General features: G+C 42.7%; 2 protein-coding genes across 3 annotated transcripts; both read left to right on the top strand.

Annotated features, from left to right (window-relative positions):
• The first annotated feature begins 45,155 nt into the window (after positions 1-45,155).
• Positions 45,156-72,827, top strand: SLC22A16 (solute carrier family 22 member 16). The gene is made up of 8 exons (XM_081944957.1): positions 45,156-45,381; positions 59,055-59,531; positions 64,680-64,797; positions 65,599-66,145; positions 68,947-69,074; positions 69,849-69,958; positions 70,092-70,191; positions 71,690-72,827. The coding sequence occupies exons 1-8, from the start codon at positions 45,332-45,334 to the stop codon at positions 71,903-71,905; spliced, it is 1,746 nt and encodes a 581-aa protein (XP_081801083.1). The 5' UTR covers positions 45,156-45,331; the 3' UTR covers positions 71,906-72,827.
• Positions 72,828-76,261: 3,434 nt separating this feature from the next.
• DDO (D-aspartate oxidase) lies at positions 76,262-104,287 on the top strand. 2 transcript variants are annotated; one of them, XM_081941501.1, is made up of 5 exons: positions 76,262-76,381; positions 89,616-89,793; positions 92,227-92,335; positions 96,927-97,103; positions 102,041-104,287. In XM_081941501.1, exons 2-5 carry the CDS (start codon positions 89,622-89,624, stop codon positions 102,606-102,608), a joined length of 1,026 nt encoding a protein of 341 aa, XP_081797627.1. In that variant the 5' UTR covers positions 76,262-76,381; positions 89,616-89,621; the 3' UTR covers positions 102,609-104,287. The 2 variants fall into 2 exon arrangements, with proteins under 2 accessions (XP_081797627.1, XP_081797628.1); XM_081941502.1 differs by having other exon boundaries at positions 76,272-76,381; positions 89,619-89,793.
• The last annotated feature ends 39,892 nt before the right edge of the window (positions 104,288-144,179 follow it).

Here is a 144,179-nt window from a genome sequence, read left to right as displayed (position 1 = left end):
AGGGCCAGAGATAGAGGTTGCTCCTCTATCCTGGTCCTATTAGACCTCTCAGCAGCTTTTGATACCATCGACCATGGTATCCTACTGCGCCGGCTGGAGGGGATGGGAGTCGGAGGCACCGTTTTACGGTGGTTTGGCTCCTACCTCTCCGGCCGGATGCAATATGTGTTGACTGGGGGGCAGAGGTCGACCCCGAGGCCACTCTCTTGTGGGGTGCCGCAGGGGTCGGTCCTCTCGCCCCTTTTGTTCAACGCATATGTGAAGCCGCTGGGTGAGATCATCCGTGGTTTTGGGGTTGAGTACCATCTGTACGCTGATGATACTCAGTTGTACATCTCAACCCCAAGCCACCCCAACGAGGCTGTCGAAATGATGTCCCGGTGTTTGGAAGCCATCGGGGTCTGGATGGGGGACAACAGACTCAAACTCAACCCCTCCAAGACTGAGTGGCTGTGGCTACCGGTTCAGCCAGCTGATTCCATCACTGGCCATAGGGGGCGAACAATTGCCCCCTGTGGAACGGGCGCACAATTTGGGCGTCCTCCTAGACGCCCGGCTGTCAATGGATGATCATGTGGCAGCCGTGGCAAGGGGGGCGTTCCACCAGGTTCGCCTGGTGCGCCAATTGCGCCCCCTTCTGGACCGTGATGCCCTACGCACAGTCACTCATGCACTGGTGACGTCTCGCCTGGACTACTGTAACGCTCTCTACATGGGGCTTCCCTTGGGACGCGCCCGAAGACTGCAGCTAGTCCAGAACGCAGCCGCGTGGGTAGTCATGGGGAGTACTAGGTACTCCCACGTAACACCTCTCCTGCGCGAGCTGCACTGGCTGCCTGTGGTCTTTCGGTTGCGTTTCAAGGTTCTGATCACCATCTTTAAAGCGCTCCATGGCATAGGGCCTAGTTACCTGCGGGATCGCATCCTCCCACATACATCCCTGCGGCCAATCTGCTCTCACAGGGAGGGCCTTCTCCTGGTGCCGTCCACGAGGCAATGCCAACGGGCGACACCGAGGAGTAGGGCCTTCTCTGTGATGGGCCCAACCCTCTGGAATGACCTCCCCCCCGACATTAGAACCACTTCTGACCTCCGCTCCTTCCGACAGAAACTGAAGACACACCTGTTCCGACTGGCTGGTTTGGCATAATTTATAACGTCTACCTCCTGGCATACACATTCTTACTGGTTTTTAGAGGGATAGTGTTTTAAATTTAATCTGATATTTTAAACTTTTGTATCGATTTATTTATTTAGCTGTTCAGTTTGGCATATTTTATCCTCCTCTCATACATGTATTTATGTAGTTATTTCTATGTTTTAATCTATTGTATTTTGATACGGACTGTACACCGCCCCAAGTCCCTTTCGGGAGAGGGGGCGGTATATAAACGCTAATAATAAATAAATAAATAAATAAATAAATAAATAAATAAATAAATAAAGCCATATTTCTTGGGGCAAAAGAAAATAACACACTGTCATATTTTCGGGGAGACACAGTATATATTTCCTAGGTTCAAGATGTAAGCCTAGATTCTGATTTAGAGTCCTCTGAAAGAGTAAAGGCGAGGTCTTTATAGGTGAAGTCTTGTCATCCTCCAAAAAACAAGAAAGACATGTTAGGACCAGAGGTGGCATTCAGCAGGTTCTGACCAGTTCTGGAGAATCAGTTGTGGAGATTTTGATTAGTTTGGAGAACAGGTAAATATCACCTCTGACTGCCTCTGCCCCCATCTATTTTCTGCCTCCCAAGTCCCAGCTGATCGGGAGGGAATGGGGATTTTGCAATATCCTTCCCCTGCCAAGCCCGCCAAGCCATGCACACAGAACCAGTAGTAAAACATTTTGAATCACACTACTGGTTAGGACCCTTCCAGTGGTGGGATATGACTGGTACGCCCTGGTACGGGCGTACCGGTGCTTGCTGGGAGCACCAGGTACCATTCTGGTGTAGTGCTCCGGAGGGCCCATCCGCCTGCCCACTCTCCTTACTGCTATTTGAGCCAATTGGGGCTTTCGCGCACACACACAGAGCGTACAGCACCTGTGCGACGCTCCGCTGAGCAGCTGGAGCATTGCAGGCAGTAAGTACTCATGCGCGCGCTGCACATGTTCACATGGTAGACTCTGGGCCCCATTGCAGCATACCAGTTGCAACAGGATCTGGAACTCACCACTGGACCCTTTTGAGTCTTTCCTTTATTATTCCTCCTCTATAAACCAAATTAAATCAGACTACTTGTACCATAAACATGTACAACAGGAAGCACCCACTTTCACCCTTTTTTCTCCCACACAAACTATCTCACCTGTGTTGTCTTTTGTTACTCTGGAATGCACTCCTTCCCTCCTGTTAATCCTGACAACATCCTATCACAGGTGTCTTGTTGCTTTTACTTTCCTGTAAGATTGGAGGTAAAGAACTCATTTTTCATCGCTGAGTGGAGGTATCAAGGTTGAATGAGGCAGGAGGGGAAACTAATCATTCATTGTATTGCAGTTGCCTCTGGTTTTATTGTAGCTTTTAGAATTTAATTAATTAAAGGTTTTATGACCTGTCTTGTTTTATGGGCTATAACTAGTCTGTAGCTTAACAATATCAGGCAAGAACATTTTAAAGAGTGTGTGTGTAGTTTGTTGCAGGATAGCAGTTAGTTAACTTGTCAGTGCTGAGACTGAAAATGCATAGGATTTTGTAGGGAGTGCCAAATATTATGGTATATATTTACTAGATTCCACATTGCATTGCTGCATCAGTTCCACATCATATCCAATCTATAGAATAGCATGGGGTCTCAAACTAGGAATCAGGAGCCTCTAAGGCAGGGGTGTCAAACTCGAATTCATTGAGGGCTGCATTAGGGTTGTGTCTGACCTCGGGGTCCCGTGTGTGTGTGTGTGCGTGGCCAGGTCAATGTCACTCGTGTCAGGGGCCCCTGTGGTGGTCTGAGCTCTCTGCCAGTGAAAACGGAACTCCTTTTCACTGGCAGATGTACCACGGGCCAGTCCTTCGCTGTTTCGGGGCTGCCCGTGGGCCAGATCTAAGCACCCAGCGGGCCAGATCAGGCCTGCGAGCCTTGAGTTTGACACCCCTGCTCTAAAGGTTTTCATCTTGCCCAAAAAAGCCCTGATCAGGTTTTATCATTTAAAAAGAAACCTTCACAGGTTGTTTGAGAACATCTGATTGGGCTTCTACAGACAAAGTGAAAGTGTTCGAAACTCACTTGGCACTTTGATTCTCATTTTGCTTGTTTGCATGCAGTGGAGAATGGCTCTGCTGTAGCTCATGATCCTGTGACCAAAATTCAGGTGTTTGGCAACTGGTTCATATATATGATGGTTGCAGTTTCCCCACATCATAACCTTAACCTTTTGCATTCTTCTGACAAGCAAAGTCAATGGGGAAGCCAGATTGACTTAGCAACTGTATTACTAACGTAACGACTGATTCATTTAACAACCGGTTTACTAATTTATCAACTGCAGTGATTCACTTAACAACAGTGACAAGAAAATTTGTAAATTTGGGCAAACCTCACTTAGCAGCATACATTTTGGGCTCAGTAGTGGTCATAGGTTGAGGACTACCTGTTTAAAAAATCCTGGGATATATCAGTTTAAATGTTTTCATTAAAATGGTATATTTACGTATTTATGGTATATTACGGAGTGCATGAACCATTCAGGAGGAGCTTTCAGAAAAGGTTACAGATTCCTGGGGGTAAAAAAGAGACTAAGCATGAGAAAGAAATTCAAAATCACTCCACCTTGATTTTGTCTAGTGGAAGATGAGGCAAAAAGGAACTTGGACAGGCTTTCAAGATTCTGTTATTCTGTGTAACTACACTGAAAGGCATTCCAGAAATGCCTGCTGTGCCGGTTTCTCGACCTGGCCCGCCTCAAAGGAATGGGCAACAAGCAATCTGGTCTATAATTTCTAGTCACTTGTATGCTTCTTCCTGGTATGTACAGAGCATGTGCTTGTCCAGGTTACTTGGGAAGGAACTTATTAGCATCTGTAACAACCTGAATGACAATGATAGCAAATTTGGCATTTACTAATTGAATGCCTTCTAGAATTCCAGTCCAAGAAGATAATACTGGCGGAGAAGTGTAGATCTAACACATTTGAAAAGCACCAAGTTCAGGAAAATTGACTTTTACACTATTGTATCATGCGTGTGTGTTTGTGTGTAAACACAAATATACGCACATCCATGAAGCTAAGGGCTCTTATACTGAGTTAATCGAGTAGGTATATGAGCCCTCCTGGTTTAAAACAGCCAAAATCATGCTTATTTTTGGAAAGCTATGCATTTGTGCTCGTCCACCTTAGACATTGTTAGATTGGGTAATGGATAGGCACACACAGGCTTAGCGGTAACAACAGCTCTTTATTGAGTACAACATGTGAGAACAATCCAGCGAAGGTTGAGTATGACAGCAGCCCTTTTATAGGGAGCTGTCAGACCCTTCGACCAATAGGATTAAACCTCTGTTCCCGCCGGAACCGGTTCGGATGCGTGGGCGGCCAGGTTACTACTTATTTGGCCAAACTGGTCCGAACTGGTAGGAACCCACCTCTGGTTGTAATCTTGAAAAAAATGGTTGCATTTTGTACACGTGACCATGGGGATATGTGGGGTTTATCTTTTACAGACCGGTATTAGGTGGTTTAGGTCAAGTCCAAGCATAAAAACTCTGTGTTTTAATTAGCTAGAGGTCCTGAAGTCTTGAGAACCGCAGCATGTACTCACTTAGGACATTTCAAATATTTCCTCTGTCAGCCCAAGACATCAGCACACAAAGCAGCTTTTCTGCAAGTTGTTTTCTGATGGGTTCTGATTATGGTTATGGACCTTTGTTCCTTTGAAATAATGTGCAACTTCACCCAAAAGCCTGCGTTGACTTCAGTTTCCCACAAAGATGGTGGCCTTTGCTTCAGAACCATTGCATAAGCTTGCAAACGCAGCATCAAATCATCAAACGCCATACTCTTTTCTTGCTGCTTAATATGCACTAGGCATACTATATGAAGAACAAAGAAAGACACTTTAATAGTCAGATATCTGAGTATTGTCCATTCTGATTAAGCAGTGTTATAGAAAGCATACCAATACCATTATGCGCTTGAATATACAAAAGGAAATTTTGCAGTATATTTCTAAAATCAAGCATACTGTTAAGCACAGTTTCTTATGATGGACTGTAACAATTATCTTAAAGATAATACATTATCTCTAAGCTTCAAACAGTACATTTACAAATTGAAATGTTAACAATACCATTAAGTTTTAAAAGGTATTATAATGCATAATTAATAAGACAGCTGTCTGTAGACACTTGTTGCCTTGACAAAGAAGATGTTCTTTAAAATATCACAATGCTGTTGAGTGCAATCACAAAAAAATGAAATTAAAGTTCTCAAGTTGCTGCAATTTTTTAAACCTTAAAGGTGTTGTTAAATCAAGCATGACATTTCTTTGCATTCCAGTCCAGTAGGAGTTCAAGCATTACCTCCACATCAAGCAAGTATCTCGAGATCCACTTTGTACCACATTCCGTCACTGGGTGTAATCCTAAATCAAGATAGTCCCAAAGGTGCTTTTTCAGGAGGCAACTGGACTTTCTTGGTTTTTCTTTTTCTTTGAAGACTTCTTTTTATTTTGCTTCTCATCCAAGAAGCTTCTTCAGCTCTGAATGGATGGTGGGGAATGGAAGGATTTATATTCCTTGTAGACAGCTGGTCATTTGCATTCTTTAAGAGAGTTGTTGAGGCCACTTGGGGGTTTATCTGTCCTCAGGGTCACTTGAGTAGGGCAAATGGGTGTGGAGCCTTTTTGGCTGTAGGATGTTTTCCGCCTTGTGTCCCTTCACTGTTGAAGACAGGCGCAGGCTCTGTTGGGGATGTGTTGTGACCCAGCAGGATCCTTTGCAGCTGCTGAGATAGCGACAAACCCTATGAGTCGGCTATGGAGGAGGTGGAGGACCCTGGGCAGGGTTCAGATGCAGAGCAGGGACCAGAGAGGCTGGTTGGCCACCAGGAGGCACCTGAGGCATGGAGCAGTGGGGAAGATCGGAGGGAGTTTGTCCTTGACGCAAGATTGAGGAGGGCGGAGAAACGAAGGCAACAGCTGCTCCAGAGACAAGCTCCTAAAAGATAATGAAGCTCAGGTGGTTGGGGCGTGGCCCCTCCCAAGAGCGTATATAAGACGGGACTTTGGGAGGAAGGTTTTGCAGGACTCAACCACTCATAACATTATTGAGAAACGTCTGTCTGGTCTGTTTTGTATTATGTTCTGTTTGATTTGGGTTGCTGCCGATTATTCTTGCATGTGATTCTTGTCTGGGCTTGCAGCCAACAGAGTTGTAATCTTTGTGATTAAAAAGTGGCAAACAGTCAATCCTGTGTCGGCGTTCATTACCGGATGGAGTGGGGGTCAGAACAGGGATGAGTCTGTGTTTTCTGCATCTCAAACTGAAGTGCAAATGGTTCCTGTAGTCTGCAACTTTTCTGGAAATCCATTCATACTCCCACACCATTCAAAGGGTGTTCATCTCAAAATGCATAGGTAAAAGTCTGTGGAGATTCTCAACCATCCAGGTCATGGTTGTCCCAAAGGTGCTTTTTCAGGAGACAACTGGACTTTCTTGTTTTTTCTTGGAAGATGTTTCACTTCAAAGCAAAAACAAGAAGGTGCGGTTGCCTTCTGAAAAAGCACTTTCGGGACAATCGTGACCTGGATGGCTGAGAATCTCCATAGACTAAATCAAGATAGTCCCTTTTAAAGCCAGAAATTAAAAAAATATTGATCCTGATCTCAGTTCGAATTCATATACAGTTGTCATAGTGAAATAAAATAATGTTGGCTATTGTACAGAACGGCTTACTATTATTAGGTCTGTTTTTACTTATTAGTTTCCTTTTTCTTAAAAGTCACCCTGAGAATCCTTTCCTGCTGAGGATTACAGTATATACGTGTAATAAGAAGCAAATCCACTAGTTTTCCTCCCAGATTTCATATTCTTTGGCTATTTGCATATTCTGAATCAAACATGTTTCGATTGCCTGCCAAATATGTGGCTGATAAATTATTGATGCAACAGAAAATAAAGTACCCAGGATCTATCTTTGAAGCTACAGAAAACCAAGACAAATGGGCTCAGTGAAGAACCACACACATAAAGGGGAAAAAATAGAGCTGCTGGACATATTCTATTGTTCAGCAATAGTGAAAATGAGGTATGACAAGTACATTAGGGAACACCCATGGAGACCAACGATAGTTGTTGGGATTTCTTCTGTGAATTCAATGCACACAGGCAACGCGTTCCCCTGGTTACAGCAAGCTAAAGTAAATACATCTTCAAAGGTAAGCCCAGTTCTAATTCTTTCTTCATTTGTAGATCTGTTCTCCAACTGTGATCAGTTTTCCCTGGTTTATGTACGTTGAAATGAGTTTGAATACATGAAATTCCCAGCTTTGCTCTAAGGATTTAAGCCAGGAGTCTGCCCAAGCGTTTGATAAAATGCGATTGTCATTCCTCTTCTTCATGAAACTTAGAAAAGATAGACTGTGTATATGGGCAAATGTCTCCTAGAATGGGAGTTGTAAGAATGGCTTGTAGAAAAGCCTTATCATAGCCTGTAAAGTGGTACACCAACTCTAATATCAATGTGCAGCATAGATAACTCATCAACAGGCTTCAAAAATCTATTTAAATTTATAATATTGGGGGTGAAATTGTTTTAAAGGAGCAGTTGCCAAACCTGAGACAGGTAAGTGGAACGACTGTTCAACCTTCATGAAGCAACCATGATGGTCAAGAAAAATTCTGTCATTTAATATGCCGTACAATATGTAGTTCTGAACACCGTTCTGAAAAGGGATATTAAAAAGCTGAAAAAGTGCAAAATGGAAGAGCAATCAATATATTGGGATTGAACCGCTCTCCTGGGGAAAAACTATACACTTACATTTGCATCTCTCTGACTGTGGAATAATTAACCCCTTTTAAAAAAATAGCACATATTAATTTCCTTTCCAGCTCATAAGAAAGGCGGCTTAAAGTAATCCCTAGTGGTTTTAACATCTAAATAAATGTTTCCCCTCTTTTAGCCTCCAAATAGTTTGTGTTGGGACTTGTGACAGAACAAACAATGGACTGATGATGGCTCTGCACAAAATGGGTCCAACGTTTTTGCAGGGGAGTGAAAAGCCAGCAAGAAGATTGGCTCTTTGTGATTCCTCTCCAGAAAAGGAAAGGACTTGAGATTGCCATTAAGTGCTCCAGACAGCTGCTCCTTAAAAGGAGGCATCAAGATAATGTCTCCTGTAGGTTTAGAGTTCTGGGAGAGGAAGGAATACTCATCCTGCTCAGACTATAGTGTCTTCTGGTAACCGTTAATGGACATTTGCTAACATTAGGACTGAAATGACAATGCTTTATGGATTTGTTTAATGATAAATGATGGGCTTTGAGAAGAAAAAATCAGTTGCATTTTAACAACTTTACTTGTAATGAAGGTGGAAAGTCACTTCATTTTTTTTCTTTTTCTTTACTATATTCTTACTTTTCTATTTCTCATTTTTTATTTTTCCTTTTTTTCTGCACTTATTTCTTTTCAATCTTTTTTTAGCTTGATTACTTTTTATACTAATATTCGAGGCTTTGTATTTTAAACAAAAGTCTAGCAATTTCTTGAGCAAAGTGGCAGACTGAACGAGAGAGAGAGATAGTGAGAAAGACAGAATGAGAGAATTAATGAGTTAAAGAGACAGATAAAACCCCTTGCCTTGCCTTTCACTTGGCATATGCACTGACAGATTAGAGGTATGGAAGTGGAGTCCAGCTTCAAGCAGGAGCAAACACCTCCAATGTAGTGGGCCTGATCTCTTCTCCTTAGCCTTTGCCTGTCCTTGGTCAAGTGTGTGTGTTTAGCCACAGGTTTAGTGCTCTTTTAAGAGGCAGCTAGACTCAGGTCCAGAGGTATCAGGAGTCCGGTGTGGAGCCTTTTTAAAAAAAGTTTTTATTAGATAAACATTAAAAACATTGGGCATAGTGCGACATTTCTGGCATAAACATTTCCATATCGTTTTTGGATCGTACAACAATTACATTTTATATCCGTTACATAGGTATATGTAGACAGTCAGATTACCTGTCCATTAATCCTTTCTTTTATCTGATTACTAGCCATACAAATACATATCTAATTCTTACCTATCACACAATTTTAATACCATATTTTCCAATTCTTAACCTCTCTACGTTTTCCTGTCCTGAACTTTTCCCCTCATTTCTAACCATCGGTACCATTTGTCTCAGATTTCGTGATATTCCATCTCGCCCTTGTCTTTGAGCTCCAGAGTCAGTCTGTTCATTTCTGCGCACATCCGTATCTTATTTATCATTTCTTGTTCCGAGGGAGTCTCTTTATTTTTCCATTTTTGCGCAAAAACCAGACTTGCTGCCGTTAAAATATGCAGCATTAAATATAGTCCACCTTTACTATATTTTTCTTTTGTGATCCCTAATAAAAATAGTTCTGGCCTCAACTCCATCCTTTGATTTAGCATCTCTTCCAAATACTTTCTTATATGGTGCCAAAAAGTCCCAGCTTTCGGGCACTCCCACCTGTGGAGCCTTTAATCTATGAAGTGTGCAGTAGGAAACTAAACCTTCCCTCACAAGTTCTTGTCTACTTGTGAACTTTCCCATCACACCACATATTGAATAAAGGAAAAGGCTTGATGGTGACTTTTTTTTTTTTTTGCCAGTAGTGACCCTCGGTGTGAAGGGAAACAAAACCAATAAATTTCCCCAATTTTTAAATTTTTTAATAGATTTTTGTAAAATTCTACCTTTTAATATTTTGTAAATAACTTGAGGGGGTGAATATATTCAATTGTGAACTGTATTAAAAATTTCCCTTTTATTAATCCTTAATTTCCCTGTCTTTAGTTTTAATTGCAAATTCCTTCCTCTTAATATTTTCTCCTCTACCAAAGCAAGCCCGTGAAGTGAAAGACAGTGACTGGCCCAAAGCAGTGAAAGATTAAGGCTCACTGGTGCCTTAAGCACTGATAAATCTTGGTGCCCCCCCTCCTTTGTACATAATATTGTACAAATCTTCATTGTTTTTTTCCCCCTCAACTTTCTGGTGCCCTAATCATGTGCTTAGTCTGCTTATTGGTTCATACACCACTGGCCCAAAGTCACTCAAATGACTTACAGGCCTAAAGTTGGACTCAAACTTCCAGTCTCCTGGTTTCCAGTTTGTCGTCTTCACCAATAGATCAAGCTGGTTCTCAATTTATTTACATGTTCATCTAGATTTTTAGGAAGCACAGGAATCCAGATTTCTCATTTTATTCTTAGTGATTTAAACCTTAAGAAATAGAAGCTTGAAAGTGCCTTGACTTTCATTGGTTTTTTTTTTTTAGCAATCGTCTGAAACAATCCTCTAGGTTCTTTTTTAGCAATCCTCTGAAAATCTCTCTCTCTCTCTCTCTCTCTCTTAAATTAATACAGCTTAATCAACATACTACTGAATATGAACAGCTGCTACAAGAACCTGAACTGAACCCAGTTTATCATGTACAATATACTGTGGTTATTTATGCTTTGAATGTGAATGGGTTAGCCTTGTCCCTGATTAAACATTTTGTAATCATCTATATCTGAATGTATTTATAAAGCCTTTAGAATTTATATATGTACGCATTTGAATAAGGTGTGGCTAATTTCACATCTCTCTCAAGCCTTTATTGCCATCTGCTGGTGAATTCAGGATTTAGGAAGGAAAGAGAAGGGACAAGTAAATGAAAATAAGAATGGATGATGATAATAAAAAATAGCATCTGAAATGTAAAAGCTTCAGCGTCATTGGCACACCATATGGAACAATTACATCTATAATCACATGATGATTTGTTTATCCTAAGGTTTCTAGTTTCAAGCAGTATCTTTAAATCTATAGCTATATGCTTCAAGGAGAAACTGATGCAATGCTAAAAGAAGAGAAGACATCAGCACAACCACTAAAAGCGTACAATGGTTGAAGCTACAATATTAGACCGTAATCCAGAATGTTGCATGTTAGTGCATAATTTTGTCAGTGTGCCAAGATCTAATTTCTTAACTGATTTGGTGTCTTCATAATGTTAAACTTAGCCAGTGGGGCCCAACAGTATTAGTTTGTTGGATTCAATGCTGCCTAGGCCCTTCAAGGTGATTGTGAACCAGCTTGAGAGTTTTGATTAGTTGGCGGTGACCTGTATGAAAGAGAAGATCAAAAAATAAGAGAAGGGAAGAAAGTAGAACAGAAAGGAATCTGATCATAGGAAAAAAGAATGAAGAGCAGAGGGAAATTAAATTTAAATGTTAGACTTTATAGTCATAGAAGAGAACCTATGGGTGAAAAAAGAAAAATGAAAACTTGTGGGAGAGTTTTAACCTAGGGGAAAGAGGAAAACGGCCTGCTGTGAATTCATTGCTTTTATTTATATGAAATTGATGTTCTTGTAAAAGAAGGAAATAAATAGTTCATATGAGATTTGAGGACTTAAGACTACTTAGTTTATTGGGCAAGATATTCATTTTGTAATTTTAACAATGTTTATCTTTTTGTGATGGAGGATTTATGCTTGGTAATGGTTCCTATAACAACTATGTTGAGACCAAGTGTCTCTTCTTTCCTTTGGTGACTACAATCCTTTACTTTTACTTTACTTTATTTTGGACTTTTAAACCGCCCCCTCTCCCAAAAGGGACTCAATCCAAAGTTTGGCCAAAGGCCTAAATATTTCTCTGGGCCCCAAATGCTAAGGTGACCAACTTTTTTACAATGAAAAGGAGGACAAATAAATTGGAAAAAAAATATCGTAAATAAAAGAAATATTTTATTCATTGCAACAATAATACACTAAAATATGATATATGCATAATAAAAACATTTGTAACATTTTATATTGTAATTATGCTTACATGCCTGTTAATTATTATTTAAATGAGTACTTTTCCATTGAATTAATATTTTTTGTCAATGTATCATCTTCTAACAATATATTGGAAATATCTGAAGAAGAAATATCCTTCATATTGAATTTTACGGCAAGTGCTGCAGCTGGAATATCAACATTCAATCTCAATTTCTCACTTGTCCAAAAATCATTGGCAATTGAAAAAAACTCTTTCAACCTCTGCATTAGTTCCAGGGCAGCACAACATAAATTGAACAAGTATAAATAAATTTTCACATGGAATATGTTCATTTTTGAAATGGCTGAAAATAGCCACCCATCTTTTATCAATTTCAACAAGTTGATTTTCTCATTGTATTAATTTTTCAGAATTTAAATATACATTCAGTCTTCTACTTTCTTCAAAGAGACAATTGTCATCTATTTTAATGTCTAGCATTTCTTTAGATAAAAATTCAACAGAAGATTCAATATCTGTCCAATATACTTGCGATGAAGTAAAAAAACACCATTAAAAACTGTTTAATAATACGTGAATTGTACTTACCTCTGTATAATTGAATATTCACTGAGAAAGAAACAATTACCGTGAGTCATTCAATTGCCGACGTGCCGTGAGTCTACTGCGTGCGTATGTGCCGTGTCGTATTTCGGTAAGAAGTAAACAAAGCCACTTGCACATGGCGCTCTCTCTCAAGGTCTCCCGTGTGGAGCGCATGCGTCTCATAATCGCATCTTATACTGCACTATACCGAGCCTTGACGAATTATCATGTCAAATATAAATACGTCACATAACGCGCAACAGATTAATCTTCAAATATCGAAAAGGAGGACATGTAGGAGGACACTTTTCGAGGGAGGGCAGAACTTACAAAAGAAGGACTGTCCTCCCTAAAGGAGGATGGTTGGTCACCTTACCAAATGTTACCAATTTCCTCCATTTAATCAGTTAACATCATGCATCATTTTTTTTCACTTGTTAATTTTTGTGAACAATTAAAAATCACTTAGATTTAACTTTGAGATCCTTGCCGATAGACTTTTTTTCCCACTTTAGCCCCTCAATATACATTTTAAAATAACGTGGTAATTTCAAATACATGAATATAAAACCAACTTTTAAAATAATACAAGAAATCTTCTTCCTTAGGAAAGGACTAATATGTTAGTTGCCTTTTGTGTATCCTTGATGTTCCTTTTCAGCCAGATGTAAGAATTTTGTTGCTTATGTATATTTGTCATTTGAGGATGACTGCCTTGAGCTCAACTTCCTCTAAACTAGTACATCTCAAAATTGTCAGTCTTAGGATATGTGAGAATTAAAGTTTACACATCTTAAAGTTAAAATATAGTCGGGGCCAACTCCCATAATGTGAATCATTTAAAAATGTTTTTTCCCTGTCTAAAATGGGCAGAGTTCCCATTTACCATTGCAACCCTAGTTTCATGGAATTTATTTATTTATTTATTTATTATTAGCGTTTATATACCGCCCCCTCTCCCGAAAGGGACTCGGGGCGGTGTACAGTCCGCATTAAAATGCAACAGATTAAAACATAGAAATAACTACAGAAATACATGTATATGAGGAGGATAAAATATGCCAAACTGTACTGCTAATAAATAAGTCAATACAAAAGTTTAAAATATCAGATTCCAAATGATAGCCTGTTCCAGATACCAAACTGGGCCAAACTGCTAATTTCTTTTTGTGTTGTTGCAAAGACATGATCTCAGTTCCTCTTTTCTCCATCTCATTATTTCTTATTGGTAAATACAGCATTAAACTGCATTACCATTAATTTATTACTGGTATTAGAATGCAACTTGATCATTCTTGACAGCACTTTAGGTCTGTAAAACACAGATCTTTCTCACCTGTATTACATATGTGGAGCCCATAGCATGGAAGGATGCTATATACGTAGATAGATTCCCAAGTGCCTTTGTTTCACCTTTCCAGGAATGTTTCATAGCAACCTGGCTGACCTCATTGGCTGGGAACCTAAGCAAGTTTAACTTGGAAAATGGCTTTATCTTTTTTTGGTTCTTGAAAGAAGGAAAAATTTGCTTCAATCTTTTCTCACCCCTCACTCAATTTTATTTTAGCCTTGTTTACTCAGACAGACATAGTATCAATGGAATGATCAGGGAGGGTTCTGGTTATTTTACCCAGATCACCTTATGCCAGGCCATGGCTTAAACCTTCTTATCCTGCTGCTCTGAGTATGTCAAAGCATGTCTTCCTTTCTACCTGCTTTTTATATTTTCTCACATACCCAATCCATGAAAAAATGACCCTGGGGGAGATGCCTTTAGCCAAAATCCCTTGATGTTACTGAACTGCACATTCCAGCTGATGTGGTTTTGAACAAATGCTGGAAAGAAACTAGTTTGTTTGTTTTTAGTGCTTTTAAATAGGTATTTTGAGTTCTATGTTATTTGACCTTCACATATGTAAAAAAAAAAACTTGTTAAAAATGTTAGAATAAAATTCAGTCAGTAAAAGCTCTCTCTCTCTCTCTCTCTCTCTCTCTCTCTCTCTCTCTCTCTCACACACACACACACACACACTTACACAGAGAGGGAGATAGATAGATAGATAGATAGATAGATAGATAGATGGATGGATGGATGGATGGATGGATGGATGGATGGATGGATGGATGGATGGATGGATGGATGGATAGATAGATAGATAGATAGATAGATAGATAGATAGATAGATAGATAGATAGATAGATAGAAATAAGTGTTTCTGGATCATGGATCATGCTGTTCTCTAAGCAGGGAATTACAGTATCAGCAATTTTAAGGAGAACTTTAAGAAATCAATTAACATACAACTAATTTTATGGCCTGCACATTGGTAAAATGAGATGTTATATTTCATACAGTTACAAGCCATTCTGATTCTTTAATTGCCCATTCACGAAATGACTGTCTCTAGTTACTGAGCTTAAAATTTCTTTTTCTACCATCTTGAGGACTTGTTTCATTTTTTGAAATCTTGTAAAACATTTTTCATAAGTGGGTGTAACAAAACAACAGAATGACTTTCTTCTGCAGTGAGATATTGTAGGAAAGCCAAGTTAGTTTATGGTATCAAAAAACCAGAATGAGTCTTACATATGAGTTTCCAGATTAATTGCATATGGAAAAGTGATATGCAGCTCCCAAAAATGTATGCTTTTAAATGAACATTGTCAGAAAAAGTACTACCAACAAGCTTTTGATACATCCCCACCCACTGAAAGAAATTGTTGTCTTTTCTCAGCAAATTTTAACAATGCTAATAAATGTTTTTGGTAAGAATTGAAATGAAAATCTTTATTATTTATTTATTTATTTTATTCATTTTCTGGATTTATAAGGCTGCCCATTTCAAACAATGTGCCTTCGGGCAGTGTACCATAGAAAACTAAAAACAAAAAAACATATCCTTTACAATATATAATACAATATTGTATATAGAATATAAAATGGCAACCAAATACAATAATACAAACAGCCAAAAGAGGACTCTGCTCAACTCAACTGGAGTCGTGTCTCCATCTCCCCATACAGCAACAACTTCCAGTGTTGCAAAAGTGTGGCTCTTGAGAGCACATTGGGGCTTCCAGAAGTCTTAAGACTGATTTTCTTTTAAATCTTTTAAACCTGAAAGGAAGGGAAATACCAGTCATTTGTCTTCAAAGAAGCAAATTCAGTAAATCAATTCAAATCTCCAAAAAGACCAACCCCCCCCCCCAACATATTTACAGTGTTTTCCAGGAACTCAGAGTGATTAATTCTCTCTGCATTGCAACTGAAACACCCATTGTGGACAATGGATTTTCTTAACCTGCCACAAAAAAGGCCATAAAATTGGGCATGCTTATGACATAACCTGCTTAAGGAGCAGCATGATTTATGACCATAATTCCAGGCTCAATTATAATCATAAGTTGAGAACTACTTGTAATGCAGTATAGTCTGGTGACTGAGCAGCAGGAAAAACTGAATTGGATGTTTTCTATTCCGTCCAACTTTTTAGGTATAATACAAAAAATAGCTTGACCAGAATATTACAAGTGCATAACAATCTATCTCTGTGGTTCTCAAGCTTTTATTCATCACAGACCCCCCACTTTAAATACTTTTTGTGGTCACAGATCATGGCCACAGACCCCCAAGACTTAACTCGAGATTTAAATCATAAGAATTTTTTCAAGCCTTCGTGGACCCCATGTGATGACATCGCGCCACCCCCCCCCTGCAGACCACAGGTTGAGAACCACTGATCTATTTGATCAGCATATTAAAAGTATGGTATGCTAATCCATGATGAAGAAATAAACAGAATCCATTTTGGGCAATATCTTTAATAGGACCAAGAAATAAGATACAAGCTTTCTAAAAAAAACAGTGGATGAGAGAAGAAATTAAAGCATTGCCAAATTAGGCCAGAAATTGTCGACTGGGAAGAAGTATTTGAGGATGGAGATTGGTATGAAAACACACTTTGCAAATGAAAAACTAAATCTATTTTTTAAAAAAGCGTTCAAGTTGGATAGAAAGGTTCTGTTTCTATGACCCAGAAAGAAAAAAGTGAGGTGGAAGGATGAAACAGGGATATGTGCAGACAGGACAAATTTTTTCCCATTCCTGATACGGTATAAATGAAAATACCAGGTGTTTGTTCTTCCTCTTTCAACATTTTATTTAATGAAAGAAGATCCCCCTGTTTAACAGTGGATGTTAAACAAATCATGTTCCACATTTGAGTAGTTTGGCATCAGATCTTTTATGATCATCAGAAGACAAATGGATATGTTACCTTTAGATATTAGCAATTGTTATAATAGTTTCTAACACTGGCGACGAAGGTGGGATTGGAAGGCAACTAGGCAAACCAAAAAGAGCGTAGCAATCCAGCAAGTAAATCCAGCCCGGAGCTCAGCGCGGGTTTAAGCAGCCATTTTTGAGCGGCAAACTCAAAATGCTCTCAGAACACAAAATGGCCATGTACGCCCCACCGACTCCGTACAACCCAGTCACCGAGCACTGGGAATCGTATATGTTTGGAGTATACTCCTAATGTTGGGTAGGCAACATATATCTATATGCAATAACAAATGGTCGTTGTTGCTTTAAATGGGTGAATGTACTTATCAGCTGTAATTAACTTTACAATAAGGGAGTCAGGAGAGCTCTCTCACTCTCTCTGCTTGTCCTATGTTCGATAACTACTTGCTCGCTTGATGACTGGAACGTGAACTGCGACTGTAAGCAATTGTTTGTTCTTTGAATTGTGTTTGGAGATATATCTACTATCACTGCTTGTGAAGCAATTATTAATAGTAAAGCTACTTTTTTTTACTAGCAGTGTCTGAAACTCTATTCCTGTGTTTTTTCTACTAGCAATGTTTTTTCTCTCTAGCTGTACATTCCGCTGTGCTATTTTCTGTCTCCCAAGATATACTGAGGTTCGACTGCTTCCTTGAAGCCAACGACTTCATGGGCCTTTCTGAAGACCACAAGAAGAACATGTTCCTGGGCTACTGTGGCCGGGAAGTGTTCGAAACAGCCAAAGACCTATCAGAGCCAACACTGCTCCAATCGGTTGCTCCAACAGACGCTGAGGACACACTACGCTCCCAAGCCGTCTAAGCACATCCGCCAGCACGAATTTAATATTTGCAATCAGAAGGAAGGAGAATCGATCAACGAGTACGTTGCGGCGCTTAGAAAGACCACAGTGTACTACGAGTTCCTCGCGGGTCCTGTGAACTGCGGCAGCAGTGGCGGCAATAGTCGCAACTCAGCGGCGGGCTGTCCCGGCTGGGAGACAAAGGAGAGGAAAGGCGGCAGGCAGCTGAGTTGCGAGTATTGCCGCCGCTGCTGCCGCCGTTCACAGGACCCGCCTCTCACCCTCTTCCTCCAGTCGGCAGGATCGAATGCTTCAGGGGCTACCATGCCAAGTAAATTTTCCCCAGCCGCCACTGCCACCCCAGCCCAGCCCTCGTTTATAAGGCGCACCCAAACTTTGACTTCTTTTTTTGGTACAAAATTTTGCGCGTTATACTCGAATAAATACGGTATACTTGACCGCATCATATGTGGTGCGTGGGACATTAATTTACAGAGGAGATTACTTGCCAAATCTAAACTCACTCTACCAATTGCCTTGGACGAAGCCAGGGCATCCGAAGCTGCCGCTAAGTCTACAGAAACCCTGCAGTGCCAAAGCATTCCACAAGACACGCGCAAGAGCGCATGCGTACATTGTGAGGCTACAGAGGCCGAAGGCTCAGAAAGTGAAGATGACAGCTGCTGCATGTGCAGTAGCCGCACCAAGCCAGCACGCAAATTTGAACTGCGTTTCCCGCCTTGCACAAGTTGCGGAGGAGACCATGCCAGATCGTTTTGCTGTTTCCGCAATGCCATCTGCCAGTGCTGCGAGCGAAAGGGGCACATCTCCAAGGTTTGCAGAAGCGAGCACCCCACAATGATATGGCAGCCCAGAAACCAACCTAACCACCAGCAGAGGCCCAACCAAGGGGCATGGCAGCTGCCACCATGGCGCTCAGAGGGCGACAGCAGAGTCACCTACCACACCTCAATCGGCCAAGTCCACACAAGGCGGCCAAAAAAGTTGAAGGTTACAGTCCTCATCGAGGGCTCCCTATGGAGATCGACACAGGGTCATCACTGACTATCATGCCGTGGGTCTACACTGAAGCAGGCTATCCCTAGCCTGAAAAGCAGCATCTATGCACCCCTGGCATCTGCCTTCGCTATTACCAGGGGAACTGAGTCCCCATCATGGGTCAGGGCACCTTCCAGGTGCAATTCAAAAACTTCAGCAGCCAGCTCCCAGTGATGGTGGTCAGTGGTGACCTGCAGAGCCTCCTGGGGCTTGACTGGTTTGAAGCCCTGGGCCTAGAAGTGACCGGTATCAACGCCTTGAAAGACGATAGCGCTGAAGAATTCTTTAAGGAGTTTGAGGACGTCTTTGGCACCGGTCTAGGTAAGTATGTGGCAACTCCAATCTCTTTTAATTTGGACCCCAACATAGCTCCCATCAGGCTAAAACCTGGAAGAGTACCTTTCGCTCTCCACCCTAAAATTGATCTGGAAATTGACAAGCTCATAGGCCAGGGAATCCTAGAGCCGGTTGATCACGCATGCTGGGAGACCCCCATAGTGACACCTGTCAAATCTGACAGGTCTGTCCGCATCTGTGTGAACTACAAGTGCACAATCAATAAAGCGTTACAACAAAGTGCGTACCCTGTACCCATTGTACAGCATTTAATACATTCCTTAGGCCCCGGCAAATTATTCACTAGATTAGACATGGCACAGGCATACCAACAATTGCCCGTAGATGGCACTATGGCGGAGGCCCAAACCATCGTGACGCACAGGGGTGCATTCAAATGTGACCGCCTGCAATTTGGAGTTAGTATCACCCCTGGACTGTTCCAAAGCGCCATGGAATGGCTTTTACAGGGGATTCCAGGAGTTGTCCCCTATTTTGATAATATTTTGGTATCAGCTGCAAATGAGGCGCAGCTTTTCAAACGTTTAAGAACTGTTTTGACCAGAATGAGAGACAAAGGCCTCTGTCTCAAAAAAGAAAAATGCCAAATTAATGTGCCAACGGTTGAATTCTTAGGGTACTTCATCAATGGCTCTGAGATTCATCTGACCACTAAAAAAATTAAAGCAATCCATGACGCCCCAACACCTCGCAATCAGACAGAGCTGCAGGCGTTCCTCGGGCTCCTTAATTTCTACAGTGCCTTTCTTAGACAGAAAGCCACCATTGCTGAGTCCTTATATCGTCTCCTGGCAAAGAACGCAAAGTGGTCCTGGGGCAGAGCCGAAGCAAGTTTTGAACTTGGTGTGGAGGGGGTGACCCAAGGGGCCTGTTGGGTCTGATTTCAAAATGTATTATTGTAAAAGAGATGAATTGTCTGTTATTAATGGCTGTTTGCTGTGGGGGGACTGGGTCGTTGTTCCAGCCAAACCGTGCATTGCAGTGTTAGAGGCTTTACACGTAGGGCATCCTGGAATTGTCAGGATGAAGTCTTTGGCTAGGAGTTACTTCCGGTGGCCTAACCTGGACAGGGAGATCGAAGAATGGGTACCTACCTGCACACCATGTCAGGAGTCCAGACCAGCTCCCCCAGAGGCACTCACTAAGGAGTGGGAGCAACCTCAAGCACCATGGTCTAGGGTGCACATAGATTTTGCTGGCCCAGTTCATGTCCAGACATTCTTAGTAGTTGTGGACGCCTACTCGAAATGGCTAGAGGTAGTCCTCATGACCTCCACTACTGCAGAAGTGGTCATCAAGGTACTATGGAGACTTTTCTCCACATATGGCCTGCCTGACATCCTGGTCTCTGACAACGGGCCCCAATTCATGGCCATGCAATTCGAGACCTTCCTAGCAGCTCAGGGAATCAGGCATGCCCTGGTTGCACCATTCCATCCGGCCTCCAATGGTCAGGCAGAGAGAATGGTGAGATCTGCAAAAGAGGCCCCATCCAGGATGGGCCCGGAAGATTGGCAAATAAGGGTTAATCATTATCTACTAATTCAACACATCACGCCAAGTGCTACTACAGGGAGAAGCCCCTCCGAGCTTCTCATGGGTCACCAGCTAAGGTCCCACTTAGACCGGCTACACCCAAACTATTCTCCCGCATCGCTCCCAGACTCAACAAGCAAAATTCAGAATTTTAGCATAGGGGATTCAGTTTATGCCTACAACTATGCTGGGAGAACTCTGTGGATTCCTTCCACAGTGATAGGCATCACTGGGCCTCGCTCTTATCTCGTAGAGCTCGAGGACAGACGGAATTGGAGAAGGCACGTTGACCAACTCTGAGGCTGCCTCTCCAACTCCATTCTTTGGCAGCCAGATGTAACTCCTGCACAAGTTAGCCAAAGCCCTACCCAAAAGGAGCACGAAGTCACTCCTTCCACAGCCAACTCAAACCCGAAGATACCGGGATACTTATCTACTTGTGTTGCAGGCTCGCAGCGAGCTCCGAGTGAACCGGCTCCAGAAGCTCCAGCCATGGCCTGTGAAAGATTCCAGGAGCTTCCACGAGGCGAAGTTGCAGAGCCAACAGGTCCATCCTACCTGTCCAAAGAACACCCTCCAACTGAATTACACAGGTCTGGCAGAGTACCAAAAAGTCCGCCTACCTGCGTGACTGTCAGGCCTGTAGTTATGTTTCTTTTTAGGATCTTTGGCCTGCCACACTTTTTATTAATTTCCTATGCTGTTTCATTAGTGTAGTAGTTGGGAGGGGGGAATAGAAAGGAGTAGATTTGTGGAATGTATTGTTGTCATTCTTTTATAGAAGCTCAAGGTCATCTTTTGTCTCTGCACCTCGACACCTGACCGGAAGCAGAGGGGTGTAGATGCCAGCGTGGAAGATGATGATTGGAACATGTGATGGATTATGCGGTGTGGGGATAGATCATGAACTTTCAACTGGGTGGAATTCCAGGAAGAACATTAGAGTTGGAATTCCATAGACGTACTAACTTGCCTGTATGATTAAATTGGAGTTTTAAGAATGAAGGTGCCTTGGTCTCTGATTAATTTCATACATGGTATTTGGAACGCTACATCACCAGTCGGTTGATCCCATCTAAGAGGGGAGTGGTTTTAGATATTATCAACTGTTATAATGGTTTCCACCAAGGTCCTCTGTTCTGCCGGGAACAGAGATTCAATATCATTGGTCGAAGGGTCTGACAGCTCCCTATAAAAGGGCTGCTGTCAGACTGAACCTTCGCTGGATTGTACATACTTGTTCTATTACAATAAAGAGCTGTTGTTGCCTAAGCCTGAGTGTGCCTTTCCATTACCCGATCTAATATTATAGGAGGAGTACCAGGTTAGTCTATCATGACAATAAAATCAGGAGGAGACTGCTAGTACCAAAACAAATTTATATTAAAGTTATAAGCAGGAGTGGGATCGAAAACGTTTATCAACCGGTTCTCTGCCTGGTTGCTAGGTGGGCTTGGCTATGGGGGTGTGGCCAAGGTGGCTTCCTGAATCATGGCAGGGGGGGGCGTTTTTGCCCTCCCGAGGCTCTGGAGGCTTTCCTCAAGCCTCCAGGAGACCGAAAACAGCATCCCCTGGGTTGTGGAGGCCCTCCAGAGGCTGGAAACAAGCCCATTTCTGGACTTATGGAATTTCTGGGAGGCCCGTTTTTCACCCTCACAAAGTCTCCATGGGGGCCCTGCACTTACCTGGCATCCAAAATGGGCTGCATGGATACTCCTGGGGAGGGGGTGTGTGGGAGGGGGGAGGGGTCAGCCAGTCCTTGTAACTACTGGTTTGGAGAACCAGATTAAAATTAATATCCAGTTCACACAAACCAGTCCAAACTGGCTGAATCCCACCCCTGGTTATAAGTTTAGCTGGGCTACAGTTCACTATTATCAGATCTCTGCATTTGAGGAAGTAAGCTTCTGATCACAAAAACATATGCTTTTTAATAACATTTACTAGTTAGAAAAGGCTCTGGCAGATGCTGTCTAATATTTGGCTATATTGCATAAGATGCTGGGTACTTAATACACTTCTTACAGATTTGAGAGGTATTCATACTTTTTCTAAATTCTATATACGAACTGTTTTGGATTTGAAACTATATGGAGTGAGAGTGCCCAACCCTGGCAATTTTAAAACTGTGGATTTCAACTCCCAGAATTCCTCTACCATTCTGGGAGTTGAAATCCACAGTCTTAAAATTTGGCAAAGTTGCCAAATTTGAATAGCCCCAGTATAGCAAAATATACCAGGAATGTAATATGACTGACTTGAGTGAGTGAAAGAAGAATAATTTTTCCCATTTAGTACCTTTTAACTTTGCACTTTCTTAACTGATGAACTCAAAAATCATTTGAAAAGGGATTTAAAACCACATGTGCTAACACTGAGAGCTCAGCATATATTTTTTATGCAAACCAGAAGAATAATCAAAGCTACTTGATTTCAACACAGCACATATACAGTGTTGCTCATATGTTCTTTATACAGACAGACCTTCTGAAACAGAGTTAGTTACAGTAACATTAACAGATACAGGGTAGTGTAAAATGTGCGCTGTCAGCAGTCTCAGAAGATCACAATTTGCTATTAAAGGACAACTACAGCTTTCAAAATGCCTTTGGTTCCAAGCAGCTGATCTTCTAACCAGGTCAGCAGAACTGAACTGAATACAAAATCAACTTCTCCTGCGTTTCCTGGGTAATAACTTACCTCCTCCCACATTCAGTCCAAAGAACTGCTGTTGTTCATTTTCAGCGATCTTGGCTCACAGTGAACAAATATTAATATTTGAACCATTAGCTATAGACTTGAAAGCATGTTACTGGAGAATGGGGAAAAAGAAAAATATTTTGAGCATTATAGGTTGGAAGTGGATTTCATCTAGCGTACTGAAATCAAACAGGTTTTCCCTAATCATGACTGTTAAGTAATTAAGCTCCCTGTTAGAAGAGCAAGTATGCAGAGAAGCGTAATGAGAGTGATATGGTAGAACACGCACAAACCAGCATACAAAGACACTGAATAGTATAAAAATATAGTAGTTTACTATGTAGAAATATAGAGGTATTCAGAGTCCAGTTAACAGTCCAAGTCATACACGGTTCAGTCAGTTGTCAATATTCACAGTTTAACACACAAAGTAGCTAACAGTAGCAAGACTCAGTAACTCACGAGCAGTATCAAACAGTATCCACGATCAGCATCTAACAAACAGAGAGCTAACAGCCATTCTGGCTCCCTCTTATGGCTGCTTGAGGTAACAAACCAATTACATCTCTTAAGCATTTAAAGTAACAAATACATTTGTTACAATCATAGCTTATATACATTGCCAAACCAAGCCTAGGGTTACATCCCTAACAATGACCACTGATCTGCTATAAATGTTGTTAAATTTAGACGCAGCCATGACTATGTACGATTATTTGTGGCATAGCTAAAAAAACCAAAAACCTGTTCTGACCTATGCTTCTCAAGAGCATGAAGCAGACCTCTTGTCTTGACAAAAAACCCTTTTATTGATTTACTGTGAATTCTGCTCATTCACATCCAGCAAAGTCTTTCAAAGGAGGATTTAATGTCACAGGCCTTATCTGGCTTGGAGAGCTGACAGGCCAATATCTGCAAGGAGCCTCGGAAAATCATGAACCAATTAAGTGAACTAATTGTCTCCTGTAAGCTCCACTCCCCTTTCGCTCCTCTTTTATTTACTCTGGAAGGGGCCATTCATCTTCCCCCTATGGCCTTACTCCCAAGTCGGCCCTTGTTCTTTAGCTGTTCCCTTTATCTGGCAACCCCGCGCAGGCGCACGCTGAGAACAGGCTCCAGCTGTTCATCTGCCTCACTGATGTCTGACTCTGAAGGCAGCTGATAACTGGCATATGGCTCTAGCCCCCCTTCTGCCTCTGACACAGAGCCCTCATCAGACTCCAGGACTGGCCCATGTTCCTCCCCAACCTCCTCACTGTCCGAATCTGCTGCCCTCTGGCAGGCCACAACAAAACTTTTATCTTCAGAAATCATCTGCTAAATAATGATGGGCAACTACAGGGATTTCTGATTTCTGCTAAAGCTCTAGGAAAGAGTCTGTATCAGGAGAATTCGGGCTGTGCAAAGACACTTTATCAAATGCAGCTCTGTCACTCTTCAGATGCAGGTTTGTTTGCTTTAGCTTTTTCTAGAGAAGAAAAACACATTCCAGTAGCCTGGAAAACAGATGTTGTAAAAGTCCCCGAATGAACCAAAGATGTGACTTTAGTCCAGTGAATGAAAAAATAAATAAAATAAGCAAGGCTGAAGAAAAAGGAAAAAAAGAGGGGTGGGAATATGGAGAGATCACAGTGCTGAAAACAGCAGGAAAACTTGAGCTTCTAAGTGATTCAATGAATATTTAATATTATCAGCTTTGGCTACAGTCTTCTTTTCCTACATTTTCCTACCTTTATCGGCTATACAGGTAGTCCTTGACTTACAACCATTAAGTTAGTAACTGTTCAAAGTTACAACGGCACTGAGAAAAGTGACTTATGTCTGTTTTCACACTTACGAATGTAGTGTGGCAGCATCCTCAGGGTCACATGATCAAAATTCAGATGTTTGGCAACTGACTCATATTTATGACCGTTGTAGTGTTATGTGATCATCTTTTGTGACCTTCTGACCAGCAAAGTCAGTGGGGAGGCCAGATTCACTTAACAACTGTGTTACTAAGTTAACAACTGTAGCAAGAAAGGTCATAAAATGGGGCAAGACTAACATAAAAAAAATCTCATTTAACAACAGAAATGTTGGGCTCAATTGTGGTCATAAGTCAAGGACTTCCTCTGCTTATTTCTCCCATCATTTGTCTAAAGGCTCAATGTGATGAACCAAGGCTAGGGAATGTATACAAGTAGCTCTCTCCCATCATTTGTCTAAAGGCTCAATGTGATGAACCAAGGCTAGGGAATGTATACAAGTAGCTCTGAAACTCTTGACAGTAAAATCCTTGGCCCAAATATTTATTTTATTTTATTTAGTCAGTCGGTGTAACCACACCCAGCTCAAAACAGGGACTCTAGGTGGCAAGCAATAATAAAAACAATTAAAACAGTTAAAAGACAATAAAAAATAAAATAAAATACAATTAGCAGCTAAGAGATATTATGATCCGCTGATATCAATAACCAGGAAACAGGGCCCTTCACACACTCGTGATCCCAGGCCCAGGCATGTAGCCAGGTCTTCAAGGCCTTCTGAAAGGCCAGCAGGATTCAGGTCATCCTAATCTCAGGGGCAGGGATGCTCCAGAGGGCAGGCATTATAATAGAAAAGACATGTTTCCTGGTCCCTGCCAGCAGGCGTTCCTTGACTGGCAGGACCGTAACATGTCCATCCTGCTGGATGTGTAGAAACAATTGGAAGAAGATGATCCTTCAAGTAACCCAGTCCCAAGTTATGAAGCGCTTTAAAGGTCACAACCAACACCTTGAATTGTACACTGGCACCCAAGACAGCCCCAAAAGCAATGGTGTTCCATGTGTCAAATAAATGACACCATTTGCAACCAATGCAGCTGCATTCTGTACCGGCTGAAGCTTCCAAATGCTCCTCAAAGGCAACCCCATGTAGACCCAAAGGAGAAGTCATAAGGGAATGAGTGACAGTGAGCAAAGCCTCTCCGTCCCGGAATAGATGCAACTGGCACACAACCTGAAGCTGTATAAAGGCCCTCTTAGCCACAGTTACCACTTGGCCTTCCAGTAAGAGTTGTGAGTCAAAAAGGGACCCAGATTGATCAATGATTCTGTCTGAGGCAGCGCCACCCCCATCCAGGACCAGAGGTGGAAAAACCTTGATATTAGAAAGCCCACAAAGACACTCCCTCCTGCTTGGGTTGAGTTGAAGCCTGTTGTGCCCCATACAGATCCTTACAGCCTCCAGGCACTGACACAGGACATCACTCAGGCAGTTCAGGGTGGGAATATAAAGCTGTGTATTATCAGCTAATTGATGATACTTCACCCCAAACCCTTAGGACAGTGATGGTTAACCTTTGGAGCATACGTGCCGGAGCGCTGGAACCTGGAAGACAGCAGCTGGCTGGTGAGCATGCATGCAGTGGCCAGCTGATCTTCTGGGTTCTGACATGCACATGCGCATCAGACAGCTGGTCTTAGTGTGAAGATTAGCTGGTCAGCGCGCATGTACGTGCTGGAACCCAGAAGAGAGCAGCTGGCCGGTGCACATGCGTGCTGAACCAGCTGGCCGGTGATCATGCGTGCAAGGGAATTTGAAAAGCAGCAGCTAATAGTGCACATGTCCACAAAAAGAGCTCTGCATGCCACCTCTGTCATGTGTGCCATAGGGTCGCCATCCCGGTATTAGGGTGCTCAGATGGAACTATCCTTTCACTATAAATGAATTGAGGTCATACAAACCAAGTTTTTGCAAATCCTTTTTCAAGAGCCTAGATGTGTAAAATAGTGTGAGACTCAGAAGGGAAGAAGGACAAAGTAAAAGTGCCCATCTATTGGTTCAAGTAGCAATAGCAATAGCACTTAGACTTATCTACCGCTTCATAATGCTTTACAACCTTCTCTAAGCGGTTTACAGAGTCAGCATATTGCCCCCAACTATCTGGGTCCTCATTTTACCGACCTTGGAAGGATGGAAGGCTGAGTCAACCTTGAGCTGGTCAGGATCAAACTTCTGGCAGTCGGCGGAATTAGCCTGCAATACGGCATTCTGACCATTGCGCCACCACAGCTCTCTCAAATGCCTCTTTTTCCTGGAAGCACTAATTTCAATGTTCCTGGCAAATCAATTTCAGTCTTTATGGAAACTAACACTTTTGGTGAAACTTACCCATGTTGACTTGCCATTTAAGTAATTTCTTGTTTTGGAATGCATTCAAACTAAAAGAATCTTCAGAAAAAGGATCCCAAACAGAGAATTCCAGAATGGGGTCAACCGTCTCCTAGCCCAACTAGATTTCATCCAACTCATTGCAGTTGGGAACTTGGTGAATATTTAATTACTTTGGCCTCATTAAAAGGGCCTTTCTAAAAGACAGGTTTGATGTTTTACCCTCCTTAATTAGTGATTTACAAAGTATCCCTGTGTACACAAGAATCTGTCCATGCAGCACAATCGCTGTTGAGTTCATCACTCATATGCTCTTGGCCTCTGCTACCAATATAGTTAGAAACTTTCATCCTTCCTTTATTTTTCCCCCCTGGTTTTGTGCCCTCAGATAAGAGACCATTTGTTATATGCAACATCATAAGATTTTTCTTGGCAGCAAATTCAAATGTGTAAACAGATAATTTTAGATCCTTGGTATGGGTAAACTGAGAACCCCTCCTTTATTTTTACTTTTTGTCTTTTCCAGTCTTTACAACTTTTTGGTGACCTTTGCCCCCCCCCACTTTAGTTCATAGACTTTGTATTTAAAATTAAGAATGTTTATAGAAAGATCATAGTGTTTTAATATTAAAATAATGTGTTAGCAATGCTATCTTATCTCTTATAAGTTTCAGTATTATTAATGAAACAGATATATTTTTTTCCCTATCGTATTTTATGCCATTTATGACCAATAGGAATTGGGGGACGTAGTGGCTCAGTGGCTAAGACGCTGAGCTTCTCGATCAGAAAGGTCAGCAGTTTGGCAATTTGAATCCCAAGCTCATAATAGAGTGAGCACCCGTTACTTGTCCCAGCTTCTGCCAACCTAGCAGTTTGAAAGCATGTAAAATGCAAGTAGAAAAATAGGGATCACCTTTGGTGGGAAGGTAACAGCGTTCTGTGCGCCTTCAGCATTTAGTCATGCTGGGCATTTGACCATAGAGACATTTTCGGACAGTGCTGGTTCTTCAGCTTTGAAATAGAGATGAACACCGCCCCCTAGAGTCAGGAACAACTAGCACATATGTGCAAGGGGAACCTTTACATTTACCTTTTATGACCAAAATAAAGTTCAAGATCATCTTCATCTATGGAAGCTCACTAGGTTATCTAGACCCAATTAGCTACCTTAGAACAACTGATATCTTAAGGCTGCTGGGAGAAAAAAAAATGGAGAAGGAAATGAAAAATAAATATTCTGCCACTAGGAATACACTAGAACAGGGGTCCCTAACTTCCAGTCTGTGGACTTGTACTGGCTGCGGCATGCCAGAAACTGGGCTGAACAAACAAGTGAAGTCCTATCCACCGGATGAAGTCACATCCACCGGATGCAAGCAACACCCCCCCTCTGGTCTACGAAAAAACTTCTCTCCATGGAACTGGTCCCTGGTGCCCCAAAGATTGTGAGGGGAAGGACCACTGCACTAGAATACAAGAGGATCAGGGGTGGTGGTGGTGGAATGCAGGAAAAAAGTCAAAATAGTGTGTAGAATTGTGCAGTTCAGCCAGTGGTGGGTTTCAAAAAATTTTAGAACCTCTTCTCTAGGTGTGGCCTGCTTTGTGGGAGTGGCTTGCCAGCCATGTGATCGGGTGGGAGTGGCTTGCCAGCCATGTGACTGAGTGGGCATGGCCAACTTGTAAAATGTGGTGAAACTCACTTAACAACGCTCTTGCTTAGCAACCAAAATGTTGGCTCAGAAACTCTGGCATTTGAAGCACGCAAGTCTTAAAGCTGTCAAGTTACAAGACCCTTGCACCCCTAACCCTTTAGAAAAAAACCCCCAGGGGTGTTCAAACTTGACAGCTTTAAGACTTGTGGACTTCAACTCCCAGAATTCCTCCTCTCGCACTTCATCTTGATGATATGTGGACGGGCAGGGGGAGGGAGATGGAACCAGTTCTAAACGGCACTGTAGATTTGTGGAACCTCTTCTATAGAAGAAGTTAGAACTGGCAGGAATCCACCCCTGAGTTCAGCCCTGAGCCCTTTCAAATACCATTATCTCCAAGCTACAGTAATTATGCTGGTGAGCTACCCCATTTAAATCTGTGTAGAGAGATTGCTTTAGGAGAGTATTAGTGGAACTCTGGTTGCATGTGTTAAGGAAAAAAACCACAGTAGCCTTGAATGAGGATTGTCATGCTAGTGTAGAAAGTTAGCACCCACCCCTCTTCTAGAAGAATGAAATATTTTGAGAAATGTTAAAACGGCAGAATATTATATTTCCCTGGATGAGACATGGAGAAACATGCTCTTGGAAAGCTGCCCCCACCTTCCTTTATAGCCCAAGGCAGATGTCAGCACTTAAGACATAAAGAGATAGATAGCTCTATTCATAAGCAAATACCCTCACCCAGGATCCAACCAAGGTAGGATTAGCCCTCACTCAAGATCCAAACCAGGACAAAGCCATTAAGCCGTAATAGAAATTGCCCAACAGCCCTTCAGAACACAAGCTCCTTCACTGCATCATCTCAGTTGCAAACTTCAGCCAAACATAGCTCAGAAAACATGACCCCTACATAGCGCCATGGGAGTCTGACAACAGCCAATAGAATGCATGTTCTTGCATAGGAACAGGAAACTCAAATGTAAAGCCCAAGAGAAGGTATAACCCACCCCCCCATTCTTAACTCCATGGGGTCAGCTACCCAGAACCACCCATGTGCTTCTGCTTCATCATTAAACCATCTTTCCAATCAGCCTCCAGCCTCCATTTTGTCTCCAGTGCCTTTCTCCCGGCTCGGAACTGAACAAGATGGATATTTCTTCCAACACTAGGTTAAGAAGGGATAAAGGTTATTGCCATGGCTCACCTGCTCATATTTTAAATGCTGCTCATTTTTTTCTATACAAGCAGTGCTGAGAAGAAAAGAGGAAAAGGAGAAGGAGGGGTGCCAATAACGAGATAAAGGAAATCATAGAAAAGAGAATGAAGTGGGAGTGAGAGAAAGAGAGACGGAAATGGGAATGAAAAGAAAGTCACTGGGCTTCTAAGGAAGAAGCAAAAAAGAGGAAGGGAGAAAGATTTCAGTGATGGAAGCTACAGCAGCCAAGAAAAAAAAAAAGAGTTGGAATACGGGGGACCTTTAACAGGTGTTAAATGGGAGCAGGCCAAAATATTGCATTGCCTAATGCTAGGCATTTCTGAACACCAGCCAATGGAAATGGAAGGCCATATCTGGGAAAGCACGGAGCAAAGGAAAAGAAGGAAAAGATGTTGGAATTTTACAGACAGAGAAGTAAAATTGAGTTTGTTAGATTGGGTAATGGGTAGGCACACACAGGCTTAACAGTAACAACTGCTCTTTATTATAACACAACAAATAACAAGAATCCAGCAAAGGTTGAGTCTGACAGCAGCCCTTTTATAGGCAGCTGTCAGACCCTTCGATCAATAGGATTAAACCTCTGTTCCGCCAGAACATAGGACCTTGGTGGAAACAACTGTAGTTGGTATAAGTATCTAACACCCTTCCCCTCTTAGATGGAACAATCCTACTGGTAACGTAGTCATACAGGTAGGCGGGCTTTTGTGTAGCTCTGCCTGACCTGCGCAGTTCAGTAGGAGGGGTTTCCTTGGACAGGTCGGACGGAGCTGTTTGCTCCGCAGCTCCGCTTGGTGGAAGCTCCTGGAAACTTTCACAGGCCATGGCTGGAACTTCTGGAGCCGGTTCACTCGGAGCTCGCTGCAGGCCTGCAACAAAACCAGATAGGTGTCCTGGTACCCTCCGGCTTGAGCTGACTGTGGAAGGAGTGAGCATTTGCTCCGTTTGGGTAGGGCTTTGGCTAAATCGTGCAGGAATTACCTCTGGTTGTCTAAGAGTGGAGTTGGAGAGGCGGCCACGGAGTTGGTCAATGTGTCTTCTCCAATTCCTACCATCTTCGAGCTCTAGGAGGTAAGAGCAAGGGCCGGTAATGCCCATCGCCGTGGCAGGAATCCACAGAGTTTCCCCAGCATAGTTGTGGGCATTTACTGAATCCCCTACACTAAAAGTCTGAATCTTGCTAAGGTGCTGGACTTAACAGCAACTTATTCTAATATGCAAGTCCAAACGTAAAACTAGATGGCTGTACAGAAGTACAACCCACCAGCATTGAAGGTGGCAGAGAAATAGGTGTACTTCTCTGCCAGGTATCATCTTACGCTTTCAATACAGGATAAATTAAAGAATATCATTGGTGGCTTTGTTTCCCTTTTCACCCAATTTCACTGCTGCTGGTAAAAACAACCAGCTATTTTCCTTAAGGTATATGTCTCATTACAAGACTAGCTAAGTCAAATCTGGTGCTTCCGTAGTAGATTTTAATCACTGCTCTGTTTTCTAACTAACAAGTTGTAGACAGAAAGGACCTGTCAGTCAAGCTATTTCAGAACACAAGTCTACTCTCTGTTGAAAGAGCATTCAACTCATGCCTAAAAATAGCCCCATCACAGTTGCAAGAAGAAGGCAAAGGGTTAGAGCAGGAGGGGAGCTCTTGTATCCACAGCCGTGGAACAGGAGCACAGACTGAAATGAAAGGCAAGGCAGCGATAAGTAGCGAGCATCTTGAAGTAGTCAGTGGGGTGGGGAAAAGTAATAAAAAAGGGGAAAAGTACAGCCACAAAACCCCGTGTAGCACTGCAGTTTAAAAAGCAAGTGTAACTCTTTCCCAAAAGAGCACATCTTGAAATCGGAGCATATTATATGGGTTCCTCTCAGTGGTGAGATTCACTTACCTTCCCTACCGATTGATGTGAGCGCTCCACCTTCTGCGCATACACAGAAGGGCACGCATTACATCGGGACAGGGGGAGGGGGCAGAGCCTTCTGCAGCTGCCACTACCGGTTTGCCCAAACCAGAGAGAACTGCCTGACTACTATCTCTGGTTCCTCTGAGATAAGATGTGATTGGAAGCACCTTGGAAAATGCTGGCCAGTCATTATGCAAGAAGCCAGGGGTCTGGTCCCAGGGGGGACACTGAAAGGACTGGAGGGGCCAACAGTACCCAATGGGAGATGGGGAGATCCGTGCCACTGCCCCCCATCATCTAACCTTTTATTGACAAAGCACATCAGATCATGTGCAGGGCAAATATTGTGCCTGGAGAGGAAGAAGAAAGATGCTCCTTTAAAACAGAAATAATGACAAGTAACTTAAACTTCATCTCACTTGGATGGGAGGTGAGATGATGGTGGGAACATTATGTCATGACATATAGAAGTGATTACAGAGCATATTTGTGGTATAGTTAGAGCAGCGTTTCTCAAGTTCTATACCCATGCCGAAGTCTCTGCTGCTGAAACTAGCTGATTGCTGGAGTCTGAACTGTGGCTCGCATGCAATCAGAAATACTAGAAGCATCTGAAGCCTTTGGACTGGGATGCATTTAGAAGTCAGACTGGCAGCAAACACCGGCTAATGAGGTAGTGGAAATGTGAAGAACATGAAAGGACATTTTATCATGTTTGGTGGGAGCATAATAAAGTCCAAAACACTTGGATATAAATGTTTTCACTAATTCAGAAGATTTTAAAGGTGCATACAAAATTGAGAAGAGAGGCTTTTCTTCTGCAGCCAATGAACAGGCAGATGAGCTTGTCGATCAGAAAGGTCGGCAGTTTGGCGGTTTGAATCCATAGTGCCACGTAATGGAGTGAGCTCCCGTTACTTGTCCCAGATTCTGCCAACCTAGCAGTTCGAAAGCATGTAAAACTGCAAGTAGAAAAATAGGAACCACCTTTGGTGGGAAGGTAACAGCGTTCCATGGGTCTTCGGCATTTAGTCATGCCGGCCACATGACCATGGAGACGTCTTCGGACAGCACTGGCTCTTCGGCTTTGAAAAAGAGATGAGCACCGCCCCCTAGAGTCAGGAACAACTAACACATATGTGCGAGGGGAACCTTTACCTTTATGAAGTGAGATTATATGCTCAAAAGCAGAAAGGTTTAACATTACTCAATAGAGGAATGGTTGGTAAAGATGATAGAACTTTAGGAGATGGATAAACTTAGAGAAAAGGTAACATCTACATTTATGGCTGATTGGAAATCCCTTTTGCATGAAACAGAAAAAATAAAATAAACCAACTATTAGCAGTTTTGCTGATGAAGAAAAAAATAGATAATAGAAAAAAGGAATCTTTTTTGTAATGAAAGAGTAAGAGGTATATTTTTAACCATACTTTTCTTTTTGCATTTTTGTCTTGCTTTTCTCTCTTTTTCTTTCTTTCTTCGTTAGTTTTTATCATTTAAAAAAAATATTCTTGCAATGATATTTATATTAAAAAAAGAAATAGGATCTGTTGGTGGTGGTCAGTGGAGATGGTCAGCATCAGCAGAGTTGGATGGCTGCTGATTTGTTGGTTCTTTTTCTGAGGATTAAATAATAAGCACCGTCTGTCAATGACTCAAATGAAACCAAAGAAAGTTTGAGATACATAGCATTATACGGTTTTGAAATTCTGTTATGTATAGCCTTGCACTCCCAAACAATGTCAAACTGCAGACTCAACCAGGATAGTTAAAGTCCTGCTCCTTTTTAAATGCATGCAATGAATGTAGTCCATATTAAAAAGGGCAAAACCTTAATCGCTTGCTTGCACCTGTCATTGTATTTGTTTAGCAAATTTTGAAACACCCATCTCCCTCACAGAGGGAATCAATTGTACAAATAAACATTTAGATGCTGTTGATGTCCTGTGCTTTCCTCCTCTCCTCTCCGAGGGAAATGATCTGCTGAATAGTTATTTAGCTTTAGAAGTTCTTCGATGAAGAGAAGCATCTGCTTCTTCTTCTGTGATCCTATTTTAAGTCTAGAAATGTTCATTCAGTGTGCCAGTTACATTACCTCACTTGCCTCCACTCATAAAGTAGGTTAGGAGTGAATGTTTTCATTCTAAGAAATGGCAAGGCATTATCTCAGGGATAAGAAAGATACAGAAACTGGAGAAACCTAAGGAAAGAGTGAAAAGTTTTGCATAAGATTTTCACATATAGCAAGTCAGAAACACAGACACACAACCCGAGAAGAAGGTGAAATACTTTGTGAAAAAGTTCTGGCTCCCAACTGATAGACAGACTCTATCCTGTTTCTAAACATTTTCTTATTCAATTCAGGATTAATTAAAAACCATTATAAATGGTTTTTCATTACAGATTGCACTAAATCCTTAAAAAGGATGGCAGATGAGTTAAGGAAGCACAAAAAATACAAAGTCCCAGAAATGTAAAAAAATCAGCATTGACCACTATGGATTTTCAGTTGCTGCGGAAGTGGATCAGCTACAGTAATATTACTTGACAGCTGCCACAGAACAGAGCAAATTATTTAGGGCAGTTTAAGTTTTATTCTTGACAGATGGTGTCAGAAGGGAGACAGAAGCTACGAGACTATGAACTTCTGCCAAACATTTGCTGCTCTTTGCTTGGCTTAGAACTCTTTTTTAATCTTATTATGTTTTCAACAGCAATAAAGGAGCACAGAGGAAAAAGGGAGCAAAGCTTTATGGCGTGGGCACTACTGCTCTTGGAGGATCTGATTTGTAATTTCTGAAGCCAGTTCCTTCTTGATGCCTCCCTCCAGCTGGATTCCCATCCAGAAAGGAAATAACAACTTGCTCCTTGGCTTTTCTGCTTTGTATTCTGTTACGGATATTTTTCTGTAAGGCAAACCTTTGCCAGTTTAAGTAAGGAGTAATTTCTTGTTTAAAAATGTGTAATTTTACCAAATGCTTCCAGAAGTCTTGCTGAATTATTAGGGCTTGCAGCTGATGAGTTACTTTTTCAGTATTGCCTGTAAAACAATTTTTTTCAGTTTAATGCTCTTCAGGTATATTGGACTTCTAAAATTAGGGAATCTGACAGCTGAAGTCCAAAATATCTGAAGAGTATTAGGTTGAAGAAGATTGCTAGACTGAGAGAGAGAGAAAGAGAGAGAGAGAGAGAGAGAGAGAGAGAGAGAGAGAGAGAGAGAGAGAGAGAGAATAAAGCCCCCTCCCCAAAATTTGCCTACATTTCTTAATTTTACTAAGTGACTTAAACTGAGCAGCCAAATTGTTCAATGCTTTTAAAACCATCACCAGTTGTTTAAATAACTAGGGTTTGTTGAAAAATCTCAAGAGGCTGGGGTTTATGCAATATACTAAATTAGCCTTCCCTACTCTTGGCACTCTCCAAATGAATGGAATCACCTCTCAGAATTCTTAGCAATAGCCAGGACAGCTGCTGGAAGGCACCCAAATTGAGGAAAATGTGCTGAGTCATAAATTGTGGTGTAACATCTCTATCTAGGTTCATGCAATAAAGTAAGCCAAACAGAACAAACTACAAAATGGATTATGGCTTTGTCTATGCATTTAGCTTGATCCAAAGACCAGGCCATTCTTCTGATGAAGTTAAGAAATTATTTTAGAGGGGGGAAAGCAGTTTAATCTCCACTATAATGTCATTTTAGTGAAAATACTTCATAATCCAGGATGAAGACCACTAAGTAGAACTTTCTAGGGATATTTTTAACTGCGATTTTAAAGGTTTCTATTTGTCTCCGTGATGTTTCAAGACATGTTAACTTATGAAGAATAAATTAAATATTCAGATAATGATTCTACGGCTAAAGAAAGTAAATTTAAAATATTATAAGATAAATAGGTGTATAATGAGTTGGGGACTTTGTTTTAAGCAGAGTGGCCAGCTCAGTCTCTTGCAAAATGATTACTTATTAAATTGGTTGTTTTTCCCTCCTTTTTTCTGCTATTGAGTGAAAGCACTGGAGGGATCTTCTTATCCAATCAAAGCATTTCAGCACAAAGTGGAAGTGTCTGAATTTGGGGGGATCTGTTTGGACTTTTCCAGATTGGTTCTTGCCATGATGATCCAAGTAGATCAATAACTGACTCTGAGTAACTGCTGGGTAAGCAAAGGTCTTGCTTCATGGAAGTCAGGGAGGAAAGTACAATACAGAAATGGACACATCTGGAACAACAACAACAACAGATGTAAGGCTGTTGCATCAAGAGCAGAGATGGGTTCCTACCAGTTCGGACTCGTTCGGTCAAACCGGTAGTAACTTGGTGGCCTGGGTCGCTGGAACCGGCAGTGACCCAGGCCTGCCATATCCCCGAACTGGTTCTCTCTGCGGCGCCATAGGCACTGCCATCTTGCTTTTGCCTTCTGCATATGGACAGAATAATTTTTGTTGTGGCGTGTTCCTAAGAGAACCGAAAGTAGCGGCAGCTGGAATCCACCCCTAATCTAGAGGTAAAGAGCTATACTGGCTATCACTCTGGAATATTCTTAAAATGGCACTGTGCTAGTAAGCCTCCCCCCCTTTAACAACTAACAATGTGAGGGGCTGCTTATTGGAAGCCTGGGCAGAAACTGCTGTCAAAAATAGGTGTTTGTTGAGGTGAACAGTATTTGGGCAACAGGGAAACAAAGGGCTAGAGTAGAGGCAAATCCCAGGAAAGAAATAGTTACAATGAAGGTTGGCTAATGACCAAAATGTGCCTGGATCTCGTAAACCTCCTAAAACATATTTCCAGTGATGCTCACAACAGGTCATCTGCCCTTACCTTCAAACTAATGATAAAGCAATACAGATTTTAGAAACATTAAAACTGGGATGGGATCGTCTTGGTTTAAGGAAGAAACACTATTTTTATATAGGTACATTTAGCGATGACTTAATAGTTTCCCTCAGGGGCCAGAAATGAGATGTGGATATTTATGCAGGCAAAGGGGAAGACGGGGGTTGTCTGAGATTGCCCTGGGATAAACTACAAAGTCTGGCAAGACCCACAATTTCCACTGTATTGATCCAAGGATCCTTTAATAGAGCTTATTCTCACGCTCTGCTAACCAAGGTTTTAAGATGAACTGCTAGCTGTTCTTATAGGCTGCCTTCTTTTGACTTCATTTTTTCTTCAATTTACCACAGAGGGAGCCTACGTTAATGTTTTGCTGTCTGGTATTCAAGCAGTGTTTTGTCTGATCCTCCATGACACATTTTACTACAGCACACCACTGAGAATACACTACAGGTAGTCCTCGCCTTCCAATAGTTCATTCTTGGACCATTCAAAGTTAAAATGGCACTGAAAAAAGGGAGTTATGACCATTTTTCAGGTTTACGGCCGCTGGCAGCAAACCTATGATCACTTGAACAAAATTCAGATGCTTGGCAACTGACTCATATTTATGACGGTTGCTGTGTCCCGGGGTCATGTGATCTGTTTTGTGATCTTCTGACAAGCAAAGTCAATGGGGAAGCTAGATTCACTTAACAACCATGATACTAACTTAACACCTGCAGTGTTTCACTTAACAACTGTGGCCAGACAGGTTGTAAAATGGGGCAAAACTCACTTAACAAATGTCTCACTTAGCAACAGAAATTCTGGGCTCAATTGCGGTCGTAAGTTGAGGACTACTTGTACAACATATCACTGAGAATATGGTTGGTGACTTGGTCAGGAACTGAGATCTGCCAGTATCCACTGATTCTTTTAGCTGGTGGCTAATTTTTCTTAGAGTGATTTTGCTTTTGGCAACAGAGAGTCCAGTTCTTTCAAACTGGCCTCTTCCCTGTACCAAAGAACCATTTGTCCAGCTATCCCTACCAAACTGAGAGCACATCCTCAAGCTTCTAGGATTTGAAGGGTGGGAAGAGAGGGTGGGGAAGGCTGACTTATTTTATCTTCTGACAGTGGTGGGATTCAAATAATTTAACAACCAGTTCTCTGCCCTAATGACCAGCTGTGTAGGTGGGGCTCGGTGGTCATGTGACTGGGTAGGTGTGGCCAACTCAACGTCACTCACATCGATGGGCACTTCACCTTAGTTGTTACAATGTAATAAGGGTTAACCAGAGAGGCAGTTTCTGTAAGCAGGGCAATAAAGATTAGGCTAGAAACAACTCCAGAATGTTTCCTTCCTGCCTTCCTTACAGGATTAGCCTTGTAAAGTGGGGAAAAAACAAAACAAAATCAAATTTCTTCCAACAACTGATTCTCCAAACTGTTAGCAACTGGTTCTCCTGAATAGGTGCGAACTGGCTGAATCCCACACTGCCTCCAAAGATGTCTGAGCTGATCCTGAACACCTCTTTGGGGGGAGGGAATTATCCTCCAAACAGTTGTGAGATGAAAGGGAAGAGCTTCTTCCCATTAGCTCTTGAAAGGCTACTTTTAAACATAGCTTTAGTGCTACTCCATAGAATATTTCAGAATAGTTTTATTCCATATGAAGCCCAACAGTGAGCTAAGTCCAGCTGATAAGAACAAGATTTCATAGATGGCTAAACCTGCTGGCCAAGTCCTGTCAGAATTTACCTTCTTCCCAGTCAAAGTCCACAGTAAGGACAGCAAGTGAGTATTTTTCTTAATGGCTAATGAAATTTGGCTTTTAAAATTGGTTCTGTGTGAGTTTTGTAAGGACAGTGCCAAGCCTTGCCCTTGTTACTGAGGCAGAATAGAACTCTACAGTGAAGGCAGTCCCATTGATGCTAGTTTACTATTCTGCCAAGTCTAGAGGGAAATGGATAAATATTAACATGGCCACAAGAAAGAGTTCATAAGAGAGCCTTATGCCAATGAATTGTTTTTTTTGACATTATACTGTTGGATCTGGGAAAACAAATGGGTCCACAGTTCATTGCTGGCTAAGCAATTGGCACTTGAATCAAAATGTTATTAGGTCTAAATCAGAGAGAAAATAGCACTCCAAGGAGAATCTAATTCTACCGTCACACTGCTAAAATGTTGAATGACCTTAAAGAAACAGATATTTATCTCTTTATAATTCAGACTGCAGACTTTACACTACGGGCTTCAAGACTATTATGTGACTCTAATATGGACAGCGGGAATAACCCATGATCTAAAAGCTACATTTTGGGTTTGGGGGGTTATTTTCTATTCCTTAAAACACCTCCAAATTGTGCTGCTGAAACATGGTTCCCAAACAATCAACTTTTAGTAGTGCTATTGTTTGAACTCTGCTCATTTGAAGTGGCAAAATAGGAACATCAAGCCATCACTCATCTATTTCCATCTGAAGCCCATCCACACATGTGTCGTCGTCCCCCAAAGCTCAAAAATATTGTAGAAATGTGGCTTACCAAACTGGATGTTGTGTTCCTCCCCCACAGGCACCAAGGTCTTTCTTGTGTGAAAGGAAATGCAGCAAAGGGGGAGATTGTTAGACATGAGTCCCTAGTCAGTCTGTCTTATTATTTATTTATTATTTATTTCTTTGCACTTCTAGACCGCCCCCTCTCCCAAAAGGGACTCGGGGCGGTGTACAGTCCACACAGCAAATACATCATCCACAGTAAAATTCATTAAATAGATAAACAGATGAATAAATAAATAAATATGGAGGAGGTTAAAAGAATTAAAAGAACTGAACAGCAAGAATATAAATATGGCTTTAAAACCCCTAAAATCAATTAAATTTAAAACAATACCCTTAAAATACCAGTTAAAAATATATTTCCAGGAGGTAACAGTTATAACAGTTATAATTATGCCAGGCCAGCTAATCGGAACAGGTGAGTCTTCAATTTTTGTCGGAAGGAGCGGAAGTCCGTGGTGGTTCTAATATCGGGGGGGAGGTCATTCCAGAGGGTTGGGCCCATCACAGAGAAGGCTCTACTCCTTGACGCCGCCCACTGGCATTGCCTAGTGGACGGCACCTGGAGAAGCCCCTCCCTGTGAGAGCGAATTGGCCGCAGGGATATATGTGGGAGGATGCGATCCCGCAAGTAACTAGGTCCTGTGCCATGGAGCGCTTTAAAGATGGTGATCAGAACCTTGAAACGCACCCGAAAAACCACAGGCAGCCAGTGCAGCTCGCGCAGGAGTGGTGTTACATGGGAGTATCTGGTACTCCCCATGACAACCCGCGCGGCCGCGTTCTGGACTAGCTGCAGTCTCCGGGCGCGTCCCAAGGGAAGCCCCATGTAGAGAGCATTACAGTAGTCTAGGCGAGACGTCTCCAGCGCATGAGTGACCGTGCGTAGGGCATCCCGGTCCAGTAGGGGGCGCAATTGGCGCACCAGGCGAACCTGGTGGAACGCCCCCCTTGCCACGGCTGCCACATGGTCATCCATTGACAGCCGGGCATCTAGGAGGACGCCCAAATTGCACGCCCGTTCCACAGGGGGCAATTGCTCATCCCCTATGGCCAGCGATGGAGTCAGCTGGCTGAACCGAGGTGCCGGTAGCCACAGCCACTCAGTCTTGGAAGGGTTGAGCTTGAGTCTGTTGTCCCCCATCCAGACCCCGACGGTGGCTTGGGGTTGAGATGTACAGCTGGGTATCATCAGCGTACAGATGATATTCAACCCCAAAACCACGGATGATCTCGCCCAGCGGCTTCACATATGCGTTGAACAGAAGGGGCGAGAGGACCGACCCCTGCGGCACCCCACAAGAGAGTGGCCTCAGGGTCAACCTCTGCCCCCCTGTCAACACATATTGCATCCGGCCGGAGAGGTAAGAGCCAAACCACCGTAAAACGGTGCCTCCGACTCCCATCCCCTCCAGCCGGCGCAATAGGATACCATGGTCGATGGTATCAAAAGCCGCTGAGAGGTCTAATAGGACCAGGATAGAGGAACAACCTCTATCTCTGGCCCTCCAGAGATCATCAACCAACGCGACCAAGGCTGTCTCTGTGCTGTGCCCGGGTCGGAAGCCGGACTGGCGTGGGTCTAGATAGTCGGATTCATCGAGGTGACGTGGAAATTGCTGCGCCACCACATTCTCAACAACCTTCGCCAGGAAGGGAAGGTTGGAGACTGGACGATAATTAGCTAGCTCCATTGGGTCAAGTGAAGGCCTCTTGAGTAAGGGTCTCACCACCGCCTCTTTCAAGGCAGTTGGTAAGGATCCCTCACCCAATGAGGCGTTCACCAGGCCCAGAAGCCAGCCTCGTGTCACCTCCCAGGATGCCAGTACCAGCCAGGAGGGACACGGGTCCATTGAACATGTGGTGGGTCGCAGCCGTCCACGCAACCTGTCTAAGTCCTCGGGGGCAACAGAGTCAAACTCCTCCCAGAGTGGTCTCACAAGACTCGCTGTTGATGGCCCGTCCAGTCCACTGGAGGGGGCCCATCCGCTTCGGATCTGAGCGACTTTGTTCTGCAGATATTCCCCAAACTCCTCTGCTCTTCCCTGTAAGGGTGCCCCCCGCATCTCTTGCGACAAGAGGGAGCGGGTCACCCTAAACAGGGCGGCAGGGCGGTTATCCGCAGATGCAATGAGAGCGGCACAATGTCTGCGTTTGGCCGCTCTCAATGCCACAAGGTAGGTCCGTAAATAGGCTCTTACCTGTGCTCGGTCAGACTCGGAGCGTGAGGACCTCCACCTGCTCTCTAGACGTCTCCTATGGCGCTTCATCACCCTCAACTCCTCGGTATACCAAGGAGCCCGGGTGGGTTGCTGCCGTAGGAGAGGTCGCAAAGGCGCAACCCGGTCCAAGGCCCCAGCCGTCGCCCTATTCCAGGCGGCCACTACGTCCTCCGACCGAGCGCGGGTCAGGGCTACAGGTCGTGGCCCAAGCTCCGTCTGGAACCTATCCGGTTCCATCAGCTGCTTGGGGCGGTACCAGCTTGGACAAACTGGCTCCGCCTCCTCGCGGTGGAGGGTAGCGCCAGGGAAGTCTAGCCGGAGACATGAGTGATCTGACCATGACAGGGGAATAATATCTAAATCCCCTATTCCCAGATCACTCGTCCACTGCTCAGATACAAAAACAAGGTCCAGTGTGTGGCCACCTTCGTGTGTGGGGCCCTGAATTAGTTGGGTCAGGCCCATGGCTGTCATGGAAGCCCTCGGATGCTGCTCCCGCCGACGGCAGGTTGAAATCCCCCATAACCAAAAGTTTGGGGATCTCCACCGCCGTCTCCGAGATCAGCTCGAGGAGCTCGGGCAGGGCCGCTGATGTATAGCGAGGAGCCAAGTATACAATCAGCAGACCCCACTGCCTCCCTGGGCCCCATTTCACACCTAGTGAGTCACATCCGGGTATCTGAGGGACAGTGAACTCCCTCGGCTCTAGACAGTCCCGTATAACTACCGCCACCCCTCCACCCCTACCCAGGGCCCGAGGCTGATGGAATGCATGGAAACCCGGTGGGCACATTTCCACGAGGGGTAACCCACCCTCGTGACCCAACCAGGTCTCCGTTATTCCTGCAAGGTCCAGCTCCCCCTCAGAGATCAACTCATTAATGAGGGGGGCCTTGTTGGTCACGGACCTTGCATTGCAAAGCACCAGCCGCAGGCCCTGTCTCTGTAGTTCCCGACCACCTAGGTTGCGAGGGTTGGTACGAATGACCGGGCGTAGCCAGCAGCCACGGTCTCCCAACCGACCTTGTGATCTTCTCTTGTCCTCGCATCCCTCGCATGTCTATGCTCCTTCTTCATTCACCTAATCCCAGAAAGAAAACAGTAACAAAGTAACAAAGACACTGACATAGCAGCACGAAACTGCAGCATGGGAGACTGAGAAGTGAGTCCAAAGTATCTACTCTGGGTTAGCAAGACGATTAGAAAATTTAGCCACTCACTGGGATTACCCTCCTGTCCCACTATCCCAATGCAAGGATGCCCTGCTGACAGTTTTAAAGGCATATTCTCATGAAATGGTATTGTAGCCTCTTCGGCCCTGTTTGTTTTTAGCTCTTTTGGTTTGAACGTTGTGTTTTTCCTCTTCTATCAACACAAGTCTTGCCAAATATTCAGCAATGCCTCTCTAACAATATTGACACATTCAGGAGTAGAAACTGCTCAGTTCCCATTGGCCACTGTTTGTTTGTGCGGGTATGCCCTATTCCTCTCTGCCAGCCGTTGGGCACTCCCTCGCTGCCACTTTGGCTTAGACTGGGCACCTGGTTCCCACAGAAGCATTTGCTCATGTAATGCTGGGTTGCTGCTTCACAGAGCACCATTCATGCATTGCACAAGGGCGTAAGTAAGCCTAGTATTTTTGGGGAACACCGTTAGGCCTGTTTTGAATTCTGCTTCATGGTCTTTTGAAAGAGCAGTAGAACCTGTTAACAAACAAGACTATGCTCTGTGCAGAAGGTCAACTGAAATGGAGAAAGAGAGGTGTATAATCTGCCATCTGTGTGTTGTTGATTCGGACCCAAACAAGGGCATTATGTTTTCACACTTTCTTCTGACATGTAGCCATGCTATCTACTGTTTATATTGTATACCGCATGGAGACCTTCAGTGAGGGAAAGGGGCAGTTCTTTATTGATTGGTAATAATATTATAGTGAAAGAGGGTACCCTTTGCATGCCCCATGTTGAATACAAATGTCATTGTGTGTATTCCTCATAGCATGAGAGGCTCTTTTGAAGACATTTACAGCATTAGAAGTCACAAGCTCAGCTACCACATATTCAGGAAATCCCTTTCCCCCAGTTCACAGGTTATGAAATTGGCTCCAGGAAAGTGTGTATTTTCTCTTTGCCAATATCTAGGAAAACTACACCTTCTGTTATTAAACTTCAGTTTAATGGGTGTTTTATGGATATTAATTTTATGTTACATTTTTAATTACACGTATTGATGTATTGGTTTAGTTGGATAGATTGCATATTTTTTTAATTGCTTGATCAGAGGCAGGATATCATTTCAACAGTACATGAAATAAATCCTGAATCTGATTTAATGAATCACATGTGGGCATAAAATAACATACTTCATCCATATAAATCAACCATTCTGCAGCTCAACAAACAAACTTTCTGGTCCTCTGGAAGTGTGGACTTCCACTCTCAGAATTCACAGAAATTGCCATATTGTGTTGGAAATTCTAGGAATGGATTTGAGGAAGGTTTAGGAAAGCAGGTTTGACACTTAAACAATGGCTGGGTTTCTACAACAAGCTTAAGCAGAAGCTACCCAACCCCACTTTAGTCCTCCTTGGTGAGTTTTGTGAATTCAGCCTCAGATATTACGGAAACAAAATTCAACTAAGGAATCAATGTTCTTCTTCCGCATTACATGTGAAGTATAGGTAGTCCTCCTCCACTTACAACCACAATTGATTCCAGAATTTCTGTTGCTAAGTGAGACATTTGTTAAGTGAGTTTTGCCCCATTTTACGACCTGTCTGGCCACAGTTGTGAAGTGAATCACCGCAGTGGATAAGTTAGTAACATGGATGTTAAGTGAATGTGCCTTCCCCACTGACTCTGCTTGTCAGGTCGCAAAAGCAGATCACATTACACAGCGCCGGTCATAAATAGGAACCAGTTGCCACTATCTGACTTTTGATCACAGGGCCATGGGGATGCTGCAAAGGTCCTAATTGTGAAAAATGGTCATCAGTTAGCATTATTGTGACTTGGAACGGTCACTAAATGAACTGTTTTAAGTCAAGGACTGCCTGTCAGAAAGAAAACTCATTTTTCCGCCAGCAGCAAGAGCAGGCAGCTCTCAATCCATGGCGCAAGATTGCCCATCTGCCCTGAAAACGGATTCGCCGATTCCCCTCAAAAAGAAGCGGGAGAGGGACGCCGACGCGCTAGTGCCATAGCAAAGCCCCCCCCCCACCCGCACATTCGCACGCTTATCTTCCCAGCCCCCCCCTTCTCACGGCCCCTTCTGCTGCAAAGGACGGGACTAGTTGTCGGCGGCGGAGGCTGCGGGGGGAAAAGAGGCGGGGAACTCGACCGGCGAGCGTCGGTGGGGACGGGCACCCCCGCCGCCCGGAGTCGGGATATCGCAGCCCGCTCGCCCGGCTGAAGGGTCCATTGGACGGGAAGGGTGAAGGTGACGCCCCTTCCCGACAGGCGGGCTCTGTGGGGCAGGAGGAGGGAACTTGCCATGGGACTCTGTCCGCCCCGCACACCGCCGCGCGTGCCCAGCCATGGCTCGCAACTTCGAGCTCCTCTTCGAGTCCCTCGGGCACTTCGGCAGGTAAGCGCGGAGACAGGGAGGTTAGGAAGGACGCGCCGGTCGGGGTGGGGTGGGGTGGCGGAAGACTCGCTCTTCGCTCCTTTTTCTCTCTGGCGCGGGGAGTAACGAAGTTGGGTGGGTAAATGGTCCGCGCGGGACCGGGGGCGAGGGCAGTTCGGAATCGCAGGCGACCTTCCGCTTTCCTCGCTCCGGGCAGCGCGTAACCGGGACCTGCCTGGGTTTGCGCTCCAGGGCGAAACACGTGGCTGCCAGGGGGAAACCGATTTAGGCACCTCCAGCAGCGAATCCCTCACGGCACCCTAGCCCGATCCGTGGGGTTTTCACCACCACCACCCGCTTCCCTCAACCCAACCGCCTGGTTGGCAGGATCTGCTGGATTACCGCGGGGATAGGCTGGTTTGGGACCCAATATCTATTCGAGCAAAACCCGAGAGAGGTCGCTGGTAGCTTGGTGACTAAATGGAGATTTGAACCGGTGGACCCCACAATCCTAACCCAGAATGTGCTTGTGACGTTTAACCCCTGAATTTCTTGACAGAGGAGGAACGACGTTGGCTTTGGGGAGCTAGAGTTGCCCGTCGTTAGAAACGGCTAGTGGAGTCCTTGGCGATCGCGTGTTACGTGCGAGGGAAGCCTCGGATTTAAAGGCTGGTTTGTAGTTGTGTCTGGGGTGGCGGCGACGGAGATTACGGAAAAGCGGAGGCTGCTTTTATTGCGGAAAATTCTTCCCTTAATCTGCAAGATACCGTTATAATGACTCTGCACAGGCTGAAAGGAATGCTCTGTGCCCTTAGCTCAAGTTTGGGTAGAGAACTGACGTTAGGAGGTAGTGGAAACTAACCTTTGAAGTAATAGGTGCTGGAGGCTTTGCGACTTTATGTATTCAAGCCACTGGGAGTTCGAAATACTCAGCGTTTGAATGGAGGGCATAGGCGTGTGACTCGGTATGGGATGATATAGTTAGTAAATCTCATCTATTTGTGGGATATGCCCTCATCTGTAAGACCCTCCCACATATCTGTGTGTAATAACATGTTTATTTGTAGCCTCAATCCTTAGTAAGATTGAGGTCTACAAAGTTAAAATCCGACCCGCAGCTTCTGTATAGTTGATCAAGGCTGAACTACTGTAAATTGGTAGCTTAATCAGGATGAATAAATAATACAGGTATGATAAACTGTTGATGCTCAATGAATGAACTCTCCATCTGTAGTACAGTTACTCCTCAACTTATGACCACAACTGAGACCAGAACAAGGCAGTTGTTAAGTGAGTCGCACCTGATTTTTTGCCAAGGTTAAGTAAATCACTGTAGTTTGTTAACTGAATCATGTGGTTGTTAACCAAACCCAACTCCCCTCATTGATTTTTGTTTGTTGGCTGGGAAAATCATGACTGGCGATCAGGTGGCCCTGGGATGCTGCAGCCATCATAAATATTTGCCAGTTGCCAAGTTCCTAACTTTGGATCACATAGTTGTGGGGATGCTGTGATGGTCATAAGTGCGAGGACCCCTTGTAAAGCATTTTTTTTCCAGTGCCATTGTAACTTTGAATGGTTGCTAAACAAATCGTTTAAGTCGAGGACTACCTGTACTGTTGGAGCAGAGTGCCAGCAAATTTAGAACATTTAGAACAGTAGGTTCTTTAAAGAAACAAGTACCGTATATACTTGAGTATAAGCCGAATCCAGTGAACAAAAAAAAAAAAAAAAAAGAACTTATCGAGGACTTGCGCGCGGCCGAGGCTTCGGTGCTTCCGGGATCGCCATTCACAGAAGATGCAGCTCCCAGCGTGACACGTCATTCCAATGGGCTGCGAATGAAGAAAGTCCTACCGCGCAGGCGCAGTACAGCTTAAACGCGATAGAGGTAAGGAGCCTGCGCATGCTCTGTTTCATAGCATGAAAGACTAGCATGAACCCCGGACACAAACGAGCAATATATATATTTACCGTGAGCTGCTGCATTTCCCAGCCTCGGCTTATACTCGAGTCAATAACTTTTTCCAGTTTTTTGGGGTAAAATTAGGGGTCTCGGCTTATACTCGAGTCGGCTTATACTCAAGTATATACGGTACTTTCAGAAGTCCAATTCTTTTGTTTCCAAATAAACAACCTCGCTTTAGATATTGTAGAAGGAGGGCCCTGCTAAGTCTAGGGTAGCCCACAATCAGAAGGAATCCAGTTAGTCAAAAAGTTAGTCGGAGAAGATGCTATAGATTCCTTCAAGATTTTGAATTTCATTGATAACTATCCTCCTTTTCCATCTATGTGGTCACTAAAGGTTGACATTAAGTGCGCATAATCAGAATGCAACTGAGAATAGTACACAATAGATATAGTTGTATACAATCTGACGAAATTCTTTTCCTGATTCTGCAGCCACTTTTCTGAAGTGGGCACTCCCTGGAAGCAGTGTGCCATAAAGCAGTGTATACAAACACCACATTGAATTTCAAACATTTTTTCCGACATAACTCTTCTTGTCTTCTTTCTCACAAATGATTTCTAAGGCTGAAAAAGCAGAGAACATTATCCTTGATTATGATAGTCAGCTGAGGCCACGAGATTAGTAAGGCCACACCTGGAATACTGCATCCAGTTTTGGTCACCACCTTATAAAAAAGATGTCGAGACTTTGGAAAAAGTGGAAAAAAAGAGCAACTAAGACGATTAAAGGCCTGGAGACTAAAACATGAAGAACGGTTGAAGGATTTGGGTTTGGCTTGTCTTAGAGAAAAGAAGGACTAGGGGGGATATGATACCAGTGTTCCAGTATTTGAGAGACTGTCACAAAGAAAAAGGGTCAATTTATTTTTCCAAAGCACCAGAAGGCAAGACAACAAATAATGGATGGAAACTAATCAATGAGAGAAGCAACCTGGAATGAAGGAGAAACTTTCTAACAGTGAGGACAATTAACCAGTGGAACAACTTGCCTTTAGGAGTTTTTAAATTTTGGTCTTAGGCTTAGTTTTTAACTTTTATAAATTTGTACAGGGGTTTAACATTTAATTCGTTTTTAACTATATTTATGATTATTTGTAAGGTTTTTTAATTCGGTACCTGTACACCGCCCCGAGTCCCTTCGGGGAGAGGGGGCGGTCTAGAAATCAAATAATTAAATTAAATTAAATTAATTAAATTTTGGGTGCTTCATTACTAGAGATATTTAAGAAGAAACTGGACGGCCACCTTCTGAAATGGTATAGGTTCTCCTGCTTGAGCAGGAGGTTGACTAGAAGATCTCCAAGATCTCTTCCAGCTCTATTCTGATTGATTGATTGATTGATTGATTGATTGATTGATTGATTGCTTAGTCCCTTAGATGGTCAGATGAAAGCTACTTGATGGTATTGTTGTTCTTGTCTGTAAATATGTTTTCAACCCACCCATCTCCCACACCTTTTTTCCATGTTGATTTCCCTCTAAAACTGCTAGATTATCCTCATCTGCCGTTTATAAGAGCATCCAGAAAAAGTTTAGAAAATGACATGAAAGAAGATAGGGGGACAATCTTCAGCCCTTTGGCACAGTCCAAGCGTTGCTGTTAGTTTAAGCAAATTGGAAAGAAGTAGAAAGAATTTTTCACCTGCACAAATTGTGCTGCTGGTTGTTGTGGGTGGAACTGAGGCCTCCAGGATAGGCACAGCTTCTTGGCTTGGTGCCCCTTTCTCAGTGAAGAGGCATTTCAGCCCTTAAGCAAGAGAAGGATGAGAAAACTTTGTCAGGGATTCAGAACAAGCATATTAACCGTGCTCTAAACTTCCCTGGTATTTGGTGACTCGAACAATCAGTGGATGTGTTTATGGGTGGGGGAGAAAATGGATTGGATTTAGTATGATTATAAGTAGCATTTTGGAACAGATAGTTGTTTGGTGATCTTGATATTTGATCCAGTAGGTTCCTAACATTTTCAAATTTCAGGGTAACAGTGTAATAAAATGAGTTTTGACTTGGACTGAGATTTTCTAGGTCAATAATATTCATAACTAAACATGATTCAGCACAAGGTACATCTTGGCCTAATCTGTCTGACAGTGCGGTATATAAATGTGACATGGAACAGATATTTTGATATTTGTACCAAAATCACACAGTAAGGAGCCGCCCATAATTACTGAGATGCAGACAAAATGGATAAACATGAAAGTGCGGTAAATTAAATGGACAAATCCCTTGTGTTTTCCCCTTGGGGAAGAAGAAAAGGCAAGTGACTCTTATAAAGAACAGCACAGTTAATTTTGATTTCTGTGTTGATCCTAATGCTCATATTTCTTTTTATTCCTGCTCAACAAGTCACATTTCTTTCCTTTCTTGTGCACATTTCAATGCTCTTGATTTGGATACAGAAAAGTCCTGCTGCGCACAATAATCTGTAGCCCTTAAAGTAGATGCTGCATGTTCTACATCTTGCCACAATTACCAGTCTCTGGACCAGTAAATTGGCTCCATGTGACTCTGTTGTCTGTTAACCTACTAACCTGGGTACCAAGTTAATTTAAGATCTTGGACTACTGTCTTTTTCATTCATTTTCAAGCCATCTGCTGCAATGTTTTCTAGACATGTCTTCCATATATACAGGTGAAACTCGAAAAACTAGAATATCGTGCAAAAGTTCATTTATTTCAGTAATGCAACTTAAAAGGTGAAACTAATATATGAGATAGACTTATTACATGCAAAGCAAGCCGTGATTAGTTCAAGCCGTGATTTGTCATAATTGTGATGATTATGGCGCACAGCTCATGAAAACCCTAAATCCACCATCTCAGAAAATTAGAATATTGTGAAAAGGTGCAATATTCTAGGCTCAAAGTGTCCCACTCTAATCAGGAATCACAATCATGGGAAAGACTGCTGACCTGACAGTTGTGCAGAAAACCATCATTGACACCCTCCATAAGGAGGGAAAGCTTCAAAAGGTAATTGCAAAAGAAGTTGGATGTTCCCAAAGTGCTGTATCAAAGCACATTAATAGAAAGTTATGTGGAAGGGAAAAGTGTGGAAGAAAAAGGTGCACAAGCAGTAGGGATGACCGCAGCCTGGAGAGGATTGTCAGGAAAAGGCCATTCAAAAGTGTTGGGGACTTTCACAAGGAGTGGACTGGGGCTGGAGTCAGTGCATCAAGAGCCACCACACACAGATGGATCCCGGTTATGGGCTTCAAATGTCGTATTCCTCTTGTCAAGCCACTCCTAAACAACAAACAACGTCAGAAGCATCTTACCTGGGCTAAAGAAAAAGACCTGGTCTGCTGCTCAGTGGTCCAAAGTCCTCTTTTCTGATAAGAGCAACTTTTGCATCTCATTTGGAAACCAAGGACCCAGAGTATGGAGGAAGAATGGAGAGGCACACACTGCAAGATGCTTGAAGTCCAGTGTGAAGTTTCCACAATCTGTGTTGATTTGGGGAGCCATGTCATCTGCTGGTGTTGGTCCACTGTGCTTCATTAAGTCCAGGGTCAACGCAGCCGTCTACCAGGAGATTTTGGAGCACTTCATGCTTCCTTCCGCAGACAAGCTTTATGGGAATGCTGACTTTATTTTCCAGCTGGACTTGGCACCTGCCCACACTGCCAAAAGCACCAAAACCTGGTTCAATGACTGTTGGACTACTGTGCTTGATTGGTCAGCAAACTCGCCTGACCTGAACCCAATAGAGAATCTATGGGGCATTGCCAAGAGAAAGATGACAGACATGAGACCGAACAATGCAGAAGAGCTGAAGGCCGCTATTGAAGCATCCTGGTCTTCCATAACACCTCAGCAGTTCCACAGGCTGATAGCTTCCATGCCCCGCCGTATTGAGGTAGTATTTGCTGCAAAAGGGGCCCAAACCAAGTACTGAATACATATGCATGCTTATACTTTTCAGAGGTATGATATTCTTCTATGTACAATCCTTGTTTTATTGATTGCATGTAATATTCTAATTTTCTGAGATGGTGGATTTGGGGTTTTCATGAGCTGTAAGCCATAATCATTACAATTATAACAAATCACGGCTTGAACTATCTTGCTTCGCATGTAATGAGTCTATCTATCTCATATATTAATTTCATCTTTTAAGTTGCATTACTGAAATAAATGAACTTTTGCACGATATTCTAATTTTTTGAGTTTCAAATGTCGTTCTTTCTTAGCAAAAGTTGGTCTGGAATTTAATATTTGCTATAAGAAAACTTTTAGGTGAGTCCAAATTGTATCTGCTGTGCAATGTAGATAAGCAGAATACAGAATATTTTAGCATCTTCCAATTATGCTCTCCTCTCATTCCAATTGGCTAGAACTTCCCCAATGTCTGGAGGGGCTACTTCAACAAGAATTTACAAGTTATTTCTTTAATATACCCATCATTTGTAAGGCAATTTTAAAACAAGACTACTCCTGGAATCATAGTATGTTCTTATTAAATGCATAGTGACTGAACACAAGTAATACTGTATTTTTGTTTGGAAACTGCCTCCAGCAGCTTTGATTGGGGTTGTGCATGCTTCTTTTTGTAAATTAAATATTTTTCAATAAAGTGTCTTGGCTTTCTGATGTATTAATTCACACAGTTTCTGAATTCTTACATTGCTCTGTTATGAAGATTATTAACTCTTGTAACAAATGGATTACCTGCATGGCAGGTAGTGGAGTGTACAGATCTATTCTGCAAAATATTACTCTGCTTCAGCTTGTTAATCTAGCTATGCTAGCTCAGAATTCCAAGAGTTGTTGTCTCTCTTCAGCCCTGGATTGCAGATATCCAACTGGGGAAGGTTGCTATGCTCAGCTGAAGGTATTTTTTACAGATTTCACAAATCTGTACTTTTACAGATTTCTTACCATAGGAAATGACTAAAGTTGTCCTCCTGTGACATCCAGAAGCATACAAAGAAACATCTATGGTGAATTGCTTGGACCCAAACTGTGTGTGTGTAGAGTTCCTTTTCAGGCAGTTTTGCAATTCATGAAGAGAAACATAGTCAACAGTAAAGCAGACACAACATTCAATAAAAGTATATGAGCAGTCATTAAAAAACTACTGTACTGAATGAAGGTTTCCCCCCATTTTCTCTCAGTGGACAGGTCATGTTCAAGAAAATGCATGCCAGTATATTCTAGGCTGGAGAAGTGACCATTCAAGCCATACAGGGAACATACAGTAAACCAAGTGCTTATGTTTGTGTTTAACCATATAAGCAGTGGTGGGATTCAATTTTTTTTACTACCAGTTTTGTGGGCTTGGCTTGGTGGGCGTGGCTTGGTGGGCATGTCAGGGGAAGGATACTGTAAAATCTCCATTCCCTCCCCACTCCAGGGGAAGGATACTGTAAAATCTCCATTCCCTCCCCACTCCAGGGGAAGGATACTGTAAAATCTCCATTCCCTCCCCACTCCAGGGGAAGGATACTGTAAAATCTCCATTCCCTCCCCACTCCAGGGGAAAGATACTGCAAAATCTCCATTCCCTCCCCACTCCAGGGGAAGGATACTGTAAAATCTCCATTCCCTCCCCACTCCAGGGGAAGGATACTGTAAAATCTCCATTCCCTCCCCACTCCAGGGGAAGGATACTGTAAAATCTCCATTCCCTCCCCACTCCAGGGGAAGGATACTGTAAAATCTCCATTCCCTCCCCACTCCAGGGGAAGGATACTGTAAAATCTCCATTCCCTCCCCACTCCAGGGGAAGGATACTGTAAAATCCGCATTTCCTCCCGATCAGCTGAGACTCGTGAGGCAGAGAATAGATGGGGGCAGGGCCAGTCAGAGGTGGTATTTATCGGTTCTCCGAACTACTCAAAATTTCCCCTATCAGTTCTCTAGAACTGGTCAGAACCTGCTGAATACCACCTCTGCATATAAGGTAAAAACCTATATTAATAAGAAAAGAACAGTGTGCTATGCATCTTTATAGCTACTGTAACAATCCCTATACTGATATTGGCTCCTACAGAATAGATCCTACCATTGCTGCTGAATAATCTTTTCTCTTTACCTCATTGAGTAGGGAACTGTTATTCTGCAGCAGGACTTATTTTGTGATGATTTGTTATTAGAGAAATTTTCTCCTGAAAACACTTACGTTAAATGTGTCCTGCCCAACAGTAACCTTTCTGTCTGCAGCAACAGATCAAGTGGTTTGGAAGGACCAAAAGGGGAAAAAAATATTTACGAGGCTCACAGATTTCACAGAATGGTATGGAGTTCCCTTCTTAAAAGAAAAATAAAATATTTGTTTAATGTTATACTTTATCTCAGTTTCACATACAGGAGTTTAGATTTCTTAAAAATTGCAGAAAAGAGTTTATGTATTTATTCTGAATTATTTTGCAAGTAGGTAATGGATTTTTTTTTTGGCTGTGTAATAAAGGCAAATTTATCTTCAAAGACAGCAAGGATCACAAACAAAGTTAAAGTCCTGAATAGGAATGTTTTCCATGTTTCTTCCCACTTATGTCCATAACAAGAGGGTCACATACCTTAAATTTGTGTACAGGAAACCCTCAACTTACAATTACAATCGGGACCAGAACTTCCATTGCTAAATAATGGGCTGTTAAGTGGCTTATGCCTCATTTTACAACCTTTTTTGCTGTGTTCATTAAGTGACAACAATACAGTAAAATTAGAATAAATAACTTATTTTACATTCTTTTTTAAAAAAGAAATATGAATATGGAATTAGGGGAAATGAATAATATTTTTTAAAAGGCAAAGTGAATGGAATGCTGTTCAAAAGATTTTTAAAATGCAAATAATCTCTGGTTTATCTAAACTGCAACTTGAGTAATTTCTTGTTTCTTTGAAACAATTGTATAGTTTGGAGGTCTAAAGATTAGATAATAGAGAAAATAGTCATAACAGTAATTAGACTGGCTCGGCCTGACTAAGTAATAACTGAAATGCTGTCACTGAAGGCCCCCAAAGAGAGAAAAAGTCCAGGAAAGAGGTTTATAAAGCAAAAGTTAATGTTTGTTAAAACACACTGCCAATCTTATCCAAGACTGCATATATACCGTGTTTCCCCAAAAATATGACATGTTCTAAACATAAGGCCAGATTTTTGGGGTGGGCAAAAATATAAGCTCTCCCCTGAAAATAAGCCCCTTGGACAACCTCCCCTCTCCAGCCGAGCAGAGCGCCACTCACCAACCCAGCGGTATCCTGAAGGTGCCAAGCCATGTGAGCACCTGTTTCCCTCCCTACTCCTGTGGCTTGGCGCCTTCGGGATACCGCTGGGTGGGTGAGTGGCACTCTGACGGGCTGGAGAGGGGGGTTGTCGGGCGGCTGCTCATGAGCATGGTCACCTCATGGCTGCTGTGTTGCACTGCTGCGACAGCACAACACAGCTGTTCGCCCCTGAGGCTGTGCCCGTGTCATCCCGTCTCTGTGCCCGGCTCTTTGGGAGCCCGCTCGCAAGAGAGCAGCCACCCGGGAACCCCAAAACAATAAGACGTCCCCCCCCAATAATAAGGCCAAGGCCATATTTTGGAAGTCAAAAGAAAATAAGACCCTGTCTTATTTTTAGAGAAACACGGTACCGTATGTTGAATTTTTTTATAAGTAAAAATTTTGGGTTTGTGGAACCCGAAGACGAAGATATCTCATATGTTTTATTGTACTGTGAATTATACGGTGTTTATAGTTCAGCATATATTCTCCCTTTAGTAGAGAGATTGCCAGGGAGGGCAGACAATTTTTATGTAGGCTTTCTCCTCCAGGACTCAAACCCATCTACCATGCATGCAGTGGCAAAATTCTGTGTTGCGGCAATGTCCACCAGAAAAAAATTGGTTACAGAATTATAGCTGTCAACTTGTACCAATTTTTTGGAGATATCTCTTAACAATTTTTGGAACAATATATTTACTCACATACTTATCGGCTTTTTACCTACATAAACTAGGGAGTGACCCTAACAGTTTGAGAACATGTCTTTTCTTAACAGGGATGTTATTATCCATTATTAATGTCTACTATTTGTTTAATATATTGTAAAAAGTGATGTCTATTGCTGGTCTATGACCGTAATAAAGATATTCTATTCTATTAAATTGGGCTTGTGGGACCTTCTTCTTCTTCTTTTTTGGCTACAGAGGAAAAAATGGTGAAGAGAATGGCAGGGTGGCATTTTGGACAATTTGTTCAGTGCAACGTGTTGGGAGGGCTGGTAATTTAAAAGCATATTTTCTTCCATGAACGCCCACTAAAAAGAGACTGTGTGGATAAGACTTGTCTGTGTAGCTGCAGGATCTTTGCCCTTCTACATCTCTCTTCAGCCAAGCTTTTGGAAATAGAAAGGAAGATGCTCTCAATGTTCTTGCCTTGAAGTCAGCAGTTCAAAAATTTATAAACCTTGTGTCAATCCCTAGGAAAGAAAAAATAGCTGCTTAACAGTATAATCTTGCTATAGAGAAAATCCTTCATTAAACCAACAAATCTCTACACCAGTGCCATATTTCTCAGCCTCGGGCATTTTCAGACATGTGGACCTCAATTCCCAGAATTCCCCAGTCAGCATTGTTGGGGTTGAGAAACACTGCTCTAGACAAAAGGGACATCCAAGAGATCTGAGGAAGGGCACAGTCCCATTCAACACCGTCAGCCAAGCTATAGCAATTAACTTGTTGTTTCTTTCTTGAATAAGCTCTTGGATTCGGGAACACATTTGGAGTTCATCGCTAAGAGAATAGTGAGAGCAAGATCAGCTGAGCTTCTCCCCTCTTTATAAACTATAGGGGTTATTGGAAAAAATCCCTCCCTAGCAGTGCTGCATGGACCAGTCAAGAAAAATTCTCTGATATCCTGGGTCTAACCATTAAGAAATTGAAATCATTGGGTAGATAAAGGCACCCTGTCATGGCCTTCCGAATGCCAACTGAACTCAAATGTATATTTCCCTATGCTGGCACAGATACCATGTAAGTCCAGGAAAAGGTGCAGCTCTTTAAAAGGCCTGCTGACAGGTATAGCAAGGGAAGCCTTACTGAATTTGAACTACTTTTGGGTGTGTAAGATAAGAATGCTGCATATGTGTGTGTTATACACATATACATAAATACAGACATAGGAGATATATCAGAGGTGGGTTGCTAATTCTTTTACTACCGGTTTGGGCGGAGCCTCCCACCGCCGCTGCCACTACTAGTTCGGCCGATCTGGGCCGAACCGACAGCGACCCATCTCTGAGGTATATCTGTTTCTCCAATGTATTTAAGTATATTTGTATACATAATACATACACTACAATACATAACTGTATGTATGTATGTAACAATCTACAATACATAACTGGATATTAGAGAGCAATCAACCAATGGAATAGCTTACCATCAGAAGTTGTGGGTGCAACTCTCATCATTTGACAGTTAGAACAATTTATCAGTGGAACAGCTTTCCTCCAGAAGTTGTGAATGCCCCAACACTGGAAGTCTTTAAGAAGATGTTGGATAGCCATCTGTCTGAAACGGTATAGGGTTACCTGCCTAGGCAGGTGGTTGGACTAGAAGACCTTCAAGGTCCCTTCCAACTCTACTATTGTATTGTATTGTATTTGGAGGCTTTCAAAAAGAGACTAAAAAACCATTTGTATGAAATGTATAGCATCTCTTGCTTAAGCAGGGGGTTGGACTAGAAGACTTCTGAGATCCCTTTCAACTCCATGTTTGGTCTGTCTGTCTGTCTGTCTATTTTTTTATCTATCTATCTATCTATCTATCTATCTATCTATCTATCTATCTATCATCTATCTATCTATCTATCTATCTATCTATCTATCTATCTATCTATCTATCTAATCAATATAGTCATTTGGACTTCCTCATGTTGATCTTTCAGAATGAAGGTAATGTGTTTTCCCATTTATGGTGAAGCAAGAAATAATTTTTAAATGCTAATAAGATTTTTTAAATCCTCAATGACTATTATGCCCAATGTACCTAATAATGTTGTGCCCTTGTACAAACATATTAGCATAAAATTCATCACTACATGATTATCTTCCATCCTGTCCTGCTGTGGAAGGCATGGAGTTGTCTATATTCAGAAACTGGCTGATCCTTGGAAATTAGTCCATGCACGCCTGCTATGAGTCTTTGTTCGTTTTTCAAAGAATTTTAATTGTCCATGGGACCATTGTTTATATAGGGGCAGTTGTATAAAGACATTAAACGGTGGTCACACTGTTTCTTATCTTTTAATTCTGCAGTACTTTGACAATTTTTAATAACTACATGATCATCAGTCTCGGAAAGTCAAGTATTTCTTGGCGTGGAAATGCAATGACTGGGAAACTTGCTCTGGTTGAATTTTGGCCTGTCGCACAGCAGTGGAAAAGCACAAATCACAGCTGGAGGTGCCAAAGTTTACTGAGGACATGGCTGTAGTATAGTATTATCCCTCAGCAGATTGGATCTTAAATATTGAAACTTTTTCCACCTTTTCTTGAACCTGAGGAAGATCAATATTACAAGTTATGGGATGCTGTGTCCGATACATGTTCATATCGAAAAGAAGAAAAATAATTTTTAAATTGGTATCTGGATAATGGGTGAGGTTGATTTTGTCACAATCAAATTTGATATTTGCTTCAGTTAGATACAGATTTTTCTCTTTCGGCACAGAATGCCAGATGTTTTAATTTACTGTATTTTTCGCAGTATAAGACGCACCGGAGTATAAGATGCACCAAGGTTTTGAAAAGGCACATTTAAAAAAAAAGTTTTTGCACTCTACAAACCTCCCAAAAATGGCCCGTTTTTTTGCAAAAATGGGCCCGTTTTTTTCAAAAAAAAAAAAAAGGCATGAGTAGCCTTTAGGGGGCTTGCAGAGTGCTCCTAGGGGTGCCCCCCCAAAAAACAAGAAAAATGGGTCCGTTTTTCACAAAAACGGGCCGGTTTTTGTCAAACAAATTCCGTGCATAGCCTTTAGGAGGCTTATAGAGTATTCCTGGAGGCTGGGTGGGGGGGAAATTGAGCAAAAAATGACCTGTTTTTCACTCATTTCTGCCTTCCCCAGCCCCCAGGAGCTAACTGAAAGCCTTCTACAGGCTCTGCACGACCATTTTGGTGAAGGGGCAGGGTTTCGGGAGGAAAAAAAAGGCTGTATTGAGTGTATAAGACGCAACCAGATTTTCAGCCTCTTTTTTGAGGGAAAAAGGTGCATCTTATACTCCGAAAAATATGGTACCTTTTTCTATACTTTTATCCATTTGGTTTAAACAAAGCATACTGAATGTTTGTGCAAATAGTCCACTTTATTAAACCTTACTCTTTTTTTTTTTATAAAAGCAAAAATTTGGAAAAATTTTCCAAGAATAAAAACTAATTGGAAATTTTTAAAAAGTCTACAGCAAAAGCGTTTTGCCAGTCCATCATGTAAATATTATGAAAATATTCCCTGCTGCCTTTCTGCTTGCACTTTAGGTTGGAACTTGCATCCAGGAAAACAATCACTTTTCTGTCAATAGTTTTCAAAATATTTGACAAAATGGCAATATAATTTTACCATGTGCTCCCATGATGTACTAGTTATATTGACCCACACCCACACCCCTTAGTACTAATCCTGTACTTAAAAACCTGCACTAAATCAAATTAGTAGCAAAATAAATAGGACTATTTCTGAAGGAATGAAGTTACAGATGGCAAATATTGTGAATTTTCTGTCTTCCTTTGCAGATACCAGGCGCTGGTTTACTTTGCCTCCGTGTTCCAATCTATTTCTTGTGGCATCCATTACCTGTCTTCTGTCTTCTTGGCTGTAACACCAAAGTTTGTATGTAACATTGCTGGAAATGTGAGTCGTATCCTCGTTTACAATTCATCTCATTCAAACATAGAGGATGCCTGGAGTCTGTGGACATCGACACAAGGCTACATCTTGGTCCAGCTGGAAAATGGAGACATTTGGGAGCTTAATCAATGCAGCAGGTCTAAACGAGAAAATGCCTCAGGATTTACTTATGAATATAGCGGCAACAAGACTGATTTTCGCTGTACTGATGGATACATCTACGATCACACCAATTGGCAGAGCACCATTGTAACCGAGTGGGATTTGGTCTGTCAGCAGGAATGGCTTGCAAAATTAACCCAGCCAACATTTATGCTGGGAGTCCTTGTCGGAGCTGTAATCTTTGGAGATCTTGCTGACAGGTATAGTATGGGGTTTGCAAAAAAATGCTGGAGGACTTGAGGAATCTCCTGGCTCTTGAGCTCATTTACCTTGGGAAAATGTCTTTCTTTATACTTTCCAGAGCATATTGGAGTGATGGTTGAATTGACATAATACACATAACAGTACAGGTGATTCCTAATGCAGCATTTTCTCTGTTACTGACCTATATTGTCTTCACTGACTTTTGGCCTTCAGCTTCTAAGGAGATTTGCTGCTCATCTTTACATTCCACATTTAAGTTAATCTAAAGTAGCAAATAAAAAAAACATTCACCTCTAAAATTGCATGTAGCTAGGTTTTATTTAAACCATTTAACACTGTTTGTGCAAAAGCAGCATTGTTTCCCATTGGGCTAATCGATTCCTAATTGCTATGATTGCAAATGTAAATACCGTGTTTCCCCGAAAATACGACATGTCCTCATAATACAGCCATGCCACATTTTTCTGTTGGGTAAAAATATAAGCCGCCCCGCATATAAGCTCCCTGGACAACCCCCCACCTCCGGCCAGGCAGAGCGCCGCTCACCAACCTAGCAGTATCCCGAAGGTGCCAAGCCGCGGGAACCTGGGGGGAAGCAAAGGTGATCGCATTGCTTGCCGCCTTTGGGATATTGCTCACCCACCTCCCAGCCTCACGATGCATGGCCCAGCTCTCATTACGAAGCCAGGGTACTTCCGCTGCTGCCGCCATCCCAACCTGGCTTTTTCCGCGGCTTCCAACCTGAGTCTTTCGGCAGTGGCCGCTCTGGGTGCACTCTCTATGGTTATATGCTCTGCAGGCAGCTGGCCCACAACCATAGAGCATGCACCCAGAGTGGCCACTGCTGAAAGACTCAGGTTGGAAGCTGAGGGAAAAAGCCAGGCTGGGATGGCGGCGGAGGTGCCCTGGCTCCGTAATGAGAGCTGGGCCATGCATCATAAGGCTGGGAGGCGGATGAGCAAGAGCGGAACAGCCACTCGCACAACCCCCTCTCCAGCCATGCAGAGCGCCATTCACTGGCATTTGGAAGATGCCAAGCCACAGGAGTGGCGGTGAACAGACTCTCATGCAGCTTGGTGATACCCCTAGGTCAGTGAATGGCGCTGTGCCCGGCTGCAAAGGGGGTTTGCAGGGTGGCTGCTCATGAGCATGGTTGCTTCATGGCTGTTGTGTTGCCCTGCTGCGACAGAGCAACAGCCATTCGCCCATGAGGCTGTGCCCAGCTCTTTGGGAGCCTGCTCGCAAGAGAGCAGCTGCCTTGCAACCCCAAAACAATAAGCCCTCCCCCATAATAAAGCCCAAGCCATATTTTGTAGGTAAAAAGAAAATAAGACCCTGTCGTATTTTCGGGGAAACACGGTAATAGGATCTGGTTTAAGTCAGATGGAAATTCTGTACAAAGCTGCATGAATTCTTTTTACTAGTAAGGTCTAACTGAGCTGTGCCTTCCTTCCAACACATCTGTCTCTGCTATCAGTTGGATTTCTTCCCTGCTGATACATCCCTGCAGCACAAAGCAGAGAGCAGCATAACTTTTAGAAAAATAAATAAACATGGATTCAATTTCTGACCCTTTGTAGGAAAAGTAAACACTTTCTAGATGTTGACTCTGCTTAGCTTTACTTGCATCTGGCTTGAAAGCCTGGAGCTTCAGTGTTTTTAGGAACCACTTTCTCTCATGTCTTTCTAAGCCACCCCAACTTTTGAGATATTCCAAGTCAAGGCCCACAAAGATTTCAGCAGGAGGCTTATAACAGTTGGCTACTCGGATGGCTGGGATGCTGTTGAAGATGGCTGCTACTAAGATCTAATGTCCCTGTCAATGTGACTTATTATCTGGGACAGCCCAGACTATATTTTTCCTGCCATGCAAATATGACCAGGGTCCTGCTGCTGTCTTAAGGTTGCTTAACACAGCAGTGGATACTGGTTTTTTTTTTTTTTTAAATGAAAGATATTCAGAAATGTAGAGGACTCAAAATGTTAATTGACTCCTCTTTCTCTGCTCATAGCCTACCAATTCTTGATTTTGATTCTATTGGGTAAAAGTTCATAAATCTTCCTGGCACACACATACACACAAATTACAACACCATTATGGTCTGATGTAGATGTTTTTCCACTATATAAATTTGCTGCCAGGGCAGCACATGCCTCTACAAGGATGTTGCCTGCTGTAAGTTTTAAACAAAGATACCAGGGAAAAACAAAGTAGAGAAGCCTTTTCAAGGGTATGCAAGGACAAGAGGAAAATGTATGTGCTGAGCCATGAGCCTGTGGTCTACGGTGTTCTGTCGAGTGTAACATCCGGCAAAGGCAATATTTTGACAGCATGTCAAAATGAGGTTCATCATTCTATTGGGTTCTTGGTGCTCTCTGGCTTTGGTTTTTTTTCCATATAGTTGTTTCATTGCCAGGCTAGGTACCACCATCAGTTCTCCGACATAAGGAAGTGACTCTCCGTGGAAAGCTTAGAATTTTGGCAGCAACAATAACATTGAGGATAATACTTATAGTAAAGGTAAAGGTTCTCTTTGCACATATGTGCTAGTCGTTCCCTGCTCTAGGGGGTAGTGCTCATCTCCGTTTCAAAGCCGAAGAGCCAGCGCTGTCCAAAGACGTCTCCGTGGGCATGTGGCCGGCATGACTAAATGCCGGAGGCGCACGGAATGCTGTTACCTTCCCACCAAAGGTGGTTCCTATTTTTCTACCTGCATTTTTATGTGCTTCTGAACTGGTAGGTTGGCAGAAGCTGGGACAAGTAATGGGAGCTCACTCCATTACACGAGGCTAGGAATTTGAACCGCTGAACTGCCGACCTTTCTAATCGACATGCTTAGCGTCTTAGCCACTGAGCCACCATGTCCCTCTTAATATTTATATTCATGGAGTATAAGTGTCAAAGGTGTTCAGGGTAGAAATATAGACTTATAATAACACATTTGACAGAGTGTCTAGAATGGACTAGGCAACTTGTGGTTCTCCAAATGCAGCTGAAGTACCATTCTCAGCACCCCTAGAAAGTATGGACAATAGTGAGGCCAGATATCTGGAATGCCAGACATTGTCTATTGCAGATGTAGAAGGATGCATAATTTGTTCTTATTACTGTATATAAGGGATTCTGCAAGTAAAAGCTATTGCTGGATTGGAATAAAAGCTTCAGTTGTGAAGAAATAGTGTAAGCTTTGTAGAGAAATCTTAAAAATGAACTTGGATCTTCTGAACGTATTTATGTTAAATATGATGGGAAAAGTAAGACCAGCTCCTTGTAAAAGAGCATTATTATTAAGGAATGATTTCATGCCTGTAAGAATTTTCTGGTGTTTATTAGTACATGACCAGATAATACATTGGTTGTTTATTTTAATTTGTTATTTTTGTACTGCATCTTCTCTCCAGTAACCTAGGGCACTCTTTCCTCCAGTATTTTTCCACAACAAACCAGTGGGAGAAGTTGAGCTGAAGGAGGGACTGGTCTCCAGTCTGGGGTGGAGATAAACCTGAACTTCAATCTCCTGGCTGTAGACCAACATTCTAACCAAAGAAGACATCCTCATTCCTTGATGAAATGATGTATATTTAGCATACGTTTGATATTCTACTTGAATAAAAATTACCGTAGTAGGAATTCCATTAACATTAACTGGTAAAATACCAGTTGGATTTTGTGCTAAATTTTTAAGAGTACAACCCAAATACTGCACGTGAGTTTCAGCGTAGCATAGCATAGTTTATATCATTCTGTAGTAATAATATACTCTACAGTAGTAACTATATGCTTGATCTAGGCCAAAAGCCAATACAGTAGTATTAATGAAGCAGGATTTGTCATAGATAAGAGAGTGATCATTTAAGCTTATTAATATAAAACCCTTTTTATGACACTAAGGAGGATCTTGCCATAATTTTTTCATTAGATATTGAAAAAGTCTATTGGCAATACTGTAGTTACCTCTAAATGGAAGGGTTGCTGTTACATTCCTGAAAAGAACAGAAGATTGTGTTGAAAACAAAAGAAAGGGCTGAGGTGTAAATGATTGAGGGATTAGATAGCCTAGCAATTAGGAGCTGCATGCCTAATTAATTTTAACCCTTTCTGAGAATGTGGAGACAGGGCTTCTCTTGCTCTGATATCCTTCCCTGCCTAAGTCCTTTCCCAGTTTTATATCAGTTCTTTTTCCTTCTAGCATAGCTGTCCCTTTCTCTGTTTTTATTTCCATTCTTGCTGCTTCTGCCTTCTGTTTTCCCCACAACTACAACTCTGTGAGCTGGATTAAGCTGAGAAAGGCTGTGTGTGAATATGTGTAGGTTTGTATGCTTTCAGACAGACAGATAGACAGACATGGATGGATGGAGGGATGGAGGGAGGGAGGGATGGAGAGATAGATAGATAGATAGATAGATAGATAGATAGATAGATAGATAGATAGATAGATAGATAGATAGATGACACAGTATATTTTTTCATATTCTTTGTTTTGGGAGGATTATCTTTAATTCATTTTTGGTTAAATATGGTTCCTGTTTTTTGTTCAATTTTTTTTCAAGTAATAACTTGTGCATTTACTATTAATTGTTTCTCTGTTAAGCTGATTTGGTAACTGACCCTAAATATGTGCAACTACTGGTAGTTTCCATTATTACAGCAATCTAATGAGTTATTTTAGGTTGCTGTGGATTCTACTGTTTTTTCTTTCCTTTGCCTCCTTTTGCCCCCCCCCTCCCCATATAAAATAAGATAACCTTTTCAAAGCTTTTTGAACATATACTCTGAAATAAACACAGTTATTATGGGTCTATCAAATAAACCCTTCTGTTTAAAAAATATGGTGAATATAATGAATCCTAGTCTATTCACATTGTTGCAGCATGCAGCAGTATATTGTTAGGGACAATATGCTGAATCTGTAAACTGCTTAGAGACTGTTGTAAAACACTATGAAGGGGTATATAAATCTAAGTGCTATTGCTATTGCTCACTGTTATAATTTGTTGGAAGCCAAGATAACATTTCCAAAGATTGTAGAGAGATTTGATGGTGAATACAGGGTTGGTGGGACATCCTTGTTTCTTGTTAGTTCAGGTGCTTGTTTGTCCAATGCAATGTCTGCAATGTTTATTATTACAATTGTTATTTACAGACTGGGAAGACGGTACATTCTGTGGATCACAAGCACTGGACAGTTTATATTTGGCATTGCTGTGGCGTTCACATTTAACTACAACAGTTTTGTGATTGTCCGTTTCCTTCTTGCAATGGTAAGAATACAAGCTTATCTTCTTTCATGTGAAAATATTTGCATTACTTCTACAAAAAGTAGAAGTTGCTGCATTTCCCAACCAAGTTAAAACAGTGTTTAGAGTTTAAAAAATTGGTTTATTATGGATCTAATCCTATTAAGGTAAAATGCAATAAATAGAATAAAGCTTACATTTCAGGCACTTTCCTTAAAAAAAATGGACAGCATAGTTTAAGTGCTATAATATGGACATGTTCTCAATCCAGCCAGAGTTAAGGGCATTGTTAATTTTTTTACTTCCTTTCTCTTAAATAAAGAATTTTAGATTACAATTTCCCCCCTATTTTATATATTCCTGTATTGTGCAAGAATTCAGGGACGTGAATGTGGGCTGCCAATGTTTAAACCATTTTGCCTAACTTCTTTTCTATGGGGAAAGCTCTGTCCTGAGAAACTGATTGGCCAAAGTTCATCTGACAAATCTCATGACCATCAAATCTGAATCTGGACCCTGGTTCTTTGCCCTAGGTCCATGCTGTTATATTTTGCTACCTGGGCATCCTTTGGCTGTATTGTGTCCACATTAGTTTCTAGTATTTATTCAATTTAGATACCACCCACTTCACTTCTCATAATATCATGCATGCTTGCTATTATTGCTCCATTCATTATTGTAGCATCACTTTCCCTGTTAAGAAAGGTGCCTTCCTGTTTTGAGCATATACCATCCCTGACCATCATTTTTTTTAATTAAAAAAAAAATCTTAGAGGGAGACTAGACTGAGCTATTTTCTTTTACCTGTCTTTTTTCCCCTTGTAGGTTTCAAGTGGCTACTTGGTGGTAGTGTTTGTTTATGTGACTGAATACACGGGCATCAAAGCCCGCACCTGGGCATCCATGCACATCCATGCTTTCTTTGCTGTGGGAATCATGGTAGTGGCTCTTGTGGGCTACTTGGCACGGACCTGGTGGGTCTATCAGATCTGCCTTTCTGTAGCAACTCTCCCATTTGTCTTGTGCTGCTGGATGCTCCCAGAGACGCTTTTCTGGCTGCTCACAGAGGAAAGATATGAAGAAGCACAAAAATTAATTAATGTAATGGCAAGGTGGAATAAAGTAAGCACTCCTTGTAAAATTGCTGAACTGTGCCCGATGCAAGATGATCTTGTCCATAGCAGAATGGGGAATCATGACAGTTCTCCCATGAAGAAGCACAACGTCTTAGATCTATTCCATAACTGGCACATTGCAAGAAGGACCATTACAGTCTGGCTGATTTGGTTCACTGGGAGTTTAGGATATTATGTATTCTCCCTCAGTTCTGTGAACTTTGGAGGCAATGAATTTTTAAATCTGTTTCTCATAGGTAAATATTGCTTGATGTAACTTATTGCACTTGGAACAGAAATACAAACGTACATGTCCAGGGATTATCACTGTTGCTGGTTATTCCCAAGCCTAGGTCCATGCTAGGATGGTAGCCATTCTGCAAACTGTAACTTTACACAAATGGGTTAGCCAGATAATTGTGTAACCATGTGGTTCATGGAATACAAATAATTGTAATGAATAAAAATTTCAAGCAGGACTGAGGTCACTAGAAGAAGGTTGGAAGGGATAGCCTGGTCCTTTTATTAAGAACTTAAGAGTTCCTCATAAATATTTGGTTTTCATTAAGACATCCCTTTTACATTGATATATAGTCTTTATTGATTAGCCCTTGGGCCGTATCAAAGTGCAAAGTTCCAGAAACAAATTACTACTAAAATTTGATAAAAGCAATATAAAATGAAATGTGATAAAATACAATTTAAAATGGAATTGGAATAAAATACAGTCTAAAATGAGATTGGAACAGAATGCAATAACTTAAGATATAGATCAAATATGATCAAATTATATTTATATTTATACATTTGGCAATGTATGGAGAAGCACAGTAAGCAAGGAATTCTCTCCATTTGTTTACTGAAAAGCAATGCAACTAAATATCTCTGAGAACACACACACACACACACACAACATATTCTCCTGCAAATAGTTTGTAATAGTAATTTTATTAAAAAGTACAATTACAACAGTAAAAACTAACACAAAGTTTAAAAAAATAGAAGTGCAGTAAAGAAAGAAAAGTAGAATAGAAAGAAAAAATAAGACTATAGTAAAGAAAAAGGAAAAAAAGAAATGTATAAAAAAGTGGCTTTTTAAAAGTATGAACAATTTTAGTAACTTACCACCTTCTCCTAAATTTGACCAAACCATCTCCTCTTCCCATAACCTACCTCTTGTTTACGAAACACCCTTTCCCAATCCTTTCAACCTGGAGGAACCCTTAAAATATTTTTCAGGCTTTGGGGGTCTCCTGCCCTTTCAAGCCAGAAGTTACAAAATTATTATATTTGTTTCATATGTTGGCCTCCATATATGTGTTAACAATTCTTAAACTAAAAATAATGAAACTTTTTCTTTCCCCTGCTCCCTCCCCTCCCCATTTTTGTGGGTTGTTCTTGCTGCCGCTGGTGCTGGGTCTGCCCAACCCTAGATATTTTGTGCCTGCTATGAGATGGATACCACCCAGCCAGCTGTTGCCCCTGCAGAAAGGCAGGTACACACCTGCAAGGAGAGGCACACAGCCAAGAAGCCCCAGTGGCGTTTCTCACACATGTGTTTTCTCATCACCTGCTTCTCCTCCTCCTTCCCTCTTCCCTCCTCGGCTTGTGCTTTCCTCATCTCTCTGCTTACACCTTCACCCACAATCCCTATCCTTGGCTAGGATCCACATAAGCTCTGATGGGCCAGTCCACTGTTGGAAGTTGGAGGGTTTTTGTTTTGTTTTGTTCTATCTCTGTTCTAAAATAATCTCCCAGGCTGGGTCTGGAAGGGGGAGTGTGACTCTTTTTGAGATTTGCCCAGCTGGGTTTCAGGTGTGGCAGCTCCCCAATTACATCTGCCCATCCCATCCGATCTGGCAGGAGAGGCATACTATGGATACCGTCAGTTAGGGAGCAACATTTGGCAGGTCCTAGAGCAGTGATGGCTAACCTTTTTTGGCTCCCGTGCCAAAAGTGGGGGAAGCGCAGGGGGGTCGTGCATGGGTGTGCCACACCCATAATGCTATGCGCGTGACCCCCCCGCTTTTGGTGCAGTTTTTTCGCCCTCCCCAGGCTCCAGAGGCTTTCTAGGAGCCTGGGGAGGATGAAAACAGCCTCCCCCCTGGAGGCCCTTCGGAGGATTCAGGAGCTTCCCTGAAGCTCCAGAGGGTGAAAATGGGCCTATGTGAAACCTGGAAATTTGGGAATTATGACTTCCAGTTTGTCTGTGGGATTGATTTTCAACCTCCAAAGGAAGGGTTTTTTTAAATACATTGCAGAGGAAATCATACTAACCCAGGGATTATGACTCAGACAAGTGAAGGATCTTTAAATCTTCCTGGGCAATGTTCAATGTGTGCTTAGATACCTTCCGTTGAAATTAGTGGGCCTCAAAATTGTTCAGTTTACATAGATTGTTCTTGTTATTTGGGATCATTCAGGATCAGCATATGAATACAAATCAATTGACATATTTAAAAGTGCTTTCCCTTCCACACTAAGTAAACATTACAATATGACTCACCATTACAAAGTTATGTCCAAAGAAATGGTTGAGTCATGAAGAGTTCCTTTCTATAAAAACACACATTGTAGAGGTAAAAAGGTTAGCCAATTTCCATCTCTCTGGAGCATCTTTCATCCGTGGCAAGTGCATTTCTGTAAATTGCATTCAATATTTGCACTAACATTGTGAGATAGGCCAAATCTTATTACTCCCATTTTGAGGATGAAAAAGAATGAGACATAGAGGCTTATCTGCCTATGTTAACTTCCCCCAACCCAATCTTTAAAATTTAATTCCAACTTCCATAATCCTCAGTCAGCATTCTTGTGGGGTAGGAATTATGGGACTTGGACCAATATGCTTAGAAAAAACAGTCAAAAAAGCAGGCTGAAAAACTCAACTTATATTTATTGGGGATATGAAACCATTTATGAAATGCAAGGACTTAAGACAACTGAATGAAAAAGAGCTATTTCTATTGGAAGTAGAAAACTGCAGGGAAGCATTAATGTTGTTGCGTCTTTATGCTCTTAAGAACTTTCTAAAAAAAGACTAATTTTCTAACGCCAGGTGCTGTGGAGCTTCCAGCCTATGCCATTGCCTGCCTGGGAATGGACAAAATAGGGCGAAGGAACACCTTGATCCCATTCCTCATCATCAGTGCAGTGATCTGTGGGATAGTGATGCTCATACCTCAGGTGAGTGACTCATACCAAGATCTTATTGGCTCTTATAGGATCACATTTGATGTATTTAACTTGCAACGCTTTATTGGTTTCCCATATTGAGCCAAAAATAGTCCCTTGCCACTCTGTGACTTGAAGGGAATTAACATTTCTTTGTCAATGTAATGTTCCTTATGAACATGTTTAAAAATGAAATTGTAAAATCTTGCAAGAACAGTTCAATTGCTAAACTTGTTGTAAATAGTTCTTCTAATGGCTGATGGCTTATGACGGTGTCTTTTATTATTTTACAGTTTTGCTAGCTTATATAGTTCAAAAGACTCTGGGAGGGTTTTGTGAGGCAAAATTGTAGACACTATAATAGAACAAAACACACACAGACACACACATATGTGTTTTGTTCTGTTATATATTTGTTATTCTCTCTCTCTCTCTCTCTTTCCCTCCCTCCCTCCCTCCCTCCCTCCCTCCCAGGATAGTCACTAATAAATCTTACTTAGGGTTGGGAATTTGGTCAAATAAAACTGTTTTTAAGGATTTCTTCTAAAAAGAATGGGTGTGTGTGTGTGACTTTACAGATTTCTGGAGACAATTAGTTCCAAGATATGGGGTTTGTATGCGGAAAACAGGAATTGAACAAAGAAAGCCTGACTGTTGTCAGTTGTGAATCGGATAAACAACATGGATTCTTTATGTTTAGAAGATCTTACATGAATTCTGATAAACAAGGATAAAACTGTGTGTTCTCTCTCTGCATGCTTTACAAATTGTCTTTCTTCTTAATAGGATTTCAATACTCTGAGTATATTAGCAAATATGGCTGGAAAATTTGCAATAGGAATTGCATTTGGCCTTATCTATTTGTATACGGCAGAACTCTATCCAACAGTTATACGGTAGGTTTCCCCCCCTCTTTACAGCTAGTGTTAACACTATTAATATATCACTTTATGGAAAATATTTTCTGTTGCAACAGTAGCCACGTAATTTGGACAATTCAAGTGAACAGTGCCATTTTTGGTATTGTAGATCCTTTGCTGTTGGAAGTGGGAGCATGATGTGTCGAGTTGGGAGTGTGGTTGCACCTTTCTGTGTCTACCTGTCAAGTGTTTGGATCTTCTTCCCACAGGTAGGTGCCATACTTAAGAGTAACACCCAACTAAAATGAACAACAATTTTTTTTAGAAGTTTGGGTCTGAGAACTACCAGCTGCTAAATTGATTTATCCATCACTTGAAGGCCGTGCTAATATGTACTTTTCTCTCTCACTGTTTTGTCTGCCCTAACCTTTATTTTTAAAGGGATAATTCTAGCTAGGAAACATACAATGGTTAGACATGCAGTTCCACTGTAGATGTGATTTGAAGATTTAGTGTTTGGGAACATTTAGCAGACATTTTCAAACTTGGCAACTTTAAATTGTGCGGACTTCAAGTCTCTTGGCTGGCTGGAGAATTCTGGGAGTTGAAGTCCATGCATCTTAGAGTTGACAAATTTGAAAAACATTGCTATTGTATAGGCCCTTCAGATCTTTGCACTGAGATCTTTGCACTGAGAATGCATTGCTGATCATGACATGGATTATACTGGTGTGCTTTCAGCCACAGGACAAAGGTAACAGTGCCCACTTGTAGAATTAACTTTAGCAGAGATTAGGCAAGCCTCCAGCATGATGAGTTTTTGCTGGAAATTTAATTCTTTGTTTATCTTCCCTTGATTTTATTAGCTGCCACACATTTGGTAACTTATTTTAACATTGCTAGTTTAATCAGCTTTTGCTGTTCTTACTTATGATTAAATTGGTATAATTATTGCCATTTTACTGAAACAATATGAACAATAAGCTACATTATGATCATATTTTTTTAAAAAAAGTCTCTACTGTCATAAAAATCCCAAATAAATAAAGCAATGTAGGAAGAACATTAAAAAGCTTAAAGCAGAAAACTGATTTAGACGTTGCTATTGGAGCTGAGGCTGATTACTATTAAAATACTTCCTTTAGCCAAAAATTTTAGATTTTTTTTAAAGTTCAAAAGTTTCTTCAGCTGAGCTTTAATAGTTTGTATTGGACATAAACAGATAGTCCTAGACTTATCACCATTTGTTGACCAACTGTCCAAAGTTACAATGGCATTGAAAAAAGTTAACGGGCCTCACTCTTACTACATTAGTAGGATTTTGTTGATCACATAATCAAAATTTAGGCACTTGGCAATTGGCATGTACAGTATTTATGAAGTTTGCAGCATCCCGGGATCATGTGATCTCCATTATAACCTTCCCACCCAATTTTGACATGCAAAGTCAATAGGGGAATCACTTAATGTGACCATGCGATTTACAAATGCAGTAATTCGCTTAACAATTGTGGGGGGAAAAGGTTGCAAATCGGGAAAGATTCACTTAACGTGCCTTGCTTAGCAATAGAAATTCTGGTCCCAGTTCTGCTTGTACATCAAGGACTGCTTGTATAAAAGCCACCTAGAATTGTTAATGAGATTCTAGGTATCAGAGTCCAATGATATAGTGGCAGCAATAAGTGCATTTCAGTGGTATAGTATTCTATTGCATTATCTCTCTTTCAGGCTAACATCCTCACTTGAATGCCATTTTCTTTCTTTTAGTTGATTGTTGGAATCATGGCCTTCTTGAGTGGTGTGTTAACACTGATGCTGCCAGAAACACTTGGAAAACCATTGACAAATACGTGGGCAGAAGCTGCAGCGCTAGATGATCATGTCACCAAAAAAAGCCATTCAGAAAAATCTCTTCCAGCACAGAGTGATGCAACACTGGAGAAAATGGAAATGCTAAACCAAGGAGCATGTGGCACGGATTGATGAAATCATCCTTTTGGTTTTAGCCAGCTTGTGTGATTCTATCTGCAACATCCTAATAGACAGTCCATGGTGCCATGTAACTGGAACATTTTTTTTGCTTTCTCAAGAAGGGAGACATACAAACTAGTTCTTTGTTCAGGATGCTTTTCTGAGTCAACTAGCTAGCAAATGGAGTAATGTGAATTATAATTTTTGAGACACACTCAGAGAAAAGGTTCTCTTTCAGAGTTCCTGTTGCTTTTTCTGCCTGCCTATTTTGAAAGCCTCTCTCAGAATTCCTTATATCAGCAGCAACCAGCACCAGAAGAAACAAAGTGGAAACTCATAATTTCAGAAAGACGTATGGCAGTGGAGAAGTATAGCAGAAGTATAGCAACTCACCTTGTGTTGCAGTGATTTCTCTGTAAATGGAAGATGCAGTTGTATTTTCTATTATTTTGTCTCCTTACCTAGCAATGTCATCAGTTAAGGAAAAGAAACAGGCATTCTATAACTTTCACGGACCCTGTCCTAGATATCAGCATTATGCAGATGGAAGAAAATACTGCTTCTTGATGTAGTTTTAGTATGGTTGGAAGAACACAACTGAAATCAGATTATGTTAAAAGTAACACTCTTGAAAATATCTAATAACTCGCATAGAAGTATAGAAAATGTATATATACTTCCATTCTTGTTACACAATTGAACACCTCAGCAAATTTGGGGGAAAGGAGCCTAGGAACATTTTGAAGAAAACATGCAGAGATTGTCAAGAAAACCAAGAACAAATGAAAACATAATATATTAAATCATAGAACTGGAAAATGGTATATACAGAAGGGGGGGAAAAAACAAGAAAGTCCAGTTGCTTTTTTTAACAGCACCTTTGGAACAACCAGAATCTGGATGATTGAGAATCTCCATAGATATACATACAGAATTTTTTTTAAAAAAACACCAATTTTATGAGGTTAGGCTTTAGGTACTCCATAAGGACCCTTGTACTTTGTTTCATGACTGATGTTGCATGACCATTGCATGTATTCTGATACATCGTATTAATTCTGAGCAAAGCCCTTTGGTGATTCTTCAGGGCTTTGCTAATTTAGTTCATTGTCTTATTCCTTCTGGAAGGGAAACTGATGGGTCAAACCAGTCCTTACAACAGCACTTTTTCTCCTGCTATCAACCCTCCATCAGCTTCTCCAGAATGAGCCAATACTTTCTATCCTACCCTAACTCTCCTGGTTTTTGTGTGAGTCCATGTTTGGTGCTCTTGAGACTGGAGACAGGTATGTGTGGGTTTTCGCGCCTCTAAAAGCAAACCCACTTTCAATGTGGAACCCAAGGCTCCCATTACAAGTGCATGGAGGCATCAGAAAAAGGTCTAATGAAACCAATACATTAAAGCACTCTAATAATAAAAAGTATGTGGATTATGTTCAGAATCTACTCCAGTTTTTAATAGTGTGTAGTACACTGGCAATAGTATAAAACTAGTCTTTGACTTACAACCTTTTGTCTTGTGACCATTTGAAGTTACAACGGCACTGAAAACAGTGACTTATGAGCGGTTTCCCCACTTATGACCATTGCAGTATCCCCATGATTACGTGAACAAAATTTGGGTGCTTGACAACTGGCATGTATGTGTGACACTTGCAGTGTCTTGGGGTCATGTGATCACCTTTTAACAAAGTCAATGGGGAAGCTAGATTCCACTTAACAACTGTGTTAACGACTGCAGTGATTCACTTAATAACTCTGGAAAGGTTGTAAAATGGGGATAAGTCATTTAACAACTGTCCTGTTTAGCAACAGAAATTTTCAGGGTTCAGTTGTGGTTGTAAGTCGAGAACTATCTTATGTGCAATTAGATTGTTTAAATAGTGTACATAAACAGAATGTACCAGACATTTTTCCAGACCTTTTGCAGTGGATTCTTACATGGTTTGAGCTGAAGTTACTAATGCTTTTATATAAATGTTTTTAAATTCAAGACAGAGAATGTCAAGTTCATTGTCGATGCCAGCTGCTAGCTAACGATCACAAGACGATAAGAACAATATGCAGGGGATTCTTTTCTATTGTCTTGCAATGATCTGGATGCAGCAGCTCCAGTTCACACATGCCAAAACGTAGGATGAAATGCAGATTCCATCACACTTCAATTTCAGTCTCTTTCCACTCCTGCTTTCCTTTGTTTCCTTGCCCTGACGAGAAATTCTGGAGGTCTCAAAAACCTTTCAGTCTTTCAGTTGGCCCCATAAATATACTGCTCTATTTTATAGTTTGAATTTTTTTTAATGGTTATCACAATTGCCTGTCTTCAGCAGTACAAGAGTAGAATCAGTGTTATGTAGGTTTCTTACTGGGAATTGAACATAGTTTGAAGGTGACTTTACAATTGTTTTTACCTGTATGGAAGAGAATTTCATACAACTTAGAATAGAGAAGTAGAGGCTCCCTTTTGTCACCCCTCCTCCATGAATTTTTCCATGTTTTAAAATTCCATTCCACCTTCATTTTCTGGCAATACACCCCATCCAACAATTAAGTAGAACTAGATCTACTACTTGGATCAGTGGTGGGTTCCAGATCCAACCGTTACGGTTGGAACAGGCCCAGCGTCGCCCACATGGACGCGCGCACATGCGTTGTAGCCACTAGCGATGCTTCCAGAAGTCTATGATGCTTCCAGAAGCCTTGTCAGAACATCGCGCAGGCGCTGTATGCGCCATGCGTGTGCGCGGAAGCACAAAAGGCTTAAAAGGACAGGTAAGGAGCTCAGATGGGTGGGCCCTCCGGAGCACCTTACCGGAATGGTACCCGGTGCTCCAGGCAGGCTCCGGGACGTACCACTTGCAACCCACCACTGACTTGAATCAATACTTTCCAAATTGATAGATCTGGGCTTGCAGAGTACCAGAAGTTACAATATTGGGATTGTGGTTCAGTGAAAGGTGTGATATAAATCAATGAAAGTCATAAATGTTTGGAGTGAACCCAGAGCAATTGCAACTGTTTCTGACAAATGAATTTGAAAATGAGTTTAGTGACTACACTTCCATATCATGTTAAATCATGGTTTGATTCACCCTGGCTTAATGAATGAACTGCATTTGACTAAGTTTATAAAACTGTAGATTTACAGGGGAGTCTAGAAGATGCCCTCTACCCTAAACCCTCTCTAGGATAAGAATCCTTGGGTCATTTAATGCTGTCCTTTGTTTGAAAACATTCAATGATGGAACCACCGTAACTTTAGAAGGCAGGCTATTCCACCGTTTAAGAGCTATTATGATCAGCAAACTATTCCTTATTTTGAGATTGGACCTCTCTCTAAAAAAGCATTGGTTGTTGCCCTATTCTTAGGCATTACAGAAAATAAATGCATGACTCCTTGTGATGGCTCTTCAAGTATTCACAGACTGCTATCACGTCTCCCCCTTGTCTTCACTTCTTAAAGCTTAGACATATCCAATTCTTTTAACATTATTTCATAGAGTTTAATCTCCAGGGATTTCATTGTCTTTGTTGCTCTTCTCTACACACTCTCCAGTTTCTCAGCCATCTTCTTGTTTGCGAAAAGCAAAACCCAATCTCATATTCCAATTGCTGTCTGACTAATGTTGTGGCTCACTTCCATGGTCTTGGCATTATACACCGTACCTCTGTACCAGCCTCTACTGCTGTAGTCAAAAACTACATTGGCTTTTTTGGCAGCTGCAGCACAGTGCTGCCTTGTGCTTAATTTGTGATTTTCCAGAACCTTCTCACAACCGCTGCCAAGCCAAGGTACCAATATGAGCATCTCACAATTCCCATCCCTGAATAGAATTTTGCTAAACAGAACTCCCCGTCTTTGAACCTTCAGTCTGTTTTATGAGATAGTAACAATTTCCCGCCCCCCTCCACCTCTTGTGTTATCTGCAAAGATGCTGAGCCTCCCTTTTATCCCCTCATCTATGTCATTTGTAAACAGGCTGAAGAGCACCGGGTGCAGGGCGGAACTCTTGAGAGATTCCACTGCATCACCAGCTTTCATACAACCCATAGCCAAATCATATGGAAGCTTCACGTTTTCTGTTTTTTTTTTTTTTACTACTATGGTGCCCATACAATTTAGCCGTTCTCATTAAAAAGAGTAGCAAAAGCAACTCATTCAAATACTTTCCCCTATGTCTTCAGATAGCAGTTGGGCTGCTATCAGCAGCAGTTCCCAGGACTGCCGCCTCAAAAGGAAATCTTTCACAAGCCCTTTTCAGTGCGCACGCGCGAGGGATAAAAAAAAAAGGAACAAGATACTTTCTTTTCTCCCACTCGCTCCAATCAGAATCTAGTAGAGTTGGGTAATCATGGTAACTCCGCCCACTGGATTCATGTTTTCCGGTTGTTAAGCTTGGGACCCTCCTGCTTCTCTGATAACGCAACGTTTCTGTGCGAAAGCAGCGCTTGTCAGAAAACTTCTGGTTTCTTCTGTGAAGAAGAAAGGTATTTCTCTCCCCCCCTTCCCCATGTTAAGACGTGTGGTTCTTGAAAGCTCCTTTAAGCCAATGATGTACTCGGTCAGTTCTTAAGTAATTGCAGGCTTGCACATGAAAAATACGGTCAGTTGTACTTTACAGCAACATAAGGGTTGTTGTTTTTTTGCAGCCATGGAGGAATTGCTCTTCAATTCATCAAGCCATCAATAGGTCTTTTCCCTCAAATGGCTTGATTCTTGAAAAGTGATGGTGTCATTAATATTAATGAAATAAGTTTAGTAACTGATATTTATTAATACACTCAAACTCTTCACAGCATTAAAGTGCCTTGGGGAAAAAGATATTCTCATATTCGTTCTGTGATTTTTCTTATTTTACTGGAGCAATGACATGTCCAGAGCTACTGACCTTTTGCACTAAAAATAAGCAAAGTGTCCGGTGACTCCTTAACAGTTAACATCTTTTTTTTTTTAACAGCAAATGCTTCTATTAGAACCCAGCTGTTTGATGAATCTCTGAGAAAGCTTTATCTGCCATAAACGCTAGGCAGTTATTAAGGAACAGGTGCTACTCCTTAGAAATGGGGCTTATTTTTGAGTAAGCAAAAGTCAGATTCAAAATCCATAGGAAAGAAATGCCTTTATTAGTCTAACTTAACTTTTATTCACAAGATCTAGTGATCATAAGTCTCTGACGTCAAAACAAGATGGTGCGGAAGCCACGAAGAGCATAAAAAGAGAGATAGCTTTAGTATTGCTTTGACAGGTTCTTTTTCTCTTTAAAGTAACCTCTAACTAGAGTTGTGGTTTTGTTTGAAGGTCCATGGACTGTATTTCTATATGGCTTTCTTACATTGAGCACCTGATCTGATGTGCTTCTAGCTTGACAAATCTACTGTTTAATTTATGGGACACTCACATTTCAGAATGGTCAGTTTCTCATTGACAAGAGTTTTCTGTCCCCCTGGCTTGTCTCCCTTCCACCTTTTCCATATGCCAGCAAGACTCACTTTTCATTGGAGATAGAGAGGAGAATGCCTTGTAATCTTATTCTCTTTTGCAAGGAAAAAAGTTTTGATAAGAACACCAAAGGAGGTACTTTCCCAAGGGGTGTGTGTGACTGACTGGCGTGCTGCTTTTTGTACGCCTATATTGGTCAGCTGTTTGAGGTCAAAGATAGTGAGGACACCTGCAGGTCCATTCCAACTTATTTCGCAAGGTTTGGGTCTGTGTAAAAATAGCATAAATGTGGCGGCGTGCTTCACCACATCGTTAGGGAAAGAATATTAAAAACTGATAGAGTAAAATCGTGAGCTTGATTTATTGAATTCTGAATGGCACAAGCTATATCAGGGGTGTCAAACTCAATTTCATTGAGGGCTGCACCAGGTTGCGTTTGACCTCAGGGAGCTGTGGTGGTGGCCAGGGTGGGTGTGATCAGCTTGATGTCACTTGTGTCAGGGTGCCTGTGGAGGCCCAAGTGCTCTGGCAGTGAAAATGGGCTTCCGAGCTCCATTTTCAGCCACAATAGCCTCCTGTCGCCCTCTGCCAGCGAAAATGGAGCTGGGGGGGGTGGGGTGGGGCTCCCACGGCCTTCGCGAGCTCCATTTTTACTGGCAGAGGCACCGCGGGCCGGTCGTTCGCTGTTTCCAGGGCGGCCCTATGGGCCAGATCTAAACACCCTGCGGGCCATATCCAGCCCTTTGGCCTTGAGTTTGACACCTCTAAGCTAGATCAAATGTAGTATTCTAGCTATTACCAAGAGGACATTCAAATGAGGGTCCTTTTGCAGTTTGGAACCTTTCTGGACCTGCCCACTTCCACAATATTGACAGATCCCTAGAACTGGGTGGATGTATTGGTACAGTAGCTTTGAAAAGGAAGCCATGATAAATCTTTTGAAGCTCTGCAGCACTGTCAGCCCATTCTGGTTTCAGCCTACCTCAAATCCCCGTAGGTGAAAATTCTGTTTTCTCTTCAAGTAGCATTTAATACTTGGGTTTTAGGGCGGTTGACTATTAATTAGATAGTTGATCAATTATCAACTTCATTTTGAAGGCAATGAGAATGGAAATAATGGAAAAATAGAAGTGTACCAATTCTTCAACATTATGATGTTTGAGCCTATCACAGTGCTCTTTGAACTGGAGCTTTTATATTATTTTGAACAACTTATACAGTCCTTTATGTTGGTGTAAAAGGGAATGTTGTGCTGAAATAACTATCCTAAACTAGCAAATGGGGAAAAATGGAGGTAGCCTATAACCATAGTAATTCTTTAAAAAAAAGTTAAATTCATTTGGAAGGAGGACAGATTTTCCAGGCAGAAATTCTTTCTCTCTGTTTCTATTTGCCAAGAGAGGAAATAGCAATTGAAAAAGAGAAGTACCGTAATTGTTAGTCTCAATGAATTCAATAATACTTACCAAGAAATAAATACGGGTACTACTCCTGTTGCCCAGAAATCACCGGAACCACTGGAATGTTGATTCCACATTGTAATATTGAATTCATTACAGCTGACTATAGCTTCAATTATTGTATAAATACTGTACACATTTACAAAGATATCCATTACAATTTTGGGAAAAGAGATGTTACACAAATTGTAGAAAAAAAATCAAGTAATAGTAAGCAAATACAATTGAAAACAGAGTTATTTTTAAAAAAATGTAGTTTAGTCCTGTTCGTATCTTTCTGTCCCTGCACCCTTGCTTTCTCTGGGTCTATATGGTGTTTTGTGCATTGAATGATGTTCTTTAAAGCTCTTCCCATCAAGTCTTTAGTCAATTAAGGCCTTCACATAAGATTTTCCCAAAAAATAAGAGCATGATTAAAGTACAATCAGTATCCCCCCAAACAGCCAAGGCATTCTATGCAAAATAGGATCGCTAATCTAGTGATTACCTTGCAAACTAATGTATTGTTATATAGTGATTTAGCATATTGTTAGCCACATCCCACTATTTGGGAAGGACACACGGACACATTCAGGATGTATTATTTAAATAGGATGATGGCAATGGTTAATAATATCTGAAAGTTCATTTGGAAATCAGCGCAAAAGTTCTAGGAGCCAACTAGCTTTGATTCTTTAAGTGAATGGTTCATTTTTTCTTGTCAGATTCTGAATTATAGCTTGTAGATTGTGAATTTTAATCTTTCTGCAGATTACAGAATGGTGGGAAAGTTGTCTAAAACAGATAATTTCTTTAGCAATAAAAGTCAACTCTCTACATGATCTGTGAATCAGGCCACTGCATATGTTTTCCAGAGCAGTTTTCTCCAACCCGGAGGTCATTCATATGTGTGGATTTCAATTCCTAGAATTCCCATGACAGCATTTGTTTTTTCTAATTAATGAAATAAAATAAAGCAAAGCATATTATATATGTGGTTTTAAAATCCCACCTTAATAAAAAAAGCATGAATGCTTGCAAATAAAACACAAAAGTTAATTGGAGGGAAGGGTTTAGCTAGCCATTTTCAATTTGTAAGCCTATATATCAGATACTCAAAGAAAACTCTGAGAGGAGCCTCAGAGAAGTTTAGAAAGTCCTTCGTTCTGCCAACCTCTTGCAGTATGATTTTTGAAAGGATGGGTATGGCAAGAATCCACACACATTGAAAAAAACTGCTGTATTCTTTCCTAGAAGGGACAAAGAACAAATACTTCAGCTGTTCTTTTAACTGGTAACCCTTTCCAGGAAATATATTTGGGGAATTATCAACTGGTTATTTTTCTTGCCAAGTTCGAAGTCCATATTCTTGTTTTGAAGCAAAACAGATCAGTAAAATGGCAAAGCTGCATAGAAAGTTCAAGCTTTTCAGCTATTTTTAAATAGATTGCAAAAGGCATCCCGTTCAAGCCCATTAAAAAACTCAACTTGTTTCCTAAACTGCCATCTATTTATATATAAATCAAAGATAAAATCACTGTAGAATCTAAGTCTGGAGCAAAGGTATATTCTAAGATAGTGTTTCTGAATATATATGTACATTAACCACTTACATGTCAAATTGATATCCGGTGCCACAAATCTCTGCCAAGTTGTCATTTACTACACTTCAAAACAGCAATATTTCAGCTCCTCAATCCCTCCATACTGTTTACGTTGTTGGAGGGATCATCTTTCCTTTTGCAGCCATTGGATACTGAGGACAGGATGGGACCATCATGAACCTCTCTTTGCAGCTGACCAATTGAAAAGTACAAAACATTCCCATAATTGAGTCTACGACTATGAGTCATGATATAGATAAATACTGCAGATAGATCCACAGCACGCACGCACGCACGCACACACACACACATACAAATCACCGAAAGAAAAAAACAATTTAAAGAAACCACAAAAGTAATTCCTCGCTCCATTAAAAAAAAATGAAATATTTGTTTTAAATGGCTAGCATATGGAAGCAAGCATATCCATGTTTTTATTATATGTGCGATTGGACATTTGTAAAATGGGGACAACAACTGAGCATTTATAAGAGAAAGCTGCCTGGCTATCAAGTCATTATTTACCCTGCATTTCAAATGTTTTTGTCTTCTGTCATATGTTATGGCATGCAAGTTATATGTGACACTGACACACAATGCTGTAGCCGTGAACTGACTTTGGCTGGTTGAGGCTGATATGGACACATTATTTTCCATACACTCTCTCTCTCCCTCCTTCCCCCCCCCTCTCTCTCCGTCCCTCCCTCCCTCATTATAATGTTAAAGAAAGATTTTTTAATTTTTTGTTACATATTTTAACTTATTTTATTAAAAAAGTGTTGTCCAGTTTTCCCCCTCTTTACATTTTCTTTTATTATGCATAGTTCATTTTACATCATATTTTCTTTTTACATTTCAGTCATCTTATTTTCATTCCATATTCTTCCACTTAGTTTTAATTTCTTCTTAATATATAAACACTATCATTATTTGCCTCGCTAAATTAATCAAATGTAACTTATCATTTCCATCTATTATTCTGTTTGACTCTTAATAACGTATATCCTCAAATTTAATTTATATAGTAAATATTTCATTTTATTAATTATTCACAAGTAATACTATTAATCTATTTCCCTCACATCATATTGAATATATATACCCTTGGCTGTATGTACCAAATTTCATTCTAGTCTACTAGTAAATCCTTTTCTTTCTTTCCTCCATTTTCTCTTAGTTTCTCAGGAACTTTACTTCTCTCGTATTCTCTTCTCTCCACCCATTTACCTAGTTTTTCCTCATTATTGTGCTCTTACAGGCTGGTTTAGGCTGCAGGAAAAAAATGGACACTGTACTTTTTAAACTTGACAACTTTAAGAAGTGTGGACTTCAACTCCCAGAATTCCCCTAGCATGTTGATCTACAACAAGGGTGTGAAACTGGTGGCCCAGCCCACCCCAGCTCCGCAAAGGGGAAAACATAGTGAAACATCACGTGACAGCAACGTGACACGGCGAGTTTGACACCCGTGATCTACAATGTCTGATTTAGAAAAAACTGGTCTAGAATGTCTTGACATTCTAAAAAGGAGTGGATGAAGCATTCCTGACATGCCTTTGGAAAGTAGCAGTCTTCTGATAGACCACTGGACCTGTTATTAAACATAGGGCTAAAATTAAATCAATCTCTCTCTTTTCATTTGTTACTTTAAGGGAAAAAAATTAATTAAGGAAAACTAGTTAAATTCTGCAACATTAACAAAATGTTCTGATAAATTTACTTTCATCTCTAAATCCTAGGAAGTGTCTTTTCCATTCCTTAAAACTTTGGCATGTTGATTGTTTATACAGACATCAACTGTATTCATAGGTTTTCTTGAGCTATCATGATTGTTTTACTCCCATCTGTTGTATTTCACCAATAAACAAAGATAATTATCATTAAACAAATGTTCTAGAGTCTTTCACTGGATCCAAGGGGGGAAAAAGAAAGGGGGTGTGGGCTGATTTAAGAGGGTTCTGCTGGTTCTGCCTCCAAAAACTTTCAAAATGTTTTGTTGTTTTTGCCAGCAAAGGGTTTGGCACATTTATTACCTTTTTTATGACTTTGGAAGGAAGGATGTGGCATTTTTCTTATTCAGTGCTATTTTGCTATCCCACCTGGGATAATTTCAGGTCCAACCACTTGCTAGCAACTCATTATCTTGTAGCATTATTAACCTGGAATATTCTGGAGCTGGAGTAAAAGTGGCAAGTGTTCTCTGCCAGATTCCCTTCTAACTCAAGTGACAGGAAGGCTGATTGATCTATTACAGGCTACCAGTTTTCTGGAGCTTCTGTGTGGTGTGGTGGGGAATGGTCCAGGGTTAAGAGGAGGGAGCTGTCTTAATGCATTGCTGCGTGCCCTGTCAGCAGAAACACATTTTGAAAACAGAGGGTGGTTTAACTATCACACAGATGACTAGAAAGATAGGTGAAGCTACATTCACCAGGGTGGCCCCTTCTTCCATGGACTGGGATTGATGGTAATTTTTCCTACCTGATGCTGGTTTTGGGAGAGAGGGGAAAGGAAGCCAGTGAAATTTGCCACTCTCCCCCCTTAAATTGTCTTGCAGTAAAAATCGTAATTTGCAAGTAATCTGCAGATTCCTTTGGCAGATCAGTTGGGACAGCACAAATTACTTAATGAGTTTTCTGTTGGCTTAGGAACTGGAGGAGTGCACTGTACCTCAACAGCACTTAAGAAGATCTTACAGATGTCCTCTCCAGATCTCTTATCTGGCATGCCCATCTATTGACACCTATGAATTAATGTTGCTTATTAAATTAAACCAGGAAGTTTTGCTTCTGCTAGGTAGCTCTTCTTTGAAATGTGACACAATCCAGATGTGGGCCATTCTTGATTCAGGGATGGGCTGAAAGCAGGTCTGGATGTGCAACCGAAAAACATTGGCAAAGGTTTCTGATTCATTGCTTTGATAATTCTGGCAACAAAAGAATACTGTTCAAATTAAGCAAGTTGAATAACTGAGAATAGATTTTTGTCTAGCATGCTTTAGAAAGGGGAAGGCAAAGGGCCTGCTGCCTCTGAGCTGCTGGTTTTGAAAAATCTCATAATATTCTGGATGTGCCTTGCTTTTTTTCTATTTACTTCCAGCTAGTTAACGTGCTTGCACGGGGAACATTGCATGAATACATCAGTTAAGCTCTCCCAAAGTGATGAGTATCATAGGTCACAAGAATAAAAAAAAAGAACCACCTCAGTCCTCCAATTATTTACTTACAAAAATCTTGAAGAAGCAGTTTCAACCAAGTAAATAACACGTGCCTGACTTAAGATTAGGTCTCTGAACACCTCTGTTGATCCTTTTAGTCAAGGGCACAGTGTCAGCATGAGGCCTCTTGCTAGTTTTTTTTCCATGTGCCGTGTTATGCGTTGATTTTTTTTGAACCGGAGTTGAATCTTTTGCATTTTGTGCTGATCTTTGATTTTAAGCAAATAATGACCAGCTTTGTCTCAGCTTAAGGAAGAGAATGTATCAATGCTGCCCCTAACTGCCAAGAAAGCTCAAGTTAGCAAGGTAGGAAAAGTTGTTTTATCTTGCTTTTTGATTTGGTATTTAAATACAATTGTGCCAGCTACAAGAGGCCAACTCCCGCTCTTAAACTACTATTTATTGAATAAGACAAAATAGGTTGTATTTGCAGAGCACGTTAACTAATAAATAATAGTTTACGAATCACAATAGCTGGATTTATAAAACATATTAAACCATAACCATAACCATATTAAACCATAACCATTTTTGAACCTTCCTGAAGCTAGGATTGGAGCTGCTGGAGAGAAGGGGGGGAGAGTCACAGAGACAAAGACACTGAGGTGGGGGCCCTTAAACTCCATATCATTTGAACCTTCCTGAAGCTAGGATTGGAGCTGCTGGAGAGAAGGAGGGGGTGAGTCACAAGACAAAGACACTGAGGTGGGGGCCCTTAAACTCCATATTATTTGAACCTTCCTGAAGCTAGGATTGGAGCTGCTGGAGAGAAGGGGGGGAGAGTCACAGAGACAAAGACACTGAGGTGGGGGCCCTTAAACTCCATATCATTTGAACCTTCCTGAAGCTAGGATTGGAGCTGCTGGAGAGAAGGAGGGGGTGAGTCACAAGACAAAGACACTGAGGTGGGGGCCCTTAAACTCCATATTATTTGAACCTTCCTGAAGCTAGGATTGGAGCTGCTGGAGAGAAGGGGGGGAGAGTCACAGAGACAAAGACACTGAGGTGGGGGCCCGCGCGCCGTTAGGCGCGCGAATCATATATCTATAAACCAAAATAGCAATAATACATTCTGGATTAGTGTGTTTGAGATTGTGATTTTATTTATTTCAAAATGACTGGCTTAGTTCAATGTAATAGCTGTTTTGCACCTGTCTTTCGCAGTACTCTTTTCAAATTTGGATACTGTCCCCTTTGTAAACAAATTACGAGTCTACATAGGCAGATTACCTATCTAGAATCTGTAATCTGTGCTCTCCAAGCAGAAACTAGGTGTCTACGTCAGCCATTCCACTCTATGGTGAAGCCACACTATCAGCCCCCTCTACCACAAAGATCTTGCAGGAGAAGAGCTGTCTGGACAACTGTGGGATCTGGCAGGTTGAGAGCTGTGAACCATAAACCCAAAGCTTTTGCTGTGACCCAGCAAAACAGATATAGTGCCCTTGCTGACCTTAATGGGGACACTAAAGAGATAGGTCAAGGCAGTTGTGATAATGATGACTCAAATAAGCAGGGGATCGTGGTCCAAAACGAAGAACTTTCTTCGGAAAGGCGAAAAGGGGAACCAGGTATCACACATCAGTCGCAGAAGAAGATCAAGGTATGTAAAAAGAGAAGTCACCTTCTGGTTGGTGATTCAATCGTAAGAGATGTTAATTTAGGAGAGGATACGGAGGTTTTAAAAGAGGTCAGGTGTCTGCCAGGTGCTACTGCCAGCAGAGACAAGAGGCGTATTCTTAAGATAGTCAAGAATGCAAGTAAGGACTGTGACGTTGATGCTATTATACATCTTGGCACTAATGATCTATCCCAGAAAGATGTACTTTCTGTGCAGAATGATTTCCAGAACTTGGGGTATGAACTTAATAGTATAGGTTGTAGGCTTATCTTTTCAGAGGTTTTACCTGTATATAAGGAACAAAAACGGAAGGGCCAGCGTGTAGCAGAGTTTAATGTTTGGCTAAAGGAGTGGTGTAAAAGGGAAGGCTTTGGTTTTATTAGTCATGAAGCCTGTAGCTGGTCCAATGAAAAACTGTACAAAAGAGATGGGTTGCACCCATCCAAGAAAGGAACTGAGTTACTTGGCATTAAATTTACAGATTTTCTTGATAAACATTTAAACTGAAGAGCGGGGACAGAGAATTAATAGATACAGAACATCTCTGTCCCCAGCAAACTAAAATTCATAGGGTTATAAATGCATGTAACATAGATGTGTGTGTGGGTAAGATTATCACTCCTGCTGTCAAGCAAAACCAAGCATGTAATAGTGATTGTCATACCATGTGCATGAATCACACAAGTGGCAAGAAAATAGGGGCAGTCAGGCATAATACAGGTTATGTAGACAGTAAACACAAGGTCAATCAAAATGGACTCAAATGTCTATATACCAATGCACAGAGTATGAGGAATAAACAGGGAGAATTAGAAATTCAAGTAAAAGAGGGCAGATATGATATTATTGCCATTACAGAAACTTGGTGGGATGAAACTGACAAATGGAACATACAGCTAGAAGGATTTAAATTATTTAAAAGAAATAGACCAAATAAAAGAGGAGGTGGAGTTGCACTATATATAAGAAATAACTACGTCTCTACAGAAATAGAGCACAACAATAATGAGAACTATCTTGAATGCATTTGGGTCAATATTAAAGGTTGTGGGGGAAATGACATTGCCATAGGTCTATACTACAGGCCACCCAACCAAGCAGAGGCAGAAGATGAACTTTTTGCTAGTCAGCTAACTAAGGTATGTAGGAAGCACACCACAATAGTAATGGGAGATTTTAACTACCCTGACATCAACTGGGAAACAAACTCTGCACCAAGTGGAAGATCCAACAGGTTCCTAACAAACCTAGCAGACAACTTTGTTTTCCAAAAAGTAGAGAAGGAAACAAGGGGATCAGCCATACTGGACTTAATTCTCACTAACAGAGAGGAAATGATAGAAGGTGTTGAAGCCATAGGAACCCTGGGGGCAAGTGACCATGCAATATTGGAATTCAACATTATCCAAACACAAGTAGTAGAACAAAGTCAAACTAGAGTCTTGGACTTTAAGAAAGCTAATTTCAATAAACTTAGAGAGAGCTTGGGAAAAATTCCATGGATGAGAATCCTCGAGGGGAAAACAACTCAAGAAGCTTGGGAAATTTTGAAAAATGAGATTAGAAAAGCCCAGTCTAACACAATACCAATGAAGAAGAAAAACAACAGCTCCCAAAAGAAACCAGCATGGCTGCATAAACAACTATCTGACAAACTGAAAGACAAAAAAAGTAAGTATAAAAAGTGGAAGGAGGGGGACATAACTAAGGCAGAATATCAGCAAATAGCCCGAGCCTGTAAAGATGAAGTGAGGAAAGCTAAGGCTCACAATGAAGAAAGGCTTGCCACAAAAGTAAAAATTAACAAAAAAAGCTTCTTCCAACATGTTAAAAACAAGAAAAAAGTTAAGGAAACAATTGGTCCATTGCTAGGAGAAAGTGGCAAGAAGGTGACAAGCAACAGGGAGAAAGCAGAACTATTTAACTCATGTTTTGCATCTGTCTTTACACAAAGGGATAAAACAGTCCAACCTATCAAAAGCAGCACCACAAAATTAGGAACACAAATTGAAATAGGGAAGAAAATGGTAAGTGAGCACCTGTCTACCCTAGACGAGTTCAAATCACCAGGACCGGATGGATTACACCCCAGAGTTCTGAAGGAACTAGCAGACGAGATCTCAGAACCACTGAATTATATCTTTCAGAGATCCTGGAACACCGGGGAACTACCAGAGGACTGGAAAAGAGCTGATGTGGTTCCCATCTTCAAAAAAGGGAAAAAATTAGATCCAGGAAACTACAGACCTATCAGCCTAACCTCAATACCAGGAAAGATTCTGGAAAAAATAATCAAGCAACGAATTTGCGAACACCTAGAAGCAAACAAAGTAATAGCCAAAAGCCAACATGGATTTGTCAAAAACAGATCATGCCAGACTAATCTTATTGCATTCTTTGATAATGTGACAAAATTAGTGGACCAGAGGAATGCCGTTGATATAATTTACTTGGACTTCAGTAAGGCTTTTGATAAGGTAGACCATAACCTACTACTAGATAAAGTAGAAGAATGTGGGTTAGACAGCATCACCACCAGATGGATTGGTAACTGGCTGACCAACCGCACTCAACGTGTAGTTCTCAATGGAACTGCATCTACATGGAGGGAAGTATGTAGTGGAGTACCCCAAGGCTCTGTTTTAGGCCCAGTACTCTTCAACATCTTCATCAATGATTTGGATGAGGGAATAAATGGGGAACTCATCAAATTTGCAGATGATACCAAGCTGGCAGGAATAGCCAACACTCCAGAAGATAGGCTTAAGATACAGAAGGATCTTGACAAACTTGAACATTGGGCACTATCTAATAAAATGAAATTCAATGGTGAAAAGAGTAAGGTTCTACATTTAGGCAACAAAAACGGAATGCACAGGTACAGTATAGGTGATACCTTACTCAGTAGTAGTAACTGTGAAAGGGATCTTGGAGTCCTAGTGGACAACCATTTAAATATGAGCCAGCAGTGTGCAGCAGCTGCCAAAAAAGCCAACACAGTTCTAGGCTGCATCAACAGAGGGATAGAATCAAGATCACGTGAAGTGTTAATACCACTTTATAATGCCTTGGTAAGGCCACACTTGGAATACTGCATTCAGTTCTGGTCGCCACGATGTAAAAAAGATGTGGAGACTCTAGAAAGAGTGCAGAGAAGAGCAACAAAGATGATTAGGGGACTGGAGACTAAAACATATGAAGAACGGTTGCAGGAACTGGGTATGTTTAGCTTAAGAGAAAGAAGGACTAGGGGAGACATGATAGCATTATTCCAATATCTCAGAGGTTGCCACAAAGAAGAGGGAGTCAAACTATTCTCCAAAGCACCTGAGGGTAGAACAAGAAGCAATGGGTGGAAACTAATCAAGGAGAGAAGCAACTTAGAACTGAGGAGAAATTTCCTGACAGTGAGAACAATTAATCAGTGGAACAGATTGCCTCCAGAAGTTGTGAATGCCCCAACACTGGAAGTCTTTAAGAAGATGTTGGATAGCTATTTGTCTGAAACGGTATAGGGTTTCCTGCCTAGGCAGGGGGTTGGACTAGAAGACCTCCAAGGTCCCTTCCAACTCTACTATTGTATTGTATTGTATTGTATTGTATTGTATTGTATTGTATTGAAACATGGGAACTAACCTCACAATTGACATGAAAGCTAAGAGTGATGCAAAGAGCCATGGAAAGATACATGCCTGGCATCAGAAGACAAGATAGAAAGATGTGCACATGGCTTAGTGAACAAATGAAAGTATAGGATATCATCAAGAGAGTAAAATAATTGAAATGGAAATGAATGGGTCACATAGGAAGAAGAACTGATGGCAGGTGGACCAAGGCGGTCATAGAACAGATCCCATTTGATAAAAAGCGTCCATGAAAGAGATCTAAAACAAGATGGATCAACGACATCAGCAAGTATTGCGGGCTCAATTGGCAAAAGAAACTTAGAACTGTATCAATTGGAAACATGCAGAAATGGCCTTCATCCTACAGTGGATAGACAATGGCTAAAGTGATAATGAGGTTGATGATGATGATGGTGAAACCAAAAGAAAAATTACCTTGTGGCAGATCATAATGCAACTGGTTGCCAGTTGCCAGTTGCCAATGTAATTTTCTCCAAATAGTATCATTCAGTCAAGCTTATGAATGGTCACATTCTCTTCATCCCATCAGGACAGTCTGTGGCTTAAGAGCTCCTACATACCTTTCTGTTTTTCTTTGGAGAATTAAATATGTCTTCTAGAAAAGTTACATGGTGTAAGTAATCTTTTTAGCAACAGTATTTTTTAGCCTCCACTCAACTCCTAGTGACTTCAAGGCTATGTTGAGTAGATTTCTTGGCAACCAACCATGCAGACGCCTGTTCTTCAAACTCATACCCCTTCTTCCTCTTTCTCTTAGCAGAACATGGCCAAGGCAAAGATTGTCGTCGTTGGGGCTGGTCTGATCGGTTTATCCACCGCTGTGTACATTTCAGACTCCATTACAAACTGCACTGTGTCTGTCATGGCTGATAGATTTTCTCCTAACACAACCAGCGATGTTGCTGCAGGGATGCTCATCCCACATCTTTATCCAGGCAAGCAACATTTACATTTCGGAAAGCAAAATCTGAAGGTGCCCAAGTATTTATATTAGGTCTACTTTTCCCCCCCAATTTTTACTTTGTAGCCCAAAATCAATTTTCTAGGAAGTACAGCTGCGGTTTTAAGAGACATTTTTTTCCAGCCTCTTAACTGGTACATTTTAAGTAAGACAGCTGGAGCTGTTGTAATTTATTCAGAAAGAAACAATATCTGCTTATCTTTAAGACTAGGTGCCTTTCTAAAATTTCCAGAATAACTCCATGCTCTATGATGGTACAAGCTATTACTTTTTCCGGACAGTGTTATGGTCTATCTTACCTTGAATCTAGGGAATAATAGTTTCCTGCCATTTTACACATACCATTCTAGTTGTACATATGTTATATTCCATGACACAATTGTGATTGATGGTGATGATAATGATGACAGTGATGATACAAATTGTGTTTGACAATAGTTCCCAACACATGGTATAGGTTCTCCTCACACATATGTGCTAGTTGTTCCCGACTCTCGGGGGCGGTGCTCATCTCTGCTTCAAAGCCAAAGAGCCAGGCTGTCTGAAGACATATCCGTGGTCATGTGGCCGGCATGACTAAACGCTGAGGGCGCACGGAACGCTGTTACCTTCCCACCAAAGGTGGTTCCTATTTTCCTACTTGCATTTTTACATGCTTTCGAACTGCTAGGTTGGCAGAAGCTAGGACAAGTAACAGGAGCTTACTCCGTTACGTGGCACTAGGGATTCAAACGGCTGACCTTTCTGATTGACAAGCTCGGCGTCTTAGCCACTGAGCCACCACGTCCCTTGCTTCCACACACGCATATATTCTACAATTGTCCTATATGGGACTTTCCTATTTCATCTATAAATGTTCACATGATTTTGATTTAAGCTCCTCATTTCTTGGATTAGACTCTACAAAGAGGGAGTCTCAAATTAGGTCAAAATGTGATGCTGGCTTGTTGCACTTGATCTCTTAATAAGTAATTAATTTAGTCAGATTCTGAATGGTATCAATAACAGAATAACCAGGAGTGGGAGAAGTTTTCTTGGAGCCATTTTTTTTACTTAGGATACTCTTTACGGTTGCCCTCATTTTTTGAGAAAAATGTAACACACTTAAAGGATTTACACTTTCGTTGTTTAGAAATTACAAATGGGATGGCTTACATTCCCTCTACAATCACCAGGCCAAGGTTGCCTCAAAGGTTGCTCACTGTGCCTGCCATTGTGCCTCAATGACTATGCAACAGCCTCTTCTTTATTCTGAACTCTTGTCCAGAGGTAGGACAAGAAGTAATGGGTGGAAGCTTGTTAAAGAGAGAGCCAATCTAAAAGTAAGGGGAAATTTTCTGGCAGTGAGAACAATTGATCAATGGACTAACTTGCCTCCCGAAGTTGTGGATGCTCCATCATGGGAGGTTTTCAAAAATAAACTGGACAGCATTTGGGATCATATAAGGCTCCTGACTTGAGCAGGGGTTGGACTAGAAGACCTCCCAGGTCCCTTCCAGGCATACGATTCTATGTTCTATAAATTCTGTAACTTCATCTGCATCTAAACATATGTACTAGCTGTCTATCTTGGGAGCTGATGGCTCCTGTTTTCAGCTGCATTTGTAGTTAGTACTCACAGGAAGAATCCACCATTATTTTGTGTAATTAGCCTCTATGTCCATGATGGCGAACCTATGGGACGTGTGCCAGAAGTGGCATGCACAGCCATTTCTCTGGGCATGCCAGCTGTCGCCTGTTGCACGCGGGAGTGCTGGAAACCAGAAGAGCAGCTCCCTGGCATACATGCGCGCCCCGGGAAGCTGAGCTTCCAATTTCCAGCACTGCATGGACGCCAGCCAGCTGGTCTTTGCGCATGCGGGAGCACCGAAAAGAGAAAGAGCAGTTCTCTGGTGTGCATGCGTGCACTCGGAAGTTGCTCTTCCGGGTGCCGAAAAGGTTCACCAACACTACTCTATGTCATGGTTCCGAGTAGTGGCCCAATCACTCTATGCAAACCAAACTATCATCACATATCACTTTATTCCACATGTTTAGCGAAATGTGGAGAAATGGATCATAAGGAAGAGTTCTGCTCTTGCTGGAGGAGAGGAGTGGGACAAGACCATGGTGATTCCTCTTCCTTCTCCTCTACAACTCCTTGTCGTTTGGGAAAATGTGTCCTGGAGGTCTGGATGACCTCCCAAAACAGCATGAATAGTATGGAGATTTTGGGGCTGAGATGTTTCACAGACCCCATCTTCGTCCCTTGCCTTCTGTGTGGAATCCGCTTGATTCTCAAAACCTTCTCTTAGCAGTTTGTATCCAATACATAAATTTCAGTGCAGCCTGTTTTATGTCTGCTTTTTCTGGATTTTCTTAAAATGCTTTCCCTTCATTTGAAATGTGTTTTCTTTCTTCTCTACAGGCACACCTGTTGATCAGCAGAAGCAGTGGTTTAGGGAGACTTTTGACCATCTGTTATCCATCTGTAATTCCTCAGAGGCCTCAGAAGCTGGGATTCACTTGGTGTCTGGGTGAATATTGAGTTCATTAATGCTTTTGTGATTTCTTTCAGCGTTGTGCTGAGCAAGCCTCTTTATTAGGACAAATTTGGGAGGCATATAATACTGTGGGGGGTGGCGGGGACCAGGAGAGAACTTCTTGACTTCTGCAGAAGAAAAACAGAACACAAACATTTCTTTTAGATTTATATCTCGTAATCCTTAAACTGGATTCAGAATTTATCTAGGAAAACATTAATATGTTGCAGTAGCCCTTGTTTTTCCCTTTTTTTAAAAAAAAGCAAGTTTCAGTTTTCAAAAGCTTAGCTTAGGCCTATGATTTTTATAATCTGCTGTTGATATATATCAGAGATTCATTGACTTTTCACAGTACTTTACATTCAAAGGCAGCAAGTAACATCAGAAGATAGAATTGCTCTCAAGTCCTGCCCTTGGGCTTCCAACAGTTTGGTGACTGTGAGAAATAGGATGCGGTACTAGATTGATCTTGGCTACATTTAGTTGGACTTCTCTTTGTTCACACAGAAAGTTGTGATGGAATTGGGAACTTTGGGATGGGCTGAGCAGAGGGAGGGGGAAAAATCTGAATGACCCTATAATGAACAGTGGCACAGTGGTTAGAGTGCAGTACTGCAAGCTACTTCTGCTGATCACCGGCTGCCAGCAGTTTGGCAGATCGAATCTCGCCAGGCTCAAGGTTGACTCAGCCTTCCATCCTTCCGAGGTCGGTAAAATGAGGACCCAGATTATTGGGGGAACATACTAACCAGTGGTGGGATTCAATTTTTTTTTACTACTGGTTCTATGGGTGTGGCTTGGTGGGCGTGGCAGGGGAAGAATACTGTAAAATCTCCATTCCCTCCCCCACTCCAAGGGGAAGGATATTGCAAAATCCCCATTCCCTCCCGATCAGCTGGGACTTGGGAGGAATAGATGGGGGTGGGGCCAGTCAGAGGTGGCATTTATTGGTTCTCTGAACTACTCATAATTTCCAGGTTCTCCAGAACTGAACCTGCTGAATACCACCTCTGATGCTGACTCTGTAAACCACTTTTTAGAGGGCTTTAAAGCACTGTGAAGCAATTGTGCGATTGCAGACGTTTGGACGCCCTTGCAGTCAATACTTTTGAGGCACTGTTTTTCTGAGCACCTTGTGTGCTGTCCAGTGACTTCCCTGCTCCCTAGAGCAGTCCTTGGTTCACATCTGCTATCCTTCTTCTATAGCTGTAAGATGGCAAGGTTGTTCTGACCTAGGTTTCCCGAGAGCATGAAGCACACTCCTTGTTCCAACAAAAAACCCTTTTATTAATTTGCTGTGAATTCTGCTGATTCACATCCAGCAAAGTCTTTCAAGGGAGGATTTACAGTCACAGATCTGGCTTGGAGAGCTGCCAGGCCGATATCTGCAAAACTTGACAAGGAGTCTTGGAGAGTCACAAAGCAATTAAACGAACTAATTATCTCCTGCAAACTCCACTCCCCTTTCGCTCCCCTTTTATTTCCTCTGGGAGGGGCCATTCATCGTCCACCTGTGACCTTACTCGCAAGTCGACCCCTGTTCTTAGCTGTTCCCTTCGTACGCGCACACTGGGAACAGGCACCAGCTGTTTGTCTGCTTCACTGATGTCTGACTCTGAAGGCAGCTGATAACTGGCATACGGCTCTGGCCCCTCTCTGCTTCTGACACAGAGCCCTCATCAGAGGCTTTCCCAGACTCCAGGACTGGCCCATGTTCCTCCCCAACCCCCTTACTGTCCAAATCTGCTGCCAGCTCTGCAGGCTGCTGGTGAGCCACAACAAAGGTTGCCAGGGGAGACTTAACTCCAGTCTCACTCATCACCAAGAGGCAGCACATGACCAGGGTCATCCTTATTTGGATTCCTCAGATTTAAGTAACCGGATTAATTCTGTGGGATTTAAACCCTTCACCAGGAATTAAACTCATAGACCCGTGATGGCGAACCTATGGCACGTGTGCCACAAGTGGCACGCGGAGCCATTTGTCAGAGCACGCGAGGAGCTGCCCTGTCAGCTGGCCAGCACGCATGCGCGCGCTGGCCAGCTGAGTTCACCTTTTTAAAAGCTATTTTTCGCCTTCCCCAGGCTCCAGAGGCTTTATTAGGAGCCTGGGGAGGGCGAAAAGAGCCTCCCCCGCCCCCCCGGAGGCTTCAGAGACCGTCCCTGAAGCCTTCGGAATGCTTAAAACCACCCTCCGAGCAACCCGGAAGTGGCTTCCGGGTTGCTCGGAGGGTCGTTTTAAGCATTCCGAAGGCTTCAGGGACCGTCCGGGGCTTCCCTGATGCCTTCGGAGCGCTTAAAACGACCCTCCGAGCAACCCGGAAGTCACTTCCGGTTTGCTCGGAGGGTGGTTTTAAGCGCTCCGAAGGCTTCAGGGACTGTCCGAGGCTTCCCTGATGCCTTTGGAGCGCTTAAAACGACCCTCCGAGCAACCCGGAAGTCAAAATGTAAAAATGGGGGTTGTCGCATGTTTTGCGCGCATGCGCACTGGGGAGGTCGCACGTTCCATTATGGGTGCGGCACGCCCGCACTCGACCCCCCTGCGCTCCCCCCACTTGTGGCACGCGAGCCAAAAAAGGTTCGCCATCACTGTCATAGACCATCACGCTTTTAGACCAACGAGGCCGTCGAAGTGATGTCCCGGTGTTTGGAAGCCGTACGGGTCTGGATGGGAGACAACAGACTCAGACTCAACCCCTCCAAGACGGAGTGGCTGTGGCTACCGGCCCCCCGGTTCAACCAGTGTATTCCATTGCTGGCCATCGGGGGCGAGCAACTGGCCCCCGTGGAGCGGGCGCGCAATTTGGGCGTCCTCCTAGACGCCCGGCTGTCTATGGAAGACCATGTGGCAGCCGTGGCAAGGGGGGCGTTCCACCAGGTTTGCCTGGTGCGCCAATTGCGCCCCCTATTGGACCTGGATGCCCTCTGCACAGTCACTCACGCGCTGGTGACGTCCCGCCTGGAATACTGTAATGCTCTCTACATGGGGCTCCCCTTGAGATGCACCCGGAGACTGCAACTGGTCCAGAATGCAGCCGCGTGGGCAATTATGGGGAGAACGAGGTTCTCCCATATAACACCTCTCCTGCGCGAGCTGCACTGGCTCCCTGTGGTCTACCAGTGCGCTTCAAGGTGTTAGTTACCATCTTTAAAGCGCTCCATGGCACAGGACCTAGCTATTTGCGGGATCGCATTCTGCCCCATACATCCCTGCGACCAATTCGCTCTCAGAGAGGGACTCCTCCGGGTGCCGTCCACCAGACAGTGTCAGAGGGCGGCGCCCAGGAGTAGGGCCTTCTCTGTGATGGGCCCAGCCTTCTGGAATGACCTCCCCTCAGACATCAGGATAACGACCGATCTCCGCTCCTTCCGCACGAAACTCAAGACCCACCTGTTCCAACTAGCCGGCCTGGCTTAAACTAGAACTTTCTAACCTCCCTGGCAATTTTAATTACGGTAATATGTAAATTTTGGGGTTTTAAATTATTTAAACTGTTTTAATTATTGTTATTTATTTTAACCTAGTGGCTTTTTATTGGAATCTTATTTGTTAAGCATTGATGTCACCTCCTCCATGCCACATCTGTATATTTGTTTTGATTGTACATCGCCCCGAGTCCCTTTGCGGAGAGGGGGCGACTGATAAGTCAAATAAATAATAATAATAATAATAATAATAATAATAATAATAATAATAATAATAATAATAATAATAATATGATTGCACATGGTGCGTTGGCTTTAACAGCTACCCAAGTCCTAAGGCTCAACAGTTGTAGGAAAGGATAGCTAGAAGTTCCATAAGAACAATGTATATACAGTCCACTTTGCCTTAAGCTCTCCAAGCAGAGAAATAACAGATGTTATCCCACACATGGGAAGTCCTGTAAGACTCCATATAGTTCTAGCAGAGGTTTTTCTTGGTCTCCCCATGCTTGGTTTTTTCCTTGGCTTTGGCAGTTAAGTTTAATATTTTTCCTGGTTGAACTTGCTGCTTGGAATCATTTAGAAATACCCTTCTCCTCTTCTATAAGCATGGGTTGTCTTTATTTCCTAAGGCTTAGATAGATGCTTAGAGGAGCTCGTGTTGATTGAAAATAGGCAATTGCAACCTGAGAGGTTAAAAAGATTAGAATGGCTAACTATAGCCTACTGAATCATTCACTTCTTCAAGTCTGATTAACAATTTTATAGTGACAACAACAGTAACAAAAACAACAAAGTAGCACTGAATCAACTAGTATGGTATCCAAACTTCTATATCTACATGTTCACTGTTTTCTTATTTTGAATTTGTGAACAGTGAATAGTAACTATGTATTCAAATGTGCAGAAATATATGTTTAATTATGGAATATGTAGAAGCTGTGGCAGCTTCTATTTATTTAAAGATAATTAAAACACACACTTTGACGGGTGGTGCCTAAACATCATATTAACATGTGGATGAGGAACTCAACTTTGCTTGTTTTATTTGGTGAATTTTTAAAAGCTTGGTTTTGAAAAAATATTTCAGGGTGGGGAGAGACCATTAAGACCAAGAATGTCTGTGTTTTACACCCTTATTTTCTTGAATATGAACAAGCTGGCAAATATTTAAGGACATTCCTGAGGAGAAGACACCATTCTGGTCGGATGTGGTTCTGGCCTTTCGCTCAATGACTAAAAAGGAGCTGAAGAGATTTCCACAGCACAAATATGGTCAAGCTTTTACCACGCTGAAATGTGACTGCCCATCGTATTTAATTTGGCTGGAGAAAAGGTATGGGTTTTTATTCACTTTTTTAAAAATTGAAATCAGCAATACAGTAAAAAAATATGATCTAAAACTTGTGGCGCATTTTACACTTAATCCTTCGTTTTCCCAATTCCTTGGTCCTTTCCTGTCAAACTCATATAATGATCGAACAGGATAAGGCCCAGTTTTTAGGTCTGTCTATCGTGGTGATCTAAATCCCAGCAAGCAAATAAAATATAATCTCTTGCCAGTTAAGGCTTCCTTTTTGAGCACACCTCTTTAGAATATAGTAGTTACAGATTAACTTTTACATGGAGATTCAGGGATAAGTGGGGATTTTTCTTCTTAAAAACCTACAGGTTACTATTAATGGGTTACTGTAGGGAGGTAATTTAGAAAGATGTCCCACCAAGAGTAAAATTCCTCTCTGTCAGACCTATGACTTTAAAAGCAGGAATCAGTAATTTTGCCACTCTGCACTGACATATTTCTTATGTGTGTGTTTCTCTTTGTACATAAGATCCAACAAAGAGGAATTAGAATATAAGATATGGCAAAGTTAGACAAAAATATTTGTTACACCACCAAGCATTCAGCATTCAGGAGAAAGCTTCAGATTCCAAAGATGTAACATTTTGGCATCTGTCCTTTTGTCAAATAAGCAAAGTGGACTGTTCAACAAGGTCAAGTAAAAGATCATTTATTGGGGATCTTAATGTGGCTAAATTAATTTAATTATGTTCTAAATCACTACAGCGAAGTACTTTATCTTGGAACTTTGCATTAACCAGATCTCCAGCTTGAGGCATTTGATTGCATTGAGCCTATTATTTGACACCCTCTATTAGTGCAACCCTATAGAGGCAGTTTATAATCCTGGGTTATAATTTATTTTGATTATACCTTCCGATTTAACTCTGAATATGAATTCAGCTCTATATGAATTAAGACATCCATGGTGAAAATTTCAATGATGTACACACTGGAATTCAGCCAAAGACCCTGAAGCTCTTCTTAAAAACAGAACAACATATGGGAAGATCGCAAAGGAAGGACTTCGTAATTTGGAGACACTTGTAAAAATGTAAGAATGTGGATGGCAATTATATGATGAAAGCTTTGTCCAGAGACAACCCCAGATTCATTTATCCTGGCAGCTTCTTTTAACAGATTGTAGAAACTGAAGATCACGCCTGTTGGAGCAGACCAGTCTCTTTGCTCTGGCAATGGTGAAGCCAAACTCACGAGATGCCATCGGGCAGGATGTGAAGATAATTGCTCTCTATCACTGTTGGCTTCCATGAACTGGCTAATATGTCAGTGTCTAGATTTAAAGTATAATCCTTTCAACAACATTAGTAGCCTTATTCTTTTATGTAAATTGGTGGCTGTAACCACAACCTGTAGAAGGGAGCTGCATCAGGGGTGAAATCAACTTACCTTTGCTACCGGTTCACAAATCTATAGCCTCTGCATTTTGACGCATGTGCAGGGTGTCAAAAACGGGACGTGATGACGTCTGGGTGGGTGGGTGGGAGCCTTCCGCCACCACCGCTACCGGTTTGCCCGAACTGGATAGAACCGGCTGAATTGCACCACTGTGTTGCATGGATTAAGAGTGATATAGGAACAAAATGCTACCTTGAAATCTACCCGGGATTACCAATCATTCAATTTTATTTGGTGATGTTGGATTCTAGCTGGATATTAATGTGTGCTCAGAAATGATGCTCTTCTTTTTCCCCAGGCATAGTGTAGCATTTACATCTGCACCTGTACCTGGACCTAAGCAAGTGACCATCATTTCATCTTACATCAAGGAGAATTTTTATGCCTAAAATAATATATGCATCATCTGGTTTTTAGTCATGAATTTATCAGCCTCCAACATGCTGGGCAGGCTGATGTTCTTTGTGATTTTTCCCAGCCTGATGCTGCTTGGTGATAATGCTGACTGGAGAGGACAGGAGGGGTGGCCCAACATATCTAGAGGCACTTTCCTCAGGAAGACAGCTTTTATGTTACAGGCCAGAGATGCCTTTTAAATATGTGGTCGTTTTTACAGTTTTGCATTCGAGAGTGAGGTGACGGAGAGTACAAGTCAAATATTACCAACAATTAGCTGGTCATTGGGTTGCATTGCTGTTTTGTACACCGTATTCAGCCCTGGGCTTCTTGTTTTACATTAATTATCCGTGAGTGCTTTTTCTTCTTCTCCCAATCCTACCTGCTGTCTCTTGGGACACACAGGCCCTGTCATGTTTCATTTTTTAAACAACACTGAACATAGTACTGAGGCTCCGTGAAGCTGCAGGATCCATTTAATATTTGTCAGGTGGGCTTATGGGCAGAGACTTTGGTTGCCTCTCATTTCTGTTTTACTCTTTTGTGATTTCCCACAGGAGTTTCCCTTCCTCAGTGCAATGCCCTGACACAAATCCATTGCAGGGAGGGCTGATCAGCTTCCTTGAACGATGGCAGAGGTCCAGTGAGCTGAAAAACATGATTACAATTTCTGCTGACAAATGTGCAGTTTATTAAACATCATTTCAGTGTCCCAACCAATATTTCTGGTACTTTATCAAAAGACACCCCAAGGGAATCAGTCATAAACCATTTGGCTGGAATGCATGAACCACCAAAGTGGCTAATAAGAATTTTCATTGGAAGGGCAGCCCCTGCTCCGAAGGTGACGTTGCTTGCAAGTATATTCAGTTATAAAAAGTTCTGCCAAGTTCAAATCTTAAAACAATTGTATGTTGGCACAAACTGGGAAATGGAAAACTAAGATTGAACTTTAAGAAATATGCTCTGTGACGATATTGTGTAATGTCCAACAAAGATTCACATGCTTCATTAAGCAGTCCAGGACTTTGGTTCTGGGTAGCAGGGGTTCTTTCATCCATATTAAGTTGTAATTGTTGCTTTTTATTAACTGAGAAGATTTCCCAAATCAGACTTCTCAGAATGTGGGGATTGTGCTTTTGAGCAGAAACCCGACAACACTTTTACCTGTTAAGATCCCAATCCATATCATAAAGAAGAATAGAAATTTCTGTGAATTTTTTCTGCAGAAATGAAAATTTGGGACATTTTGGCTTGAGAACGAAACTAACATTTGCCAAGAAACAAACTGAACAAACACACGCAAACTCAGATCTAACCAGAATATCAGTCCTGTGCTGTCTGACATACTGCAAAGACAAAGTGACACAGGGAAACTTTTATTCACCAGGGATTTCCTTATGATTTTCATAAAATTCAGACTCCGTTTGAAACAGATTTTTTTGCAGTTTGAGGCTGGATGCATCAGTTTGATGACACTTCTATCTTACACAGTGTCTGGAAACTTAGTTTCTCAATTGTCATGTGGTATTAAGCCCCAATTGACAAAACTCTAGCATTTTTGTGGAAACAGAAAACTCGGTGTGATTCTTTGGATCCTGACTGCATGTTTTTGTGAATCCACATTAAAGAAGGGAACCAGTTCTATGGGCAAGGGGAACCTATAATTAGCTAGAAAGTTCCCGTACACTATTCAAAAACTTTTTTTCACTCCAAAAACACAAACTCTTCTTTTCTTGAAAAAAAAAATGCCACCAATCATAATTTTAATTGTAGAGTAGAATAGAGTAGAATACAATAGAATACAACAGAACAGAACTGAAAGGGACCTTGGAGGTCTTCTAGTCCAGCCTCCTGCTCAAGCAGGAGAACCTGTACCATTTCAGATAAGTGACTATCTAGTTTCTTCTTAAAAACCTCCAGTGATGGAGTGCCCATGATTTCTCAAGGCAAACTGTTCCACTGGTTAATTGTACTCACTGTTAGGAAATTTATCCTTAATTCCAGATTACTTCTCTCTTTGATTAGTTTCCAACCGTTGTTTCTTGCCCTTCCCTCTGGTGCTTTGGATAATAATTTGGTCCCCTCTTCTTTGTGGCAGCCCCTCAAATATTGGAATACTGCTATCATGTCACCCCTTATTCTTCTTTTCTTTAGACTAGCCAAACCCAAATCCTGCAGCCATTCTTCACATGTTTTAGTCTCCAGGCCTTTGATCATCTTAGTTGCTCTTCTCTGAACTTTTTCTAAAGTCTCAACGTTTTTTTTTGTATTATGGTGACCAAAATTGGTTGCAGTATTCCAGGTGTGGCCTTACTAGGGTTTTATAAAGCAGTGCTAATACTTCATGTAATCTTGATTCTATGCCTCTGTTTATACAACTCAGGATTGTATTAGCATTTTTGGCGGCTGCTGCTCACTGCTGGCTCATATTTAAGTGATTGTCCACTAGGGTCCCCCTCACAATTACTGTTTTTGAGCCAGGTCTCGCTTAATCTGTACTTATACCTTTGGTTTTTCCTGCCTAAATGTAAAACTTTGCTTTTCTCCACGTTAACATTCATTTTGTTGGATTGTTTGTCAAGATCTTTTTGGAGCTTGTCTTCAGGGTTGTTGGTTATTCCTGCCAGTTTAGTGTCATCTGCAAATTGAACACCAATTTTTCAGGAATAAGGTATCACATCATTTTGATGAGTGCCTTTCCTTATTAGTTGAACTTGTAGCTCAAAGCCGATAGCAAAAGGCAATAAGATACAGTACATCCCACACTGTTTTTGTACATGCATGCCTCCTTTCTGTTGTCATTTTGATGGGATTTGTGCCATCTGGTAGAAACCGCAATGACATCATAATGCAAATGATCTGAATTGCATTGTTTGCATCCTGTGATATAATATGGTGCAAATGAGGCACAGTTCAAAATGTGTTTGTGTCATGATGTTGTGACATGTGATGACCCACGGACACACACATGTGATTTGGGCTTCCCTTTACCCACTTCAGTGTTGCATTTCAAATTTGTGATCTCATGCTTTGAACTATCTGATCTAAGTAAAAACATTAGCCGTAGAGGATTCCAAAGTGCCGTATTTTAACCTTTGATATATTCTTTATAGGCTGAAAGAAAATAGAGGCCAGGTGCATGCAAGGAGAATAGAAGATCTTTGGGAGCTACACCATGATTTTGACATCATAGTAAACTGCTCAGGCATTGGTTCCCGAAAACTTGCAGGAGATCTAGAGCTATACCCCACCAGAGGGCAAGTTCTCAAGGTTCATGCTCCTTGGATCAAGCACTTCATTCGTGATGGTGATGATTTGAGCTACATCTATCCAGGGATACATAATGTAACATTAGGTGGCATAAAAGAAAAAGACAACTGGAATTTGTCCCCGGATCCCATTAGCAGCAAAAATATATTTGACAGATGCTCCACACTTGAGCCTTCACTTCGGACAGCTGAGAATATAAAAGTGAGGGTGGGCCTGAGGCCATCTCGGTCAGCTGTGAGAGTACACAAGGAAGTGCTGACTCACAAGCATGAGAAGTTGCTGGTGGTTCACAATTATGGCCATGGGGGAGGTGGTTTTTCAATACACCAGGGTACTGCCAAGGAGGCAACTCAGCTGGTTAAGGAGTGCCTTGAAACCCTGGCAATACCTGGGTGTAAAGCAAAGCTGTAAGTAGGAAAGGAACATTTCTCTTTTGATCCACTAGTCCGGCCGACTAGGATCTTGGGTGTGATGTCAAATCTGGAGGAACGTCATCCAGCTGATTATATGTCAGTCACTAACCTAATTGCTCAGTGCTTGTGGTCATCTTAGGGAAACATAAAGCACTAACACCAAAGGGAAGAAGGACCACCTTCCCCTGATCAGGAAGACCCTAGCTTAGAACTAGCAACCTTCAACTTTTTGCAGCCAATTCATGGGAAGCGATTGCCCCAGTTGTATATATGTATGTTACACTGTTATGGAGTTCATGTGTGGATATGGAGGTGACTTTTCAGTCCTAGTCTGGAAATGCAGACTTAGCCCAATTACTGGAAGCCCACCATTGCAATAACTGTGGCTGTTAATTCTGCAACGGTGTTCATGGTTTTCTATCAGTTTTGGTGGCACCTGGCTTCAAAGCCTATGCAAGACTTTGTAGTTCCTTCATTACTCAAAACCATTTTACCAAGTCCTTTTTACCCATTATAGGCATAGCCCTTTCACTTTTAGTTTCCCTGTTGTGATTGGGCAATGGGTTGGGGTATCATTATCTACAGAAAAACCAGCTTTACCCCATTTTAACCCAGATTTGGGAAGCACTGGGTTAAAGTGTTGAATTAGAGCCTCAGTGGCGCAGTGGTTAGAGTGGGGTACTGCAGGCTACTTCTGCTGACTGCTGGCTGACTGTTATTTAGCACTTCAAATCCCACCAGGCTCAAGGTTGACTCAGCCTTCTATCCAGATTGTTGGGGAAAATATGCTGACTCTGTAAACCGCTTAGAGAGGGCTGTACAGCACTGTAAAGCGGTATATAAGTCTAAGTGCTATTGCTAATTAGGAATAGGGAGAACTAGTTTCAGCTCCCCCCTTAATCATGGTAATTTGTTAGGGATTTTGGCTTGATCATGTTCATTCTCAGCTCAGCCTAGCCTTTTGGGGAAGAGGGGAGAAACGAGAGTTATGTATGCTCCTAAGAGCTCTTGAATGAAAGGAAGGAGAGAAATCAAAGAAGTGAATAAATATGAAGAAGATAAAAAGACTTCTTGCTGGACTGAAACTTTGCTGAAACAAGAATGATGCTAGTTTGTTGTCTATCTTCAAGTCTTTGCTTGATTCTTTGGTCCTCAATCTCAACAAAAAGTTCACCCTTCCTGCGCCATTGCTGGCTTTAGATATACTTCTCTCCAACTCCTGTTAATTGTCAATAAATATGGCAAGATGCCATATGGAAATTTGGGACCCTATACTCAAATACTGTTGGATTAGCAGGCACCAATTGGGAAAGCTGCTGTCAACCTTGAAGCTGACCTGGCTGAAGCCATCTAGGAACTTCAGTGCTGCCACACTGGAGCAAGGGATGGGAACGGGGGGATTAGCTGAGGTTGTGTAGTCAAAATAAAATTTCTTCGCCTGGGAACCAAGGATGTTCTCACACCTGGGTGGAAGGGGAAGTAGTGATGTCACCAGACCAGCGGTCTATAGGTCTATAGGTCTAACACACTGCTGTGATTGGGCCACGTGACTGATTGTTTGGGATTGAAGGAAAAAAACTTTTACTTTTAATTAGGTGAAAACCAAGGGGTCCTTCAGAGTCGGTTTTCACCAGACATGTATCAATTTGATATCCAATAAAGCTATTCTTTGAGGAATCCACCTGCCTTGGAGTTTTGCTTGAAATGATCTATTACTTGGAACTCTGACAGCTGCTTCACCAATTCAAGTCATCGCCTGGTTGCGGAAATCATCAAGAGATAGGCATTTAATCCAAATATGCTGAATTATCTTGCTTGCGTATTCAAAAAGTTTTGTCAAATTTCTAGGATGGAGGAAAATACAGTTATGTCTATGGCAGTTTGAGTTTTATCACCAATTATTGTATCTAACATTTATACATAATTGACTGAACTAGGTAATCAGTTACAGCTTGCATTTAGAAGTATGCCCATGATCTTTATCAAGGCTGGTATCAGTGAAATAAAATGTATTTGTAGTGGCTTATCTTTTCTATCACTTCTTTCCACACATTTTTTCTCCTTCTACCAGAAGAGGGCAGTATTGGATCAGCCACTTATTTAGCTATTCTTCAAAACTTACCTGCTTCTGTTTTTCTTGCATTCACCCCCTCCCCCCATCTCCCACCCCGGCAAAAGCCAGGAAGGATACCTTAAAATAATCATCTCTTATTTAAATAGACCCAATAGACCACAATATATCATAAATTTGTGTTGGGTTAGGTCTAACATGCTGTACGAAATGCCACCTGGCTTTTAGACTGCAGCACAGAGCGAGAAAACTTAACTCTTGACTGCTATCTAGTTATTACCTGGATTTTTGCAGATGAGATCCGGTACCCTATTCTCTGCTGGGACTTTCATAATGGGATTCTCCCATTCATTCCAGTGAGCTGCTTCTTACTCCAAAATAGAGCTTTTGGTCAGTTTATGAATAGAAGAAGGTGGGCAAAGTTGAAGGCTAGACCGTGAGGGTAATGTGATGTCTTCCATGAAGGTCAACCTTTCGTGGAAGAAGACCCTTTGTGAGGAGCTCATTGAGTGATTCTGGATGGTGTGCACATAGGTTTTTGCTGCCTTCAGGACCACCTGATCCAGGTAAAACATGCCCACCCACTATCTCCAGATCAAGAGGACATGTTGGAAATCAGGGTGCTCAGAAGCAAGCCTTTTCAGTAGCAGCATCTCTGCTCCTATCTCCATCAGAGTTTAATTTGACTCCTTTGCCCACATTTTGGAAGGCAGTGGGCATTTCTGCAAAACAAGGAGAAGTGGACGCTTGTCTGCATGGGAGAAGAAGGTACCCTTTAAGGCATCTTTTTGGCTTTTTTAAAAAAATCTTTCAATAGTTAATTTTTTGGAATTGTCTAGAATTTGTAGAGTAGGAGACTCATTGCAATAGCACTTGGCCTTATATACTGCTTCATAGTGCTTTACACCCCTTTCTAAGTGGTTTACAGAATCGGCATGTTGCCCCCAACAATCTGGATCTTCATTTTACCAACCTGGGAGGGATGCAAAGCTGAGTCAGCCTTGAGCGGGTGAGGATCGAACTCCTGGCAGTGAGCTGAAATAGCCTGCAATACTGCATTCTAACCACTACATCACCGCGGTTCATGCATATAGATGTATGCATGAGTAAATTTTAAAGCATTGGACTCTAGCGAAGAAAGAACAATGCTTTATCTTACTAGTTTTTGCTGCCATCGTTGTCATTTGGCTGCTTTTGTTATGTATATAGTTTTCCCTCTGGTCCGCTGCACTAGGGGGCGCTGTGCTAAGCGCTGATTGGCTGACTGCTCGGACAGCGGTATATATAAAGGCTGTCAGAGCAGAGCTCAGCTGTTGCCTGTTAGCAAAGCGCGTGTATTGTGAATTGCCGCGTTGGCAACCTGTTAGCAATAAATTGTTAGCATTCTGTTAAGTCCTGGCTCGCCTCCATTTGTCCACCTGTGCTCTCCGCAAGATAGAACATTTGGCGACGAGGGTGGGATCCTCTGGAGGAGCCCAGGCAGAGCTGTGAGTCACTAACCACGAGCTGAGTCACCAAGAGCTGAATTCCCTCAGGGGAATCACTCGACGAGAGGTCGAGTGAGTCATTGTCCTCGCAGACTACGTTGGCTGAAAATCTACAGAAAAAGTTACCTCAGAGATGGCATCCATGAATACTTTTGCCGCCTTCAACGCGGCCACAGAGACTTGGGTCTCATATATTTCACGTTTTGAATGTTTTTTAGAAGCCAACGGCTTCACAGATTTAACTGAGCAGCGAAAAAAGGCTTGTTTTTTAAATTTGTGTAGTACTGAGATGTTTAATTTGGCTGAAACCTTAGTTGCCCCACACTCTGTCCACGACATAACCTGGGACGTGTTAATGACCAAATTAAAGAATCATTACGCCCCATCGCTTTCCCGCACTACACGAAGATTTGCCTTTTACCGTAGGGTCCAGCGAGAAGGAGAATCCATAAATGATTACGTGGCTGCGTTACGAGCCGCAGCTATACATTGTAGATTTAGAGACCTAGATGAGGTTTTAACAGATCAGATTGTGGGAGGTGTTAGGGACCTCCGCATACAACGCCATCTACTGGCCAAACCCGAACTTGATTTGCAAACAGCCCTTGATGAAGCCAGGGCTGTAGAAATGTCAAATAAGTCCACAAACGAACTCCAGAGATTCTCAAACCCTCTACCTGTTGAAAAGACTACCGAGGTTCACCATGAAGACACTCTCGAGGACGCCGGAGCTGTCGGAAACGATGAAGTACATCGTCTGCGTGGGGAGCAACAAAAAGGGCGCCAGGGTAAGGCTGCATTCCGTGCAAATTGCCCTGGGTGTGGGGGGTAAGCATGATAGGGCAGACTGCCGTTTTAAGAACGTTGCCTGTCTCCGTTGCGGGAGAAGGGGCCATTTGGCAAGAGTTTGTAGGGCAGCGGCGCCTTGTGCAAGTGCGTTAGAAGGGAATTCTCCCAGCCCTAACCAAAGTTTCAAGAAGCCCTCTAATTTTAGCAGGAATGCTGGGTCTAGGAAACAAGATTCTTGTTTCACAGTCAATGATGACAGGGATGAGTCTGCTGTAGATCAGATCATCCATGCACCCAGGGGGAAAATATTCCTCAATGTCAGGATAGAGGGTAAACCATGTCAGATGGAGATAGATACTGGCTCAGCCGTGTCTATCATCTCATGGGCAGGAATCAGGAAAATTGTGCCAGGTATTTCACAGGCACGTCTATCCCCGTGCCCATTGAAGCTGAGGGACTTCCAAGGGAATTCCATTCCAGTACTAGGAAAGTTTTACTGTAAGGTATCATTTAAACAGTTTCACAAGAGGCTTCCCCTCATTGTAGTCAAGGGCCCCAGGCCAAGTTTATTAGGGTTGGAATGGTTTGAAGCTTTAGGTCTAGCCATAACTGGTATAGATCAGATTCAGACCACTCCACACCTTGATGCACTGATTAAGGAATTTCCCGAAGTTTTCGGGGAAGGTTTAGGAAAATATACTGGCACACCCATATCTTTCAATTTAGACCCCCAAGTGCCACCATGGCGGCTCAAGCCGCGCAGGGTGCCATTCGCGTTAAAATCTAAAGTGGACGCTGAAATAGATAAGTTAATAGGCAAGGGGAGGCAGACACAACTGGGGAACAACCAGGCCAAAATTCCGAAAACACACAAACACCTACTTCCAGGCCTACCACCCCAGAGCCACCTCAAAATAGAGCAAGGAGACCAAGGGACCTACCTTGTCTTCCCTGTGAACTTCCAGCGGTGGCTGAATCAGTTGGGATAAGGCCCGGGCCGTTGGAAGCCGCGGCCACTAACTCTGAAGCAGACGTCACTCTGCGGAGATCAGGGCGGGTCCGTCGCCGCCCAAGGTATTTGCAAGATTACGCATGCGCCTTCTAAGTGTGAAGGAGTGTTATGTATATAGTTTTCCCTCTGGTCCGCTGCACTAGGGGGCGCTGTGCTAAGCGCTGATTGGCTGACTGCTCGGACAGCGGTATATATAAAGGCTGTCAGAGCAGAGCTCAGCTGTTGCCTGTTAGCAAAGCGCGTGTATTGTGAATTGCCGCGTTGGCAACCTGTTAGCAATAAATTGTTAGCATTCTGTTAAGTCCTGGCTCGCCTCCATTTGTCCACCTGTGTTCTCCGCAAGATAGAACAGCTTTTATAAGGGAGAAATCAATAAGGTGAATGTCCCTCTCGATGCAACAGCTGAGACTGGTTTATGGAATCATTAGTTAAAAGAGAGCAACTAGCTTACTGAATCTAAAGCTATCACTTGGATGGGCTGCAGTACTCCAGATGACTAGAGCAGAGTAGACTTGTTTAAAAATACCTTTATTACCATCTCGTTGTTATTCAGTGTCTTCTCCAACATATGGCTATTCAGATTGAATGCCTGGAATAAACTGCAAAGCAATGTAGAATAGACGCTTTGTATACTTATTGGTTGTTATCCTTCCTCTAAGCCAGGGGTGTCCAAACTTGGGAACTTTAAGACTTGTGCACTTCAACTCCCAGCTATGCTGGCTGGGGAATTCTGGGAGTTGAAGTCCACAAGTCTTAAAGTTCTCAAGTTTGGACACCCCTGCTCTAAGCAATTCAGAGCAAGGGAGAGAGAGGGGGAGAGTGAATATCTTACTGAACTTCATGGAATTTTTTTCTGAATCAGCATCAATAAGATTGTCTTGCCAAAGTGCTATTTTTCCTTCGTAACACTTTTCAGAGAAAGATTAGGCTGAGACAGGTACTTCTCTTAAATATATTTTTCTGAACTTGACAAGGGAAGCTATTTGAAATAGATGAAGCTGCCTGGGGGAAGAAGGGTGCCAGCATTTCTCCATCTAGAATACTTGAGACCAAGAAGGCCATTACAAATGTGATGGCCATTTTAATGCAGAATTTCCTGGTTGGAGGATAATTATTTTCCCCTGGCAACCAAATGCTGCATTCTGAGATCTTGGAAGTTGCCTTGACTGAAGAACAGAAATGCAACTTGGAAGGGATTCAGGAAGAACGATGTGGGTCCAGGCCTCCTTTGGGGCAGCCCTGGGGCAGCATGGTTACTTGCATCTCTTCCAGCTTAAAAAGATATAGAGGTCAGAAGTGGTATTCAGCTGGTTCGGACTGGTTTGGGCGAACTGGTAGTGGTGATGCCCCCTCCCCCTGAACCCCCTGCTGCCCTGCCCGCCTCCCCTTCCCCCTGCCCTCCCTGCCCCTGCCCTGGCTTTATATCGTCCTATTTAGACACATTTTCTAAGCTGTGCGCATGTGTGCAAGCCACACGTGCAAGCAAAGCGCATGGGTGAAAGGCGCGCATACTCCCGAAGTGAGTGTGTGCATGCGCGCGTGGCGAATTGGTTGTAAACTTATGTGAAACCCACCTCTGGTAGAGATGCTATCAGAAAAGGGCTGCTACTGCTATTTAACCATTTGCCTCTGGAAAGCTCATTTTGATTGAGATGAAGAGAAAGCCTTCAAAACCAAAGGAATTAATGCACGCTAGCAAGTGCATTTCAAAATCAGACCCTGGTAGCTGCAAGTCTTAATAGGGTTTTCATTGTCAGCCTGCGTATTGATATTCTTAAAGCGGAGTCAACCAAGGGAGCAGGAAGGGATTCAGTTAACTTCATTAAAATTCCATGTGTGATGAGAGAGAACTCTTTAAATTAGTTACTCCCTGGTTTAGCAGATGGGGATCAGCCTCCAGGGGCAAAATTGGCAAGGCTTGTTAGGCAGGAGATAGATAGATCTGTTGTGGAATGGAGAGAAGATGGTGTTTCTTTGCATCCCAGGAAGGAAAAAAAATGCTACCTCCGCAGCAGATTTCGACTCTGCTCTCAACATTTCTGGGAAAATCTAAGACAGAAGGTAAATTATGAGCAGCCAGGCAGTTGGATTTGGCTCCCTACATCCCCCGCCCCGGCATTTCCATTGCCCTGGGGATTGTCTTACTGTATTTGCTGGCTGGATGATTAAAAACAAGTTAGAATTCATTAACTGCCCCAAAGAAATATACAAATAACATTTCCTCTTTTTTTTCCAGAAACTTATAAAATGGAAAGCAGTAAGAAAAAGGGGAGTGAAGAGGCATAAGATAAATGTCATTTGCTATTTATTCTTATTTGATTGCAAATCATGGATGGGAGGGTAGCCGTAGCACAGTTTGCAATAACTGGATTTTTATGGTCATGTCTGCAACTCCTATCCCCATTTTCCCCAGCAAATGATGCTTATCACCAGGCCTTTCCCTCCTTTTACAGTTGGGAGGGGCACTAATCCACAAGGTTGATGGCTATGAAACTCCACATGGTATAAATCGTGCCGATATGCACAAGCAGATTTAAATCGTTGTGTCCCCTCTCTGCACCACAGTTATTGCATAAAGTAATTCCAAGGAGAAACCAGAGAGCTGTTGAGGTGGTAACAATGCGGAATGGGACAACTTGCCACAGCCAACTCACCATGGCCAACTTGCTGTGGGACAACTCGTCTTGGCCAACTTGCCACAGCTGTGAGACAATTCAACTATTCCATTTAATTATTTAAAATAATTTCAGAATTATTTTAATTTGTGTCATTCAGATTTCATTTTGTCCCTCCTTTGGCATCCTTTCTTTCATGATTCTATTCCACTATTTCTTCAATATTAGTGTTACTCTTGTCCCACGGTGAGGTGTCTCATGGTGAGTTGGCCGTGGCAAGTTGGCCATAGTGAGTTGTCACAGACCTGTAACAATGGCATCAGGGAAACATATTTCATGACACTGCCAAAAAATGAAAACGTTCTGAGAAGAATGGGTATGCGCGCATATATTTGACCATCAAGTAAGCTGATGAAACTAACCTGCATTGACTAACATTTGCGGCAATGCGTGTGACTATCTTTCCATCAAGAAAAACAAGGTAGAGCAAGAATGAGACACTTTTCCAGAAGACCCAGCAGAACTTGGGGCAGTCCTCCAGAAATAAGATGAAAGGTGAAAGACAAGATATTGGGAGCTGCCTAATTTTGGCCACCACTGATCATAAAAATTCCTCTAATTGTAGAGAGTTCCTGCCACACCCCCAAGGGTGGGCTGCTATGGGTTTGCCTGGGTTCAGGAGAATCCATAGCTAATGTTATGGCTGGTTCGGAGAACCTCCAAATTCCACTCCTGACTGGCTCCGCTCAGCATGCGCCTCCTCTTCCATCCCACTATGCCCCTCCCAGTCTACACATGGCCAGTTTTGGATGCGAGGTTAGTGCAGGAGGTCAGGGAGGGGGAAAAACAGGTCTCCCGGAAGGTCTTTGGAGCCTGGAGGAGGCAGTTTTCGCCCTCCCAGAGTTTTGAGGAAAGCCTCCAGAGCCTAGGGAAGGCGAAAATGCCCCCCTCCCCGCCATGGTGCAGGAGGCCGACAGAACCACCATGGCCATGCCTACTCAGCAATCGAGCAGAGAACCCATTACTGACATTTTTGAAGCCCACTCCTGCACACCTCCCCCTATGCAGCGTCGCCAGCTGCATTAGGGAGGGCTCATACATGAGATGAAATAACAGGATGACAGCAAAGTTTCCTTGAGATGATATGAGCCCCGAATGTGTTCTGGAGCCTGCTTTTATTAAGTCAGAAGGCATTCAAAAAAGTTTCCGTTATACAGCGTGTTATTACATGATTGGTTACCTGCTTGTGGCAGGGCAGAACTAAACAGGTTAGCATACAGCCATATAATTGGTTAAAGCTTTCCATAGGATGTGGTTTTTTCTCTCCTGTCCGGAGTTCTCTGGACAGGCTCTGTGGTTAGCATTTCTTGCATAAACAGCAGGTGTTGAAGCATAGCAAAGGATGTGGTTTTCAATGTCGTTAGGCTACCTTGACCATTGCAAAAGATCCCAACATCTCCTCCTTTCTTTTTTTATTTCAATGGAAAGGCTGTGGCGGTTGGAGCCGGAGTGTGGCCCAGGCCCCTCCGGGCCCGAGATTCACTATCACTCACTGACCACTGGATAAAAGGTCAAGTCCTCCGACTCAGCCTGTATCGTTGACCTTACCCTGATGTTTTTCTGAGGAGATGTTTGTATGGTTTGCAAAGTGAGCTAAAGGATTGACTCATCCTCTTCACTCACGATGAAATTATTTGACACCTCATCCTGAGGTATGGGTTGGTAGGTCCCTCTGCTTTCGAGGTCCCAGAGGGTATTCTGGGATTGCAACAGCATGGTCTGCAATGAATCTATTCTAGATGTGATAAATGTAGAAAAGCGATTAAATAAGCATGGGCCAATTGTGCACGCTAATACAAGCAAAATTAATGGTCCTATAAGAGCACTTAGTAAAGTGTTGAGCCAAGGGGAAAGGTTATACCAGTTTCCAAACCATCCTTGTTGATCTTCCCTCTCCTTTTTTCATTTATTCAGGCCTTCTCTTGAGTTTTGTCATAGAGTCCTGCACTATGCCAGAGTGGTCTGCATAAAAACAACATTCTTCCCTTAAGGCCACACATAACCATAAAAACAACATTCTTCCCTTAAGGCCATACATAACCCCCCCTCCTTTTTTAAAAAAATAAATCGAGTCCTCTTCTGTTTTGCAAAACCACTTCTGAGAGGGAGGTTAAAGATTGTCATGTTAGGCAAAGTATTGTTAGGAATACAGTCATGTGGATGTAACTTGGGATGGAATTGGCAAACATGGCGATCCGGAATTCACAAGGAGTAGCCTGGGAGTATAAAGTCACACATCAATGGTTGCAGACTCAGGAGACGGGGAGGCTGGCAGCGGAGATGGGTGGGGTGCTGGTGCAAAGTAGGGCCGGATACAGCGACCAGGAACCCACAAGACTTTGTCAGGCAGTTGGACTGCTGCGTAGCCTCTTCCCCAGGTGATGAGATCAGCGGGCCCTCTCCAGGCAGGATCTGGGAGTTGGCGATACCAAACCTGAGGGCGGGGGAAAGAGAGGGAGGGGGAAGAAAAATGCCTTGTGGCAGCAGAGGAAGCAGGAGTGCCAGTCAAGTTTAGAAAATTCAAGGAAAATAAGCATAAGTTCAAAATGTTTTGCACCGTTGGGAGGTTAGGGAGGTTTTTCCCTTTTTTGTCAATGTGTCTGTCTAATGCATGTTTTAAGGTTTGGTTAGCCCTTTCAACCAAGGCTTGACCTTGGCTGTTATAGGGAATGCCAAACTTATGAGTGATTCCCCATTTTGAACAAAAGTCAGCAAAGGCACTGCTGGTATAAGCAGGGCCATTGTCAGTTTTGAGTTCATTTGGACATCCCAGCGATGCAAAGGTACGAATACAGTGATTCATAACATGCTTGGTGGATTCACCCCTTTGGGGTGAAGCCATGATGAACCCAGAAAAAGTATCAATAGATACGTGAATATACTTCCATGGGGAAAAGGAAGGATATTGGGTAACATCCATTTGCCAAATTTGACAACATTCAGTTCCTCTGGGATTGACACCCATAGGAATGGAATGAGACTGTTTACTACAAGTAGGACATTGTTGTAAAATTGCCGAGGCTTCGGCAGCAGTGATGCCAAATTGTCTAATGAGAGCCTTTTTGTTTTGATGAAAGTATGAATGACTTTCCCAAGGAGTGGGAGAGGTAAGAGGAAAGACAATTGTAGACGCAGAAGCAGCAGAGGCAGCTGCATCAGCACGGTCATTGCCTTCCTGGATGATGCCAGGAAAAGGTTGATGACTTCTAATGTGAGAAACATGAAATGGATTTGACCTAGTATTGATAAAAGATTGTAAAGCTAAAAATAATGACATCAAAGAAGATTCAATAGAGGGAGATAAATAAGACATGTAGACGGAAGAAATAACTTAGAAAACATACAAACTATCTACTATAAGATTAAAGGGTTGATGTTGAAAGTGTTGAAAGGCCAATAAGGAAGCAGCTAATTCAGATCGTTGAGCAGAAGTTTGTTCAGATGTGGTTTTAATTACCCATTCACCATCCTGTTGCCAAGTGCATGCACCAAACTGCTTGCTGCCATCAGCAAAGACAGTGACTGCATTAGCAAGGGGAACAGGTGAGTAGGCGGAAGACCACTGAAAAGGTACAGAGTTCAAGAGAGATAGTCGAGGGTCATGGGGAGCATGACAAGACACTTTACCAGGCCAATCCACAAGAGCAAACTGTAGGTGGTCAAAAGTGGAAAATAAAGATTCCCAAGTAACAAGAGAGCAAGGAACAAACAACACAATAGGCTCGAAGCCCATGAGGGCTTTTGAGCGATTTCTAGATTTTATTATTAAATGGGCAAACTGAGAAGATTTCTGAGTGATAGAGGTTCGAGGAGTGTGAGATAAATGTATCCATTCTAAAATAAAAAGCTTTGGAGGAGAAACAACCTGAACAAGGGCAGCAGTGGGAATGACAGGGGTGTTGATGATTAAGATTGATAAAGGGATATTTTCTTGCATCCTATCTACCCATTTTGTTGATAAGGCTTCATTAACTAATTTTATAACAGCATGATGTTCTTGAGTTAAACCTATTCTATCAGAAGGATGTTTTCCTAAAGTTAGTGCAGAAAAAAGAGGAGACAATTGATGAGTAGTAAGGCTTAAATAAGGACGGGTCTAGTTAATGGAACCCAAATATTGTTGCAACTGCAAAAGAGTAGGATTATCAGGAAGTTTTAAAAAGGGAAGGACAGGAACAGATTGAGAGGCAAGGACCTTGTGTCCTAAATAAGAAAAAGGGTATGAAGTTTGAATTTTATCAGGGGCAATATGCAAACCTCCTTGTTGTAATATGGTTTGCAGTGTAGGAAAGGTTTTGAGGACAGTCCCTTTGGGACCAGGGGCTGCTACTAAGATATCATCCATATAATGGTAAATTAAAAATTGAGGAAATGCCTTTCAATACGGTTGTAAAATTTGGGAAACATAATATTGACACATGGTAGGTGAGTTAAGCATTCCTTGGGGCAAGACTTTCCATTGATATCTGGAAGTAGGTTTAGAATTGTTGAGTTCAGGGACAGTAAAAGCAAAAAGATGTTTGTCCGCAGGATGTAAAGGAATAGAGAAGAAACAGTCTTTTAAATCAATAATCATTAAGTCATAATCTTGAGGGATAAGGTTAGGATTGGGTAGGCCACACTGGAGGGCCCCCATGGGTTGTAAAACGTGGTTGATGAGGCGCAAATCATTCAGAAGACGCCAATGGCCTGATTTCTTTTTAATGACAAAAACAGGTGAATTATATGGGCTAACAGATGTTTCAATGTGGCCTTTTTCTAATTGTTGAGCAACTAATTCTTTTAAAGCTTGTAGTTTTTCTATAGGTAGTGGCCACTGGTTGACCCAAATAGGGGTCGTAGTCTTCAATTGCAATTGAAGTACAAATTGTTGAGGGTTCATTGTAATGTGAGTTTGCCTTTAAGTTGTGACATTAAATCTCTTCCCCACAAGTTGATGTGAAAAGGCAAAATGACAGGCTTAATGTGGGCGGTGATGATACTGGAGTCTGAAGTGACAGCAAGCCAATCCTTACTAATGCGAGCTGACTGAGATCCACCTACCCCTCTGACAGCCGGGGCGGAGTCAGTGGGCCAATGGGAGGGCCACTCAGCAGACCGGATTACTGACACGTCAGCTCCAGTGTCTAAAATACCAAAAAAGGAACGCCCATTGAGGTGAAATTCAGCAGTAGGGCGGAAGTGCCCCACAGTTTGTTCTAAGGCCAACGCCTGAGAAGATGAATCCAGAGCAATCATAGTGGCTACAACATCTCCCTTTTTTATAGTAACTGGAGAGTTGACTATGATTGCTAAGGCTAAGTCAGAGAGAGAGTCAGAGGAACGCAAAAAAGGAGAAGCAAGCACCCCCTGAGCAGTAAGATCAAGATTAGGCATAACGATGACAGGCAGAGATGGAGGCAATTGGATAGAGGTTTGTGGAGAAATAAAAAGAAAATCAACTTTTCCAGGAATTACATAGTCAATTGTATCATTAGCAACCATAGGGTATGACTGTGACCAAACTTTAGAATGTTCAATTTCAGCCTTTGGGGCGGGGCTAGCTGTAGGCCCCTCAACTAGTTTCCCGACTGTTGCTGGTTTTGAAATGATGGGCTTTTGGGAAAATTTTGATGTGGCTGAGGCTGGTTGGTGGAGCGACACTGGTTTGCCCAGTGAAAACCCTTTTTACATTTAGGGCAAACAGTGGAAGGTCTGGCCATGGTTGGGGAGGAATAGCGATTAGCGCCACCTCCTGGTGCTTTGCATTGATTTTTAAAATGTCCTGGTTTACCACAGTTAAAGCAATTTCCCGTAGGGCGCGAAAGTGGGAGCACCTCAGAAGCAGAGGAAGAAGAAGACGGAGCTAAAGACGTGGTTATGGCAGAAGCTAAAGCAGCCATTTTATGACTTGTAGTACCCACAATGCGGCAAGCCTGTAAAAGATCCGCTAAAACAGTACCAGGCTTATTGGCAATGGGTTGAAGTACCTTTTGACAGTCAGGATTTGCATTTTCAAAAGCCAATTTCATCATTAATTCATTGCGAGCCTCCACATTGTCAATTTGTCGTTCTAAAGCCAATTGAAGACGACTAATAAAAGATGCATAATCTTCATTTGGGTTTTGCATAATTTTTGAAAATGTTTGTAGGGGAACACCTTGGTTGTCATCTACCTTTCTAAAGGCAGTGAAAGCAGCATCCTTAATTATTGGAAATGCTGCTCTGTCAGACAAAATCTGTTGTGCAATGGTTGCACGAGTGCCAGTCCCCATTAAATCATCTAAAAGTACGTTTTGAGGAAGGCCAGTAGTGACAGCAATGGCAATTTGTTTTCCATATTCTGAATTCCAAATAACATATTGAGAGGGAGTTAAAATCATTCCGAAAAGAGATTGCCAGTCAGCTAAAAGCATTTCAGCAGTAGCCGAGGAAAGTGAAGTAAGCAAGCCAAGAACATAGCGAGAATGAAGACCATAATCCTTGACAGCGGCTTTAATGTCTCTTATATTTTTATAGTTGACATGATGGTGGATAGGTTGAACTGCTGCTCCGGCAGGAGCTCCCTGTGGAGCTGCCCAACTTACTGGAAACAGAGCAGAGGTCTCAAGGTCTTCAGGGTCGATTTGACCCTCCTGTCTAGCCTGATGGAGAGCTTGGACTATAGATCCTCCTTGAGTTTGTAAAGGAGGAATTGGAGCTGTCGCTCTAGGATGGCTTAAGGTAGAGAGCGAAGCCTTTTCTTTTTGAATTTCATTGTACGGGGGAGGTACGCCACCTCCTGGCTTAGAAGGTGAATTAGGATCATATTTATGATGAACAACTAAACATTCCATAATTATGCGCCAATTAATCACTATTTGAATAGGTGCTCTAGGAGATTGATGCAAATATTCCCCCAATTTGATCCATATAGAGATTTTTAAAGTCCCTTTCTCAGGGTAAAATGGAAATTTTTGCCAAATGTAAGTTAACAAATTCCTAATCTCCTTTTTCTTTATTCGTGGTAATTTTTTACCACTTTGAGAGGCGATCTTAGAAGTAGCATCGATTAATTCCCCCAATTCCTTCAAATGACCTATTTGAGGTTGGGAAAACTTTCCACCCATAACTCACGAGATCCTGTCGTCTTTCAGACGGACGATGCGCGGCCTTCCTCAGCGATGAGAATGGGCAGTTCGATCTAACGGCTTCTTCGCAAAGAAATCACGTCGGGGTCACCAAAATGCAGCGTCGCCAGCTGCATTAGGGAGGGCTCATACATGAGATGAAATAACAGGATGACAGCAAAGTTTCCTTGAGATGATATGAGCCCCGAATGTGTTCTGGAGCCTGCTTTTATTAAGTCAGAAGGCATTCAAAAAAGTTTCCGTTATACAGCGTGTTATTACATGATTGGTTACCTGCTTGTGGCAGGGCAGAACTAAACAGGTTAGCATACAGCCATATAATTGGTTAAAGCTTTCCATAGGATGTGGTTTTTTCTCTCCTGTCCGGAGTTCTCTGGACAGGCTCTGTGGTTAGCATTTCTTGCATAAACAGCAGGTGTTGAAGCATAGCAAAGGATGTGGTTTTCAATGTCGTTAGGCTACCTTGACCATTGCAAAAGATCCCAACACCCCTACTGTATCTGTAGAGAAGCTATGATAGGGAAAAGTTAACACTTCATAGGAAAGTGTTTACATATCATGTAATGGAGACCAGGAGATTCAATATGACTTGCACTCTTTCTCAAAGGGATTCCAGACAGTTTTGCTTTCTCCTCTTATAATCTCTGGGCATTTGGCAGAATAGCTGGGTATTCTGGGAGTTTTGTGATCTCAACACATCCGTTTATTTCCTAAGGTGAACACAGTGTTCCCTCCCGCCTTATATTTTTTTCCAGCCACAAGATGAGAAAACTTACTAATCCCCTTTGGTCCTCCCCCCCCCCCAGTTGGACACCCATCTCCTCTGCTTCCATCTTCTCTTTAGTGCTTCTAGGGGAAGGTTATCATCACAGAGGGAGCAACGGGAATCTCTTTTCTGGGTTCTAGAACAATGAACACACCAGGTTATTTTTCATGTTGGTGCTTTATACAGAGTCGGAACAGAGCCTTTTTGCACACTGATTGCATGTCATCCTTCAGCCATAAAAGGAAGCCATTGCTGCTGGGTTGCTGCCTTTCCTACTTTTAATCAGTCGCAGAATTACAATGTAAGCGTCTGTAACCATTTAAAAAAATATGTTATTGTAGACAATACCATGGAAGACCACTAGATGGCATCAATGTGCTGTTTCTTATTCTTTTGCTGCCAACTAGTGATCACCCAAATTTTTGCTGCCCAGCTATACAGTATTAGCTCAGACCCCACAAATTTGGTTTTTTTTCCAGCTGGCTGCTCTGTACCAAGAGGCGAAGCTTGATGACGTACTCAGAGTTCTGTCCTTTTGATCTATCCCCTCTTCCCTTCCTTGAACACAGCAGGAGAGGTGTAGGCATTTTATTTGCCTGCGTTATTTATACTTCTTTTAAAATCAGACTGGAATTCCTGGATGTCAAAATAGGCCCAGTAGGGCCCTTGTAAAGTCTCGCTGTCATAATTTTGGTAGTCCCTGTGTTTCATAACAGTGAAAGAAGCTGCTATTTGCCATGGGATCTTTAATAACATGATCCGTGTTGTCAGTTAAGGCCAATGAATGTATAAAGGAGATTTCTGAGTACTTCCTGCGTCTCTGCTCTCCCTCCACAGTTTTCTAAGTGTGTGTGCTGGTCCACGGCCAGAAGAGTATTTATCCTAGTCTGAATGGGAAAGATGAAGAGAGGCACAGAGCAGCTTTCAAAAAGAGCAGTTAGTCCACCCAAAATTCCGGCCTTGCTTTTATTTTACAAAGTATGTGTACAGATTTAGAAAAACGTCTTTCGATTTTTCGAAACTGTCGTGGGTTGGCAGAGGCAGAGGGAGAGGAGGAGGAAGAATTTCACTGTATCCGCTAAAGCGTCTACCCTACTAAGCAATGGGAGTGATGTGCTGTGAAACACCTTATTTTTTGCGAACAGCTTTTCTATCCCGGTCTGGGAGTTGGGAAATGTGTGAGAGAAAGAGAGAAAGAGCATGATGAAGTGTGATGAAACTGTTTGATGGCCTATATTACTCTGCATTCATCATTCCCCTCCCCTCCAGCGCACTCCCACACACTCCCCCCCCTCCGGCAAACATCTATGCAGCTAAATGAAGCATCATGAGATACAATTCTGAAAATATTGACCTGTTGTAAACAATCAGGTTCAATTTAGAATGTGTCAATAAACAGAAGTGCTGGCGCAGCTATAATGAATAAACTGTTAAGCTGCCACAGTTAGATCTATAGATTAGCTGCTGCTTCCTGAGTTGTGCTGAATGAGAAGCAGTGATTCTTCTCTTGTGCACCCTTGGCATGCCGATTCGGAGAAAATCCTTCTGGGCTAAAAGATCTAATTATTGGGAAAGTCTGTCCCAATGCCAAGCGACCTTTTATTCAAAGAAATGGCAGTGCCTTAAAATATAGCTTTAGCTTGTTTTGTAGCTCAAATGCTACAGTGGTCTATTCTGTGCCATACAGTAGCCTATACAACTGTCTGTACTGGAGAAGGAGAACTGTGCTTGTCTACGATGGCCAAAAACAAAACAAAACAAAACAGAAGGAATTGGCAACCTACTTCTGATCAATGTATTTTATTAACTTTTTGTGAGCTTTAATACAATTTGTTATAGTTGGGAAAGAAGTTGCCAGACATCTAGTTTTCTGCACTGAAGAAGAAGGAACTATTTCCACTGCACAGCATTGCTAAATAGTTATTTGTTTGTTAGCTTTGCACTAGAGCCTTGCATTCAGGAGTTAAAAGCAGGGTTCATATTGTTCCCTCTTCTGTTTTTCACACTGCAGCAGCCAGATGAGGTGAGCTGGGCTGAGAGGGAATAACAGACTCCAAATCACCTCAGGCCAGTCTTTTGAGGATTTTCCAGACAGGAAACCAAATCATGAGTACTAATGCTACTTTTTATGGTAAAGTTACAGTGCCAGTCTGAAAACATTTTCTCTCTCTCCTGCCTTTACTTTCCAGAAAACCCAAAGACCCCCATTCCCCCACTCTTATTTATTTATTTGTCAACAAGTACAAGGAAACAAGTATGAAATCACATGAAAAAAAATGAGACAAATAAATTGACATAAATAAGCAAAACATAGCCATAAGCACATAAAAAGAGTACATAGAAATGGGACAGTAGGACAGGGACGGTAGACATGCTGGTGTGCTTATGCACTCTCTTGGATTTCTCTTAGCATCCTGTTTGTGGTCTAGGCTGCAGCTCTTCCTTTTGTCTCCCAAGGTTATTCTTATAGATCAGACCAGTAGTGGGATCCTCCCGGTTTAACAACCGGTTTAGTGATCATGCAATTTGCGCACACGTGGCAATCTGCTCTGCCGTGCGAATCAGTTGAGAAGATAAAAGTAGGAAAATAGCGCAGGTGTGTGGGCCCATCTGATAGTTGGGGGGAACCCGTTCGCTGCAAGTTGATTGTCAGAGCTACCGGTTCACTCGAACCGGTCTGAAGCGGTAGAATTCCACCCCTGGCTCAGAGGTGTCCAAGCTTGGCAACTTTAATCAGTTGGTTGGGGAATTTTAAGCATGGCTGGTTGGGGAATTCTGGAAGTTGAAGTCCACAAGTCTTATAGTTGCCAAGCTTGGACGTCTTTGTTATAGCCCATTACATCTGACCAGTTTATCTTTGCCTATGATCAACAGGGCTTCTTTCTTCTGTTGTGCCTATGGACTCATTTGTTAGAGGCGAAGAAAGAAAGGTTTTGAAGGAAAGAAAGGTTGGTAATCCTACAATAGAATGGGAAATGGGAATTCTCCACTAGCTTTACCAGTGGGTGCTGGAAGTCTCCACATTGCCCTCTGTGGACTTAGGCAGTTTGGGAGAATGGTGGTGCACATGAATTAGAAGACTGACAAGATCATTGAGGTAGCTTTTCTTGGTGGCTTTGTGTAACCTGCCTTTAGAACTGATCTCTCCTGTTATCAGGGGTGTCTGCAAAAATCCAAGATGCAGCCAAAACACTGTGATTGAGGGTCTGTGATGCACATAAAGGACAGTGGAAGGTTGATTGTACTGTTGTGGCTGCCATATTGTTTTTTTTTTTTTACTACATTCTCAGATCACCCCACCTATCTTCCAGCATCTTCCATCCAAACATAGCATTGTCCCATTTACCTGATTTTTTTTTTAAAGAAAGCACTTTTCACTGGCTATAGCCTTCCGACAAAAGAGACAGTAATCATGCTATGATTAAACCTTTTAGGTTTTTAAGATGCTATTGATTGTTCTGTTATTCTTCCTATATTGTGCATTTGAAAATTAATAATTAGAACACTTTGGTACATGGTGCAAGGGTATGTGTGAAGTTGACCATATAAAACCTTTGCATTTCTTAGAATTTTCTTCCTTCCTTTCAATTCACACTAAGCTTTTTCATTTCAAAGTTGATTGCACTCCTCCATTCACTTATCCCACATTAGTTGTAGTTAAATTGCCTTGAGCTGAGGGGATTACCCTGCTGCCAATTGAATCCAGCCTGGATGTACGACAGCTACTTTGCTTCTTGGGGAAAATATTTTTCTCTGATTCCGCAATGACAGGACTTGTTGCATTTATTGAGAGAGTTCTGAATTTCTTTCTCCGGCCTTAATCTCCCCCTATGGCTTTAGGCCAGTGGTTCTCAACCTTCCCAATGCCATGACCCTTTAATACAGTTCCTCATGTGTGGTGACCCCCAGCCATAAAATTGGGGTCTCAGTTCCTAAGACCATCGAAAATATGTGTTTTCCGAAGGTTAGGCTATCCCTGTGAAAGGGTCGTTCAAACCCCAAAGGGGTCCCGACCCACAGGTTGAGAACAGGTCCCGACCCACAGGTTGAGAACCACTGCTTTAGGCCAATCGTTTTTTTCCCCATTGATCACAGTTTTGTATTTGCAAAAGAGAAATAATGATAATAACCAATGGCCAAAGAGCAACAGCTCAAAGACTCTGTGAATGCCTTAATTCTTAATGCAGCAGCTGTCAGAACATTTTCTGATCATGATTACAAAAAACACTTTCTCAATTACTTCCCCGTTTTCAGACGAAAAACCAATGAAAAATGCCCCATAAACCCTCCAACAGACAAATTAAGGCAAATGACAATGAAAACTCTGAAAATCCCACTCTGTATCACACTCTCAGCAGCCCCAGGCAAATAAAACTACTGCCAATACAGAATGTGTAAGATAAAGTAATTTTTCACAATGGTTCTCGGAAAGTATGAAAATGTAATTGTGTCTCAGCTTTTTTAATTTATGGAATATTGGGGGCAGAAGCTGAACAGATCAAATTGGTGTACTTAATCTACTTTCATTCAGGGAGCTCACAGAGGTATCTACTAACTTCTGATATCTGGGATGACAATAGAAATCCTAAAATAATCTCTGTTTGATGCACAAAAAGCAGAACTCCAGCCATTTGTTCTATGGGCCATTGAAAACTTTAAAGATCAAAACCAACCAGTAATTTCTTCCACAGCAACTTGTCACCTTCAATCTCCATTGTGTTCAGAGAGGTTTTACAAGCACCCATACATCAGCCATGTCGTATTCTTCCTTGATGTTCCCCTGAAACAGTTGTTTTTCTCTCTCTCTCTCAGAGTGTTTGTTGTTGGTCCTCTAGCTAAGGGTGGGGAAAAGCGCCATTGCTTATGGATGTCTTTCCCAAACCCCCTCTAGCTACAAGGACTAGCCAGAAAAACAGTTAAGTAGGAAAACAATACTTAGATGGTAGAAAAGAAGATGACGGGCTAAACAATTCTTGCTCTAATCTAGCAGAGATCTTTTTATGCCCTTATTGTTGAAAATAGCATTTTGCCAGAATCTCTTAGCAACCGGTGGAGGTGGGAGGCATCGTTTTCCTAATTCTGTTGATACTGGACCTACTGGAGAACGGACTATGGTGAATGTGAGACTGAAATCTTTTGTGATATCAGTGAAAGCTTTTGCTGAAGCAAGATGTGCTAGTGGGGAACTCCCTGTTAAAAAAAGGTCTGACTGTTAGGAACTAAGCTGAGATTGTTGTAATGATGAATAGAGTGATTTTTTAAAAAGTGAGACTTGAACAATAGGCTGGCTTGCCCAACTGATGGGATATTCAGTCCTTCTCTCTTATTTCATTTCCACTGCTGGGTGCTGAAGTGAGCAATGAAGTTGAAGGACTGGGACATAAATGCACGTGTACCACCAAGAAAACCCTCTGAAAACCACACAAATTGTAGGAAGGATGACGAAACATAAGGATTTTTCAGAAAGAACCTTGAGGTTATTTTCTGTGAAACTTATTCTCTCTTTAAAAGTATTTTTAAAAAGTGTTGCACTTTTTTTTGCATTTTTCTTTATTACTGCTCCCTTTCAGCTTTTTCTGGTTGAATGTCTCTTTCCATTGTAACTATTCAAGCAGCTGCCAATTGTAAAAGCATTTATAAGTATAACAAAAAGCAAGCTAAAAAGGTTACTTTACTGAAGTTAGTCATTAGGATAACTAGTTCAGCATTTTATTCAAGTGCACAGAGCTTTTTCTGAGCTCCATCTGGAAATGCCTGCAATTGAATGTGATTCTTTTCCATGTAAAAGATAAGCTGTTGTTTACCTGGGCAATGGTAGGAATCCTGGGGACTATTATGGTGACATCATTGTCTGTTGCTGGTTGATCACTATCTGTTGGTCATTCTGCTTGGGTCACACAAGAAGAGATTTGAGAGAATAATCTCCGAGAACCTGTTTGGTGTAATAATTAAGGTGGTAGTTTAGAAACTAGGAGATTGTGAGTTCTAGTCCTACTTTAGGCATAAAAAAAACCCAGATGGGTTAGGTCATATCTCTCCTCTGCACTGGTTACCTGTTATCTGGGCTATTTCTGTACCCACTCTGAGCCTTCTGCATTCAGAAATAGCTGGATTGCTGGAGAACAGCTCCTGAAGGGCAGCTGTGACGGTCGCTGTCTACTTTGCCCCAGATGCTCCCATTGGCTCCTGCCACCTGTCAGGTAATTTAACAGGAAACCAAAACAGCCGTTCCAAGCATCTGTCTAAACTCTTTCTTTGATTGACCTCCAGGGGAATCAAACCTGATTTCATTGAGGGCCGAATCAGGGTTGTGGGTGGGGGTGGCCTGGGGTGGGTTAGGGTTTTCGTTTTCGCTGGCAGAGGCACCATTGCCCGGTCCTTTGTGGTTTCCAGGCCAGCCCTGAGGGCCAGATCTAAGCACCCTATGGGCCGGAACTGGCCCGCGGGCCTTGACTTTGATACCCCTGAGTTAGGGAGAGAGATTGCTGGCTGTTTTCCTGCTGGCAGGTGACGCTTGATGGGAAGAGAAATCAAGGCAGGGAATCCAACCAATCCTACTCCTTAACTTGCCCTGTGAAATCTAAGTAAGGCTCCACGTGCCCAGCGGTGGGATTCACTTACTTTCTCCACCGGTTCGCAAATGTGAGCGCATGTGCCGTGTCTGTACATGCATACCGCCTTCTGCGCATGCACAGTGCTCACGCATTACATCTGGGCGGATGAGTGGCGTCTTCTGCAGCCGCCGCTAACATTTAGCCCGAAACGGAGAGAACCAGCTGAATGCCACCTCTGCACTTGCCTTGCTAATGCAGAGCAGAGATTGGCAATGGAAACAACACATTTGGACAATAGAACGTGTTTTGTCCTCCTTTTCATTGTAAAAAAGTTGGTCACCTTATTGTAATGTAGCATGGTTTTCCAGCGGGTAGCAATTTCACTGGGCCTTTATACTGGCTCCTTAGAAGGGAAACTACATGCAAGTAATGAGATTTACTTGGGTATAAATGTGATTAAGAACAGAAAGCTAAGATATCCATGAATAAATTAGATCCAAAGAGGCTTGTCCTTCAGAGTGTTGCTTTCAGATCTGAAATTCCATTCTCTATATAGAAGTGTCCTTAAGCCATCAGACAGTCATTACTGACAATAATTGGGTTCTTCAAAAAAAAAAAAAAGGTGACAGACATCCCTAGTTGAGGACTGAAAAGTTTTTTGTGCTTCATTTCACTGTGGTTGACTTGTTCTATAACTAATTTTCTTCATTTCATCCTTGTAGTGAACCTTTCAGAAACAAGAAGAGATATATATCTGAATGATCCCTCTGCATATAATAAATGGGGATTAACATATTATGAATAATTCACCAGATTCTACCACCTCTCACTTTACTCCATCTTCATTTCAGGGATGTGGAAATAAATACCAATGGATCAGGTTTTGTTTTGGAAAATAAAGAGGAAGTGATGATTGGCTGGTAATTCCCTACGAGATTCTAGCTGCAGGAATACGCAAACATGCCTGTAATCATAGTGTCCCAACCCTGAAAAAAGGTTCTGAACAGCCTTGATTAATCTTAGTCACATTTTAAACTGTAATCAGGAGGACTGGGCAGCAGAAAAGCTGCCTGCCTGGAAAGAGTCTCTCCAGATGGGTCTGGAGATGTTTACTACTGAATCATGAATCTTTTGCATACAAGACCCACTGGAAAGCTGAGAACCAGCAAAATGATTCTGGCAAATCTAGCTGGAATTTGGCACGGTGAACTTTTGACTTCAGTGGACCTGACAGAGGCCTACCTCCATATCACCATACATCCCAATCACTTTCTGAGATTCTGTTACAATGGCCGACATTTTCAATATGCAGCCATTCCATTCGGCCTTGCATTGGCCCCAAGGACTTTCACCAAGATTCTGGTAGCACTGGCTGCATACCTTTGGACGTTGCCCATCTGAATCCAGTGTTAACTAGATGATTTGCTAATTTAGGTTTCATCCCGCCAGCAGGCGGAAAGGGACCTTCATACCACCATTCAGGTTCTAAGAGACTATGGGTTTTCTGTAAATCTGGACAAATGTCATCCAGTCCCCTCTACAAGACTGGTGCACTTGGGGACACTTATAGACACTCTTACAGGACAGGTCTTTCTCTCCCAGGAGCGACAGGACAGCATCAAGGCGTTGACAGCCCAGATTCGAGCAAACAAGGTGGTTCCGTTGGTGCTGCTGTCCCAGCTTTTGGGGAAACTAATCTCCTGCATCTCCCTGGGCACAATTCCACTCCAGGCCACTCCAGTGGTTCATGCTGCTCTACCAGAAAGCGTGCCGCAGTACGTCTTACGTTGCTGTAAGAATATCAAGTGATTTTTCAGAGGTCCACTCTAAGATTCCAAAGGGAAGAGCAAGACTTTAACTATGTGATCCTGTGTATGCCTTCATAGACGTAAGCTTAATTGTGTCTAAATTAATTCTATAGCTCTATCTGATATATTAGAAGGGTTCAATATTGATGAGAATGGGAACTCCTGGTAGGGTGGTTCTTGCTTGTAAAATATAAAAAAAGAACGAAAGCTAAATGGCAAACACAAAGAGGAATTAAAGGGCCAGTAAGGGTCAATAAGTGTGAGGAAGGCCAACCCACCTAGGAGAAGGAACTCTAGGAGATGACCGTGACAAACCACATCTGAATTGTTGCTAAGAAACCGGCTACATGAGCAAGGCTCACACATTTAGTTAAGTCAGGTACAAAGGGTGGGAGGCACATGTTAGAAAGCAATGTTCTGCCTGTTAATGCAAGGATATTGAACTTTTTGGAGTATATTTGGAGAGATGAAGTGGCCAGAACAAAATTGCAAGTTCTAATCATTGAAAGAGCCAGTACTAAAACAGAACTCTTTTTTAATATTTGGGGCGTGGAACTTAAGAGCCGTGTTTCAAGGAAAACTCTAAATTGACAAAGTGGAAATTAAGCTCCCCATGGTTCAGGTACCTTAAGAACAAATGAAGTTTGGTGGGCCAAAACGAGTGACTTTAAATTTAATTACTGTGTTGCAAACCATTCAGACCACGAAACAATAGATATCTGCTATTATACCTTGATGACCAAAAATGATGAAATATGTCCGGCAAATTCTGGCCTTTTGTACATGGATCCAGATATTGTATTCAGATGCAATATATATGTATGTATGTAAGTTATGGTATCTGAGTCTTGATATCATAATGTACATTTGTCACGTCTTTCCCACTCATGTCAACCCATGGATACTGATGTATACAAATAAATGCTGTGACAATAACGTTTTTTAAAAAGTCACTGAGTATATACTGGACTATTACCCAAACAATGGAAAAATCTCTATTAAAATTTATATAATAAATCTATATAAATAAAAATGTAATGTTTGTTTGTTCAAAATCTCAAATCTCCGAAACTTCTTCACCGATTGCTTTGAAATTTTGACACAACGTTGCATTCTACTACGAGCATGTTTTTATATATGTATATTATATAGATGTCACACCTGTGACAGGTTAAAACATGCTTTTTTGTAAAAACATGCTTTTTTGAAAACCAGTGCCATCTGCTGGATGTAAAAGCAACACACGCTATACCATAGCGTTCATTTCTTGAGTATAGTATATTCGGAACAGTTCGGCCTCTATCCAGCTTCGTCCCGATGGTCCCTTTATATGTGTGGCTGGGCTGCGGCTGCACTCTTTCCCCTTTCCACCCCTCCTCCGACAAGCTTCACCATTTCCACCAAGGGGAGCCAAAGCCTTTCAGCCTCCCCCTCCCCTCTCTCTCCTCCCCTCCCACCAGGCCTTTGCTGTCTGCGGCGGGGTGGCGCCTGCCCCATCCCTCGGCCGCCTCCTCCCATCCTTAAGCCGGCCTCCCCCTGCCCAGCCCAGTGGAGCTCCAGAGGAGGTGGAGGCAGAGTGTCTCCTCAACCCGGCCAGCTGTGCATGCCCTCCACCCCCCTCACAGGGAGCCAGCTATGGTCTTGCCAAGGCGGCTCCAACGGGGTGGAGCCTGAGGCGCAGCAGGGCTGGGTTGGCTGCTGGGTGCCCCGTGAGGCAGTGACTGCAATGCCGACGGTGTCTCTGGATGGGGCCACGGCCAGCGGGGGCTGCCTTGTGTCCACGTCGCCAGGGGTGGCTCTTTCCTCCTCCTCCTCCTCCTGCTCCTCAGGGGATGCCGGCTGCCTCCTCTTGCTGCCATTGCTGAGGGCCAGGGGCGTCGGAGGCGTCAGCTGCCTCCTCCTCCTCTCCTCCTCAGCTCGGCCAGGCCAGGCCTGTGGGAGCATCCTCTGTGGCGGCTCTTGCAGGGGCCACCGTGGCTCACTTCCATGTGGGGGCTGCCTCTGCCGTGGGACTTGTGCTTTCTCTTTTCTTTCTTTTCCATTTAACCAGACTAGGCCACAGCAACGCGTGGCCGGGTACAGCTAGTATTATATAATTTGATACCCTTCTACAGACTTAGTGACTAATTAAGGAACTCTATAACTAAAACCAAGAGAAGATAAATGCAACATCTAGAAAAGGTGTAGTACTACTTGTGAATTATTAGAATCTCAAAGCAGGAGAAAAGTGAAAACTGTAAGAGCTCAAATTGAATTGAGTAAATGTAAGAATGCAAGGGAGAGGTTAATGGAGTTTCAAGAGGATAATTCTTTGTTCACTGCCAATATCAGTTTCAACAACAGATTCTCTACAGCGGGGAACTAAATCTAACCCTGTAGGAAACAGAAAAATCAAATATTCAATCCAGTCAGCTCCCAGCAGTGTCGGGATTCAAAAATTTTTACTACCAGTTCTGTGGGTGTGGCTTTGTGGGCGTGGCAGAGGAAGGATACTGCAAAATCCCCATTCCCTCCCCACTCTCAAAATTTCCATTACCGGTTCTCCAGAACCTGTCAGAACTGGTTGAATACCACCTCTGGCTCCCAGGGACAACTGGGCGTATACTGTAGAAAGGAATATGAATTATTTTTGCTAAATCTACTACTTTTAAATGTTTAGATAAATATATATATTTATAAATATTCTTAATAGAAATAACATACGGGTTAAAACTTGACGAGTACATGTACCAGAAAGAGTTGACCTGGAAGATATGCAGGCAACTCTACGATCAATGTCAGGAATAGATTCAGGATGCTTAATTTAGGTAAAAGAACCAAGAGGAAAGATGTGATATTGCAAAGAGCAGGAAAACAATTCCCTCAAGGTTCAAAGAAGAAAAAGTTAAGCAAGCGATTGGCAGAACCAGCTAATATGATAGTTTGAAAGTTTTGAGCAATATGAAAGCAGTTCAACAATCAATTACATGTTTTCAACATTAAACGAAAAGAGCAAGTAAAGAGATCTTAATCTAAAATGTAATGTATAGAGGAAAGTAACAAGACAATGAAAACGAGATAAGTTTTTAAAAGATCAGGGAAATCCTAAGAAAATGTATAGCTAAAATGAAATTACTCAAGATTAATCATGGCAGAGCTGTATTACTGGAGAAAAAAATAGATAAAAATGGAAGGACTATGGTGGAACAGGACTATAAAATGACACCAATTTTGGTCAAAGGAAAATTAATTTCAAAACTGACTAAGTGTGGCATGAGAAGCCAAAAGCCAGCTGTCAAGTACAATGAAAGGTGCATTAATCTTATTTAAAGCTACCAAAGTACTAACAGCTCTGTGTTAACAATTTTGGAACAAGACTGAGTCTTAGAGACAGAATAAACTATTCTGTATATAACTATGCTGTGCAAGGAAGATGCAAGAAACTGTATATATTATCTAATTATTGCTTGAATTCCTAATGCAAACAAAGCATGAGGAAGGTGCTTATACAGAATAATAAAGACCCTATATAGACAGAGAAATGCCAAATGAAAAAATAGGATCAGATGTCTAACATAAGACCAAGAGGCTTTGCTTTATTTCCCTCCCCAAAGATTTTGCTTGTGTAAATCATGCAGATGTAGAATATATTATGGCCATTGGGTGACATTTTGAAGAAATATTGCAGTGAACAAAAAACTGGAGGTTAGAATTTGAAATGTGCAGATGGAATTAATTAGAATTGCTCATTATAAAATTTAAAATGAAATATCTGGATTAATCTTAAGGAGACAAAAGTAACATCACCTAATACGTTTAGTGAATCAATTTAATGGTCAAAAAGCGAGGACTACTTCTTTTTCTTGGCTTCATGAACAGCTAAAGATGGAAAATGTCACGGAGAAGTAAAATACTGATTAATTCTATGGAGGAACACAATGGGAGATAAAAGGCTAAGAATATCACAGCGACAATTGGGATAAGGATAATTAAAGGAATGGTTTTCCCAGTGTCAGTGTATGGCTGAGAAAGCTGGACAGTGGGAAAGGCTGAGAGGAAGTAGATAGATAACTTCAAATTATGGATTTGCAATTCTTGGAGCATCCAAGCAGCTCCAAGTCTTGGTTCAGGACTGAGCATCTGGTCCTGAAAACAAAGTAAAAACTGACAGTTCACTTGAGGCAAGAACTGACAAGCACAAACTAACATAATTTGGACTTGTACTGTGAATGAAAATAGACTAGAAAACATGATGATGTTGGCACAATTGAGGGATGAAGGAGGAGGCAACCAATAAGATGAATAAATACTATCAGGAATCACAGGGACGTTTTTGTTAGAGCTGCATATTATTATTAGAAACAGGGCAATTCCCCATTGTCACCAGGATTTAAGCCTAGTTATAGGGATCCTATAAGGCAGGGGTGTCCAAACTTGGCAACTTTAAGACTTGCCAAGCTCTGCTGGCTGGGGAATTCTGGGAGTTGAAGTCCACAAGTCTTAAAGTTGCCAAGTTTGGACACACCTGCAATAAGGGATGTGGTGACTCAGTGGCTAAGACGCTGAGCGTGTCAATCAGAAAGGTCAGAAGTTCAGCGGTTCAAATCCCTAGCACTAGTGTAATGGAGTGAGCTCCCATTACTTGTCCCAGCTTCTGTCAACCTAGCAGTTTGAAAGCATGTAAAAATGCAAGTAGAAAGGTAACAGTGTTCCAGGTAAAGCCTTGGGTTTTAATCATGCTGGCCACATGAACACGGAGATGTCTTTGGATAGCACTGGCTCTTCCGCTTTGAAACTGAGATGAGCACCGCCCCCTAGAGTTGGGAACGACTAGCACATATGTGCAAAGTGAACCTTTACCTTTTAATAGAGTCAAATATTAGGCTGGGGTTTCGGTCCTGCTTAACTCTTTCTGAATAGGCATGAATTGATCTTGTTCTCGCTTTATAAAAATTATAAACAATTTAAACGATACACCAGGATTGCAAATATTTGTCACAATAATTGTAATGCAACCTAGAAAGATTCATAGGATGGTGGAATTAAGTCATTTTTGGTGGAATTGCTCTGGAGAAGAAAGAACAATTGAAAAATAAGAATAGGAGAAAAATTGTATTATACTATGATTAAATTCTCAAACCAATTTATTGACATATCTTTATCAGGATTGTCCTGTTGAAAGTTAGAATTCTGCAAAGAACTTCATTTGGACCCTGAATAGAAATGACACCACTTTTAATAGTCGTCTAAATCTTGTTGAACTGTATACTTGTAGGGCCAAATGATCAGAGGATATTTCCCTAACTTCAGAAGAATTAATTTGTTAATCTGTATGAATTATTACTTTGGTTGAATTTGTTAAAGTGACAAAACTGGGAATATTATAGGTTCAAGTTACATTCAAACAACCTTCTTCGAACATGAATATATTTCTGTAATTTTAAAACCAGTGGATAAAAATATATATTTAAAAGAGGGTTGTCTTTTACGACTCAGCCACTTGGAAGATTGAATATACATTGCAATCACCAATATAGTTTCTCATAAAACCCACCAATAAATTCGCTATTTCTGCACTTGCCTGTTGGCAAAACTATCTTGATATTCATTTTTTTTCCAAATAACCCTAGGAGAAATATAAAAATGCTGCTGCAGTTTGAAAAATAAAAGCTCACTGCATTCTTTATATTCTGAACTAAGATAGAATCCTCAGATGTGGCTCAAAAAACTGCAATGGATTGTAGTGAAGGTTTAAAAAAAAAAACTAAGAAAGAGCCATAATTTTATTTTCATACATATAAATGTTCTTTTTCAGGGCTGCTGATACTCTTAAGTCTGCATATTACTCATACTCTTACATGAAGCTAAGACGTGCTGTCAAATTATGCAGCTAAAAAAAAGACAGAGGATAATGCAATCATACATACAATATCAGCATCAAAGAAACAAAAGAGAATATATTGAAAAATACAGACAATATTGAATATTATTTTATTATTTTTATTTTTATTAATTTTATTTCCTTTATACGGTGTTTTTAATATCCTTGTAAGCTGCCTTGAGTCACCATGTACAAGTAGGTGGCAATATACATTTTCTAAATAAATAAATAAATATTTAAAAAATAACTGAAGACACTTCCGTGGTTCTATGGCCAGCATGACTTTACCTCGAGATACACAGAACACTGTTACCTTCCCACCGAAGTGGTACCTATTTATCTACTTGCATTTGCATGCCTTTGAACTGCTAGGTTGCATTCATTCCTCGGGCTTATTTACATGTTGGTAGCAATCTTTTAGAAGGGATTGAATCAAAATAGTTATCTAGAAGTTGTTTGCTTTTATTCAGAAAAGGGATTGAAAGTGTATCCATGTGTACTCGCATTCCTCATATTGGGCTGCTTTAAGACACAATGTCCTGTCAATACAAGCTAAGCTCTTCCCATCTTGAACTCTGTTTGATCTTCGAGCAAGAGCCGTAAATACAGGAACACTCCACAGATTATGCATCGGGTCTGTCTAAGGCAGTGCCATCCCATCCAAGACCATTGTTCCTGGTACTAGAAAGTTCAAAGTACTGGGATTCACCTGAGGCTTGTTGCAGCCCATCCTGGCCCTCACAGCTTAGTTGGATGGAGATATACTGCTGAGTATCATCCATATACTGGTGATGCATAACCCCAAACCATTGATGAACTCACTCAGCAGTCTCATGTACATAATAAACAGAAGGGGAGAAAGGACTAAACCTTGAGGCACCCCACAAAACCAGGGCCACAGATTTCTCCTCCTCTATCAACACATGGAACCAGCACAATGCTTTGCTACCCATCCCCAATCAATAGGGAATGCCACTGATTTATTTCCCTCTGTAGAAATATATCGAATCAACGAGTTTAACAGTTAATGCCACACTTTCCAATCCATCGAGAAAAGAGCTCCTCACTGAATCAGAAATACAAATGGGCAGCAGGTCGTCGCATGTAGACATCTCCTCGTTAGTTGTCTACATTTAGCACTGTTAAATCATCCAGTTATCCTATTTTGGATGTCAGATAAGAATGACAAGAAATAGCATCTGTAACAAGTAAAAAAAAAAACCCAATCTTCTAAGAAACAAGGGAGTGCTTTTACTTTGTCTAAATCTCCTGCATGCAGTTCTTTTTCTTGTTTCATTGCTACCTCTTAATTTCTGCACATCATTATCTTGGATCAGATAATAATCCATCAGGTGATAGTGAATTTAACTAATAGCACATAAAAATCCCCACACTTTTAGTCCTTTGCAAACAAAGTTGTAGGCAGTAGATATGTTCCTAATTGACAATGACACTTTAAGCCTTTAAGCAGCCACTTTTTAAAAAGCCTACATTATTTCTGCAAGCAAATATCTTTCTTTAAGAAACATTATTTTCAGAGGAAACATTATCTGGATCAGTAAATAATTTTTTTTGATGCTCACTAAAGCTACGAGTCAAACTAAATCAGTTCATGTATCCCAGCAGTAACTAAGCAGACCACTGATCCCTTGGAGGATCCAACAAGGATAATAATAATAATAATAATAATAATAATAAGTTTGAATTTATTAGCCGCTCCCTTTCCAAGTAGGACTCGGGGCGGCGTACAATGGGGCATATAAAACACAGAAAATATATAAAAACACATAGGCGTACATACAGAACATACATACAGATACACAAACACGGACTCGAACTCGGAGGAGGTAAACAATTTACATCATATAGACAGTTAAAAAACCCGCATTAAGATACCCCAATTATAAAAACCCCGTATAGAATTAAAATTTAACGTTTAAAATACAATTTAAAACCAGTTAGGAGGAATAAGAATAATTACGATTGAGCCAGGCCAGATAATTGAAAGAGGTGGGTCTTCAGCTGTACACGGAAGGAGCGGAGATCGGAAGTAATCCTGATGTCACGGGGGAGGTCATTCCACAGGGCTGGGCCCACCACAGAGAAGGCTCTGCTCCTGGGTGTCGCCCCCCGGCACTGTTTGGCGGACGGCACCCGGAGAAGTCCCTCTCTGTGTGAGCGAATTGGTCGTAGGGATGTGTGAGGCAGGATGCGATCCTGCATATAACTAGGCCCTGTGCCATGGAGCGCTTTAAAGATCATAATCAAAACCTTGAAACGCACTCGGTAGACCACAGGAAGCCAGTGCAGCTCGCGCAGGAGAGGTGTTACAGGGGAGTATCTAGTCCTCCCCATAATCACCCGCGCGGCCGCGTTCTGGACCAACTGTAGTCTCCGAGTGCATCTCAAGGGAAGCCCCATGTAGAGAGCATTGCAGTAATCCAGGCGAGACGTCACTAGCGCATGGGTGACTGTGCGTAGGGCATCCCGGTCCAATAAGGGGCGCAATTGGCGCATCAGGCGAACCTGATGGAACGCCCCCCTTGCCACGGCTGTTACATGGTTATCCATGGACAGCCGGGCATCCAGGAGGACGCCCAAATTGCGCACCTGTTCCATGGGGGCTAGTTGGACGCCCCCGATGGCCAGAGATGGAAGCACCTGGTTGAACCGGGAGGCCGGAAGCCACAGCCACTCCGTCTTGGAAGGGTTGAGTTTTAGTCGGTTGCCATCCATCCAGACCCGTACGGCCTCCAGACACCGGGACATCATTTCGACGGCCTCATTGGGGTGGTTCGGAGTGGAAATGTATAGCTGAGTATCATCAGCATACAGATGATATCCCACTCCAAAACCACGGATGATCTCGCCCAGCGGTTTCATATATGTGTTGAACAGGAGAGGCGAGAGCACCGATCCCTGTGGCACTCCACATGTGAGTGGCCTCCGGGTCGAACTCTGCTCCCCTGTCAACACACGTTGCGTCCGACCAGAGAGGTAGGAGCCAAACCACCGTAAAACGGTGCCTCTGACTCCCAGCCCCTCTAGCCGGTGCAACAGGATACCATGGTCGATGGTATCGAACGCCGCCGAGAGATCTAATAGGACCAGGATAGAGGAACAACCCCTATCTCTGGCCCTCCAGAGATCATCAACCAATGCGACCAAGGCCGTCTCCGTGCTGTGCCCGGGTCGGAAGCCGGACTGGCGCGGGTCTAGATAATCATTTTCCTCCAGGTGACGTGGGAACTGCTGTGCTACCACACTCTCTACAACCTTCGCTAAAAAAGGAAGGTTGGAGACTGGACGATAATTGACTAGGTCCGTTGGGTCCAGGGAAGGCTTCTTGAGCAGGGGCCTCACCACCGCCTCTTTCAAGGCGGCCGGTAGAGACCCCTCACCCAGCGAGGCGTTCACCAGGCCCAGGAGCCAGTCACGCGTGACCTCCCAGGATGCCAGTACAAGCCAGGAGGGACACGGGTCCAATAAACATGTGGTGGGTCGCAGACGTCCACGCAACCTGTCCAAATCCTCGATGGCAACCGAGTCAAACTCCTCCCAAAGCGGTCCCTCAAGACTCGCAACGGGCGTCTCTACTGAACCACTGAAAGGGGTCCATCCCATCCGGATTTGAGCGACTTTGTCCTGTAGATAATTCCCAAACTCCTCTGCTCTACCCTGTAAAGGGGCTTCCCGTGGTCTCTCAAACAAGAGGGAACGGGTCACCCGAAACAGGGCGGCAGGGCGGTTATCTGCAGACGCAATAAGAGCAGCGCAATGTTGACGTTTGGCCGCTCTTAGTGCCACAAGGTACGTCTTCAAATATGCTCGTGCCTGTGCTCGGTCAAATTCGGAACGGGAGGATCTCCAACGACTCTCTAGGCGTCTCTTGTGGCGTTTCATCACCCTTAGCTCCTCGGTAAACCAAGGTGCCAGGGTGGTTCTTCGCCGCAGGAGAGGCCGCAAAGGCGCCACCCGGTCTAGGGCCCCGGTAGCCGCACTATTCCATGCGACTACCAGGTCCTCTACTCGGGGGCGGGTCAGGTCCACAGGAGGTGGCCCAAGTTCCGTCTGGAACCTATCCGGTTCCATCAGGCGCTTGGGGCGGAACCATCTAATACTTTCCAGTTCCGCCTCCTCGCGGCGGGGGGTAGCACCAGGGAAGTCCAGCCGGAGAAGTGAGTGATCCGACCATGACAGGGGAATAGTGTCTAGATCCCCTATTCCCAGATCACTCGTCCACTGGCCAGAGACAAAAACAAGGTCCAGGGTGTGGCCTCCCTCGTGAGTAGGGCCCTGAATTAACTGGGTCAGGTCCATGGCTGTCATGGAAGCCATGAACTCCCGAACCCCCTCAGACGCTTCCCCCATCGACGGCAGATTAAAATCCCCCATCACTAAAAGTTTGGGGGTCTCAACCGCCACCGATGAGATCAGCTCAAGGAGTTCGGGCAGGGCTGCTGAAGTATAGCGAGGAGCCAGGTATACTATCAGCAGGCCCAACTGCCTCCCTGGGCCCCATCTCACGACGAGGGACTCACACCCGGATGTCTGCGGCACAGTGAACTCTCTCGGCTCTAAGTCTTCCCGGATAATCACTGCTACCCCACCGCCCCTTCCCTGGGCCCGAGGCTGGTGAAATGCTCGATAACCTGGAGGGCACATTTCCACAAGGGGTAGACCTCCCTCGTGGCCCAACCAGGTCTCGGTTATTCCGGCGAGGTCCGGGTCCCCCTCCAAAATTAGATCGTGGATGAGGGGGGCCTTATTAACAACGGACCTCGCATTGCATAACAGCAGTCTCAGGCCTTGGGTCTGCAGATCCTGACCACCTAGTATGCAGGGATTGGTACAAACGACCGGGAATGACCAAAAACCCCGGTCTCCCAACCGACTACGTGCTCTTAAACTGTCCTCGCACCTGCCCCTCCCTACGACCGTTGGTATTAAGGTGCCCTGCATAGGAATGCTATCTTCCCTCTCCTCCCCCACTCTGCCCCCTCCTCTTTCGACCACACCTAAGTGCCTGGCTCTTCCATCCCTCCTAACCAGTTCCCCCCCCCCATCCCTACAACCCCTCCCCCCCCATCCTTATAACCCCTTACAACTTTTAAAAAACATTTAATTAAAAAACCCCTTAACGTGCGCTTCCTCCACCTCTCTGGGTTAATGAACCCGTCCTCAAGGTGGGCCCTCGAGAGGGCTGGGGGCCAGACCTGCGAGAGAGGGGACTCCCGCAGCTGCAGTAAATCCGACTTCGTGTACATAAAGATCATATAGAAAAAAATCATAGGGGCAAAGTTAGTTAGTTACAGATGCTGAGGATGTATCCTGGTTTGTCGTAGATATTGTCCTAACCCTAGGTGGAAAGGGTAAGTTAGTGGGCTAGTCGATGGTAAAATAGATTAATGAGGTTTGAAGCTGTGGCAAGAGAATCAGTACTCGATAAAAGCAGGAAGGAAAAAGTCACACCTTCAGCAACTGTCCACCTATCCCCCTGGTGTCTCTCCTCCATGACCAGGCCCAGGAAAAGATGGACACTTGCCTTCTTGGGACCCCTGCTGCTCATCTTCGCAGGGGCTATTGTTAGATGTTAGACATGTTAGATGTTAAACATGTTAAGTTCCACAACCTTAGATTTCAATCTTTCCATTCCAGTTGTCTTTGCTCTGATGTGGTTCACTCAGCTCCCCCTCCACCAGCCGCTTCGTTTAGCTCTCCTCTCTTCTCCTCTCCTTAACTCCTTAACTCCATCCACACAACGAAGCGGTCTTCCGGCTTTCCGACCAGCGCCCCGGCCAGCACGCCAACACACCAACACGCCAGCCACCATCATCGTGACTCCGCACATCTCTCCACCTCTCCACGCCTCTCGCCTTTCGCCATTTGTCTCTCCGTTTTCGCCTTTCGCCATTTGTCTCTCCGCTCAGCGCCTTGCGCTCTGCTCAGCGTCTGGCGCTCCCACCAGCCAGACGAACACCCCACTACACACCTCTGCTCGCCTCTCACTTCTCCGTTCCGCTCTCCGCCGAGCGCTCAGCGAAAGGCAAACGGCGTTCGGCGCTCTCATATTCATACTGAGCTCGGCGTCCTCAGCGTTCTCAGCATCCTCAGCGTTCCCGGTTTCCTGCCGGCCAGCCGACCACCCAGGTGCCCTGCCCGACCCATCATAGCCAGGCAGAGCCGGGGGGTGGTCACCGACAAAGCCCGACCCTCAGAATGATATTGAGGGTCGGCAGCACCTCTCCCAGCTGGGAGGCCCCTCCGCAATTCTGCGGAGCTTACAGGACAGCCGCCATTCGCCCCGGAAGCTCCTCCTCCTTTTATCCTAATAATCCTCCTCCTGCAGGGGTGTCAAACTCGATTTCATTGAGGGTTGCAGCAGGGTTGTGTTTGACCTCAAGGGGCTGGGGGGCATGATCTGGGTGGGCATGGACAGCTTGATAGCATTCATGTTGGAAGTCTCCGGGGTGGCCTGAGTGCTCTGCTAGCGAAAATGGAAGCTCCATTTTTTTCTGGGTGTTGCTTGGAGAGTCCAAGCATGGGTTCAATACAGTTTAGCAAGAAGCTGCCTCAACCATAGTAGGGCCGCCATGGACAGGAAGGCGGAGGATAAGAGGGTCGAAAATGCCTGCCACAAGACTCATCAGGCGGCAGCTTGGGCCAGCAAGACTTCTGCCTCTGCATCCTTCCTGTCCATGGTGGCCCTACTATGGTTGAGGCAGCTTCTTGCTAAGCTTCCAGCTGGGGATACCAAATTGAGGCAGGATGTTAACAAATTATTGCGGCCACAGAGTACACTGCTGACGCCACCCTAAACGCTGCCAAATTTGCGTCTTGATCTCTGGCTTCTAATGTCACCACCTGACGCCTTTTATGGCTCAGACACTGGAACGCAGACATGCGCTCCAAGTGGAAGCTTGCCTCTGCTCCTTTCAAGGGCGGCAAGCTATTTGGGAAGGCCCTTGATCCTGTCCTCATTGAAAATAAGGACAAAAAGAATGTCATGTCTTTGGTTAATAAGAAGTCTGATCGCAAGGGTTCCCAATCCTACCGGAGGCAGCCCTTTCTGAATATGGAGCAGCTATCGACCTCCAGTTCCTTTCAACGTCCCTTTTCCCAAGACACCAATAGGCCCTAGGACCAGCAGCCCTTTCATGCCAGGGGCCACCAGCAGTCCTTCTCTAAACGTCCCTATCACGGAGGGTCTAGCTCCAGACCCTTCAGGTGATATAAGTGACTATCAGCGGATGGCTCCCATCGGAGGGTGTCTACAGCTGCTCCATGCCCAATGGGAGCAGATCACGTCAGACCAGTGGGTTCTTCAAACCATACACATAGGTCTGACATTAGAGTTCCTATCCACACCTCCTCGACACTTCACCCGATGCCCAACCCCACCTCCCCAGTCAAGAAGGCTCTCATGGAACAGGTGATCCTTCATCTCAGGGAAATCAGGGCCATATAACTGGTTCCACCAGGCCAGGAAGGGACAGGATTTTACTCCATCCTTTTCCTTGTTCCCAAGAACTCGGGGGAGGGGGTACAGGGGAATACTAGATCTAAAAAAGTTAAATCATCACATAGAGTACAGGAGGTTCAAGATGCAGTCCCTTCAGTCAATTCTGGGCTGCATCAGGCTGGAAGATCTCTTAACATCTATAGATCTCAAAGAGGCCTACCTCCACATCCCCATTCGCAAGGCTCACCGCAGGCTCCTGAGATTCTTTTATGCAGGCCACCACTACCAATACAGAGCACTGCCGTTTGGCCTGTTCTCGGCTCTGTGGACCTTCACGAAGATCCTACCTGCAGTGGCGACCTTCCTAAGATCTTGTCCAGTGCGACTACATTGTTACCTGGATGACATTCTCATCCAGTCGTTGTCACGACAACAAGCGGTGCAGGACCTGCAACACACACTACGGACCCTCCAACAACACGGGTTCTCCATCAACACAGAAAAGAGTCATCTCACACAGACCACTGGGCTGCAGCACCCCGGCGCCATCATTAATACCATGAGCTGTCAGGTCTCCCTGTCTCCGGAACGGCTGGCAAGCATCAGAGACCAGGTGCTGCAGGTTCAACAGTCATCGCAAGCATCGATCGTACCGTTGTCCCAGCTCCTGGGCAAAATGATTTTTTGCCTGTCGATAGTGCCTTGGGCATACCTTCATTCGCGACACCTACAATGGCTCCTCCTGCCCTTCCAGAGGGCCAACCAGAGCAACTCTCAACAGCTGGTCCTGGTCTCACCAAAAGTATGCCGGTTCTTTCAGTGGTGGCTGTCCCCTGCTCTTGCGAAGGGCACCCTCTTCAGGGAGCCGGACCGTCTCACCATCACAATGGACAGCAGCCTCTTCGGCTGGGGGGCTCACCTTCACAACCAGATTGCGCAGGGCAGGTGGTCGATGGCCAAAGCCCCACACAGCATCAACTGGTTGGAGTTGAGAGCAGTGCATCTTGCCCTCGTTCACTTCTGAGACAACATCAGGGGCATCACGTGAGAATCCTAATGGAAAATGTGGCCACAAAGGCGCACATAAACCGCCAGGGGGCACTCGCTCCAGGTCCCTGATGGCAGAGACCAAGCGCCTGGGAAGGTGGGCAGAAAGACACCTGTGCTCGATCCAAGTGGGGCACATCTCTGGGATCAACAACATCCAAGCAGACTGCCTGAGCAGGGCCATGGTAGATCACTCGGAGTGGCGCCTGCATCCGGACCTGTTTCACCAATTGTCTCGGAGGTTCAGCCGTCTGCTAGTCGATCTGTTTGCTACCCCAGAGAACATGCACTTTCCCAGGTTCCCAGGTTCTTCATAAGGTTTCACACCCCGCAAGCTGATGGAGTCAATGCTCTTCACTGTCGGTGGCCATCAAGACTGCTGTATGCATTTCCCCCATTGCCTCTTCTCCCCAGGATGATTCGGAAGATCCTGTCGGAGGAAGCGGAGGTCCTGCTTGTGGCTCTCTACTGGCCGAAAAGAACCTGGTTTGCTGACCTGGTGAGTCTCTCCATCAGCCCACCTTGGAGGAATCCCCAACACGAGGTCTCTCTTAGCCAGGGGGCACTTCAACATCCAGACCCCCAGTGGTTGCAAATAGCTGTGTGGCATTTGAGAGGGATCTCTTAAGTCAGGGTAATTTTTCCACCTAGGTCATTCATACCATCCAGGCATCCAGGGGGCCTCCTACAACCAGAATATATGACACCACTTGGAAATCCTTTGAAATCTGGTGCAAAGCGTTGAGGCAACTGCGGCCATGATTCCAAAAATTGTGAACTATTTACAGGATGGACTTGACCAAGGCCTGGCTCCTAATACTCTCAGACGACAGATAGCGGTCTTGTCCACAATTCTAGCAGTGGATGAACACTCATCCCTCGGCCGTCACCCTATCATCTGTATTTTCCTGCCAGGCGCGATCAACTTGAGGCCCCTGGTCGTCCACAGGTACCCGTCCTGGGATCTCAGTGTAGTGTTACGGCTGCTCATTGGCCGCCCTTTGAACCACTCCGGTCCGCCAGTCTTAAACATCTGATGTTCAAAACCGCCTTCTTGATCGCTGTCACATCTGCTCGGTGAATTTCTGAATTGGCAGCCCTGTCAATTCGAGAGGACTTATGCCTAATCCAACCTGACAGGGTGATTCTCCGTTTGGACCTGGCATTTATTCCTAAGATCAACTCCTGGTTTCACCGGGCCCAGGAGGTCATCCTCCTGGATTTTTGTCAGCACCCCAAACATCCTAGAGAAAAGAGATGGCACAAGCTAGATGTTCGCAAGACATTATGCAAATATATTAAACGCACAGCTACCTTCCGATGTTCCATGTCGCTTTTTGTATCCTTTCAACCTGCTTCCCAGGGCTGCAAGGTCTCTTCTCCTACCATCGGACATTGGTTGCGGGCCTGTATTACCTTGGCCCACATTCTACAATCTACACTGTTGCCACGCCATATCACCGCACATTCCACCAGAAGCGCCGCCACCACGGCGGCCTGGGCCACCCAGGCACCGATAGAGGAGATTTTCAGGGCAGCGACCTGGACTTCCTTGTCTCCTTTTGTTCGGAACTACAAATTGGACAAATTTGCTTCTGCGTAGGGGGCATTTGGGAGGCGAGTTCTTCAGGGCATCCATACAAGCAGAGAGATCCTGGAGCTTCTTCTTCCTGCCCTAGTGGCATTTAGCTTGGGTATGTCCCACGCTTGGACTCTCCAGAGCAGCACCCAGGAAAATGACCATTGGCTTACCTGAAGGGTCGTTTTCTGGGTGCTGCGAAGGAGAGTCCAACCCCACCCTGGCGTCCATCTCCGCCTTTTGTTGCAGACTTTTGAACTGGGCATGTGACTCTTATGCAGACCGTTGTATGACTTTGTTCCTGAATGTCTCAGCGCGCAACGTCCACGCCTTCATTGAGAAAAATCTGAAGATTAGTCGGCACCAGAGGCGTGGCTTAAAGTTTCAATTCAGTCCTGGGCAGTTTGCCTGTATTGAACCCATGATTGGACTCTCCTTTGCAGCATCCAGAAAACAACCCTTCAGGTAAGCCAATGTTCATTCACTGGCAAAGAGTTGCAGGAAGCTATTGCAGCCGAAAATGGGCCAGTCCTTTACTGTTTCCAGGCCAGATCTAAGCCCCACCATGGGTTGGATCCAGCCCATGGGCCTTGAGTTTGACACCCCTGTCCTACTGGTATTTTTCTGGAGGCATTTATCTGCACATGAAAAATAAAAAAGGTAGTAAGAATTTCATTTGCTCAACATGGAAAGGAAGACCTTAGTGGTAGCTTATTTTCTTTTTTGCACAGACTTAATAGAAACCTGCTGATTTTTCTTCTGCTTTCATTTAGCCGGAGCGCTTAACAGAATTATAGAATTTGTTTCTGTGACTTGGAGCCATTAGCATCTGCCTAGATAACTAAGACAACCTCAGGCCACTATTGTCAAAATATTGTCAAGCTAAAACATCAAATTGAGAAAGGGGAGCTGTTGGCAATAAAGGGATATACTTATGGAGTACTTGATGCTCCATAGTTCAACCCCGAGCCGCATATATTATTTTCTTGTAATCCCGTGGATGTCCTTGTCTCTTATCTAATTAGGACATTGGAAGGGGGGCACCCTAGCCTGATACAAAACCAGGCATCCTATCCCTAAAAGAAACCAAAATATGAAAGGTCAAGAGTTATTTTCAAAGGAACCAGAACAGAAGAACAAGTTGACCTTTTCATTATATTTGAATGCTGTTCATCTGGCAGTTAATAATCCAGAAAGTAGTGTTAATAACATAATTTCTGGCTTTTGATGTCTATGGCCGTTACTTGCTTCGTTACTGTAATAATCACAAGCATAGCTTTGATCCTTGAATATTTACATGATGACTTGCTTCATAAATGTTTGAGAAGCAGCTGAAGACTGCTATTTTTC

This window comes from Natrix helvetica (assembly GCF_964273705.1).
Source record: "Natrix helvetica genome assembly, chromosome: 2".
NCBI classification, from domain to species: Eukaryota; Metazoa; Chordata; class Lepidosauria; order Squamata; family Natricidae; genus Natrix; species Natrix helvetica.
Note: the sequence above shows the minus strand (reverse complement) of the source record. Positions and strands in the feature narration are given on the sequence as shown.

Excerpts from the sequence above, each read along its gene's own strand:
- SLC22A16 (XM_081944957.1), top strand. The coding sequence starts at position 45,332 with ATGGCTCGCAACTTCGAGCTCCTCTTCGAGTCCCTCGGGCACTTCGGC. Across the intron at positions 64,798-65,598 it reads TCCGTTTCCTTCTTGCAATG|GTTTCAAGTGGCTACTTGGT; the intron begins GTAAGAATACAA and ends TTCCCCTTGTAG. Across the intron at positions 66,146-68,946 it reads TTTAAATCTGTTTCTCATAG|GTGCTGTGGAGCTTCCAGCC; the intron begins GTAAATATTGCT and ends TTCTAACGCCAG.
- DDO (XM_081941501.1), top strand. The coding sequence starts at position 89,622 with ATGGCCAAGGCAAAGATTGTCGTCGTTGGGGCTGGTCTGATCGGTTTA. Across the intron at positions 92,336-96,926 it reads GGGATTCACTTGGTGTCTGG|CTGGCAAATATTTAAGGACA; the intron begins GTGAATATTGAG and ends AATATGAACAAG. Across the intron at positions 97,104-102,040 it reads TTAATTTGGCTGGAGAAAAG|GCTGAAAGAAAATAGAGGCC; the intron begins GTATGGGTTTTT and ends TATTCTTTATAG.